This window comes from Muntiacus reevesi, chromosome 13, assembly GCF_963930625.1.
Source record: "Muntiacus reevesi chromosome 13, mMunRee1.1, whole genome shotgun sequence".
NCBI classification, from domain to species: Eukaryota; Metazoa; Chordata; class Mammalia; order Artiodactyla; family Cervidae; genus Muntiacus; species Muntiacus reevesi.
The window spans coordinates 34354740-34498918 of NC_089261.1; positions in this window are offsets into that span (position 1 = coordinate 34354740).

The following is a 144179-nucleotide window of genomic DNA, read 5'->3' on the forward strand; positions in this document are numbered from 1 at the left end:
CCACCAGGGAAGCATGTACTTCTTGGTGATTCAGTAGCTCCACAGTTTCCTCCTTAACATACTGACTATTCATTTCCTAGAACTTCTGTCCACCACTAATCTTCACCCTACTTTTCTTATTTGCTTCTAAGACTTTGTCCTTAACAATAAAAATATACTGTTTGTATCAGTCAGGGTCTTAATAAACAGAAATCTCATTAAAATTAGCATAATTAATAGGAGATTTATTTATAAAATGACAATTATTAAAAAGTATGGGAGGGAAGTAGCAGAGCCTCAATTATAATAAGTAATAATACTTTATCAAAAATAAAATTATATTATTCCTAGATTTTAAGGGATAATATAAGAAGAAGGTGTTATATAGAGAAGATTCCTAGAGAGACTAGTATCCTTGGGTTGAGGAACAAAGACTGTAAGGGAGAGGGTTCACAGAGAAAGGAGTTCATAGACTGCATTTCCTAATCTTCTTCTTCAATGTGACTTTTAGTTTGGATTACCCAGACTTACTCTGTACCCAGAAGATAAGGAAGAACATAAATGTTATCCATGGAGGTGAGCCTCCTGGGAAAGAGATCAACATGAAGGACAGAGGGTGGATCAGGAGAGGCAAAAACAATAAATGTAATCAAATCTCATGTTATTGTTCAGTCACTAAGTCGTGTCTCACTCTTTGCGACCCCATGAATTGCAGCATGCCAGGCTTCTCTGTCTTTCACCATCACCCTGAGTTTGCTCTAACAAATGCCATTGAGTCAGTGATACCATCCAGCCATCTCAACTTCTGTAGCCCTCTTCTCCTCTTGTCCTCAATTTTACCTAGCATCAGGGTCTTTTCCAATGAGTCAGCTCTACACACCAGGTGGCCAAAGTATTGGAACTTTAGCTTCAGCATCATTCCTTCCAATGAATATTCAGAGTTGATTTTCTTTAGGATTGATGGATTTGATCTCCTTGCTGTCCAAGGCACTCTCAAGAGTCTTCTCTAGCACCACAGTTTGAAAGCATCAAATTCTATAATCTATTTAATTCATTTTACCATCTAATTGCCTATCACATTTTGATAACAATCCAGTTTCAATATTTAAACCCATCATCTAAAATGTAATCATCCTATAACCTTTGTCTCTTTCTCAATTTGTATATATCAAAACCTACTTTGTACCATTAATTGAATTGTCAATCAGAATATTCACAAATTTGCATTTATCAACAGTTAATTTGCCACTTTTTTGAACTAAACTTGAAACTCCAATCCTGATTAGTGTCAAATCTCTGCTTACTCTATGTTTAAAATACATCTTTATCTGGTGGGAAAAAATCATACAATTATCATGACATATTACACTCTTAGTGTTTCTCAGCAAGTGTATTGGCTTCCTGGCATTACTGCAACAAATTAACACAAATTGGGTGACCTCAAACAGCAGATGTTCATTCATTCTTTTACAGTTCTGAAGTCAGTTAGTCCAAAAGTAAAGTCTTTTCAGTGTTGGTTCTTGTTATGGGGACTCTGAGGGAGAACCTGTTCCATCCCTACTTCCTTGCATCTGATGGTTGCTGAAAATCCTTAAATTTGTTAGCTTCTAATGATATAACTCCAGTTTCTGCTTATATTATAATGCAGAATTCTCTATATGTGCGTATTTATTTGTCCAAATTTCCCCCTCCTTATAAAGACAATGGTAATCACCCGCCTCCAAAAATACAAGAGACAATTCTACACACGGCCATCACCAGATGATCAATACTAAAATGAGATTGATTATGTTCTTTGCAGCAAAAGTTGGAGAAGTTCTATACAGTCAGCCAAAACAAGACCGGGAGCTGACAATGACTCAGATCATAAACTACTTATTGCAGAATTCAGACTTAAATTGAAAGTAGGAAAAACCACTAGGCCATTCAGGTATGAACTAAATCAAATTCCTTATAATTATACAGTGGAAGTGACAAATAGATTCAAGGGATTAGATATAATAGAAAGAGTGCCTAAAGAACTATAAATGGAGGTTTACAACATTGTACAAGAGACAGTGACCAAACTATTCCCAAGAAAAAGAAATGCAAAAAGGAAAAATGGTTGCCTGAGGAGGCCTTGCAAATAGCTGAGAAAAAGCAAAAGGCAACAGAGAAAAGGAAAAATACCCCAGCTGAATGCAGAGTTCCAGAAAAGAGCAAACACAGACAAAAAAGCCTTCCCAAGTAAACAATGTAAATAGAGAAAAACAATAGAATGGGAAAGACTAGAGATCTCTTCAGAAAATTAGAGATACCAAGAGAATGTTTCATGTGAGGATAGGTACACTAAAGGACAGAAACGGTATGGACTTAACTGAAGTTGAAGAGATTAAGAAGGGTGGCAAGAATACACAGAAGAACTATAAAAATAGGTCTTAATGACCTGGATGACCATGATGATGTGATCACTCACCTAGAGCCAGACATCCTGGGCCTTAGGAAGCATCACTATGAACAAAGTTAGTGGAGGTGATGGAATTCCACTAGAGTGGACACCACCACAATGGCAGTGAGAGGGTAACAGGCAGGAAGGGTGGGGTCTCCAAACGGAGGAAATAGGCTGCAATGTCAGACATTTTTATCTCTCCTTCAAGCGGCAGGAGGAAACAAACTACAAGTGTCAGATTTTTTTTCTATTTCCATGGCAAGTAGATGGGGAAACAATGGAAACAGTGACAGAATTTATTTTCTTGGGCTTCAAAATCACTGTGGACAGTGACTGAAACTATGCAATTAAAAGATGCTTTCTCCTTGGAAGAAAAGCTATGACAAAGCTAGACAGCATATTAAAAAGCAGAGCCATCACTGCTGGTAGAGGTCTGTGTAGTCAAAAGCTATGGTTTTACTAGTAGTCATGTATGGATGTGAGAGCTGGACCATCAAGAATGCTGAGCACCAAAAAACTGATGCTTTCAAATTGGGGTGCTGCAGAAGACTTTTGAGAGTCCCTTGGACAGCAAGGAGATTAAACCAGTCAATCCTAAAGGAAATCAACAGTGAATACTTTTTGGAAGGATTGATGCTGAAGCTGAAGCTCTAATACTTTGGCCACCTGATGCAAAGGGCCAGCTCACTGGAAAAGACTCTGATGCTGGAAAAGATTGAGGTCAGGAGAAGGGAGTGAAAGAGGATGAGATGATCGGATGGTATCATGGCCTCAATGAACATGAGTTTTAGCAAACTCCAGGAGATAGTGAAGGATAGGGAAGCCTGGCACAGTGCAGCATGGGGTCGCAGAGGGTCGGACATGACTGAGCGACTGAATAGGATATCTTAGTAGAATTAGGATCACCCTAATCCAGTATGGCATTATCTTAGTACAACTAATTTTGTTTTCTGTTGGCCAAAAGTTTAATTCATATTTTTCTGTAAGATATTATGTAATAAAATAACATGATTATTTCCAGATGAATTCACAGTCAAAGGTACTGGGTAGATATGGATATTTGTGGGACACCTTGGGATTTTCCAGGTGACCTTGTTGGTAAAAAAGAAAAAGAAAAAAAAAAAAACAAAAAAACCTGCCTACCAATGCAGGGGATGTAAGAGACACAATGCAATCTCTGGGTCTGGAAGATCCCCTGAAGGAGGGCATGGCAACACACTTCAGTATTCTTGACTAAAGAATCCCATAGACAGAGTTGCCCAGTGGGCTACAGTCCACAGGTTCACAAAATGTTGGAAAAGTCTAATGCAATCTAGCAGGCACAGCACTGTGTAAGTTTTTCTTAAGCACAGGCTCTGTACCACTTTTCTAAATTTATATTTCACTCTTTCTCCTCTTATTATAATGCCACATAATGGTCTTAGTATGTATTTAAATAAGAAGATATAAAATGTAGATTAAATTCCTACATGTGTCATTACACTGGCTCTTGATAATTTTCCTCTTAAGCCTTACATACTGTCTTCACTGCTCTTTTTGTGCAAAGACCATCTTGGTCTCTAATTAGGTTTAATCTAACCATTAATTCAAAAGATTCTACCCTTTTTGCCTATGGAAGCATTTTGCTCACCAAGTGATATAAAAATGACTAGAACCAAGCAAGAAAATAATCATAATATCTAGCCTCTAATAAAATTTCCCAGATTACATAATAGAGAAAAAAGGACTAATGAAAATGAGACAACAAAATACGAAGTATCCCAAATGAAAGGCACAGGGAATAGGGTATTTTTAAAAATTCTGTTTATTTATTTATCTTTGTCTTGTGCTAGGTATTCACTGCTGCATGGGCTTTTCTCTAGTTGCAGAGAAGGGGGGCTACTCTCTAGGGGCTCTGCAGGGACTTCTCATTGCAGCATCTTCTCCTGTTATGGAGCACATGCTCTAGAGCTGGTGGGCTTCAGTAGTTGTGACTCCTGGTCTCTAGACCACAGGCTCAATAGTTGCGACATATGAGTTGAGATGCTCTGCAGCATGTGGGATCCTACCAGATCAGGGATTGAACCTATGTCTCCTGTATGGACAGACAGATCCTTTACTACTAAACCACCAAGGAAGCCCCACAATAGAGTATTTTTAAATACAAACAAGATATCACTGAGCTGTGTGAGAATGTCAAGCAGCCTAATATTGTGTATTTGGAGTTACCAAAATAGGGGTAGTATAAGTAGAAAAAAAGAATATGAACAATGGCGAAGGGTCAATACTTTTTCTGAATGCACTCCAATTTATTAACACAAATAATTCAATAATTTCAACAACCCTCAAGTGCAATAAGAAGGAAGTTATATCAAGGCATGACATAGTCTAATTACTCAAATAATTATAAAAGGAAAATCTTAAAAGGATCCAAAGGGAAAAGATACAGAGAAGCAGATAGTGATGAAAGCAGGTATCCTGTTAGAAACAAAGGGAGTAGAGGAACACCTTAAAATATTGAGTGGGAAAAAATGTGACCCAGAATTGTAAACCTAATGGAAATAAATTTCATAAAGAATGTGAAAATAAATAATTTTTCTCACATCCAAATGTGGGAGCAGTTTCACCAGTAACAGACTTGCATTACAGATGTATAAAATAACATGCTCCAAGAAGAAAGAATAGTGGAATAAAATATAAATCTTAAAAAAAAAGGAAATAGAGGAGCATAAATAGCAAATACATGGTTAATATATGACATTTTATGAATTATTTGAATGTTTTGGAGCTTCTCAAAAACAAAAATACATAGTGTGGTATTTGCAGCATATTTTTTTTAAAAATTGTAGTTAACATAATAACAAAATAAATTCAAAAAGTGAAAATATTCAGTTATTCAAAAGAAGATAGACAAAGAGGGAACAGCGGTAAAAGAAATAGATGAAAAACATATAAAGCAAATACTTAAGTGAGACATTTAAATGCCAAAATATCAAAAACAACATGAAATGTAAATAATGTAGGAGCCAAAGTGAAAAGAAAAGATTGTCAGATTGGATCAAAACATAAAACCAAATATATCCTGTTAATGGGAAATATACTTTAAGTACAATAAAAGATTATAAACCAATGTACCATGCACTTAATAATAAAGCTTCAAAATACAGGAGCAAAACTTGTAGTACTACCTTTGAAAACAGACAAATCCAATATATAGTCACGTTCTATGTGGCAAAACTTAAAAAAAAAAAGATGTTGCTGCATTGTTGATGCCTCAACTCCAGAGTTGAATTGAATTTCAAATATGTTTTACTTTTTAAATTTTTGGTATTAATGTCCTTTCTGTTTCAGACTTTGAAATACACTGAAGGTACTGTCCAGATATCCTATAGAATGCACTTCAATTTGAGTCTGTCTTATCTTTTTCTAATAATAGTTCTATGATGAAATGTTAAAAAAGAATACAGCAGAAGTGAAGTGATTTTCTGGCCATATCATGCCAAATGTTACATGATATTCTCATGACACCACTGGTGACATTAGTCATCGTTGATTAGACAAGAAAGTATCTGCCAGATGCTGTTTTTCTTTTTCTTTAATATATATATTTTTTGGAAGCAAGTAACTAAATTTTGCCAGTCACATGGAGGAGTGCAAGAACTAAATCCCCCTTCCCATAGGGAGTATTTGTACATATTGTTTGGAATTCTTCTATAAGGAAGATTTTTCTCCCCTCTCTCTTTTGCTTATTCAAAATTTGTATCACTATGGACTCACACATATTTGCTTCATTTTTGAAGTTATATTTCAAATCTACAATATCATGTTGTTGAAATTGTTCCAGCTTTGGCTTTGCTGGTGGCTCCGATATTAAAAAATCTGCCTGTAATGCAGGAGACCCTGATTTGATTGCTGGGTTGGGAAGATCCCCTGGAGAAGGAAACGGCAACCCACCCCAGTATTCTTGCCTGGAGAGTTCCATGGACAGAGGAGCCTGGTGGGCTGCAGTCCATGGGGTTGCAGAGCCAGACACAACTGAGTGGCTAACACTGCTACTACTATCCTAAAGATATGCAAATATGCAGCAAAAGAGTAAAACAACTTACAAATTTACATAGATGTATTATCCATAATAACCAAAGTATGGAAGCAGTCCATACAGTCTTGTATATTTTTATGGTTGATGTGGAATATTTTTCCCAATTTATTTGCTGACCTAATCTATGAAGGGAAAACACATGCCTTCCCCTTTGACTTCTATTTGGAAGTACAAATTTTTCACTAATGGAGTGGGAGAGAAGCTGATATATGCCACCAAAATTTCATGAAATGTGTGGTCTTCTATTTTCTTTTTCTTTTACCAGATACCATGAAAATAAAACATCTAAATTAGGGCCTATTTTCTCAGCTTGGATTGAAGAGGTCATAGAAAGCAAAATAAGGAGAAAGAAATAACTTTTGTAATGACACCAAGATTTGTGGGTTGATTCACTCAGTATGTCTCTTGAGAAGCAATCCTTCTTTTAACACCACATATTAGAAAATCCAACATTAAAAATATAACAATAAATAAAAGCATATTTTGGAAAATCCTTCAAAGTCGTCATCTCTTAGAATCTTGTGTAGAATCTGGTGCTTAATCCTGGTGCATTATAATCCATAGCCCTAAATATCAGTGTAGTAAATAATGGAGATCAGTGGTTCAAGCAAAATATGACTATGTCGAATCTACAAAACTTTTTGGTTTGTTTAATTACCAACATTAAAGTCAAATAACTGCTTTGAAGTGAGGAGATATTGAATGACAGAAGTGAGTAAGTCAGAGTTAAATCAACTTCATTCATTTGCCAAGCTCTTCCTCTAAGATATTGAAATGCAAAATAGCATTATTTTGTAACACTGCTGCTGCTAAGTCGTGTCCAAATCTGTGTGATCCCATAGATGCTAGCAAACTTCCATTTCCTGTTTTTCTTCATGATTTATTTATTTAAGATTCAGAAGGGACACAAAAATTTGCCCAGTGTTGAAAAGTTTTATACAGACTAAGGAACATTTTACAATCTTTTCATTAATAGTGACTTTAAAAGTATGTGGTTCTGAGAGGGTAACAGGCAGGAAGGCCAGGGGTCTCCAAATGGAGGAAAGAGGCTGCAAGTACCAGACAAAATTTTTATCTCTCTTAAGCGGCAGGAGGAAGAAAAAACCAGCAATATGTTTTTTTCCTTCTCTGTACAAACTTAAAAGGAGGTTTCTCTTAACATGCTGTGTTGCCCTGACACCTGGTCTCACCAAAAGCTAACTACTCTCAAACCTTGAGTTAACCAATACATTTCTTTTTCTTATGGAAATGTTGTCTTAAGCTATGTTAATGTACCCCAGACTCTATCTTCAAGTTGGTTCCGCCAAACGGCCTAATTTACTTACTCAGGTATTGTTCCCCTAATCTATGTAAACGGAACTATTTGTTGGTATTCTGCCCTTCTACAAGATTCAAGTCAATCGTTTTATGGCCTGGGATGAATTATCTGGTGCCATTCTAAATTTTATGACATTCCTTTCTTTTCATTAACAGACTGTGAGTGACCATATAACATACAGCTAAAGACTAGGAGGGGGGTACTCTTTTGCCCCCTTCTGATGCCTGTCAGAAGCTTTCTCTATCTCCTTTATACTTTAATAAAACTTTATTACACAAAAGCTCTGAGCGATCCAGCCTCGTCTCTGGCCCCAGATTGAATTCGTCTCCTCCGGAGGCCAAGAATCCTGTGTCTTATCGTCAACAACAACCTTTCAATTCTAAATGCAACATGCATTCTTTTTTCTTACACATTTATAAATTATTACTGAATCAACTGTCATCTATTTATAAAAATTTGCTAAAATTATTTCTTTTCTCTTTCCTCTTTCTTCCATATTAATTTATCCTCTCTCCTTCCATTTTCATTTATCATCTGTAATTTACTCATCTATTAATATAGTTGTCATAATAGTGGCAGTCTACTAGAGAAAGGAGACATAATTTTGTGACCAATGAATACTTCGACTGCATATGGTTTGCTAGTGTTTTCTACTTATTTCCACATTAATCAAATTATTCATTCAAACTTTACTTGGCAATTATGACACCAATTATATTCTAGACACTGGCTTAGGTACCTAAGATTAGGCTATAAGCAAAGCCCACATGATTTAAATCTAACTAAAAAAGGGGATGATATTAACAAAAATCCCATTATCTAATTTCAATTGTAATATTCATAAGAAACGGAACAACTAATCTTGTTTGGCAGAATTGGGGAAGGTCTCGCTTAATGAGAAACACTTTAGATGAAGCATGAGGAGTTTTAAGGAGTTAGTTACAGAGTAAAAGAAAGAGAACTTCAAGGAGAACAACATTTGCACAAGCCGTGAAGTTTAAAGGAGATCTGAGGAAACTAACAGAATATATGTGCTATCATAAGAGATTTGTCTATAATTAACTATTATATGCAACTACAATTTTACTAAAACTTGGATATCATTGTTGCATTAGTTTTTGAGCTCTATCCATCTTCATCTTTCTCTATGTGTATCCCAGAAAGATTTAAGCAGCAAGGGCATCGTCTCACTAAATACTAGGAGAACTTAATTGTTGTAATACTTTGGTTCTAGTCTGAGCACAATTATTTTTCTACCTTTCAATCCAGACATCCCGTTGACCTTTGGTGTTTGACTGCTGAGTCTTAATATATTTAAGCATTTCAAAGGTAGTATTACCTTCTCTGTCTCATTTTTTTCTTAACATTTTATTTTTAATTAGAGGATATTTACTTTGCAAAATAGTGATGGTTTCTGTCATAAATTAATATGAGTTAGCAATAGGATACACATGTCCCCTCCCTCTTAAACCTCTCTCCCACCTCCCTCCCCCATCCCACCCCTCTAGGTTGTCACAGAGCTCTAGCTTTGGGTTCCCTGCATCACACAGCAAATTCCCACAGGCTATCAGTTTTACATATGGTAATGTAGATTTTTTAAGTATCACTCTCTCAAGCCTTCCCACCCCTTCTGCCCCCCACCATGACAAAAGTCTGTTCTTTATTTCTGTTTCTCTTTTGCTGCCCTGAAAATACGATCATCAGTACCATCTTTCTAGATTCCATATATATTTTGATTTCTTCCAAACCGTGGACATAAAAAGCTGGCAGTAACATTTAATGCTGCTACTCTCCACCTTTCTAATATTTGAAAATTTTATTGCAGTATACTTGATATACAAAATTATATTAGTTTTCCCCTACATGGATCACAGCCTCGTGGCAAATGGGCTTCCACAACTCAATGAAGCTATGAGCCATGCCCTGCAGGGCCACACAAGATGAATGGGTCATAGTGAAGAGTTCTGACAAAACATGATCCAATGGAAGAGGAAATGGCAACCCATTCCAGTATTCTTCCTGACAGAACCTCATGAACAGTATGAAAACACAAAAATATATGACACCCGAAGGTGAGCCCCCACCCCAGGTTGACAGGTGTCTAATATACTACTGGGGAAGAGAAGAGGACAATTACTAATAGCTCCAGAAATAATGAAGGGGCTGGGCCAAACTGAAAACAACACTAAGTTGTAGATGAGTCTGGTGCCCAAAGTTTGAGGTTGTAAAGAATTAATAATGCATTCATTGTTGTTGGTCGGCAGCTAAGTTGTTCCCGACTCTTTGTGACCCCATGGATTGCAGAACTCTAGGCTTCCTTCTCCTTCACTATCTCCTGGAATTTGGTCAAACTCGTGTGCACTGAGTTGATGATGCCATCTAAACATCTCATCCTCTGTCATTCCCTTCTCCTCCTGCCCTTGTTATTTCCCAGGATTAGGATCCTTTTCAATAAGTCAGCAGTCAACTGTTTGCACAATGTGACCAAAGTATTAAAGCTTCAGCTTCAGCATCAGGTCTTCCAACGACAGCCCTATGCTGTAAAGACTAATATTGCATAGGAACCTGGAGAGTTAGGTCTATTGTATGCTCAGTTACTCAGTTGTGTCCGATTCTTTGGAGCCCCATGGAATGTATCCTGCTAAGCTCTTCTGTCCATGGACTTTTCCAGGCAAGAACACTGGAGTGTGTTGCCACTTGCTGCTCCAGGGTATCTTCCCAACCAGGGATCAAATCTGCATCTCTTGTGTCTCCCGCATTGGCAGGCAGATTGTTACCACCAACACCACTTGGGAAGCCACAAATCAAGGTAAATTAGATGTGCTCAAACAGGAGATATCAAGAGTGAACACTGACATCTTAGGAAATCAGTGGATTAAAGTGGACCAGAATGGGGAAATTTAATTCAGATAGCTATTATATCTACTACTATGTGCAAGAATCTAATAGAAGAAATAAAATAGCCTTCAAAGTCAATGGAAGAGTTCGAAATGTAGTACTTGGGTAAAGTCTCAAAAATGACAGAATGATCTCATTCCATCTCCAAGGCAAACCATTCAACATCACAGTAATCCAAGTCTCTGCCCTAACCACTGATGCTGAATAAGCTGAAGCTGACTAGTTCTATGAGTACATACAACATTTTCTAGAACTAACACTCCCCCCTCCAAAAAAGAAATACATCCTTTTCATTGTAGGGGATTAGAATGCAAAATTAGGAAATCAAGAGATACCAGGAATAAAAGATAAAAGTTAAGTTTGGCCTTGGGGGACAAAATGAATCAGGACAAAGGCTAACAGAATATTGTCAAGAAAGCAGACTAGTCATAGCAAACACCCTTTTCCAACAATCCAATAAACAGCTATTCACATGAACATCATCAGCTCGTCTATACTGAAATCAAATGGATAATGCTCTTTGCAGCCAAAGATGGAGGAGTTCTATACAATCAGTAAAAACAAGACCTGGAGCTGAATGTAACTCAGATCATGATGTTCTTATTGCAAAATTCAGGCTTAAAATGAAGAACATAGGAAAAACCACTAGGTCATTTAGTAATGACCGAAATAAAATCACTTGTGATTATACAGTGGAGGAGACCAATAGATTAAAGTGATTAGATTCAGTAGACAGAGGCCTAAAGAACTATGAACAGAGATTTGCAACATTGTACAGGAGGCAATGACCAAAACTATCCCAAAGAAAAAGAAATGCAACAAGGCAAAGCCTTCTGAGGAGGCTTTAAAAGTAGCTGAGGAAAGAAGAGAAGTGAAAGGCAAGGGAAAAAGGGAAAGATATATCCAACTGAATGCAGAGTTCCAGAGAAGAGCAAAGAGAAATAAGAAGGTTTTCTTAATTGAAAAATGCAAAGAAATAGAGGAAAACAACAGAATGGGAAAGATGAGAAATCAATTCAAGAAAATTGGTACTATCAAGGAAACACTTCATGCTAGGATGAGTAGGATAAAGGATAGAAACAGTAAGTACTCATAGAAACAGAAGAGATTAAGAAGAGATGGCAAGAATACAGAGAAGAATGGTCTTAATGATCCAGATAATCATGATGTTATGGTCACTCATCTATAACCAGACATCTTGGAGTGTAAAGTCAAATGGGCCTTAGGAAGTATTAGTATAAACAAAGCTATTGAAAGTGATGGAATTCCAGCTGAGCTATTTAAAAACATGAAAGATGTTACTGATAAAGAGATACACTCAATATGTCAGCAAATTTGAAAAATGTGTCAGTGGCCACAGGACTGGAAATGTCAGTTTCCATTCCAACCCCAAAGAAGGGCAATGCCAAAGAAAGTTCAAACTACCATGCAATTGCACTCATTTCACATGTTAGCAAAGTTATGCTCTAAAAATCAGCGAACTAATCTTCAACAGTATTCCAGTATTCAAGAATTTCCAGATGTCCAAGCTGGGTTTAGGAAAGGTAGAGGAACTAGAGGACAAATTGCCAATATATGTTGGATAATGGAGAAAGCAAAGAAGGTCCAGAAAAACATCGACATCTGCTTCATCAACTACACTAAAGCCTTTGACTGTGTGGATCTTAACAAACTGTTGAGAATTTTTAAAAAGATAGAAATCCAGACTACCTTAACTGTCCTAAGAAATTTGACTGTAGGTCAAGAAGCAAAAGTTAGAATGGGACATGGAGAAACTGGTTGGCACAAAATTGGGAAAGAAGTACAACAACACAGTATATTGTCACTTGCTTACTTAATTTGTCTTCAGGGTACATCAGGCAAAAGCCTGGGCTGGATGAATCACAAACTAGAGTCAAGATTTCTGGGACAGTCATCAACAACCTCAGATATACAGATGATACCACCCTAATGACTGCAAGGAGATCCAACCAGTCCATCCTAAAGGAAATCAGTCCTGGGTGTTCATTGGAAGGACTGATGCTGAAGCTGAAACTCCAATACTTTGGCCATCTCATGCAAAGAGTTGACTCACTGGAAAAGACCCTGATGCTGGGAGGGATTGGGGGCAGGAGGAGAAGGGGATGACAGAGGATGAGATGGTTGGATGGCATCACCAACTCAGTGGACATGAGTTTGAGTAAACTCCAGGAGTTGGTGATGGACAGGGAGGCCTGGTGTGTTGAGATTCATGGGGTCGCAAAGAGTTGGACACGACTGAGTAACTGAAATGAACTGAACTGAAAGGCAGTAAATAAAGAGGAACTAAAGAGTCTCTTGATGAGGCTGAAGAAGGAGAGTGAAAAAACTGGCTTGATACTCAGTATTAAAATACTAAGATTCTGGCATCTGGTCCCACCACTTCACTGTAAATAAAAGTGAAGATAGTGGAAATGGTGACAGATTTTATATTCCTGTGCACAATACACACTGTAGATGGTGACTGCAGCCATGAAATTAAGATATTTGTTCCTTGGAAGAAAAGCTATGACAAACCTAGACAGCATTTTAAAAAGCAGAGCCATCACTTGGCCAAGAAAGGTCCATCTATTCAAAGCTATGGTTTTTCCAGTAATTATGTACAGATGTGAGAGGTGCTGAGCCCCAAAGAATGGATGCTTTTGACTTGTGGTTCTGCAGAAGACTCTTGGGAGTCCCTTGGACTGCAAGGACATGAAACCAGTCAATACTAAAGGAAATCAACCCTGAACATTCATTGGAAGGACTGATGCTGAAACTGAGTCTCCATTATTTTGGCCACCTGATGCAAAGAGTAAACTCACTGGAAAAGATCTTGATGCTGGGAAAGTTTGAAGGCAAAAGAAGAAGAAGGCAGCAGAGGATGAGATGGTTAGGTATTATCACTGACTCAGTGGACATGAATTTGAGCAAAATCCAGGAGACAGTAGAGGACAGAGGAGCATGGTGTGCTACAGTGCATGGGGTCACAGAGTCAGACAAGATTTTTCAACTGAACAATAACAATACATTAGTTTCAGGTAAAATGTATAACAAGTAATTCCATTACACATATATAGACATTTATTTTATTTAGATTTTAATTTTGCGTATTTCTCTTTTCTAATCATATATTTGTTATGTTGTGATAGATACTATTTATCTATTTATTCTATTTTGCAATGATTAGTTCCTTTATTTTGGAATATAGGATCAAAATGCCAAACTACAAACACATACTTTCTGTGCAGTGGATTTATATAAAAACTTGTGATGCTTGGGAAAATTTCAGGTGGGTTACATCAGAAATAATCACTTATAAGTACACAGACATATGTTTTCTGACAAAGAAAGTATGTACAAAGTTTGAAAATTTGCTAAAATGCTCAATGTAGAATGAATATATATGTATCAAATTTTTTATATTGTAGAAATAGTGTTCATATAATTGCAGATGATTCTACTAGCTTACATTAAGTACACGGATATACTTAATAGAATAAGGGTTAACCATTTTGTAACTTTCCAAAATAACATAAAAAATTATGACACAGACATCAAATATAGATGTACAGAAGAATGAAACAAAATAGAGAGACCCAAAATGAATACACACATGTAAATTTATGATATGAATGGTTAAAAAAAGTCTTTTCAGTTGGAGAACTTGAAATATACAGGTACAAAAATAGAAATTGTAATTGCAATTTAGACAGTGGATGCTTTTAAATTAAGTGTTTGTTAGTAATAATCTCAAGATAGAAGTAGAAAAGTAAGTTCCAAAGTCACTTTCATTCTGGAATTTCTCTTTATAAGTCTCTTCAGACTATATTTCTAGGTAAAGTTAAAAATGCAAAGACTAGATAATTGCATTCAGACAGTGAGTTCTGTATATATAAATAAATTCATGTGTCCTATATAGCCTCTACTATATCCTCAGTTTTATTATTGAAAAATTTTACAATCAAGCATAATATAAGCACATCTTTTGTCCAGTGGGTAAGGAGAAGTATCTGAAAACCACTGGCAAAAACTAAGAAAAATAAATTCACTATTGAACTTATGCTAAAAATGATGACTTGGGTCAAGACGACTTGACCAGTTATCAAACTTGATTGTAATCCTATAGTGACTAAGACTAAGCATTGTATAAATAGAGATCAGAGATATTACACCAATAACTATTCATTCTTCTAATATAATTAAAAATATGAAATCTCTGCCTTATCAACACTTTTAAGTGTACAAAACAGTCCTATAAACCATATGTGAATTATTGTATGGAAGATAGCTAGAACTTTCTCATACTGCATGACTGAAGCTTTGTATCCACTGAATAGCAACTTCCATTTCCCCTCCCCTCAACCCTGGACAACTATCATTCTATTTTATATTTCTATGAATTTAACTACTTCAGATACCTTACATAAATGAAATCTTGCTGTATTTTCCTTTATATAACTGGCTTATTTCACTTAGCTTGCAGCCCTTGAGATTCATCCAAGTTGTACCATATGACAGGGTTTTGCTTTTTTCTTAAGATTAGGTAGCAGTTAATTTTAAGTATATACCACATTTTCTTTACCCCTTCATGAATTAATGCATATTTAGGTAGTTTCTTCCCCTTGTACTGGACATAGTGTTTAACTGATATGGGAGTATAGATATATTTTTAAGATTGTGTCTGTTTTTTTTTTTTTAATAAATAACTAAAAGTGAAACTCTTGGATCATATGGTGGCTCTATTTTTAATTTTGGGTGGGGGAAATTATTTGATTTATATAGTAGCTGATTATTTTACATTTCTATAAACAGTACACAAAGTACCAATTTCTCTAAATCTTACAAACACATTTTGCTTTCTGGGTTTATTTTTTTGTTGTTGTTTATCTATTTATAATGGTCACCCTAATAATGATAAGTCTTTGAGGTTTTGGTATTTATTTCCCCAATGATTAGGGATGCTGACCACCTTTTCATACACCTGTTGGTCATTTCCCTGTCTTCATTGAAGAACTGTCTATTCAAGCCCTTTGCTCAGATTCTTTAGGTAGGTTATTTGCTTATTCAGTTCAGTTCAGTTCTGTTCAGTCACTCAGTTGTGTCCAACTCTTTGCAATCCAATGGACTAAGCCTTCCAGGCCTCCCTGTCCATCACCAACTCCTGGAGTTTGCTCAAACTCATGTCCATCGAGTCAGTGATGCCATTCAGCCATCCCATCCTCTGTCATCCCTTTCTCCTCCTCTCTTCAATGTTTCCCAACATCAGGGTCTTTTCCAGTGAGCCAGTTCTTCACATCAGGTGGCCATAGTATTGGAGATTCAGTTTCATCATTAGTCCTTCCAATGAATATTTAGGACTGACTGGTTTGATCTCCTTGCAGTCCAAGGGGCTCTCAAGAGTCTTCTCCAGCACCACAGTTCAAAAGTATCAATTCTTTGGCACTCAGCTTTCTTTATGGTTCAACTCTTACATCCATACATGACTACTGGAATAAACCATAACTTTGACTAGATGAACCTTTGTCAGAAAAGCAATATATGTGCTTTTTAATATGCTGTCCAGGTTTGTCATAGCTTTTCTTCCAAGGAGCAAGCAGCTTTTAATTTCATGGCCGCAGTCACTATCTGCAGAGATCTTAAAGCCCAAGAAAATAAAGTCTGTCACTGTTTCGATTGTTTCCCCATCTATTTGTCATGAAGTGATGGTACTAAATGCTAAATAAATAATCATTTGCTTATTGCTATTGAATTATATGAGTTGTTTATATAGACTGGATATTGATTCTTTATCAGATATATGGTTTGCAAATATTTCTCCCATTCTACATATTGTCTTTCAATCTTTGTGACTGTTTCCTTTGTTGCATAGAAGTTTTTATTTTGAGGTAGTTCCACTTTATATTTGTTTATATGGCCTGTACTTTTGGTATCATATATGGGGAATCATAGCTAAGATAAACATCATGAAATTTTATGCCTGTGTTTTCTTCCCGGAGTTTTATAATTTCAAGACTCATGTTCAAGTCTTGAGTACATTTTGAGTTTATTTGTGTGTATGGTGTACGACGAGGCTTTATGAGCATTCTTAAGTTTGTGACTATCCAGTTTTCCCAGTACCATTTGTTGAAGAGACTGTTCTTTCCCACTGTTTAGTCTTGGCAACCTTGTTTTAGGTCATTTGACAATATATGCAAACTTTTATACTATATTCAGTATATTTTGAAGTCAGGAATATGACATTTCTAGTTTTGTTTTTCTATCTGAAAATTGTTTTATCTAATTGATTTATTTTTAGAATTTTGTCATTTTTCTTCAATGCAATGGGAATTTTGATAGGAATTGCATTGAATCTGTATATAATTTTCAGTTCTGAATGTTTGAATGCTATTAAGTTTTCTAACCATTGAATATAGAATGTCTTTCCATTAACCCTTTTTAATTGCTTTCAGCAATGTTTTATAGATTTAGTGTACAAGTATTTTGCTTCCTCAATTGTTTATTCTGAAATATTTTATTCTTTTTATATTATCATAAATTAGATTGTTTTCTTAATTTCCTTTCTGGATTCTTCATTGTTTGTGTATAGAAATGCAAATAACTTTGTACATTGAGTTTTTATCCTGCCAATTTGCTGATATTTTATTAGTTCCCTTTATTGTGTTTTTAATTGGTTTCCTTGTTCGGCTTATAAGACAATTCCATCTGTGAACAGAGATAAATATTCTTTGTTTCCAATTTGTATATCTTTAATTCCTTTTTCTTGCCTAATTGCTCTATCTAGAACTTCTAATACTGATATTAAAAGAAAGTGGCAAAGTAGCCATTCATGGCATTTCTTGTCTTAATGGAAAAACTTTTCATTTTTCCCAGTTGAAAAAAATAATTAACTGTAGGGATTTCATGTATCACTTTTATCATATTGAAATAATTTCTTTCTATTTCACTGACAGTTTTTATGAGGCCTCCCTTATTTATGATGAGTTGTTTTTGCTTGCTGCTTTCAAAATTTACTTTTTGTTCTTTGACTTTTGATAAACTGATTACAATGTAACTAAGTATATTCTTCTTTAGGTTCACAATAACTGGGCTCTACTGGGTTTGAGGGCTTCCCAGGTGATGTTAGTGGTAAAAAAATCCACCTCCCAATGGAGGAGATGTAAGAGATGAGGGTTTGATCCCTGGGTCAGGAAAATCCCTGGAGGAGAGAACTGCAACCCACTCCAGTATTCTTGCCTGGAGAGTCCCATGGACAGAGGATCATGGCGGGCTATAGTCCATAGGGTCGCAAAAAGACAGACATGACTGAAGCGACTTAGCAAGTCCACACAGGCTTCTTGAATCTGGCTGTTCATTTGATTTGACAGATCTAGGAAGTTTTCAGCCACAGTTAAACTTTCTGCCACTTTTTCTCTCGCTTTCTTCTGGGACTCATATAATGTGCATAATGGTCTGTTTGCTTGTCTCTTTGGCCCTCTTCATTCTTTTTTATTCTTTTTGTTCCTCTGATTACATAATTTCAGGTGGTTTATATTTTAATGTGATGATTCATCTGTTTGATCAAGTCTACTGCTTAATTCCCCTAGTGAATTTTTCAATTCAGTTATTTCATTACCAACACAAAATTTCTTTGGCTATATTTGTTATTTTTATCTATTTGTTGATATTCTCATTTAGTTCCTACATAACTTTTCTGAGTTCTTTGAGCATCTTCATGACAGTTATTTTTAATTATTTTCCAAGTAATGCATATTCTTCTGCTTCCTCATGGTCAATTTTTGGTGATTTATTTTGTTCCTTTCAGTTTCCCTCTTTATTTGTTTGCCCTGTTACATTGTGTTGGGAACTGAACATTTAAACAAGCAAACACAAGCCACAGTTTCCAGGTTTGCTAGATATTTTTAATAGGGAAGATATTCAACAGAAATGTGAGGATTGCATCCCTCCCCCCATTTTTCTGTGTATTTGTCTTCCTTGCAGTTTTACCTGTAAATTCCTACTTAGAGAAGTTTTGTTAGTTTTTGTTTTTGTTTTTTTTTCCCCAGAACTCTTTATCTCCTGCTCTCTCTGATGTCTGTATGCAGAACTGCATGTTCTCTGGAGCTACCTAAAAACTCCCAGCACATTTTGTTCCCAGCAGACCCAGATATCTAAAGCATGCCTGGACCCATCAGTGCTCTGAGTCTGGTGAGAGGAAAAAAGAAAACAACATAAATAAAATAAAAGCAGTCGCTTGGGCAGTCACCCACAGCTGGAATGATGAGTGCTTCATTCTTCTCTCTTTTGTCTGCAGGAGAAGCAACCGATCTGTATCAGCCTCTAGCCGCTGTACATTGGTTTTCTCGGAGCAACAGGAGTGGCCCAGTTTGTTGTTGCTGTGTGTTCTGAAGCGTGTAGGGTATGTCAGCATACTCTACTATCAGCACATGCTCAGGTCTTGTCAGCACTCAGACAGAAGAGCCAGAAACCAGCTCCTTGGCAGCGCTCCACGAAGCCGAACAATTGCTTGCGGGCATGCTTCATTCAGCCTGAGGCTTTCTTCCTTGGGATCTGCACTGCGCAGCAGGAGGGATAATGGCGACTCAGTGTATGAGAGTTCAAGCTGTCATCTTTTTTCTCATTGGCCCCTGAATGGCACCTTTACCTGTGAGCATTTATATTCAAGCAAGATAGAAACTGATCCCTTGGGAAACTTCCAGAAAAGTCTGAATGTTAGACTTATGTTTATGTCTTCTCTTTCCCTCCTCAGGGAGATGCTGAGAGTTGGGTTTCTGCTTTATTGATTATGATGGCACTGAGCCACATGAAGGGCTCTGGCAAGTTTTACTGTCATGAATTTTCCTACTGGCTTTGATGCAGCTGTTTTCATGCTTGCCTGAGGTGCAAGAGTCTCTTAACTGTTTCATAGATTTCTCACAATGGATTTTGGTCCACAAGTTGCTGTTGAATCAGCTGAATCACAAAATTTAATCTCCACGGTTGAAGGTGAGTGTAGTGTTTCCTGTTCTTGCTACCGAAAGTTGTGTGTCTCTGTACACTGTTATAAAATCAAATCTTGGAAACAGAGTTTTGAATGAAGTGAAAAGGATATATTTGTTACTTTTCCAGGCAAAGGGAGACAAATCAGGCTTCTGCTTCAAGAAACTATGTGTCTGAATCCCAGAGAATTTGATGAGGGGTGTTATAACAGTGGGTCAAAAGGGTCTCTGATAGTTAATTAGAGTGTGAGCAGGGCTTGCATTCCATTAATCTTGGGTCAAGTGGTCAGTCTCCTAGTCTTGATGAGATTCTCTGATTCCTTTAATTTTGTCTCAGGTGATTTCTTCACTGCTCCTCCCTGGATCAGCAACTGTTTGAATCCACACTTTGGAATTCAGGGAAGGTCATGGAGGCTGGAGCCTTGCCTACAAGAAGTGGTGGCGGGAAAGGCTCTATGCCTGGAAGCCCCAGAGGGCCTCACTTGGTTTAATTCTTCAATCTTTCTGACATCACCCCCATTAATAGTTTGTATTGAATCATTTTGCCTGTTACCTTTTCTTGTGGTTAATACAGTTTGTAGGAAAATGTAGCCTGAATCTGTAGTGATGTGAAGAGAAAGATGACTAGTTAACAAAAAAGAGAAAGAGCGGGAAAGAGAGGAGAGAGAAAGAATGTGGTAAAGCAAGGCAGAAAACTCCTAGCCTCCATGCCAAGGGGTTGAGAATAAGACAGATTTTAGTTCCAAAGAATAATGGAAGGCACATTATGGCCCCATAAAGCCAGCAAGAAGTTAAATTTTTATGCATTGTGTGTTACAAGAAATGTCATGTCATAAATGTAAAGCAGAAAGATTAAAAGCAAATCCATACGTAGGGTATCAACACCCAGAATTATACAATTTATTCACTGATCAGGAATATTTAAATAAATGGTCATGGAAAGTCTACAAATTAACATTTTTATTGTATCTGTAGTTAAGGGTAACATCAGATGTTATCAGTATTATAATTAATGTAAATATTGTTTTTGATTTTCAGGCAAAATTATAAAATTTTAGAAGTCAACTTAACCAGAAATACATAAGTAAAGGCAGTAGATATATCAAGAAGTTACAACTAAAATAAAATAATATTACTAAAATTATTGAAAGATCCATCCATATCCTGATACCTTCTCAGATGTTAAAGTTTTAATGCTATGGTGCTATTGCTTAAAAATAAAAAGTAATAAGATTAACCTTTATCTAGAAGAGACTGTCTTGTAAAGATCAAAGTTTTCAGTTGAATGTTGGGCTGCTTAGTCATAACTTTTGCTTATTGTGATGTGGAAAGCAAAATTGGGCAAAGGGATTTAAAACTCTATGGATTTTAATCTCTCTTTTTTTTTTTTCTGTGAAATTAGATCTACAAAGTTAATTAGATCTATGTCAAAGTTTAGGTAGATTTTAAAGGTAAGTGAAAATGTTACCACATGAACTAACTACATCTGTGATGAGCATCTCAGGAATAATTATTTTAAAATACAGTGATTTGAATCCTCCAAACCAGCCAGCTAAATCCTGGATTTTAATTGAAGAAGAGGGTGCTCTAAACATTGACTCCATAAAGCTCCCTAGATGAGAACTTTGATTTACAAGTGAGATTAAATGGTTTATGGCATTCAGGTATTCTAGTCAATAATAATTAAGAATGCCCTCCAAAATAGAGAGTATATTGGCTTTAACTGATACAAAAGTGCTGTGATTGGGACTATAGGTGCTATAAAACTAAAGAATCTCATAGAAGTAATCAGATTTTTGCAGCCACTTTACCCTGGAGGCATTTTCTGATTTGTATGTGGGCAGGGAGTCAAGGATCTGAGCATAAAACCAAATATAGACAATGAAGGGAATGAGAGATCAGAAGAGTTTTGGGAAAAATAAAAAAAACAACAGGAAACTTTTGGATGTTAGCAGTTTTTCCCTTAGGAAAATTGCTGAGTTCTGGCAAAAACAGAAACCTAGACTTACCTTAACAAAGTCCCTAATTTTATCACAGAGTTCAGAAACCACATTATCTGCCTAACAGAAGAGTTAGCCAAGTAAAGAGAAAGGTTATCATTTGAGTCCCCATGACCCAGTGGCTAAGGAACCACATGCAATGCAGGAGACACAGGAATCATGGATTCAATTCCTGGGTCAAGAAGATTCCCTGGAGTAGGAAACGGCAATCCACTCCAGTGTTCTTGCCTGGAAAATGTCATGGACAGAGGAGCCTGGTGGACCACAGTCCCTAGGGTCACAAAGAGTCAGACACAACTGAGTATGCATACACACAACATGTATAAACAATGATTTCGATGTAATAAAACCACCAGGCTTGCCAAATGACAGAGGAATCTGATTTTTTTTTTTTAATTAAGGATATAAACAGACAATATAAAGATTTTCACAATAGATCCAAACTTTGAAATTAGCACAAAATTGAAAGAAGCTTGCTCCTTGAAGGAGGGGGGAGTGATGACAGTGTATTAAAAAACAGAGACACTATTTTGCCAACAAAGATCCATATAGTCAAAGCTATGATTTTTTCAGTATTCATGTATGGATGTGAGAGTTGTACCATAGAGAAGGCTGAGTACTGAAGAATCGATACTTTTGAACTGTGGAGCTGGAAAAGACTCTTGAGGCCCTTGGACAACAAGAAGCTCAAATTAGTTAATCCTAAAGGAAATCAGGCCTGAATATTCATTGGAAGGACTGATGCTAAAGCTGAAACTGCAATATTTTGGTCACCAAACGAGAAGTGTCGACTCACTGGAGAAGACCCTGATGCTGGAAAGATTGAGGGCAGGAGGAGGACATGGCAGAGGATGAATGGTTGGATGGCATCACTGACTCAATGAATATGAGTTTGAGCAAACTCTGGGAGACAGTGAAGGACAGGGAAGTCTGGCATGCTGCAGTACCTGGGGTTGCAAAGAGTTGGACATAACTTAGTGACTGAACAACAATTAGGTTTGTAAGAGAATTGTGAGTAACATAATCATTATATGTAGAAAAGGATAGAGAAAATAGAAGAAAAATGTAGAATTTTAGAAAATTGGAAGATTTATAACCTATAAATATATTGGCTAACTGGTTAATTGCTTAATGAATTGGAAGCTCAAGAATACTGAAGTAGGTAACCTATCCCTTTCCAGCAGATCTTTCTCACCCAGGAATTGAACTGGGGTCTCCTGCACTGCAGGCAGATTCTTTACCAACTGAACTATCAGGGAAGCCCTGGAAACTACACATGTAGCTAACAGAAAGTTCTAGAAATTATAATTATAATATATAACATTGACATCCAATTAAAACAGCTTAAGAACACATTAGACATAACAGAAGATTTATCATTTCACTGTAAGACAGGCTATTAGAAAATGTAACATGTAACATTATGATGTGGGAATAAAAGAGAGTCACATCCTAAAAAATGAGAGAGAGTGGGAGAGAAAGAGAAACGAGAGAGACATCTGTAAAAGAGTGGAAAAGCCTAATATTCTTGGAATGTGAGAGGAGATGATGAAAAGTGAAGAAACAATACTCAATAACAACCAAGCATTTTTCAAAATGGGGACAACTTATACAAATTCAAGAAGCATAATAAACACCTAGTGAATACTTGCCAAAAAAGTACCACACTAGGCACAGCAAAATGAAAATGCTGAATACTAGAGACAAGGTGAATAAATAATGAAAGCAGTAAGGGTAAAAAATACCCATTTTCTTCAAGGGATAATTAATAATATGAATTTTTGTATTAGATTGCAATATGTCAAGGACACACATTGCAATCTCTAGCATGATTCCAAGAGAACACTGTATAATCTATAGTTTAACAGAGATAAAAATTAAACAGTAAAAGCTATAGTTGAAATAAAGAGCATAAAGGTGACAGAAAATTCACCACAAGATGTTTCTAAATTCATCTGTATGTATATATATGCTCTGACATATGTATATACATACATATATTTATCAGTTGTTATGCAACATATAATTCAACTAAATGCTACAAGTAATACCATGAGAATGTCAGACTGGACTTATAAAAATGAAGTGAAAAGGAAATTCATTTCAAATATAAGGACACAGAAATATTGAAAGTAAATTGAGGGGAGAAGATAGCACAAAAATACATTACCTAGTCTAAGCTCTCCCATCTCTTTGTATTTTGTTGTTCAATCACTCAGTCAATTTCTCTGTACCCCATGGACTGCAGCACCCCAGGATTCCCTGTCCTTCACCATCTCCCAGAGTTTGCTCAAAATCACATTCATTTAGTTGATGATGCTATCCAACCATTTCACTCTCTGCTGCCCCCTTCTTCTCCTGTCCCCAATCTTTCCCAGCATCAGGGTCTTTTCCAATAAGGCATCTCTTCGCATCAGGTGTCCAAAGTATTGGAGTTTCAGCTTCAATATCAGTAAATGTTGCGGGTCAATTTCCTTTAGGATTGACTGCTGTGGTCGGCTTGCTGTCCAAGGGACTCAGGAGTCTTCTGCTGAACCACAGATCAAAAGCATCTATTCTTCTGCACTCAGTTACCTTATGGCCCAACTCTCACGTCTGTACATCATTACTGGAAAAACCATAGCTTTGACTAGATGGACATTTGTTGGAAAAGTGTTATCTCTGACTTTTCATATGCTCTCTAGGTTTGTCATAGCTTTTTTTCCAAGGAGCAAGTATCTTTTAATTTCACAGCTGCAGTCACCATCCACAGTGATTTTGGAGCCCAGGAAAATAAAGTTTGTCACTGTTTCTATTTTTCCCCAACTATTTGCCATGAAGTGATGGGACCAGATGCCATGATCTTTGTTTTTTGAATGTTGAGTTTTTAAGCCAACCTTTTCACTCTTCTCTTTCACTTTCCTCAAGAGGCTTTTTAGTTCCTCTTCATTTTCTCCTCTTAAGGTGGTGTCATCTGTGTATCTGAGGTTATTAATATTTCCCCTGGCATCTAGATTGCAGCCTGAGCTTTATTCAGCTTGGCATTTAGCATGACGTACTCTGCATATAAGTTAAATAAACAGGGTGACAATATACAGCCTTGGTGTACTCCTTTCCCAATTTTTAACCAGTCCACTGTTCCATGTCTGGTTCTAACTGTTGCTTCTTGATCTGCATACAAGTTTTTCAGGAGGCAGATCTGGTGGTCTGGTATTCCCATCTCTTAAAGAATTTTCCAGTTTGTTGTGATCCACATACTCCCTGCATGACAGAACAGTAAATCAAGAGACAAGTTGTTGGGCAAGAAGTAATGATTTTATTTGGAAAGCTAGTAGACCAAGAAGATTTGTGAACTCGTGTCCCAAAGAACCATCTTCTCTGAGGTAGAATTCAGGCTTCTTTTATACTAAAAGGGGAGGGGTTGTGGTAGCCATAGCAAATTTCTTGGTGCTGGAATCCCCTGTTCTTGCAAGTGTCCATGTAGGTCATTTCAATATGTTCCTATAAACCTCCAGGAAGACAAATGTTATTCTCTGTTAAAAGTTTCATATATTTAAATATTAGAGCCTGGAGAATGGGTTCTCCTCTATATTTCAGTCTCTAGACAACGTTCTTTCCCAAAGGTCAGAGTCATCAGGATTAGGCACAGGCAACAGAGCGCACAGGTTAGCGCTAAAGGGACAGATCCAATATGGAGTCAGGTCTGTACTTTGTTATAAATATAAACAAAACCCCCGCAAAAACCAAAAAGCATTGTGGAGCTTATATTAGCTCAATATATCCTTGAGGAGTGCAGCCCTAAGTGCAATGTTTCAGGCCTGATCATAGGCATTTACAAAGGCCATACCTGGCAGGCCCCACTGGGAGAGTTGCCCTACATATATCAGGTTTGCCGTTCACATCTCAGGTCTGACTTGCAGTCAAGACTCAGCATCTCCTAGCCAGCCCTACTCTTGCACACCATTGCAATATGAACCGAGGTGTTTTCATGTAGAGGCTTCTTTACTTGGTGTCTTTGGAGGAGGCTTTCTTTGGGTGCCATTGCTTAGATGTCTTTACAGGAGAAGGATATACTGGAGGGTGCATCTCTTCTTCACTCAGTAACCAATCTTTCCCTTTCACTGTGAGTGCCTTCTTCCTCATCTCCCAGCCTTCATTCAGGCCCATAAAACTGCAGAAGCCCTTTGTTTAGGGTTTCATCTGCTGTGAGGCAACCTCATGTCTATGTTTATCCACCTCCACTATTCTGTGTGGGGGAATAGAACAGAAGAGGGAGGGAAGGACTCAATGCTTCCTCTTATTTAGCCTTTTTGCTTATATAGACAATAACAGAAAGCACTTAAGGGCTTAAATTTTAATTTCATGTTGGCCTGTTGTCTTAGTGGGATATTCCAACACCTGGCAGCCTGGTTCTCTTGAACATAGCTGAGTTTCTGACATACCTTAAAAAGAGAGGAATGCTAGAGATATTACAGAAATGCTATAATGATAAAAAGACCAATCCTCTAGGAAGGAATCACTATTATAAATCTGTAAGAATAAAATACGTAAAGCAAAAGTTGACAGAACTCAAAAGATAATGGTGCAACCTAACACACTTTTCTTAATAGCTGATAGAACAAGCAGAAAAAAAGCATCAGTGAGAATATAGTGCATTTGAAGTACATAATTAACCAAGTGTACCTAACTTGTAAGCGGATCTCACTACAAATCAATTTTGAAAATGACTTGGCAGTAAGCACTACAGTTCAACACCTCAACGTATGCATTTCCTGTGACCTCGTTACTCCACTCCTAGGAAAATACTCTGTAGAAGATGTATATATTTTCTCCACCAAAGACAGGCACTAGAATGTTCACTTATTTCTAATAGAAAGAAATTGTAAACTGCTCAATGGTCATTAAGAATAGAATGGATAAATGATTGCAATATATCTTTATGCAATTGATTATTACTTGGCAAAGGAAATAAATTAACCTCAGCCACTCAACAGTTTGGTTAACTTGAAAATATGCTGCTGAGGGAATAAAGCCAGATACTGAAGCACATATTTTGTATAATTATAAAGATAAAAAACTGGAAGAATTAACCTCTGCTATAAGAATTATGCATAGTTTTTATCCTTTAGCAGGAAATACTGAAAAGGCACCACAGGGATTGTGGTTTTTACTAGTAATGCTAGTTCTGTTCCTGACCTGTGTGCCAGTTGTGAGTGAGGGAAAATGTTGATCTCTTGATAGGCACAATTATTTTGCATGGATGCTATACATCAATAAGAAATTCAAAAATAAAAATGTTGAAGTTTTAGGTTCATAAGGATTTTAAAATAAATTATAATTTAAATTTATTTAAAATGAATTATTTTAAAATAAATCATGGAAGAAAACACGCTGTGTAGCGCTTATTATCCATGTGACGTCCATAGGATGGAGTTTTAATCTTTCAATGAAAGTCAATTAATTACTATGTATAGGTGCCACAAATTACATGTCTACTGCTAGATACAAGGCACTCTTGATAATAAAAGCTGCTGTTATAATCTCTATGTCTGCTGCACCCAAAAAGGTAATGCAGGTGCCACTGTTTCATCCAGCCCTCTCTTCCATGCCCATTTCAACTTGAAATAATGTACTCATTCTGTACCCTTTCATGTTCCCGAGTTCTGATTCAAAGTGCTGGTGGATGACTCAGAGCCCCGCATCCTATCTTTGTGAGAATCTTGGACACTGAGTCAAGAGTTTCTGTGTAGACAGATTCACCTTGCATTATGCAGAGGGAACTGACCCATAAATAGGAATTGAGGCAGAAGGAGTATTAAATAATGAGGTTCAGGGTTTCCCTGGTGGCTCAGTGGTAAAGAGTCAGTCTGACAATGCCGGAGACATGGGTTCAATCCCCGGTCTGGGAAGATCCCACATGCTGCAGAGCAATTAAGCCCATGGTCTGGAGCCTGGAGGCTGCACCTAGTAAGTCCATGGGCTGAAACTACTGAAGCCTGTGGGCACTAGAGCCTGTGTTCTGCAATAGGAGAAGCCACCGCAGTGAGAAGCCCGTGCACAATGACTGGAAAGTGGCCCAATTTGCTGCAACTAGAGAACAGCCTGAGCAGCAATGGAAACCCAGCATAGCCAAAATAAATAATAGTAACAAACTAACTAAATATATAAATAATTTTGTTTTAAATGATGAGGTTTATATCCTACTGCATTTGTGTTAGATTTTTCAATTTCAGTTTGGTTATGTTGGGACTGTATTTTTCAGAATTCCCTTCTGAATACAGCAGTAGGTTAGAGTTCACTTAAAATTGAATAAGATTTAGGAGGCAAAAGGCAGCAGCAAAAAAATCTACTTTATCAGTTAGATATGGTGAGACATCTTCAGAACACAAAGACAATAGCTGAAGAGTCAACAGCTTTCTATAGGCTTTTTCTCTGGCTTCTTTAGCAGTAACCACTCTAGCTAGGTATTCTTAAGTATCAGATTTGCCAACAAACTCAGGGGAATCCAGGTCAGTTGCCTGAAGGTGGAAAGATATTATATTATCAACACAAACTAATGTGTTGGCATTCATTGATAAAGACCTTCATCAAATTTTTTCTTATATGAAATATTTTCTGCTTAGGAATAAATAATAGTTAAAAATATTTTAGGGGATTTTAAGCAGATTTTGTGGTCAGTGAAAATACCTTATAAAAAACTATAATTGTGCATGCATGTCATTATGCATTTGTCCAAGTCAATAGTAGAATATACAACACCAGGATTGAATTCTAATGTGAAAAATGGACTTTGCGTGATAATGATATGTCAGTGTAGTCCCATCAGTTGTAACAAATATACCATTGTTAGGGGATATTGACACTTGGCGGGCGTGCATGTGTAAGGAGCAGGAGGTACATGAAAAAACTCAGTATCTTCCTCTCAAATTGGCTGTGAAATAAAGACTCCTTTAAATAACAAAGTCAAAATTTACTTAGTTTTAGTAATCAATTTTCCTTCCTGGTCTAAGTAGTTTATAAAAAATAACTTCTGCTAAATATAAGGAGTTCTTAACCTTTTAACCATTAAACATTTTTCAAACACTCATCTTAAAAACGGAAAGATCACATATGAATTATAATTCACACATTGTAAAATAATTTCTAAATTGATTTCATTTTGAGAAGAATCTTTCTAAACTAGCAAATAGCATTTAAAGTATTTAAAAACTTACAATGTATAAAGTATTAGAGGAGCATGATTATCTTCAGTTATATCAACTACAAAATAGATCATATTAAAACATTCATTTCAGTTCAGTCACTCAGTCGTGTTCGACTCTTTGCTACCCCATGGACTGCAGAACACCAGGCTTCCCTGTCCATCACCAACTCCCGGAGCTTACTCAAACTCATGTCCATTGAGTTGGTGATGCCATTCAACCATCTCACCCTCTGTTATCCCCTCCTCCCCCTGCCTTCAATGTTTTCCAGCATCAGGGTCTTTTCTAATGAGTCAACTCTTTGCTTCACATGGCCAAAATATTGGAGTTCAGCTTCAGCATCAGTCCTTCCAATAAATATTCAGGATTGATTTCCTTTAGGATTGACTGGCTTGATATCCTTGCAGTCCAAGGGACTCTCAAGAATCTTCTCCAACATAGCAGTTCAAAAGCATCAATTCTTAAACTGATTCTATAAATAAATGTATCCCTTAAATTTTTGCAATGTTCCCTGTAGCATCTTTATAACTTTCTAAAAATGTGGTCATAGAATATGACATTTACCTGAGGGCAATAGTTCTATTCCATTTTATGGCTACAGTTTGGTCTCAGAAGGTGAATATGAGAATCATAAAGCATTTCTCACTTCAAAAAGGAAGGTCAAATTTATGATCCAATGTAAATCCTCAATCAATTGGAAATACCAAGAAATACAGTCCTTACATGTAGGCCATTTTTTTCAAACTTAGATAAACAAGACTGTGGTAAGATCCAAAGCTTTTGTGAGATTTATGTACTTTAAAGTATAACTTCTGATTTTGGCAAAAGTCACATATGAACAGTAACATATTTTCTGAATCTCTTTGTTGGTTGTGTGCATATGGATATAATTAGTCATTCTTAATATTTGAAATTATTAAAGTACTATACTGCTTAGTTTTGGTATCCTCTTTTTTCACCCATATCTTCTACTTGGATGTGTAGTGTGTCAGGAAAATGATAAGTTATTTCTTGAAATATTATGAAATTGATTATATACTGTACTGCAGATTGAAATGGAGTTCCTCTTTGATATAATAAAACATTACTGACAAATAACCATTTATCATTTTTATTACTGATAAATAAACTGCTACATAACAGGGACAATGCATTGTAAGGCACTGGGAGAATTGCAAACTTGAACAACATATTGCCTTACCATATCTACCTCTCAGATAGCCAGTCAAATATGTATAATTGCTATAATGTGTTTTGCACATGCATTAAATAAAACTTATCTTTGACTCTTTAACTTAATATTAAAAGAAGAAATTGCATTGTTTTCTAAATTCACAGATCATTTAAAGAATATCCCAGTTTTGAAAAGTTGGAAACAAAATAAGGTAAAATTTGATAGTAAATATTTTCAAGTTGACTTTGTAATGTAGTACAAATTGAAGTAGTTGGAGAGACTTAAAATCTGAGAAATTCTTGGAATTGAGGCACAAACAGCAAACAAAATATAGTCCCTATGGCTTGTAAACCTCGCCTGCTCTCTGAAATGCCAAAAGCACCATTTATTTCTTCCCTTTTTGCCTTATTGCACACTGTCCCCAGATGATGTTGTGTGTGGTATAAATTAGGCAGACAGTTTATTGAATCTACTTTTAGTCCATCTTCTATAACACACAAGGCATCACTTTCAAGGTGTCACTTCAGAGGAATAAAGGCAGAGCAGAGCAATATTTTAAGTCTGACTGGGTGAAATATGGTTTGGGAAACAGCCAGTGCAATATTATTGGAATAGCTCAGCAAAATACACAGCACACTGGATGCAATTTTAACTAGGATTATTGAATCAGTTTCTTCATTTGCATAAAATAATGTGGAAAAGATACATATCACTCAGGAAAAAAAATTGGAGATTCAGCATAAATTTATTCCATTCAGTTTATGTTTTGCCCTCACTACCATTGTTATCTTCTAATTATAACACATGCGGATCTTTGAATTTTTGCTGCATCATGGACCCAAAAGAGAGACACATAATGGTGAAATTGGAATAATTTGTTCATCTGACATATTTGATGACTATTACAACTCAGGCTACATATGCTCTACATTTATAAGAAACCAATCTTACACTTATGCTTAGAAGAAATGGGATTGAAAAACTTGCATAGCTGTCCCATTGCAGGTAACACTTCCATAGAGACAAAGATTATAAGAGGAATGAATAAACTACTAAATTCTCATAACAGTATCAGGATTTATAGAGTAGTGGCTCTAGTGTTCAAGATATTCAGACAAATAAAAGTGATTTTTAATGAACTTTGCAGCATTTTGAAATATACATCTACTTGTAACTTACTTAGATTTCCTTCAGGAAAAAAAAAAAAAAACGGAGATAAATGTAAATAATATGAATCTAGGAAGAATGAGGTCAATGTCATAGCAGTGTAAGATATGCCTCTTTTTAGTCTATCTTTCTTAACAACTAAATAAGCCTCCATCCAAAATCAGAAGTGTCTGTGTGGGAGTTGTAGAATCTAGCAACATGGAACTCGGGGAGTCTTGAACATCTGTAATTCCGCTGATCAGCAGGCAGACCTTGGTACGGGGTATGAAATCAGCAGGACACATAAGACCTGTGATTCCCCCCCATTCCCCCCCACTCCCCCGTGCATGGTCAGAAAACGCCTGGAGAGTTCTGATTTGGGGAAAATCCACCAATGGGAAAGACTTTGTTAAAGTCCAACTTCCTAAGGGGGGATTGCAACATTGTGTTAGAGGGGGAAGACCTGGATTTCTTGGAGATGGTAAGAGAAACTTTGATGATGAGCATCTTCCCCAAGGCTGCATGGTGTGGGACTGAAGTAGCCAATGACAACCTCTCACACTGGGGAAGGGGAGGGCAGTGAGTGAGTGTCCAGCATCCCAGCTGAGCAAGACCCAGTCGCCCTACTCTAGTAGCACTCAGAATACAGAGATGAGAGGGCCCTGTCTAGGAAGAGGGAGAAGATGGGGAAGGAGCCGGTAGAAAGATCAAAGAGTTTCAAAGGGATGTATTTTCTGGTGACTTCACTGAGGACTCCAGCAGAAAGTCTGCACATGAGCCTCTGAGGGAACCTAACAAGAAGATCCCCTCACAAGGCCTGTGGGCATCCCTACCAGCTCAGTGCTAAACCTAGAGCTCCCCCAACTAGGAAACTGGCTCCTTGTGTATGGTCCAAAGTGCCAAAGTGAAAGTGAACTCCAATAAGTAGGCTACTCTCAGAAAAACAAATTAGAGTCTGGGGGCAAGAGAGAAACCACAGACTTAAGCTGTAGAATGACTTTCTGGAAAAGAAAAATAATTTTCCAGCCACTGGCTAGTGAGTTGTAGGAACCAAAAAGAGACATGTAAGCTTAAGATTTCTACCAAGAGAAACAGCGAGAAGTGTGGAGCAGGTGTATCTATACAAAGTCAGATAAAACACCAGATGTAACAGGACAAACATAGTTCATTCCACCTGAAGGTAACTTATAAAGATTTGAGGAGGTGTCTGCTACTGCATGCAAGAGCATCAATGAAAAACAAGTAATATGAAGAATCAAGGGAACATATCATTACCAAAAGGTAATAATAATCCTCCAATAACCTAACTCAAAGTCATGGCATTTTGAAATCCAGGTGATAAAGAATTCAAAATGCCCATTGTGACAAACTCAACAAATTACAAGAAAATGCAGGAACATGAAAATATTAGAAATGTTAGAAAAAATAGGACTTAAAAAAATAAAACTGAAATTCTTGAGTGAAATATTCAGTTGAAAAAATGCTATGGAGAATATCAATAGTAGAATAGATCAAATAGAACATACTTTGAAACTTTGAAATAACCCAATCAGAGGAGAACAAAGAAAAAGGAATGAAAAAGAATCAGGAAAGTCTATACAGTATATGGATCTCTATCAAATATTAAAATATTAAAACAATTGGGATTCCAGAGATGAAAGGAAGAAGGGACGAACTTTGAATTTCTCAAATATAGGGAGGTTACTCGACGTCCAAGATGGTGAAGATAGTATCAGTTCAATTCAGTTCAGTCGCTCAGTCGTGTCTGACTCTTTGAGACCCCATGAATCGCAGCACGCCAGCCTCCATGTCCATCACAAACTCCCGGAGTTTACTCAAATTCATGCCCATCGAGTCGGTGATGCCATCCAGCCATCTCATCCTCTGTCATCCCCTTCTCCTCCTGCCCTCAGTCCCTCCCAGCATCAGGGTCTTTTCCAATGAGTAAACTCTTCGCATCAGGTGGCCAAAGTATCGAAGTTTCAGCTTTAGCATCAGTCCTTCCAATGAACACCCAGGGCTTATCTCCTTCAGGATGGACTGGTTGGATCTCCTTGCAGTCCACGGGACTCTCAAGAGTCTTCTCCAACACCACAGTTCGAAAGCATATCACCCTATTATTTCAATGAAAACAAAACAACAGCAATCTTTTCCAAGACACATTATAATAAAACTGTAAAAAATCAAAAACAAAGAAAGAATCCTAAAGAAGCCTAAGATATAATCTATAGAGAAACGCCCACTAGGTTATCAGCAGATTTCTCAGCAGAAACCCTGTAAGATAGGAAAGAATGGGATGATATGTTTAAAGTGTTGAAAGAAAAAAGAAAAATAAAAACAAGTTACCAGACAGAAATACTCACTCTGGTAAAGTTATCCTTCAGATATAAAGGAGAAAAAAGACTGGAAAAAGAACAAACTAAGCTGAATATTAGCATAAATAACAAAGATAAGAGGAGAAATAAATGGAAAGTAAGAGAAAGCTGTAGAAATTATCAACAAAACTTAGACCTATTTTTGTAAAGACAAAGTTAGCCAAACGTTAGCTAGACTTACAAAGAAAAAACAAACAAACAAACAAAAACTCCTAAATGCAATCAAAAATGAAAAAGAAGACTTTCAACTGATACTACAGAAATGCATCAGGACATAAGAGACTGCTGTTAACAATTATATGTCAAGAAATTGGATAATCTATAAGAAAATGAATAAATTCCTAGAAACATGCAGCTTAACAAGACTGAAACAGGAGTAAGTAGAAAGTCTGTATACATTATTAGCAAGGAGATTGAATCAGTTACCAAAAATCTCCCACATAAGAAAAGAAGATCAAATGGCTTTATTCTACCACATAGGTAAAGAATTAATACCAACTCTCCTCAAATTCTTCTAAAAATAAAGAGAAGGGAATGAAGTTAAACTCATTTTATAAAGCCACCATTATCAATAATGATAATGATACTATAAGAAATGAAAACGTTAGGTCAACATTCCAAAAGAATATAGATGCAAAAATTCTCAGCAACATAGTAGCAAATTGAATCCAGCAATGCAGTAAAAGGGTTATATGGAGTGATCAAATGGGAATTATACCTGAAATGCAAGAATGACTAAACATATCCAATTAATAACTATTATAAGCTCCCTTAATAGAATGAAATATAAAAGTCATTAGATCATCTAAAAAGATGCTGAAGAAGCATTTGACAAAACACAGCATTTTTTCATGATGAATAGCCCTGACAAATTGAGTATACAAGGAACATATCTGAATACAATAAAGACCTTGTACAGCAAATGGATAGCTAAGATACTCAACAGTAAAAGACTGAAAGATTTTCCTGTAAGATCGGGCACAAGAGAAGTTTGCTCATTCTTGCCCTCTTCATTCAATATATACTGGAAGTCCTTGCTTGAGCAGTTAGGCAGGACAAAAGAATAAAACACAGTCAAACTAGAAAGGAAGAAGTAAAATTGCCATTATTTACAGATTATATGATTTTATTTATTTATTTAATTTTGAGATATGAGAAAAATCCTAAAATCCACACTAGAAATCTTTTGGAAAAAATCAATGACTTCAGTAACCTTGAAGGATATAAAATCAACACACAGAAGTCAGTTGTATTTTTATACACTAAATATATCTAAAACAGAAATTATTTCATTCATGATATAATTGAAGCAATAAAATATATATTAAAAAAATTAACCAAAAGGGTGAAAGTTCTGAACAATAAAGGCTATAAGATTTTGATGAAAGAAATTGAAGAATGTAAACAAAAATTAGAAATACATTCAGTGTTCACAGATCGGGAGTGTTAATATTCTTAAGGTACCCATACTGCCCATGCATCTACAGACTTGAAGAAAAAGTCTACAAGCAATAAATGCTGGAGAGGGTGTGGAGAAAAGGGGACCCTCTTACACTGTTGGTGGGAATGCAAACTAGTACAGACACTATGGAGAACAGTATGGAGATTTCTTAAAAAAACTGGAAATAGAACTGCCATATGACCCAGCAATCCCACTTCACACTGAGGAAACCAGATCTGAAAGAGACACGTGCACCCCAATGTTCATTGCAGCATTGTTTATAATAGCCAGGACATGGAAGCAACCTAGATGCCCATCAGCAGACGAATGGATAAGGAAGCTATGGTACATTTACACCATGGAATATTACTCAGCCATTAAAAAGAATTCATTTGAATCAGTTCTAATGAGATGGATGAAACTGGAGCCCATTATACAGAGTGAGGTAAGCCAGAAAGATAAAGACCATTACAGCATACTAACACATATATATGGAATTTAGAAAGATGGTAACGATAACCCTGTATGCAAAACAGAAAAAGAGACACAGATGTACAGAACAGACTTTTGGACTCTGTGGGAGAAGGCGAGAGTGGGATGTTTCGAGAGAACAGCATCAAAACATGTATATTATCTAGGGTGAAACAGATCAGCAGCCCAGGTTGGATGCATGAGACAAGTGCTCGGGCCTGGTGCACTGGGAAGACCCAGAGGGATTGGGTAGAGAGGGAGGTGGGAGGGGGGATTGGGATGCGGAATACATGTAAATCCATGGCTGATTTACATGTATCAGCCAATGTATGACATGTCAATGTATGACAAAAACCACTACAATATTGTAAAGTAATTAGCCTCCAACTAATAAAAATAAATGAAAAAAAAATTCCAATGGCATTCTTCACAGAAATAGAAAAATAATAAAGATTTGTATGGAAACATAAAAATTCCTGCATAGCTAAAGCAATCTTTGCTTTTCAGGCAAGAATACTGAAACGGGTTGTCCTTTCTTTTTCCAGGGGATGTTCCTGACACAGGAATCAAATCTGCATTTCTTACATTCTTTACCTGCTGATCCCTCAGGAAAGCAATCTTACAAAGAAGAACAAAACTAGAAGCATCATACTTCCTTATTTCAAAAAAATTACAAAGATATTGTAATCAAAACAGTAATAATGGTATACAAATAGACACACAGACCAATGGAACAGAATAGAGGGACCAGAGATAAATCACTGAACATGTAGTTAATATTAGATAAAGTATCCAAAAAACACTTAAGGGAGAGAGAATAGTCTCTTCAACAACAGTGCTGGGGAAAGTTGATAAATATATGCAAAAATATATAATTGGTACACTATCTTACAGCACTCACAAAAATGAACTTAAAATGGATTAAAAACTTAAACATAAAGCTAAATATATATGAAAGAGGAGAGTGAAAAAGCTGGCTTAAAACTCAGCATTCAAAAACTAAGATCATGGCATCTGGACCTATCTTTGGATGGCAAATAGAAGGGGAAAATCTAAAATAGTGACAGATTTTATTTTCCTGGACTCCAAAATCACTGCTGATAGTGACTGCAGCCATGAAATTAAAAGACACGTGCTCCTTGGAAGGAAAGCTATGACAAAACTAGACAGAGTATTAAAAATTGGAGACATCATTTTGCCATATAGTCAAAACTGCATTTTTCCCAGCAATCACGTATGGATCGGATAGTTGGGCCATAAAGAATGTTGAGCACTGAAGAGTTGATAACTTTGAATTGTGGTAATGGAGAAACTTCTTGAGAGTCCCTTGGACTACAAGGAGATCAAACCAGTCAATCCTAAAGGAAATCAACCCTGAATATTCACTGAAGGACTGATGCTGAAGCTGATGCTTCAATACTTTGGCCATCTGAGGTGAAGAGCCAACTTACTGGAAAAGACCCTGATTCTAGGAAAGATTGAGGACAGGAGTAGAAGGGGGTGGCAGAGGATGAGATAGTTGGATAACATCACTGACTCAATGGACATGAGTTTGAGCAAACTCCAGGAGATAGTGAAGGACAGGGAAGCCTGTCATGCTGCAGTCCACAGGGTCACAAAAAGTCAGACATGACTTAGTGACTGAACAAAAATAAATAATGAAAAAGTCCTTGACTTTGGTGTTAACAAAAACTTTTTGAATGTGACTCAAAAATCATGATAAACAAAGGCAAAAATCAACAAGTGAAGTGAATCAGACTAAAAAGCTTCTGCAAAGCAAAAGAAACAATCAACAAAATAGCTTACAAAATGAGTGAAAATGCTTGCTAGACATTTATCTGACAAAATGTTAATATCTATAATCTACAAACAACTCATACAACTTAATAGCATGCATAAGAAATAATTTGATTAAAAATAAGCAGAGGCTATATGATAGCTCTATTTTTAGTTTTTTCATACTGTTTTCCATAGTGGCTACACTAAACTTTGATTTCCTCAAACAGTGTAGGAGGGGTCCCATTTCTCCACATCCTCTCCAGCATTTGTTACGTGTATTCATTTTAATGAGAGCCATTTTGACATTTGAGAGGTGATATTTTGTTATTGTTTTAATTTGCGCTTCCTTGATGAATAATGATGTTAAGTATCTTTTCATGTGCCTGTTGGCCACTTGTAGGCCTTCTTGGAAAAATGTCTATTCAGTTCTCCTGTCTATATTTTAACTGAGTTGTTTATTTCTGGCCTTACATTGAGGTCTTTAATCCATTTTGAGCTCATTTTTTATATGTGATGTTGGAGAATGTTCTGCTTTTATTATTTTACACATAGTTCTCTAATTTTCACAGCACCACCTATTAAATAAATTGTCTTCTCTTTATCATACTTTCTTCCTTCCTTTATCATAGATTATTATGATTAGTGTTTGGGCTTATTTCTGAACTTTCTATTCTGTTCCATTGATCTATGTGTATGTTTTTGTGCTACAACCATACTGTTTTGAACACTGCAGCTTTCTGATATAGTCTGAAGGCAGGGAATGTGATTCTTCTAGGTTTGTTCTTCTTTGTCAAGATTGTTTTGATTATTCATGGTCTTTTGTGTTTCTATGCAAATTAAAAAAAAGTGTTCTCTTTTTGTGGAAAAATGCACCTGCTATTTTGATATGGATTGCATTGAGGCTGTAGACTGCCTTGTGTTGTATGTTTATTATAAAAATATTAATTCTTCCAACCCATGAACACATTATGTTAAGTAAAATAAGTTAAGTAAATACTGTATGATATAACTTACATGTGGAGTCTAAAAAAATAAAACAATATAATAAATAGAACAAAACATAGACTCATAGAAATAGAGAACAAAGTAGTGATTACAAGGAAGGGGGATGGGGTAAAATAAGGATGAGGATTAAGAGGCACAAACTAATTTGTGTGTGTGTGTGTGTGTGTATATATATGATAAACTTCAAAATTATATTGTTCAACATGGCATCAAGCCAATGTTTTATAATATCCATAAATGGAATATAACTTTAAAAATTACAAATCTCTATGTTGGACACCTGAAACTTGTATAATATTGTACATCAACTTTACTTCAATTAAAACAACAGCAACAACAACAAGGCAGAGTGTTAAATAGACCTTAAAAAATAGAAACAGAAAAACCAACCCACAACCAAGCAAACAAAAACATATAGCTACCAGGCATTTGAAAAGATGTTCAATGTCTCTAATTATCAAGGAAATTAGAAAGAAAAAACACAATATTTTTTACACTTGCTAGAATGGCTATTGCAAAAGACATGATTGTCCATGTGTTGGCAAGCGTGTGGAATAAAGAAAATATATATAAGTGCATTATTGATGAGAATGTAAATTGATTTCCTCACTACAGAAAACAGTGTGAACGTCCCTCCTAAAATTAAAATAGGATGTCTATATGATACAGAAATTACACTTCTGGGTATAAATCCAATGGAAATGAAAACAGGATATTGAAAGGATGTATACAAACCAATATTTACTGCGGCATTAATCACAATAGCTAAGATATGGAAAAGCCTATATGTTTATCAATTGAAGAATGGATAAAAAATATAGAAATTCTGCCATTTGAGACAGGATGATGAATCTTGAAGACATTAATCTAAGTGAGAAAATTAAACAGAGATAGACATACACTGCATGATATAAATTCCATTTGGAAACTAAAATAGCAGAACTGTATAAAACCAGGGAATAGATGGTGGATATGGGACTTCCCATGTGGAGCTAGTGTGAAACAACCCATCTACCAATGCAGGAGACATAAGACACGCAGGTTTGATCCTTCAGTCAGGAAGATTCCCCTGGAGAAGGGCATGGCAACCCACTCCAGTATTCTTGCCTGGAGAATCCCAAGGACAAAGGAGCCTGGTGGTCTACAGTCCATAGGGTCACAAGGTTGGACACAAGTGAAGTGACTGAGCATGCACACTTACTGACTTTTCCGCTAGTAGGCATGTGAGGGGCTTCCCAGGTGACTATCGGTAAAGAACCTGCCTACCAGTGCAGGAGATAAGAGATGTGGGTTGGATCCCTCAGTAAGAAAAAGCCCCTGGAGAAGGAAATGGAAACCCACTCCAGAATTCTTGGCCTGGTGTGCCCTGTGGATAGAGGAGTTTGGTGGGCTCCAATCCATGGGGGTCACAAAGAGTCGGATACAACTGAAGCGACTGAGCACACAGATGGTGGATACCAGAAGCAACGGGTCTGTTGGGGTTGGAAGAGGATGGTGGATTGGAGAGATGTGATTTAAAGCTACAAACTTGCAATCAGTAGATACATAAGTCTTGGAGATCTAATGCACTGTACCGCAGTTATAATCAACAAAAGTGTACTATAAACTCTCTATGTAATAGCCATGACATGGAAGCAATCTAAATGTCCATTGATAGAGGAGTGGATAAAGGAAATGTGGTTCATATGCCCAATGGAATGTTTCTCAGCCATTAAAAGGAACAAAGCTGGGTTATTTGTAGAGACATGGATGGACCTAAAGACTGCCATACATGAAGAGAAAAAAATAAACAAGAAATATTGCATATTACCACATATATGTAGAATCCAGAAAAAAAGTACGGATTAACTTATTTGCAAAGCAGAAATAGAAAAATAGACATAGAAAACCAACATATGAGTATCAAGGTGGAAAAAGAGGGTGGGGCGAATTGGGAGATTGGGATTAACATGTATACACTACTATGCATTGAATAGATAACTAGTGAAAGCCTGTTTATAGTGTAGGCAATGCTAGTTGATGCTCTATGGTGATCTAGATAGGCGGGAAATCCAGAAGGGAGGGGATGTGTTTATATTTATGATTGATTCACTTTGCTGCATTGCAGAAACTAGCACAAGATTGTGAAAAAATTATATCCCAATAAAAAGCAAACAAAAAGCAACCTAAAAGTTGCTCAGAGACTAGATCTTGATTTTTCTCAGCACAAAAAATGAATGAGAATTATATTACATTTCTTCTAAGGGATTCTTGCCCATAGTAGTAGATATAAAAATCATCTGAGTTAAATTCACTCTTTCCAGTCCATTTTAGTTTGCTGATTCCTAAAATGTCAACATTCACTCTTGTAGTCTCCTGTTTGACCATTTCTAATTTGCCTTTTCCAGGAGTCATGTATGCATATGAGAGTTGGACTACAAAAGAAAGCTGAGTGCTGAAGAATTGATGCTTTTGAACTGTGGTGTTGGAGAAGACTCTTGAGAATCCCTTGGACTGCAAGGAGATCCAACCAGTCCATCCTAAAGGAGATCAGTCCTGGGTGTTCATTGGAAGGACTGATGCTGAACCTGAAACTCCAATCCTTTGGCCACCTGATGTGAAGAGCTGACTCATTTGAAAAGACCCTGACGCTGGGAAAGATTGAGGGCAGGAGGAGAAGGGGATGACAGAGGATGAGATGGTTGGATGGCATCACCGACTCAATGGACATGAGTTTGAGTAAACTCTGGGAGTTGGTGCTGGACAGGGAGGCCTGGCGTGCTGTAGTCCACGGGGTCACAAAGAGTCAGACATGACTGAGTGGCTGAACTGAACTGAACTATATGACATTATAGAGTGTTAGTTAATGTTATGGTGGTCATTATATTATAATATGTAAGTGAATTAAATCAATATGTTATACACCTTAAACTTACAAAATATATGCCAATTGTAGCTCAATAAAATATAAGATTTCATATAGATTTTTAAATTAGGTAATACACAGGACTCTAAAGTTTGAATTGCTTTTGCTTAAGGACCAGAGGTCATAGAAAAAAAGATGTATTTATTAAAAGATATCATGAAATAAACTGATTTTCTTAAAAAAAAAAACAAACAAACATACAAGACAACTAATACAACTCCCTAAATTTTCTAGCAAGGGATACAAAACCTTTTGGCTAGTCTAAGGCAATGGAGAGAATAGACCTAGAGCAGAACTTGTCTGCTAACTCCAAGTTTCCTCAGGTCAACTGTATGAAAGGAAATAATCTTACTGCACAGAAGACTGAGATGAACTAGAAATGTTCAAAATCAGTACCAGAATTTTTTCTTCTCTAAACCATTAAAGGAAAAGGTGGTTCAATGGGAAGAAAGTAGTTCCCAACCATGTGGGACTTTGTGTAGTCATGTGGGTGATACAGGTCCAAATGATCAATCCCCTGACATTTAATTATGCCACAAGCAAACCTGTCTTCTTCTTTGTATGGATGAAGACAGGAAAAGTGCTGCAGTTGTTCCTCAGAGAAAGTTAGGTACTATATTATTTTCTCCCGTCTTTCTACCCCATTTTGCATTTCTGGAAGAGTCTGCTCAGGTACCAAGGATCAAAATGAAAGAATGAATCACCTATGCCTCTCACCTGCAAGTGAAGTCTGGTCGTTCTACTGTGAGATATAATTTTATAAATCAAGTCCTCTACTTTTTCTGAATAGTCTTTGTTCAAAATGATCTTGATGTTACTTCAAGGATAGTGTCTTGCAATTTGATTTGCTGCTTAGGACTTTTTTCAGTAAAAGCCATCAAGTTTTTCTTTTAATTCATCATGATTTTGCCATATTAATTTGTTGCTTGATTTTTTAACATTCTTATGAATGCTTACAAATTACTTTGAAACAACATTGTGTTTCATTGGAAAATACAATCTTTCTATTCATTCTCTGATTTTAGATGAATCATCACAGTCTAATGTATACACTGATAGCTGTTTTTTTTTTTTCTTTTTTTAGTGGCCCAAATGGTAATATATCTTTCAATGCCATTGATTGTGGGAATTGATTTATCCACACACTAAATCTTAAATTATTAAAGAAATCTGAAAACAATTTTGAATAATGTAAAGAGAAATATAATCATTACATGGAATAGCATATGAGCAACTCTTTCAAAAGAGGACCTGTAACATACTTGAAGTTGATAAAGTCAGAAAACAAAATTTATGTTTTGTTTGAAGTGATAAAATATGCAGAAGATACCGTGCAAAAAGATAAAATACTCTTACGCAAAAGGAAAATGACTTTAAATGGCATGTTGAATATTGCAAACTTTAATGGCATATATTTGAAGTTTATTTGTTCTTATCATGGGAAATGCATACCTGAGAAAGAAAGAAAACTGACTTAGAATTAATTTTAGAATGAGTGAGTGGAGCTGGGACAGAAATCAGAGTCCAAGGCTGAGAGTAAAGACCTAGCTAAATAGAACAAGGTATTCAAGGGGCAACACAATCTCTAGTGAGAGTTCAAAACAATGATAATCAATATAGCTTTAGAAATCAGTACAAAGTTATCACAGTCTGAGTTGTTCCACAATAGCAACATAATTTCCTTAACATTGTCTTCATAAAATGATTTGACCTTGAGACTTTTCTGGCACCCACATTTACATGGGTCTTTTTAGTTGACTGCTGGAGACAATATGTGTTATATGACCCAGATAAAGACAGACCCAGAAGCCAGCACCTAAGCTCTCTGGAATTTGCCACTGTGGATCATTTTCCTTTTGCTCTGAATCTTCTGCTGTCATAAGCATTGACTGTGAATATAACTAGAGTATACCCATTTGAGTTCTTCTAGAGATTCACTCAACTTGAAGATGTTGGTGGGATCTCTGAAACGTCTTTAACATAAGAAGAATGTGATCCTAGAGTTCTTCCAATATATACATTTTTGTCCTGAGTTGAATCCTCCCTGAAAAATTGATCTTAAAATAAACATTCAGTCTTTTTTTTTTTTAATAAAAGCCTTCAAATCATGTAAACCCTATACACATGAAGAACTACAAAATTTACTGCTTAGATAAGAAAATATTAATATGACTGCAATGTCAAGCACAAGCAACAAGGGAAATGATAAAAGTTGGTCTATTCAGAATTAAAATTGTAATAAGTATGTACATGATGATTCTGAAATACTAAGTATAGTGAAACAATGGTAATATGGATTAGTCAAAGCCTCTGCTAATGTAAAGGAAAAAAGAAATATAGAATCCATTACTAAAATCTGTATTAATCAAAATTCAACTAGAAAAGGAGAACCAGGAGGAAGTGTATTTTAAGAGATTTATTGCAATAACATAGTTTATGTGATTATGGAACTATCCAAAACCCACAGGGCAGCTGTGAACTTTCAGACAGGAGCTAAATTTGCTGTACTCCAGCGTCGATTTTCTCTTATTCAGGAAAATCTCAACTTTGTCTTTAAAGCATTTCAACTGATTGACTCAGGCCCACTCATTACTCAGGTGAATGCTCCTTTCTTAAAATCAACTACACTTTATTCACAACAATAAAGTATTCACAGTAATACAGAGATTAGGGTTTGATTGTATTGCTGAAGACTATTGCTTAGTCAAGCTGACACATCAAAAGACCATTATATATATATGGTATACACATTTTAGGGGCTTCCCTGGTGGCTGGGCGATAAAGAATCTGCCTGCAATGCAGGAGAACTGGGTTCGATCCTTGGGTCGGGAAGATCCTGGAGGAGGGCGTGGCAACCCGCTCTGATACTCTAGCCTGGAGAATTCCATGTACAGAGGAGCCTGGCAGACTGCAGTCCATAGGGTCGCACAGAGACAGACGTGACTGACGCGGTTACACAGCTGCAGATGTATGTGTGACATACATCTTAGCGATCTATTCAATGATCTTTAAATGTGATAGGAATTGGCAAAATTTGACATATTTTTCATATGTAGATACTAATTTTAGAGGCGGCATTACATTTACAAGCTTACTTTAGCACTAAAATAATCTTTGAAACTCTAAAGAAACACTTCAAGTGATATTGTGATAAAAATGCCTTATTTCTGTTTACTTGCCAGGCAATGATGTTTCTACATATGAAAACTAATCATTTGAGAAAGGGAAGGGGCAAAAGGCAAACTAAGACACCCACAGGGATAAGTAAATATTGCAGCCAAACATGCCACATACCATTGTCCTGTTTAATCCCCGAACAAGGTACATTTTATGTTTAGATCCTGAAAATGCTGCTTTACCAAGTCAATACAGAGATTAAAAACCAAAGCTGCAAAATGAAAATTTGAGTTGAATTTTTACATCAATCTGAAAGATATTCGTTTTATATAATTTTATGATTTAAAAATAAATAAAATTATTTTTCCAGTAAACAATTTGAGGCTTTAAAAGAAAATATTAGTATTTCATTGTCAACAGAGAATTGAGAATGTTACTAAGTTAGTTACAGAAAAAAAAAACACAAATACACTATTTGAAAAAGCCAAATTATTGGCAGTTTTTATCTATTAAAATAACACTTCACTTTTGATTATAGAATTAAAAAAATAAACACATACCTAGATATCATAATGCCTTCAAAAGTAAAATAGTCTAAATAGATCTAAGCCTAAAGTAAAACATGAGTGTATCATATATATTTGCATTATATATACACACATAGCTATGTACATACATATATGTATTACATGTATTATACATGTGTATATGCACAGAAGTATATAATTAAGGAAGATTATATTCAATATAAGATTTGAGATATATTACTTGAAATACATTACTTTTACAGTTCAAATTTAAATGCAGAGTGGAATTTCATGGAGTTATAGGAAAAACATCAGCCAAGTAGTTGGTCAATACAATAGAAGAAAAACTGAAATACTTGCATTATGAAGAACCATAAAAGAAGAATAAACACCAAAGTAGAGAATCATACAAATGGAGTCTCAAGCAAAATGTCAAGATAGACAATATTAGTGTAATTCAGTTTTCATAAAGGACATTTGTTTGCTTCAAACATATTAATAATACATGACAATGATTTTATTACAGAGAAATAATAGAATAGTGACTTAAAAGGCCAAAATGTGCCCCTCCAAAGAAATTCCTGAACCTGAATACAAACAAATGTTATCCCAACATTATAATCACTTTATATAAAGTTTATATACAACCATGGAGAAATAATTCACGTAATTTTGAAAGCTGTATTTTGATTGTGTGTCTTTAATGGAACATATTCTAAGGGCAATAAAAACCACAAAACAGTCTTTACTTAGTAGACTTGTTGGGATGGTATTTATTTTGTAATGCTGAAACCAATTCATCTGTACTTTGTGAAAGATCAAATGAACAAATATATTGATAATGTTGGAAGCCATAATTTTTACTGAGAGAGAAAGAGAAAAGAATAAAGGAAACTGAAGTATTTTATCTAAGCTGATAAATCAATAGAAATCTATTTATGATGTGCTCAAAAATTAGTGAGGTAAAGCTGAAAGGTAAGTAGGTTTGAAAAGGGTCTTGCTAAGTTTTGATATTATGAGCATCAGAATAACGATTATGACGATGATGAGGAGGAGGAGAAAAAGAAAATGTTTAATGAAAATTTTAATAAAAATCTGTCTACACTTTTACTCAATAAAAGAAGAAGTGGGGAAGGAAAGTTCTTCTTTAATGAAGAATGTCAATTAACAAATAAATGAGTAATAATAAATGAGAAAGCCTAATGTAAAAACTTATTCAGCATACGAGTATCAGATGTTAAAACCATGGGGCAAAAGAATGCTGGGGAAAAGTGATATGTTAGTCTTAAAGTTTTCCTCTCCATCTCCAAGGGTTTGTCATGGCATAATAATTCCTGGAAATATATTCTATGAAGTTGTTGAACAACTTAGAGATTGCCAGAGATAGCGTGCAATAAGAATGGATACAATTCAAAAGTTTTCAATTACCAGTTTCATCTGTGATACTTTTGAGTTAGTTCATATGTATTGAATATTCACTTACATTCCCACCATAGTACCTACACAGGAACATACAGATTAACCAGATGTACATTCGGATTTTAGATGGCTCAGGTCTAAAGCAGGGTGCCCCACACTCCACAAACAAACAGCGAAGAGAATTATGGAAGCCACAGAGTTAGGTATCTTTTGTGAGTAACAGGAAAAATCAGAGAGGCTCCTTTTAAAAATAAAAGTTGAACTGGACTATAAAAAATTAGTGATATGGCTAGGTTAAGAGAATGAAATTACATGTACAGGAACTGAGGACATGACATGAGGGAAAACAGGATCCTGTACTGTTAAAAAATTTAAATGCCTAGTGTTAGTATAATATATGCTATCCGTCAAATGGCAAGAACTGAGACTGCAGAGGAGATGCAAGAGACATGAGTTCCAAGCCCTGGGGTTGGGATGATCCCCTGGAGGAGCAAATGATAACCCCACTCCGGTGTTCTTACCTGGGAAATACCATGGACAGAGGAGCCTAGAGGGCTGCAGTCCATGTGGTCACAAAAGAGTCAGACAGGACTTAGCAACTAAACAGGGAAGAGAGCTATGACTGTATAAAAAAGGCTTCAAAATTAGCCTAAAATATTTGCAATGTGTCCCTGTGTGTGTGTGTGGGGGGGGGTGTGTGAGACAGAGAGATAATTTTTAATCTCTAGGTTTGGGGGTCATATAACTGGATAAACTTTCTCTGATTCATGACATTATTTTATCATTGGCCTATGAGTGGTTCATCTGCATATGAGGAGCATGAATATATTGATACTTTTTGGCCTTTAACAATATACCGCTCACTCAACATGAAGAGTAAAATAAGGACAATAATTAACTTCCCCCTGTGTGATTATAGAGTTTCCCTGGTGTCTCAGAGGGTAAAAGCATCTGTCTGCAATGCGGGAGGCCTGGGTTCAATCCCTCGGTCGGGAAGATTCCCTGGAGAAGGAAATGGCACCCCACTCCGGTATCCTTGCCTGGAGATCCCATGGACGGAGGCGCCTGGTAGGCTACAGTCCACACGGTCGCAAAGAGTTGGACACGACTGAGCTACTTCACTTTGTGTGATTATAACCTATTCACCCAAACTAGTTTTCTACACCCAAACCAGCCACTCTCTTAGTCTTTTTTTTCTCACTCTCTTAATCTTGCCTTTCACAATATCTTTGTTAAAATTTTAGTTTGGTCACATTTCAAGGCATATTATTGAGCCTATGATTTCAGATAATTTGATTTTATGAAAATAGTACCATATTTTATGTAGTTTGTGGGAATTTTAAATAGTTATATTTATTAATGTAACTGTTATATTAATGGAGTTAATTTATGCTACAGAACTACATATAGATCATTTACTGTGACCACTCTATAATATTGCATTGTTTTAAAATTTCATACTTGATTTACCCATTTTCCTGCTGATGGGCTTATTTTTGTTTTCCCGAACAGTACTGCTATAATACCCCCGGATATTATCCTAGAATATATTTGTATTTTTAACTTTTGTATATATTTAGAAGTGAAATTCATGGATAGTAAAACTGTTAAAATATCAAATTATTTTTTAACATGTCCGTACAAAATTGCTGTATACGATATCTGCAAAGTTCCAACAATGATTTTTGAGGCTATAATAAATGGCATACCTTCAAGCATATGGAATTATGCTTCTTAAATTTTTGCATGTGAAAATATGTAAAATTGAATCTCATTCTGGTTTCAATTTACATTTTTCTGATTATATGATTGAATATCACATCAAATCTTCACTAACCATGTTTATGACTTCTGTATTTTCTAGAGTATTTTTTGTTTTCATTTTAATATTAGGTAATTTTTCTGTTTCATGCTAATTTTGTAGGAGTTCTTTTTATTTTGTTATTGATTGTATATGTTGCAAATATCTTCCTCTAGTTTTTAACTTAAGTTTTAAACTTTCTATAGAGTGGCTTTTGTTGTAGAGACTTTTTCTTTTTACATAGTCACATTTGTCAACATTTTGTTTTGTAAGTGGCACTTTTGACTTTATTTATTAACACTCCATATTTCCAAACTCAAAGATAGAACTGATTAAAATTTATATTAAACTTTTAAAAGTACGACTTATGTTATTTACGTTTTTATTCATATGGTTTGACATTGGCTAATGGCGTGAGAAGGGAATCAATTTAATTTATTTCATATCAGTAATTATTTTCCTGTTCTATTTAATCTTTTAAAACATCCATTTTTTTCACTAATCCTCCAAAGTAACACATCATATTTCAAAGAATTATGTTATGTCTATTTGGTTTTCAAATATATTCTATGAGTAGAATCATTAAATCCTGTCCATTAATATATTCTAATTATGTACTATATCAATTACTGTGATTTTATAAGTCTTGATATCCTATAATGCAAACTCTCCTTTCTAGTCAAATGTATCTTGATTATTCTTAATTATCTTTCATAAAAATATTTGAATTATTTTATCAAGGGTTATAAAAGACCTATAGTTTTCATTTGAATTTCATTGAATCAAAACATTTATGAAAAAATCATGTCTTTGCAATATTTATTTTTAGATTCATAAATATAGAATTTCTCCCCATTTTGAATATTTTTTTATTTTCCACCAATGTTAAATAATTCTCTGCATAGAATAACTGAGATTTTTGTTATGTATATTTCAAAATAATGTATAGCATTTCAAATAGTATCATTTTTATGTTTATTTCAGAAGTATGCAATTGTGATTGATGTTTCTATATAAATCATATACTCAGTCATATTCCAAATTTTCCTATAATTTACATATTAAGCCTATAAATAGCAAATATATTTTCTACTATTTATATTTATTTATCTTAATAATATCTACTGTAAAATTTTTGGCAAAAAATAGCATTTTAATTTTCTTCTAAAAAGCATATGTGCTTTTAAAAATGTACAGAATGGATTCTTCAATATAAGATGAAAAAGTGATAATATAGTCATCCTCAACTCTTGCTCATTTTAATAAGGATGTATATGATCATGTCATACTTAAAATGATATCACACTAAACATTGCCCTTCATTCCAGCTTTACTAAGATGGTTGCCATATAAATACAATGAATTTGTATTGCATTTATATTGAATATACATTTTATAAACAATGAATTATATGACATTTTGTCAAATGATTATTAGAATTATAAAATTATTTTCTTCCATAATCTCTTTAGGTTCTGAATTTCATTGTAAATAATTTAAATAATAATCCAACCTTCCTGAGGTAAACCTAAGTTATATATTGTGTGCTTGTTTTTTTATACAATATTGAAATTCATTTGCTATAATGTCAAACAATTTTTATGATTTAAATGATCTTGTATTATTTCTGCTTATCATAATTATTTGCTAGTTTGATAACAAGAGTGTGCTCAACATATGAAAATGGTATATCTATCCAATTATTTAAGACTTCTGTAGTTCTTTTCTCCAATGTTTTATAGTCTTTAGCACAGGGATTGTGGACATACTGTACTAGATAAATCTTTAAATATTTCATATTGCTGACTCTATATTAAACAGCATTTTTCAATTTCAAGTTTATTGTTAAGATATAGGAAGTAAGCTTTTTAAAATTTAACTTTTTAAAAAACTTTTGAATATTGACACTGATATTTAAATTGCAAACTTGACAGCAATAGCCTTTTGTGATAGATTCTTTAGAATGACTTTAAACACAATCACATCATCTACAATTACTATCTGTACATCTTTTTTCAATCTAAAGTTGAATATAAGGGGGCATATATATATATACATACTTTTTTTATCTCAGAATAAAATCATTAAATATTTCACCAGTAGGTATTCTTCTAGCTACAAGATTTTTACTGAGAGCTTTTACTTTTTTGAAGAAGTTACCTTCCATTCTTATTATATTGAAAGGCTATTATTTTGTGGGAAAAAAAAAGTTAAAATTTTTCTTACACTATTCACAAATCTTTTGAGACATTTTTCTTTTATTCTGTAGTTATGAATTGTATTGACAGATTTGCAAATACTGAAAAAGTCTTATGTGTTGTTTATATATTGCTGGATTTACTTGGTAATATTTATCTGTAATGTTTGCATCTATGTTCATTTTTTAAATTTTTCTTAGAATATTTTGATTTGTCTTTGGTAGTATGGTAATAAGAGCTTTATCAAAATGAGTTAGAAAATGCTTCCTTTCCCTCTAAATTGTATGTATAGGAAATGTATGTATGTGCTTTGAAGACAAAGTTCTATTCAGATTTCTCATTCTGTTTGGTCATTTTTGGTTGTTTGTGTCTTTCAGGGAATTTTTCTCCTAATATAAATTGTCAAATTTACTGAAATAAGCTTGTTCATAATATTATTTTATGATCCTTTTAGAGTGTATCAGTTTGTTCTGACATTTTCACTCTCATTATTGGCATGATTTATTTCTCTTTTCTCTCTTTTTATGGTGGTCAGACTTGTTAAAAATCTGTCAATTTTATTGACTTTATTTCAAAAAATAACTTACGGTCATTTATTTTTATTCCTTTAGCTATACAATTTCTATGTCACTTATTAATGTTGTTATCCTAATTTTTTTTCAAAAAATCTTTGAGGATAATTTGCTCTTTTTTTATTTTCTAAATGAGATGCTACAATTATTGATAGACATCTTTTCTCTCCTAGCATGGAAATTTAAAGCTATACATTTTCTATAGGCAATATTAGCTGTATTAGAGTAGGAAATGGCCACCCACTCCAATATTCTTGCCTGGAAAATTCCATGGACCAAGGAGCCTGGTGGGCTACAGTCCATGGGATTGCAAAAAGTTCAACATAACTGAGCACAAACACATATTTATCGGTATCCCACAAATTTTGATATGTTTTTATCTTCATTCAGTTCAATATATACACACTACTATATGTAAAATAGATAACTAGAAGGGACCTATTGTATAGCACAGGGAACTCTACTCAATACTTTGTAATGACCTATAGGAAAAGAATCTAAAAAAGAGTGAATTCATGTATTTGTATGACTGATTCACTTCACTGTACAGCAGAAATTTGTTAGCTGTACAAACACAATATTGTAAATCAACCATACTCCAATAAAATGTTTTCCCCATTTTTCTTTGGTTTTATTTTTAATTTTATTTTGGAACACAGTTGAATAGCAAGGTTTTGTTACTTTCAGATATACAGTGGCGCAAATTCAGCTATCCATATACATGTATATTTCTTTTTCAAATACTTTACCCATTTAAGTTATCACAGAATTTTAAGCAGTGTTCCTTGGGTTGTACAATAGATCCTTTTTGTTTCTCTATTTTAAATATACCAGAGTGTACATGTCAGTCCCAAATTTTCACTATGAATTTCCTTTGTCCCATGAGGAGTGTGCTATTTAATATCTAAATATAGAATAATTTTCCAGGTTAACCTATGCCACTGATTTTTAAGCTAATTCCACTATGATCAGAGAGTATCCTCTGTATGATTTTAAGTTGTTCATACTTGTATTATGGGTTTCCCTGGTGGCTCAGCCATTAAAAATCCACTTGCCAGTACAGGAGACTAAGGAGATACAGTTTCAATCCCTGGGTCAGGAAGATCCCATGGAGTAGGAAATGGCAACCTCACTTGTATTATGGCCTAGCATACAGTGCATGATACTGAATATACCATGTGCTTTAAAAAGAATGTATAGTCTGCTGCTTTAGTAGAATGCTAGTCAAATGTCTATTAGTTCAATTCAAATCATAGTATGTGTGTGCACACATTCAGTCACATCCTACTCTTTGTGGCCCCATGGACTGTAGAACACCAGGCTCCTCTGCCCATGGTATTTTCCAGGTAAGAATACTGGAGTGGGTTGCCATTTCCTCCAGGAGATCTTCCCGACCTAGGGATTGAAACTGCAACTTTTGAATCTCTTGCTTTGGCAAATGGAAACTTTATTAGCTGAGCCACCTGGGACAGAGCTGTTAATTAAATATTCTGTACACATTGATTTTCTAACTGCTCATTCTGTCAGTTAACGAGAAGAGTATTGAAATACTCTACCACAATTGCCAAATTTATCTATTTCTGTTTTAGAATTGTTGATCTTTCTTTCATATATCTTGAACTCCGCTACTGAATACAACAATACTAGGGTGGCCATTTCTTCTTATAGAATTAATACCTTTATAACTATTATTTTTTTGTCTCTGTCAATATTTATTTTTTCAGAATACACATTATCTGATGCCACTATAGTCACTTCATCTTGTGTTTGGCCCTTCTGTGATAAATATGTTCTATGTTATATTTTTAAACAACTTTACCTTTATATGTAAAGTGTATTTTCTATAAATATCATGGGTGAATAACTGTCTCATTTATTCAGGATGGCAAATTTTTTTCTTTTAGTTTTTTCTTTTTGGACATTTTACATTTACTATAGGATTCAGTGCATCTTTATTTGAATCAAACATATTTTTTGGTTTTCACATATCCCAAACATTTAAAAATTATTTTCTCTTATTTTACAAATTAGCTAACCCTATGATTCTGTTTCATCTCCACTATTAACTAGTAACTATATTTTAATATTCATTGTCTTTTCCTAGGGTATATATTATTTGCTTTAAATTTGTCTACCACAGATGGTATTATATCTTTCCATCTCATATAAAACTTTAAGAGCAATACAGTTCTACACATTTCTTGATTTCTAATTTTCACTTTAAGCAATCATGTTCGTGTTTTGAAAGCTCTTTTCTACTAAATTCACATTTTTCCTGAACTGTGACACAAACCTCTCTCTCTGCACTCTTGATCTCTATCTCCTAAATTCAGTGAGGACTTGTGCCTTATTTTTATTTATTTCACTGCTTTTTTCTAAATTCTAAAAATTCTAAAAATTGTCCATTTCATGTATCAGATCCAGATTTTAATTATTTGTGGTGAAAGGGTAAATCCATCCCGTGTTCCCATGATGAACAGAAGTGAAATTTCATGTTGGTTGTTTTAAACTACAGTGATAAATATGGCAGAATATTAGGAGGTAAATTGCAAATACACAATGATTAACAATGAATTTATGGAAGTAATGTGATTCTTAAATTCCTAATGAAAAAGGTATTATTAAAGAATGCTTTGTGTCTTATGTTCCAGGCATTTTGACTTACATTGAAACAGCTTTTCATGACATTCTTCAAAAAGGAGGAAGACATCTGGTATGAGAAAACCAGAAAAGAATGCTCTTGGGAATCACTGTAGATACTCATCCAGGTCCTAGCTCTCCAATGAGGAAACTTCAAATTCAGCTTATCATACAAAAAAGACAGTCTTAGTCATCTGCAAAACAGCAGAATGTGTCTTCAACTGCGGCAAAAGAAAATACATCTTACTTACAAAAAAAAATAAATAAATAAAAGCAAATATGCCTTTAAATGCTACACTTGGAGGGCACAAACAAAATTTTGTGTGCACCAGAAACCAGGAGAAAGAAACAGAGACCTTACAAGAAAATGAGCCAGACTTGCCTGTGAGTGTCTGGGAGTCTCCAGCAGAGGCAAGGATCAGCAGTGGCTGCCTTGTGGCCAGGGGTGCTGACAGCAGCAGTCTGGGCAGGCATGGTATGATGGTGGACCTCCTCTTGGAGGAGGTCACCATTACTCCTATCGTAGTTGAGTCTCAGACCAAACTACAGAGAAGGAACACAGGTCCACCCATCAACAGATAACTGGGTTAAAGATTTACTGAGCATGGCCTTACCTCCCAGAGTAAGACCCAGTTTTCCCCACAGACAGTTCTTCTATCAGGAAGCTTATACAAACCTCTTATCCTCATCCATCAGAGGGCAGAAAGAATGAGAACCACAATCACAGAAAACTAACCAAAAGAATCACATAGATCACGGCTTTGTGTAACTCAATAAAACTATGATCCATGCCATTTAGGGCCACCCAAGATGGCCAGCCATGGTGGAGAGTTCTGACAAAATGTGCTGCATTGGAGAAAGGAATGCAAACCAGTTCAGCATTCTTGACTTGCAAATCCCATGAAAAGTATGAAAAGGCAAAAAGATATGACACTGAAAGATAAACCCCCTACCCCTTATTGGTAGTTGTCCAATATGGTACTGAAGAAGAGCAGAGAAATAGCTCCAGAAGGAAGAGGTTGAGCCAAAGTGTAAATGATGCCCAGTTGTGGGTGTGCCTGGTGGTGAAAGCAAAGTTTGATGCTGTAAAGAACAGCATTGCTTAGGAATCTAGATGTTTAGGCCCATGAATCAGGGGAAACTGGAAGTGGTCAAACAGGAGATGATAAGAGTGAACATAGACATTTTAGGAAACAATGAACTAAAAGGTATGGGTACAGGCAAATTTAATTCAGAAGGACATATCTACTACTGTGGGCAAGAATACCTTAGAAGAAGTGGAGTAGCCCTCATAGTCAAGAGTCCAAAACGCAGAACTTGGTGCAGTCTCAAAAATGACAGAATAATCTTGGTTTGTTTCCAAGGCAAATGTCAATATCAGAGTAATTCAAGTCTATCCCCCAAAGGCTGATGCTGAAGAAGCTGAAGTTGGTGGTTCTATGAAGACCTACTAGACCTTCTGGAACTAACACCAACACAAGATGTCCTTTTCATCATAGTGGACTGGAATGCAAAAGTAGAAAGTCAAGAGAGACCTGGAGTAACAAGCAAGTCTGGCCTTGGAGTACAAAATATAGCAGGACAAAGACTAACAGAGTTTTGCCAAGAACACACCTGGTCATAACAAACGTCCTCTCCAACAAGTCAAGAGACAACTTTACACATGGACATTACCAGATGGTCCTTACCAAAATCCAATTGATTATATATTTTGCAGCTGAAGATGAGGAAGCTCAATGCAGTCAACAAAAACAAGACCAGGAGCTGACAGTGGCTCATATCATGAACCACTTTTTGCAAAATTCAGACTTAAATTGAAAAAAGTAGGGAAAACCAGGAGTCCATTCAGGTATGACCTAATTTAAATCCCTTATGATTATACAGTGGAAGTGACAAAAAGAATCAAGAGATTAGATCTGATAGACAGAGTGCCTGAAAAACTACGGATGGAGATTTGAAACATCATATAGGAGATGATGATAAAAAATCATCACCAAGAAAAAGAAATAAATAAAGGCAAAATAGTTGTCTTAGGATGCCTTACAAATAACTAGAAAAGAAGAGAAAGGCAAATGAAAAAAGGAAAAATATATCCATCTGAATGTAAAGTTCTAGAGATGAGCAAGGAGAGATAAGAAAGCCTTCTTCAGTGAATAATACTAAGAAATAGAAGACAATAGAATAAGAAAGACCAGAATTTTCTTCAAAAAAAGTTAGAGATGTCAAAGGAATATTACATGCAAAGAAGGGCACAATAAAGGACAGAAATGACATGGATCTAACAGGAGTAGAAGATATTAAAAAAGGTTGACAAGGATATACAGAAGAATTGTACCCCCCCCCCCCCAAAAAAAAAAGGTCTTAATACACCTGATAACCATTGATGGTGTGATCACTAACCTAGAGCCAGACATCCTGGAGTGTGAAATCAAGTGAGCCTTAAGAAGCATCACTATGAACAAAGTTAGTGAAGGTGATGGGACTCCAACTGAGCTATTCCAAATCCTAAAAGATGATTCTGTAAAAGTGCTGTACTGAATAGGCCAGTGTATTTGGAAGACTCAGCAGCGGCCACAAGAATGGGAAAGGTGAGTTTTCATTCCAATCCCAAAGAAAGGCAATGCCAGAGAGTATTCAAATATTCGAACAAATGCACACATTTCACATGCTAGCAAGTTGATACTCAAAATCCTTCAAGTTAGGCTTCAACAGTACATGAACTGAGAACTTCCAGATGTACAAGCTGGATTTGGAAAAGACAGAGGAACCAGAGGTCAAATTACCAACATCTGTTGGATCAAAAAACAAAAAAAAGAATTCCATGAAAACATCTACTTCTGCTTCATTGACTACACTAAAGCCTTTGACTTCATGAATTACTACAAACTGTGGAAAATTCTTAATGAGTTTGGAATAGCAGACCACTTTACCTGTCTCCTGAGGAATCTGTATACAGGTCAAGAAGCAGCACTTGGAACTGGGCACGGAAAAACAGATTGGTTCAAAATTGGGAAAGAAGTATGGTAAGGCTGTATATTGTCACCCTGGTTATTTAACTTATATGAAGAGTACATTATGTGAAATGCCAGGCTGAATGAAGCTCAAGCTGAAGTCATGATTGCCAGGAGAAATATCAATACCTCATTAATGGAGATGACACCACCCTAATGGCAGAAGGCAAAGAAGAACTAACTAAAGTGGAGAGTGGAAAAGGTAGCTTAAAACTAAGCATTCAAAAAACTGAGATCATGGCATCTTGTCCCATTACTTCATGGTTAATTGATGGGGAAAAATTTTGAAACATTGACAGACTTAATTTCCTTAGGCTCCAAAGTCACTGTGGATGTGACTGCAGCAATGAAATTAAAAGACACTTGCTCCTTGGAAGAAAAGCTATGAAAAATCTAGACAGTGTATTAAAAAGTAGAGTCACCGTTTTGACAGCAAAGTTCCATATAGTCAAAGCTATGGTTTTTCCAGTAGTCATGTACCAATGTGAGAGTTGGACTATAAAGAAGGCTGAGCACTGAAGAATTTATGCTTTTGAACTGTAGTGATGGGGAAGAATTTTGAGAGTCCCTTGGACAGCAAGGAGATCAAACCAGTCAATCTTAAGGGAAGTCAGTCCTGAACACTCATTGAAGGACTGATGTTGAGGCTCCAATGATTTGGCCACCTGATATGAAGAGCTGATTTCATTGGAAAAGACACCAATTCTGGGAAACTTGAGGGCAAGGGAAGGAGAAAACAGGATGAGATGGTTGGATTGCATCATCGACTGAATGGACATAAGTTTAAGCAAACTCTGCGAAATAGTGAAGGACAGGAAGATTGGCGTGTTGCCATCCATGGGGTCACAAAGAGTCAGACTGAGCAACTGAACAACTACAAATACTCATCTACTTAAGTACTGTACATATATATCACTAGAGTATGAGTTCTATAAAGACCGATTATTTTTGGTTAATTGCAACTGCTTTGAATAATCAGTACATATATAAATGTCTAACATATAGTATGCACTCAGTATCTATATTAATTGTCTGACAGTAAAAATTTAGGAGTAATATAACATGGCTTAACCTGGCCCTAATTGCAAAATTAGTTGAAAGCAATTCTTGTTTCATGATCTGTGTACCTGATATATAAGTGCACTCATAAATATGTTTATGTTATGTATGTACCTTTCAAGAAATCATGACTTTATAATGGGATCAGTCACATAATTTTTGCTTCATGGGTGATCACATATAAACACACAATATTCACCTCATATATGTCTATAGTCTTTGCTTAATTTTTTTTCAACCTTCAACATATAAAAATGAAGTTCTCTATTGTTGGAAAATTGCTGTTACCAGTTTGCAACATTACACGTGATGAAATGTGAAAGGCAGTTTTCATTCTGTGCTTTTCTCCTGTATTCCAGGGGAAAAAAAAAGAAACAATCTAGAGCTACTAACAAACTAAATTCAAGGATCAATCCTGTTCAATTCATCTTTTTAGTAGTGTGGAATGATGCTTCCTGCTACATCTTTCATATAAAAAAGATAACAGAAAAGAAAATTGAACAAGACAACTCCCCTTTTGTGGAAATTATTAATAAGGAAAATGTTGCATATAAAATTTTTCATTTTTGTTATAAATTTGAGTCTGAATCTCTAATGCTAATTTCCTTTTTCATCTCTGAGATGAACTCAAAAATTTTTACAAATTAATTCCTATTGCCAATGATCATTACCAGAAATACTTCATAAAATGATTCCATTAATGTAATATAAAATGAAAAGGATATTCTATTTGATATATATATATATATATATATATATATATATATATATATATATATATATATATATATACTTATTGGTATCAAGAGAAAAAGGAGGAAACCAAATCAACAATACTGGGCATCTATAGTGAAGTAAGTAAAATCTATACTTATATTTTTCTTAATCTGTTTATTTTATCTGGGAGAATTTTATAAAAGCATAAGAGATTCAGGAAATTTATAAATGCATTAACATTATAATATAGTGGGCTTCCCTCATGGCTCAGAGAATAAAGAAAATCTGCCCGCAATGCAGGAGACCCAGGTTCAGTCCCTGGGTTGGGAAGATCCCTGGAGCAGGGAATGGCTGCCCTCTCCACCATTCTTGGAGAAATCCGTGGACAGCGGAGTCTGGCAGGCTACAGTTCATGAGGTCACAAAGTGTCTGACAGGGCTAAACAACTGACACTTTCACTTTCATATGATAATATAGTAAGGGAACATTGATAAATTTGTTGTATTTTATCAAGACTGCTTGTGAATTCAATATTTGAAGCAAATTATACAGTGAGGGACAAATCTGAAAGTTAAAAAAATGCATTTGTCTCAGTAATTTCAGATTTAGAAGACTTAATTTCTTAAAAATAAAATGGCTATAAAATACTTATCTATTGACTACATTTATAGATTCTTTTTTTTTGTTTTATTTTATTTTATTTATTTATTTTTATTAGTTGGAGGCTAATTACTTCACAACATTTCAGTGGGTTTTGTCATACATTGACATGAATCAGCCATGGAGTTACACATATTCCCCATCCCGACTATAGATTCTTTTGATTATGAAACTAGATTATATTCATGAAAGTGCTTTAGTGGTTTTGGAAAAATGCACATATGGTACTTAAGGTATTATTGATAAAGTCTATAAGAAAAAGTATAGAACCTCTAACATAAATGTTTTTTCATAAAAGGAAAACCATTTAAAAATAATTGAAATTACTTTCATATTTTACTCGACTTTTGTAATTTTATTTAATTCCTCTTGGTACTTATCTATACTTTATTAATTTTCAAAGTTCTTCCTTTTCTAGCAATGAATATCAGAATATTATTTTCAGTAATCTTGAAAAAATGGTTTTCTGTAATGTACATCTTTCTAGAAATGCATGAAAAAATAGTTATCCCGAGTTTTCCATAAAAGTGACATAACTAGACTTGCACATAAAATTAATCACACTGTTTGAAGACCCTAGTGCATTTTACCAACTTTCATAAAAAATTATCATTAATCTAGCAATGATGTTTAAAAATATTTAGTTCAGTTGCTCACTCATGTCTGACTCTTTGAGACACCATGGACTGCATAATGCCAGGCTTCCTTGTCCATCACCAACTCCTGGAGTTTGTTCAAACTCATGTCAATCAAGTAGGTGATGCCATCCAACCATCTCATCCTCTGTTGTCCCCTTCTCCTCCTGCCTTCAATCTTTCTCAGCATCAGGGTCTTTTCCAATGAGTCAGTTCTTTGCATCAAGTGGCCAAAGTATTGGAGTTTCAGCTCAGCATCAGTTCTTCCAATGAATGTTCAAGTCTGATTTCCTTTGGGATTGACTGGTTTGATCTCCTTGCAGACCAAGGGACTCTCAAGAGTCTTCTCCAACGCCACAGTTCAAAAGTATAAATTCTTAGGCACTCAGCTTTCTTTACAGTCCAACTCTTTCATCCATACATGACTACTGGAAAAGCCATAACTTTGACTAGACAGACCTTTGTTGGCAAAGTAATGTATCTGCTTTTTAATATGCTGTCTAGGTGTTTCATATTTTTTCTTCCAAGGAGCGAGTATCTTTTAATTTCATGACTACAGTCACCATCTGCAGTGATTTTGGAACCCCCAAAAATGTCTGTCATTGTTTGTTTCCACTGATTCATCGTCTATTTGCCATGAAGTGAAGGGACCAGATGCCATGATCTCAGTTTTTGAATGTTGAGTTTTAAGCCAGCTTTTTCACTCTCCTCTTTCACTTTCATCAAGAGGCTCTTTAGTTCTCCTTCGCTTTCTGCCATAAGGGTGGTGTCATCTGCATATCTGAGGTTACTGATGTTTCTCCCAGCAATCTGGATTCCAGCTTGTGTTTCATCCAGTCTGGCATTTTGCATGATATACCCAGAATAAATATTCTTATATAGGCAAAAGCTAATCAATATTTTTGATATTGAGAGAGCAAATATGGAGGACAATACATGAGGTTACTATTTTTTAATTTATTGAAGTGAAACATACGTACTCAAACACATAAATCATAACTCTACAACACAGTGCATTTTGATGACGTGAACACATCCATGTGATGAACTCTTAGACCATGAAAGAGAGCGCTGTCAGCATTCCAGCCTCATCACCTGCAGCTACCCAGTCATCTCTGTGTAAAGCTGACCACTGCTCTCTGCTGTCCAGAATAATACATTACCTTTGCCTATCAGAAGCAGTGCACAAGAAATATACAGCCATGGCACTTTAATGTCTGACTTCTTCTGTTTAACATGTTCATGAGCTTCATCTGTGGTATTGTTTACAATGTGGATTTCTAAGTCTTCAATGCTATATAATATCATTTTGCATTAATTTATAATAGTTTGATTATCCATTCAACTCTTGACACATATTTGAATCAATGTAATTGTTTAATGTTATGAATAATGCTGCAGTGAAGATCTTTAGTATGTTGTCTGAGAATGTGTATACACATTTCTATTGGCTTTGTATTACCAAACTATTTCTTAGGGTCTGGTGATCAAATTATTTGCTCACAAAATCTTTGTAAACTATTATCAGACTGAGGCCATTTTCAATTAGATGCTCTTTTTGTCATCTTCAAATCACACAGAGAACATGGATGAATTCTCAAAACCTTTTTAAGGTATCTCATGACTGTGCATTACAAGTGGGAGAGGTTGTTGTGTTATTTTTCCTTCTCTTCCCAGTTCCAAGTTTGAAAAAACAGTTTCTTTGAAGCTGTGTTCTGTAATGAGTTTCTTTTCCAATTACTCCCTATGATAAAGGTGTAACTCCATGAGCATCTAGATTTATAATGATTTTAGTATTACATTTCTATTTAGTTTGATCCTATTCTTTATCACCCACTCTGCATTTCAGGAGAACATGAGATTGTGCTTTCCAGGTTTCTAGTGGAAACTGTGTATGCCAAAGTTCACTTTGATATTGGCATAATCTAGGGTTAACCCCTGTTTTGAAAGATGCTTTTTGGTGTATGTGTATATATATATATATATATATATATATATATATATCATGACTCTCTCTGAGAATGTACCATACACCCTGATTTGGAAATAGGGATTTTTACGGGGCTGCCTTATTCTCAAGTGGCAACCATCATTTCTTCAGAAAGGCAACTCTGACAGCTCTTTTACACTGTCCTTACTCCCTCACCCTTTCTAGCTCTTGATACTACTTTATTTTTTTCACACACATATTTTTTCTTTCTTTTCTCCTTCCTCTCTTTTCCTTTTTCTTCCTTTTTCTTGCCCAATGCTTTTTTTTTTTTTCATTCACTTGCCCAAGTGAACCCAATTAAGAAAGGAATTTCAGTATATTATTCTTTTCTCCATCCCCAGATCCTATTTTATTATTTGATTGTATGGAACATAAAAATAAGTTTTGAAAGGCTGAAAAAGTGAATTGTTTCAACAAAATACTCTGGAAATTTAAAAATTATAGTCCTTATTTTCAGGAAAAGAAAAGTAGTTTACCCCTGAATGTAGACATTTTGTGCTAGGTCCATTGTGTGATACTCTTGTCTTCAATTTCTATGCAAAGTATGAAAGGTATAAATAATTCATTAAAAAGGCTGAAAATGAGATTTCAAAATAAAAAAAAATTTAATTGAGTTTTTTCTTCACTATATATATTAAAAAATACTACATGTCTAATATAATGAGGAACTGGTATAATATTCAGTTCTGATGCTCAGAAATAGGAAGAGGGCAGTAGAATGTAATCCCATCTGAAAGATCTGTAATTTATCCTTAAACATTTTAAATGATAATGGGAACCACCTCATAAACTGCAAAAATCCTGTGAGAGGGCTCTACTGAAAGCTTTATTAAGATTGATCATTTCGGACCTGAGGATGTGGCTGGCACTGACAGGACACTGTTTGGAAATCTGCCTTCTCTCTTAGAATCAGGGCCCAGAGGGGGCATTGAGCGGTGCGCGTACATGAGATACCACCGCCCCTCAGCCGCCATCCCCAGAAACCTCACCTTCAACATCACAAACACCATCCCCCAGGACGAGTGGCATGCCCTGTATCTTCCACACTCCTTGTATTGGTGATTCAAGATGGAGGTGGAGGAGAATGGAAAGTGGTGATTGGAGGAGGGCAGGCAGAGTTGACACAGAATGGAAGGATTCTGTGTTTCCTAATCAGTCCTGTGTTCTTTTGAGAAAACGGCAGTGAATTTGCTTTATTGGCTCTGTGTGCCATACATTCTTCCCCCATACTTTCCCCCACCTTTTGTTCCCCCGGATGTTTCTTTCCACTCCACTCTGTCCTGTATTATTGCCAGGTTAATATTCCCAAAGTAAAAACCAGATCACATCAACTGGATTAAAAAAAAAGAAAAGATTGATCATTTATCACTCAATAAAACAATGGGTAGCTTAATCTAGGAGGGATAGAACTAGTGGTACTTTATGAGCCAGCAACTTGGTCAACAAAGTTAAACCTATTTGTGAAAGTAAATCGATAAACTAGCTTAACAATATTACCTCATTTTGTTAAGTAATGTAATTTCTCCACGTATTGGCAAACTATTCATGGACAAAGTATAGCACACTTTATTCATAGTTTATATTTTGCTTACCTGTGGCTTTGTAACACAGCCCTTAGCAAAACAATTTCTCAGTGGCCAATGAATGACCTTATTTTTTGTTTTCTGTGTAAAAAAGTTGTTTTTCAGAAAAACCTTATTTACAAGATTAGGTGACTAGTTTGCTGGGCCAAGTTTGGTTAACTTCACTTTAGAGTCAGCATGTAATCTATGAGAAATAAAAATAGAATTTGACCCAGTTTTCCAAATTTTTTTATTTTTTCAAACATTGCTATCATAAACATCCTTCTATGTAAATCCTTGCTTTCATGTAATTATCAAGTGAAGGTATGTATCTAGATTTAAGATTACTGGATCAAATTGGCATGTCTTTGAGAAATGTAAAATATTGCTCTGTTCTTGAAGAAAGAACCAGTTGATACTAACCCTAATAATGTGGGAAAATGCATATTTCCCTAAAGCATTTCCAACTCCATAGTTTACTCATCTTCTGTAATGCACTATATACTCACTACCACAGCATTCTCCCATTCCTATTTTATCTGTAAAAACAAACTTTGTAATGTGTTCTAAACCCAAGCTGAGGCAGAATCTTTTCTTGAGATCACCTGCTTCTTCTGGAATAAATTAGCATTCTGGATATCATCTGATCAATGTTCTTATACATTTTAATGGATTTAATGAACCCTCTGGAAACCTCTCAAAAAATGACCCTAGGAAGATACTCTGTCTCCCAGCTACAATCCATTGACCTACCCCAGATGCCTCCTTGGTTTCCAGACAATGCTGGCAGCTTCCTGTGTTTTTCTGCTAGAGATTCTGTCCAGGATATAGCCTTATATTTAGTTGTCTTACCTCCAAAGTTTTCTTTAGGCTGTAGCAGTTTCCCAGCCTCTCCTTGTTTTTGATGACCTTGATGGTTTCCAGGAATGCTGATTGGGTAGATTGTAAGAAGTTCCTGTCTTGAATTAACATGGATAGATGGGTTTTGGGGAGGAAGACTATAGAAGCAAAGTGTCATTTTTATTATAGCATATCCAAGATATATACTATTATGAAGATTTATGAGAGCATTGATGCTGACCTCACAATACCTGGCTGAAATATTGCTTGTCAGACTATTCTGCAAAATCACTCTGTTTTTCTCTCTTGTAGTAGCCTTTGCAAGTCACCATGTGCAGACCAAACTTAGTGAATGGAGGCTTACATTACCCCTGCTTTAGGATGGAGTAGCTATATACCTTATTTGAAATTCATTTGTACCATATAGCTGTCTCTTCTTCTACATCATTTTTTATTCACTAAAATTTTAATATCAACATTTCTATCATTTAAGAAACCAAATTAAAATGCATTCTTTTAATTTAAGCCTTTAATTAATAATATATTAGTTTCGGAGAAGTGGCCAAGATGGAAGAGTGGGAAGACTTTTAGCTCACCTTTCCCCAGAAGTACAGGAGAAGTACAACTATTTACAGAGTAAATATTGATGAGAATGTCTCAAGACTAATATAAAAGTTCTTCTGCAACTAAAGATATAAAGAAGCAACCCCAATGAGACAGTTAGGAGGGATAGATATGTGGTGAAGTCAAGACTAATAGCCTATGTGAGCAACTCACAAATGGGAGACTAAATACAATTGCAGAGCTTCTCCTCAAAGAGCAAGGGGTCCAAGTCCTACATTGGGCTTCTCAGACCAGGGGTCTTACATGGGAAATGTAAGCCATCAGAATGCTTGAAAACCAGTAGGATTTGCTTTTGGGAGAGCTAGAAAACTGAGGGAAATAGATGCTCCACTCTTAAAGGGTGCAGACCCAAAATCTCACACACTGTAATACCCAAGTCAGAAGTAGCAATTTGAAAGGACCTTGGGTGAGATGCACTTGCTAATCTTGGAAAGTCTCTTAAAGAGACAAGGAGGTGATTGGGACTCACTCTGGGGACACAGATGCTGGCAGCAGTCATTTTGGGAATTTATTCTATGACTAGGACACTGGTACTAGCAAACACCACTTTTGGTATCCTTCTTCTAGCTCATTAGTGTCTAGGATCCAGCCCTGCTTACCAGCTGGTTGTCACCAGTCTTGGTAAGTTCCAAACTAAGCAGCTTGATGGTTAAAGATACAGCCCCACCCGCCGGGAGGCTGCCAGTCTTAGGAATCCCTGAGTGCTATATCACCCAAGGCCATATTGCCTTCCAAAGGAGAGCTCCACACCTGATCACCCCCATCAGTATAGTGGCACTAGCTCTGGGACTCCTAAAGCCCTGCAGCTAGCCACCAAACATGGCCCTGTCCAAAAGCAGACTGACACCAGCTCCAAGACCTTTGGACCAAGCAGCCAGCATCCCCAAGATCTGGCTACACCCACCAGTGGGTGAGGAATAGCCCTGGGAAACCTTGTGGCTCTGAAGCTAGTTGCCTATAATCCAACCTACCTACAAGCTAGCCAGCACAAAACTAATGGGCCCTTGACTGTGCAGCCAAGTATCCTATGATCTGGTCCCATATAGCATCAGCCAACATTCTATGCAAAAAGCATAAAAATTCCTTAATTTCAAACATATTCTAGATAAAACCCTAGAAGAACTAAGTGAAATGAAGATAAGCAATCTTATCTGATAAAGAGGGCAAAGTAATGATAATAAAGCTATCAAAGAACTCAGGAGAAGAATGGATAGCCACAGTGAGAAGACACATTATTAAAAGAGCAAAAGTCAAACATAAGGAGAGAATATTAAAAGCAGTAAGGGAAAAACAGCTAGTGACATGCAAGGGAATTGCCATAAAAATATAAGCTGACTTTTCAGCCAAAACATTGCAGACCAGAAAGTAGGGACAGGATATACTTAAAATGAAGAAAGGGAAAAATCTACAATCGAGAATATTCTAACTTGGCAAGATTATCATTCAGATTTGAAGGAGAGATCAAAAGTTTCATAGATAAGCAAATGCTAAAACAGTTCAGCACCACATAACCAGCTTACTAAGAAATGTTAAAGGAATTTCTCTAAGCTACAAGGGAATAGCTATGTAATTCCTTAAAGTAGCTTATTTCTTAATTGAAAGCATGCTAACAACCCTGTATCTTGGCATATATCCCAAGTTTACTATTTTAGATAGCACATTTCACATCTATTTGCTTTGTGTTTTCCTTAACTACTTACTTTGGATATAGATTAATTTATTACTTTTCTCATTTAGCCTTCCTACTAGTCTTATTTTCTACCTTTACTGTATATTTGCCTTTAACAATGAGTTTTTTCCTATTGTAATTTTTATGTTTCTATTGTTTTCCTCTATTTCTTTGCATTGCTCACTTAAAAATAGTTTCTTATCTCTCCTTGCTATTCTTTGGAACTCTACATTCAGATGGGTATATCTTTCTACCTCCTTGTATAAATTCTATTAACAGAGCAATCATGCGATCCAGGTTAACTCTTGTTTACTTAATCATACTTCTCTGCTCAAAGCACTTTGATGGCTCCTTTGACATCAGAGTGGAAGCTAAAATCCTTACAATTTTCATAAAGTGTAAGTATCATGCCTTTTATAATGTGTCCCCAGTGAATTCTTATATTTGTACTTACCTACTAACCTCCAGTCATACTGACTTTTTTTTTTTAAGTTCACTAGGCAGATTTACACATGCTTAAGGGTATTTCTTCCTGGGTGGCTCAGTGGAAAGAATCTGCCTGCCAATGCTGGAGACAAAAGAGATGCGGGTTCAATCCCTGTGTCGGGAAGATGCCCCAGAGTAGGAAAGGGCAACCTGCTCCAGTATTCTTGCCTGAAAATTTCCGTGGATAGAGAAACTGGGGGGGCCACAGTCCATGGAGTCACAAAAGCTGGACATGACTGAGGATGCATGCATGCACGCACGTGAGCATACACACAGACACACACATACACACGAGTCTTTCTCCTATTTTTCCTCCCTGTCTAGAACACTATTGATGAGACAATTCAGTCTTTCACTTTCTTTAAATCTTTACCAGTTACCTTCATTAACAGCAACTGTCTCTTTTTAACATGGCATTTACTTTTCTGTCTATCTCATACCCAAGAAGTAAGCCTTACTAACACATAAATTCTATCACATTACATTTTTCATTGCTCTAAATTAAGCTGTTAGTTTCAATGCTTATGTCATACCTGCACAAATTTGTTTTCACCATGTGCTCTAATGCAAATGCAGGTATCACAGGAAAATCAATGAAAAATGAGCAATGTGTCAGTGTCTAACTGGATTTTAATTTTTGCCAAATAAATGCTGTTTTTAGAGTATAAAACTCATTCAGTTGCATAAGCATCACAACATAGCAATAGAACTACTAGATATTTATTATGGCTTAGGAACTCTGTGGGGGGTGTGGGGGGGAAATGCATGATACTAAGAAAGCTCTGGACAATAAGGTTCTAAGAAAACTGCACCTAGAGTAATTCTATTCCCAGTTGCTACCAGTGAATTGATTGTTAGTCATCCTGGAAAGCCATTGGTTTCAAAGTGTTTCTAATTGCCTAATGCTGAGAGAAATGCTTGATTTCTGCTTCTGGTGTGTTGTTTTCTGTCACCAGTGAATCTTTCACTCCAGGTATAGTCAATGCATTTAGAAAGACCAAAGAACTGAGTCTTCCTTCATCAAATCAGAGAAAATGTACAAACATGCCTTTTCTCTCCTAATGATTGTTTGTATTATAGCATCAAAATTTCCTGAGAGTTACTGTGCTGTGCTTATTTGCTCAGTCATGTCTGTCTCTTTGTGACCCCATGGACTGCAGCCTGCCAGGCTCCTCTGTCCATGGGGATTCTCCTGGTAAGAATACTGGACTGGGTTGCCCTACCATCCTCTAGGGGATATTTCCAACCCAGGGATCAAACCCAGTTCTCCCACATTGAAGGTGAATTCTTTACTGTCTAGCCATCAGGGAAGCCCTGAGAGTCATATATATTCAAATAAATGTGCACAATTGATTGAAATCTAACCATCCTTTCGAAAATAAAAATACTTATTATGTTAAGTAGTAAGTTTTCTCTAAAATACATCTAGAACTGTGTCTTTTCTACATCTAGTAATTATAGGAATGGAAATTTAATGACCTTACTAGCTGGTATCAGAATTCCTTTTAGGAGTGAAAATTCTTCATAGAAATGCTTAATGAACTTAGATTGTTGTCAGCAGTCCAGCTCATTAATTTACAATTTTGCATTTAGAAGTATAGAAATAACATTTTTCTGTTATAGAAGAATAAGGAAAACAGAAATGGGGGAATTGATAGTATACAAGATGAGACAAAGGACAGAAATCACATGTGTGATTCAGGAAAAAAAAAACAAAACTGTAGGTGAAGTGGCTCAAAGATCTTCATGTGGTGGAGAATCTACAATATATCTTAGGAATGATAATGTCGAAGTATTTGTATGGGCATAATCTATAACATCTTTTCACACATTCACAATTATAAAATTAATTCTAATTTAGATATGAATGATTAAAAATTGTTTTTTTTTCTTTATTCCTCTATATTTTATGTGCATACTGAAGCATGAGTTCAGATATAGAGGGGAAAATAGAATATATAATCATTGGTAGTTTTGAATTCAGGATATTTGATTAATCCTACTTTTCTTAATATTAGTGGACTCTAATTTCCAAGAAAACGTCACTTGTGTCTGTTTTGTCATCACTTTAGCAGCTATTGCATTTTCTGGCACATTGTAGGAATGAAGTTAAATTAAATAAATATTACATGGAGTCAATAATATTTGCAGAGTAGTTAAACCCTCAGCTGTCATATATTCCAAAATATAGTACTATTTATAGACCTTTTATAGTACATGCAATGTAAACCAATTTGTCATATTTAGAATACAGTGGATGCTTCTGGTAGTCATGACAAGGATTTATTAATCACCACATCTCTATTAAAAGCAGTGCCTAACATCAGTGGGTTCTTTATCAACATTACTTTATTGAAATTAAAAGGAGGGGAAAAAAGAATGGGATCTTTCCACCCATTGGCCTTTGACTTCTGTCCTATTTCTCATAGTTTGTGAGGTAGCCATTGTTTTCTAATTATTTGGGGCCTGTGTGCTTTAAACTATTAAAAAACATTCTTAAAATTTTAAATAGAATATGATATTTGGTCTGCAAAATATTTAAAAATTAATCTGTTCATCAGTAATTTAAAATCATGTTACTAACAAAAATTAATCTTTGATCATGGGGAATTTTTGTTACTAAAAGTGAATCCATTTATTTGTTTAATTTAGTATTGACTTTAGAAATGCAGGAATATATTTTGCATTACAAATTTATATCATTAAGCAATAAACATTACTATGATAGCAGAATGCTAAGCTCTGAAAATTATTCTTAACTGTAAACAATCTCTCTCTCTAGGTCTGCACATGCTTTCTTCAAATCCCCAAAGGGAATTTTACAATTCCCCCCCAAAAAACAGTATGTTTTAAATAAAAATAATGATCATCAAATCAGTTATTTCAAGATTATCACTTTCTAATTTTAGTTCAGGTCAGTTCAATCAGTCAGTTATGTCTGACTCTTTGTGACCCCATGGACAGCAGCACACCAGGCTTCCCTGCCCATCACCAACTCCCACAGCCTACTCAAACTCATGTCCATAGATTCAGTGATGCTATCCAACCATCTCATCCTCTGTGTCCGCTTCTCCTCCTGCCTTCAATCTCTCCCAGCATCAGGGTCTTTTCCAATGAGTCAGTTCTTTGCATCAGGTAGCCAAAGTATTGGAGTTTCAGCTTCAGCATTAGTCCTTTCAGTGAATATTCAGGACTTATTTCCTTTAGGATTGACTGGTATGATCTCCCTGCAGTCCAAGGGACTCTCAAGAGTCTTCTCCAACACCACATTTCAAAAGCATCAATTCTTTAGCACTCAACTTTCTTTATAGTCCAACTCTCATATCCATACATGACTACTGGATAAACCAGTACAATTCTTGCCCTGTCAAGAAAGTTCCAGAACCCACAACAGATTTCCCAGCCTGGGGGTTTGGCAAAGGGACTGAGAACCCCCAAAGAATTTGATTTTGGAGGCCAGTGGGATTTGATTACAGAACTTACACAGGACTGGGGAAACAGACTCTTGGAGGGCACAAACAAAACCTTGGGCACACTAGGGACCCAGGAGAAAGGAGCAGTGACCCCACAAGAGACTGACCCAGACTTACCTGTGAGTGTCCAGGAGTCTCTGGCAGAGGTGTGGCCTGCTGCAAGGTCGGTACAGGGGTACACAGGACCTTTTGAAGGAGGCTGCCATTATCTTCATTAACTCCACCATAGTTTAGTCTCAGGTCAAGCAACAGGGAAGGAATACAGCCTTCCCCATCAACAGAAAATCAGATTAAAGGCTTATTGAACATGGCCCCACCCATTTGAACAAGATCAAGTTTTGCTAGCAGTCAGTCCTTCCCATCAGGAAGCTTCCATAAGTCTTTTATCCTTATTGTCAGAGGGTGGACAGAATGAAAACCACTATTACAGAAAATCAATCAAGCTGATCACATGCACCACACCCTTGTCTAACTCAATGAAACTATGAACAATGCTGTGTAGGGCCACCCAAGGTGGATGGGTCGTGGTGGAGAGTTCTGACAAAACATGGTCCACTGGAGAAGGGAATGGCAAACCACTTCAGCATTCTTGCCTTGAGAACCCCATGAACAGTATGAAAAGGCAAAAAGATGTGACTTTCTAACTTACAATGTTTAATTTTTCTGATACATAAAATCCCAACTAAGTAAACTGACTTCTATGTATTTTTCCCAGGCTTGTGCTTACTCATGATTTATATAACACATTTAAAGGGTCACTTTTCAAGTGAAAGAAACTTCAGAATTTGAGTAAAGGTGACAAATTATTACAACACATTTATATAGTCATAGCAAAAAAGTAGAAACAATTTCTTTAATTTCCTCAGCTTTAACAAAAAAAACCATAATAAGTTAATGAACAAGGTAAAATACTTTACTTCTTTTCCTGGAGTCATGAAAAGTTGAAAGTTTAGATTTTTATTTTTGATTATATCTGTGCTTTTTAATTTCTATTATATTTATGATTATTCTAAGTGGACTAGAACATATTTTAATTAATTACATATTTCAGGTGTATAGCATTATAATTTAACATCTGTATTCACTACTTGCTGATCACCACCACAAGTCTGGTGACCATTCATCATCACATAGTTGATCTTCTTCACTCCTTTTGCTCACTCCAAGCTTCATTCCCCTCTGGTACCACTAATATTATTTATCTATGAGTTGCTTCTTGCTTTATATTATTTATTTATTTGGTTTGCTTGACTTTTAGATGCCACCTATTAGTGAAATCATATGGCATCCATCTTTCATCCTCTGACTTACTTCACTTAGCACAATACCTTCCAGATTCATCTATAATGTCACAAATGGCAAGATTTCATCTTTTTTTTAATGGCTGAGTCATATTACATTATGAATGTATACCATATCTTCTTTATTCATTCACCTATCCACAATCAGTAGGTTATTTCCATATTGGCTACTTTGCAAATAATGCTACAATGAAGGGTGCACATATTTTCCTAATGTAATGATTTTGCATTGTTCACATATCCAGAAGTGGAACACATGGATCACATAGTAGTACTATTCTTAACTAGTTGAGGAACCCCCAGACTGTTTTCCATACTGGCTGCACCAATTTATAGTCTCAGCAATGGTATTCAAGGGTTCCTTTATTCCATATCCTTGCCAACATTAGTGATTTCTTGTCTTTTTAATAATAACCATTCTAACATGATGTTTTTGACTGTGGTGATGGAGAAGACTCTTGAGAGTCCCATGGACTGCAAGGAGATCCAACCAGTCCATCCTAAAGGAGATCAGTCCTAGGTGTTCATTGGAAGGACCGATGCTGACACTGAAACTCCAATACTTTGGCCACCTCATGCGAAGAGTTGACTCATTGGAAAAGACCTTGATTCTGGGAGGGATTGGGAGCAGGAGGAGAAGGGGACAACAGAGGATGAGATAGCTGGATGGCATCACCGACTCGATGGACATGAGTTTGAGTAAACTCTGGGAGTTGGTGATGGACAGGAAGGCCTGATGTGCTGCGATTCATGGGGTTGCCAAGAGTTGGACACGACTGAGCGACTGAACTGAATTGATTCTAACAAGTATGAGGCAATATCTCAGTGTGGCTTTGATTTGCATTTCTGTAATAATTAGTTATTCTGAACATCTTTTCATAGGTTGTTGCCCATCTGTATGTTTTCTTTGGAAAAAAAAAATGTCTATTCAGATAATCTGCTCATTTTGTAATTGAGTTAAGTTTTGTTATTTTTGTGTGATTTATTTCTGTGTGCTGAATATCAATGCCTTGCAAGCATGCTAAGTTGCTTCAGTTGTGTCTGACTCTTTGTGACCCTATGGCTTATAACCTACCAGGCTCCTCTGTCCATGGAGTTTCTCCAGGCAAGAATACTGAAATGGGTTGCCATGCACTCCTCCAGGCTTATACCTTATGAAATATATAATTTGTAAATATCTTCTCCTGTTCATTGTGTTGTCTTTTTGTTTTGGTGATGGTTTCTTTTGCTGTGCAGAAGCTTTTGATGTAGTCCCATTTGATTTCTTTTGTTTTTGTTCCACTTGCCTTTGGAGTCAGGTTCACATAAGCATTGCAGTGTCAGGGAAGTAGCTGTGGACATTTACTTCTAGGAGTTAAATGGTTCCCAAGCCTTTAATCAATTTTGAGTTAATTTTTGTGTATGTAAGATAGTGTTCTAGTTTGGGGCTTTTTTGTATGTAGTTGTTCAGTTTTTCCAACACCAATTATGGAAGAAATTATCTTTTGTCCATTAAAATTTTTATGACTTCGTTGTATGTGGCATACAACATGTGGGTTTATACAATATGTGGGTTTATTCCCAGGATCTAAATTCTGTTTCATTTACCTATGTGTCAGTTTTTATATCAGTGTCATACTATTTTGGTTATTATAGCACTGTTTTAGCTTAAAATCAGAAGTATGATACCCTCATCTTTGCTCTTCTTTTACACACTTGTTTTCAGGATGGATTTCAGAATCTTTCGTGGTACCACAAAAATTTTAGAATTATTCATTCTATTTATAAGAAATACACCATTGGAATTTTGATAGAGATTGCATTCAATCTGTAGATTGATTTGAAGTGTATTTTTTTCTAGCTAGTATTTATTTGCTTATTTCTATGGGTATTTTAATGATATGAATTTTTCCAATCCATGAACATGAAATATCATTACAATTATTTGTGTCTGCTTCAGTTTTTATCAATGTCTTGCTCTTTTTAACACATAGGTCTTTTACGTTCTTGGTTAAATTTGTTCCCTTTTTTTCTTCTTCTTCTTTTTTATGCTATTGTAAATCAAATTGTTTTCTTAAGTTATCTTTATCATATATAGAAAAGCCACAGGGGTTTGGATATTGATTTTGTATCCTCTAAGGCATGCCTGTGTATGTTGCACACACTGGTTGGTGGACTGTCAGTTGCTGGGAGTGAGACCCTACCAAAGCACGGGTGAATCGGGCTTTCAAAGTGGCACTCACCAGCGCTGGCATTAGCAAGTTTTCCTGAAGTTGCAAAAATAGCTTCTCCCAAGGTCTCAGTCCCTGGTTCCTGCTGGTCCAGCAGACACTCCAAGATTAGAACATGGGCCTCCTTCATCTTTAGTCTGTGCACTTCTCATATTGGTGTTTGCACTGGTTTTAGGCTGAGTGAGTTTACAAGTGGGTTTTTCATTTCCTGCAGTTTTGTAATTGTCCTACGGGTATCATGTTCCCCAGTCGTTCCAAGTCAGGTGTTTTGGGGACTTCTCTCTTCTGTGCAGTTTCAAGTGTAGGATCACCTGATGTCAAGCTCAAGCCCCTTGCTTCCTAAGGGAAATATCCATTATTTTGTGATCCCTCCCAAGGGTGGACCACCATAGCTAGCGTATGGGATTTTCTTTGGCAAGACCACACCTCTGCTCTTACTAACCATCTCAGTGCTATACTTTTACCCTTTTACTTTTCAATGAACAGTGGAGACTCATTCAGTTTTCAAGTTCTTTTCTGAAAGAATAATTCCATATGTAACTTTAGATTTGTTGTGTCCTTGGGAGGATGTAAATGCAGGATCTTCTCACACTGCCATCTTGAACTCTTAAGAGTTCAGAAAACATTTAATACTTTATATTTATATACCTTCTATATATTTATTTTTATTTTTTCCTATCCATTTGGTATTGAAAAGTAGTCAGTGGGTATTCAAAGAGGAGGATTAGGTAATATAAATGGGAAATAGATAACATCATGTATTCGATCCTTCTCATGGCAAATATATTCATATTTTTGTCTTTCAGATTTTAATATCCATGTGTTTACATATATATTCATGCTGCAAGAAATATCAACGTTAAGCTATTCCATCCTAGAGAATATATATATATATATATATATATATATATATATATAAAGGCAATTATTAAAAATATGTATTTACAACTTTTTAGGCTTTAAAAACAATATGCTTTCTGTTGCAATGATTCAGCTTTGTCGCTGTAATGGGAAAGCAGCCCTAGACAGTAAAAAGCAAGTAAATGTGACTGTTTTCCAATAAAACAATTTTCAGAAGCAGGTTGTAGACAGAATTTTGCCCTTAGTGTGTAGTTTGTCAACCCTGGTCTAGATGGACACAAAAGGAAATTGTTCAGTTTAAATATTTAAACTGAGTCTGCTGTGTGACTTTGGGCTGTAAGGAAAACACTTATAAAGTGAAAATAACAATTTAATATAGTTATGTGGAAAATTGCTCTATTTCAATTGCCCTCTCCTTCTATAAGGGAGAATAAAATATGTCAGGAAGCTGTGCTCCTCAGAGATCATTAGTGTTAGCTCAGCATATATAAAGGTCTTTGAAGGAATGTTTCACAGGCACAATCATTCTTCTGGTCTTTATTTGCATAATATTTGCCCTCAATCTTACAGAGGTTAGATTTTTCAAACACTATGCAATAAGAATTATCATTTCCAGAAAAAGATTTTAAAAATTCCTTCCAATAAAATTTTAATGAATAAAACCATTCCAATAGATAAGGTACTGGAACATTAAAAAAAAAGAAAGAAAGAAAGAAAGAAAGTGGAAAAGGAACAATTATCTGCAATCTTGGTCTGCATTATTCTAGTTTAGAAAAATAGTTTTGTAAGTTCTTAGCAACTTGTTTAATGCTAAAATATCCTTTGTGATGAATACTATTAAATCTTATTAAGTTTGCATTTGAGGAAGTGACTTGAGATGGAACAAATATTTACTTTTGGTAAAATCAACTCTAACCATATAAGTGGTAGAGACTCACTGTTAAGACTGTATATATATATTCATTGAAATATTCTTTTTTAAATTTACCTGTTAGAAATTAGCTAGAAGGGAATAGCTTAATTCTGATTCTTCTATTAATGCAAATGTGTGAATGCATATATAACTTCCCAGGTAGCATTAGTGGTAAAGAACCTGTCTGCCAATGCAGGACACCTAAAAGATGCAGGTCCGATCCCCAGGTCAGGAAGATCTCCTGGAGGAGGGCATGTCAACCCACTTCAGTAATCTTTCCTGGAAAATCCCATGCACAGAGGAGCCTGGTAGGCTATGGTCCATAGGATTGCAAAGAGTCAGACATGACTGAAGCAACTTAGCATGCACACACACACCTATATAATTATAGTTATACTGAATACATCATTGAATAAATATATAGGTGTTAAAAATTTATTGAAAGAAATCCAAATGTATTTGCTATGAGAAGGGTCAAACACAAGATGTTAACTCTAGTTTTCATTTGCTCTACATAATTCTAGTCTTTTAATGCCACATTGATAGTAATTTACAATACAAATGATTAGAGCAACAAAACAAACGAAAGCAAATGCTCCTAGTCTCTCATTTCTTAATAATCATTAAATAAATGCATGACAAAGCTTCTAGTTAGTCAGCTTCATGAGCTGAATGATGATTATACTTGGAGAAATATACATTTCCTTTGAAACTTTAATAGAAAGGGAACAGTACTTGGCACTTAATCAAAATAATGGTAACACACAGTGATTCTTATTTGAAGATCACTTCAACCAACCCAGAAACATAGCTATCTAGGGACACCATTTCCATTTCAAGAGACAAACCAGTGTTTCCATGGATGTTTTATTAAATCATGTTATTTCTAATATCATAGAACCAATGAAATAGTATGAAACTTTAATAATGTTGAACAAGTATTACTAATGTGTATATTCACAAATCTACATCTTGTTAGCAGTCAATTCATTCACTGAAGTAATTGCCATTTTTGTTTGTATTTTTATATATTAATTAAATATAAATATTAATTACTTGCTAATATATCCCTTTGTGTGAGTCCCCCAATCACCCCTAGATACAGCAGTTCTGGTTTCCACGTAAGTTGGGCTCTTATTTCGTTAAGCTTCCAACACCTATCTCCCAGAAGCCTTGTTAAGGAGTGAGATCTTGTGTTACAGGGCAGCATCCCAAGTCTAAACTACAGGCTTGGTGTGTGTACTAGTTGCTCAGTCAATTCCAACTCTTTGCAACTCCTTGGACTGTAGCTCTTCAGGATCCTCTCTCTATGAGATTTCCCAGGTAAGAATACTGGAGTGGGTTGCCACTTCCTTCTCAGGGGATCTTCCCAGCCCAGGGATTGAACCTTCATCTCCTGCATTGACAGGAAGAGTCTCTACCACTGAGCCGCTAGGGAAGCCCTGTCTCTGTATAACCCCATCCCAAATCTCAGTGTCCCAATAGTTCCCTCTAATAGTCTTGACTGGTTTCAGAGAATTTCCTAGTCTGATGAATTGGACCTTTGGATTCTCTGCCACTCTTAATAATTAAATTAGGTCATATGGCTTTCTGTTTGGTTAGGCTTCCAGCTGCAGCAGAGGAGTCCCAGAGCCTTATGGCACTTATACTTTGTTTTAATTTGTTGCTTAATTATTCTAAAGTCATTTTGTCTAAGTGTATCCACATTGCCTATTAACAGTCACCCATTTCTGCATTGCTTGTGTTTTCTATTTCCTCCATATCCCTCAAAGACAAAGGATGATGTTCAAACTACAGGATCTCTTTACACCTCTGTTCCCTGACAGGTCACCCAGCTGCAAAATACACTAACAGGAATGGGACTGGCTGTCCTATCTTGTATTATACTAGAGATGTGATCCTTTTTGCAATCCACCTGAAGAATGACCTATTCACAAACCAACGTCATGCTTAGAGTTTGATTCCTAGGACTGTGTCATATATCAAACGTATCAGATTATACTCTTTAACAGTAAAGTTTTGAGGATTATGGTGAAAGTGATTTGTTGTGGACCAGAGAAGTAAGAGAATAGGGGGACAGGTCTTTTGTTTCTTTAGGTAGATATACTCCTAAGTATTTTATTCTTTTTGTTGCAATGGTGAATGGTATTGTTTCCTTAACTTCTCTTTCTGTTTTTTCAATGTTAGTATATAGGAATGCAAGGGATTTCTGTGTGTTAATTTTATATCCTGCAACTTTACTATATTCATTGATTAGCTCTAGTAATTTTCTGGAAGAGTCTTTAGGATTTTCTATGTAGAGGATCATGTCATCTGCAAACAGCGAGAGTTTCACTTCTTCTTTTCCTATCTGGATTCCTTTTACGTCTTTTTCTGCTTTGATTGCTGTGGCCAAAACTTCCAAGACTATGTTGAATAGTAGCGGTGAGAGTGGGCACCCTTGTCTTGTTCCTGATTTCAGGGGAATGATGAAAGAAATCAAAGAGGACACAAACAGATGGAGAAACATACCGTGTTCATGGATTGGAAGAATCAATATTGTCAAAATGGCTATTCTACCCAAAGCAATCTATAGATTCAATGTAATCCCTATCAAGCTACCAATGGTATTTTTCACAGAACTAGAACAAATAATTTCACAATTTGTATGGAAAAACAAAAAACCTCGAATAGTCAAAGTAATCTTGAGAAAGAAGAATGGAACTGAAGGAATCAACCTGCCTGACTTCAGACTCTACTTCAAAGCCACAGTCATCAAGACAGTATGGTACTGGCACAAAGACAGAAATATAGATCAATGGAACAGAATACAAAGCCCAGAGATAAATCCACGAACCTATGGACACCTTATCTTTGACAAAGGAGGCAAGGATATACAATGGAAAAAAGACAACCTCTTTAACAAGTGGTGCTGGGAAAACTGGTCAACCACTTGTAAAAGAATGAAACTAGATGACTTTCTAACACCATACACAAAAATAAACTCAAAATGGATTAAAGATCTAAATGTAAGACCAGAAACTATAAAACTCCTAGAGGAGAGCATAGGCAAAACACTCTCTGACATAAATCTCAGCAGGGTCCTCTATGACCCACCTCCCAGAATATTGGAAATAAAAGCAAAACTAAACAAATGGGACCTAATGAAACTTAAAAGCTTCTGCACAACAAAGGAAACTATAAGCAAGGTGAAAAGACAGCCCTCAGATTGGGAGAAAATAATAGCAAATGAAGAAACAGACAAAGGATTAATCTCAAAAATATACAAGCAACTCCTGAAGCTCAATTCCAGAAAAATCAATGACCCAATCAAAAAATGGGCCAAAGAACTAAATAGACATTTCTCCAAAGAAGATATACAGATGGCTAACAAACACATGAAAAGATGCTCAACATCACTCATTATTAGAGAAATGCAAATCAAAACCACAATAAGTTACCATTACCCGCCAGTCAGGATGGCTGCTATTCAAAAGTCTACAAGCAATAAATGCTGGAGAGGGTGTCGAGAAAAGGGAACCCTCTTACACTGTTGGTGGGAATGCAAACTAGTACAGCCACTATGGAAAACAGTGTGGAGATTTCTTAAAAAACTGGAAATAGAACTGCCATATGACCCAGCAATCCCACTTCTGGGCATACACACTGAGGAAACCAGATCTGAAAGAGACACGTGCACCCCAATGTTCATTGCAGCACTGTTTATAATAGCCAGGACATGGAAGCAGCCTAGATGCCCATCAGCAGATGAATGGATAAGGAAGCTGTGGTACATATACACCATGGAATATTACTCAGCCGTTAAAAAGAATGCATTTGAATCAGTTCTAATGAGATGGACCAAACTGGAGCCCATTATACAGAGTGAAGTAAGCCAGAAAGATAAAGATCATTACAGCATACTAACACATATATATGGAATTTAGAAAGACGGTAATGATAACCCTATATGCAAAACAGAAAAAGAGACACAGAAGTACAGAACAGACTTTTGAACTCTGTGGGAGAAGGTGAGGGTGGGATGTTTCAAAAGAACAACATGTATATTATCTATGGTGAAACAGATCACTAGCCCAGGTGAGATGTATGAGACGAGTGCTCGGGCCTGGTGCACTGGGAGGACCCAGAGGAGTTGGGTGGAGAGGGAGGTGGGAGGGGGGATCGGGATGGGGAATACGTGTAACTCTATAGCTGATTCGTGTCAATGTATGACAAAACCCACTGAAATGTTGTGAAGTAATTGGCCTCCAACTAATAAAATAAAATTAAAAAAAAAAAAAAAAAAAAAAAGAGAGAATAGGGGGAAAGAGCTAACTGAGAGAGTCTTAGTTGGAAAATAGCATCCTTTTGGTCCCACAAAGAAATCTCAGCACAACTTTTCATATTTGGAGACCAAGGAAGGCTTTTGCCCCATCAGTCAGTTAGACACTGACTATCAGTCAGTTAACTATCAGTCAGCTAGACACTAACTGCTTAGACAAGGGTTGAAGGCTTCACTTCTTAGGGTAGCCTTTCCAGGTTAATGTTACCTTAAAGAAGGGACATCTGTACCCCTAGCAGCTGACATTCACTGCATCTGAGGGATGGGTACCCAGCCAGTTGGAGGGGATCACACAATGTACCCCAAAGCTTCCCTTTCTGAGAACTTGTTGTCCTTTGGATACAGGACCAGGAAATCACCTCAAATATTTTCATAAAAAGCAAATGGAAGAAAGAAGATGTCCAGTAAAATTTTCCAGGGTTCAGAATGGATTTCAAAGTCAGTGGGAAACAGAAAAGTAACAACATAGAGTCAAAGATGAAAATAATTGTAAATACTAGTAATTGATTTTAAAAACTACTGCAAATTCTTGTTAAGTATGTAGAATTTTACATCACATTTTTCTGATATTTCCCTTTATTTACATATTGTGATTATTACCACGGATAATAATAGCAACTGTGTGCCATTCACTGAATCATTAGCAGCAAAGAACATGCCTACCCCTGTGTGGTCTGCAGCACAGGAACCTTTTATTTAAAGAAAGATTTCAATTGTAAATGGAAAACATTATTGATAAGTCTATGAATGGAGAGAATGTGAAGGGATAGAAAGAAACCCAAAGGAAGAATGGATCAGTTCTTAGAGAAGGATGATGAAATTCATTAAAAAATAAATGGAATTTGAAATATATGTTGAAAAATAGCTTGATATGTGTGCAAGTCAAATTATGTGAAAAAATAAATAAATTTTTTTTAGGGAAAATTACCTCTATGATTAGGGAATTGCAGTCATTGAAAAAATACTAGCTTCCAGTAATTCTGTAATTAACCTGTAAACTGTGTTGTTATATTGGCCTCTATTTCTACTCTATACTTTCCTTCCATTCACTTATTCATTTGTTTTTCAATACTGATATACAAAGGATATTTCAGCATGCTTATGTTTTAATGAGGTTGGAATTTAATGGAAAAGTTATTATAATTAATCAGTGTATTAAACCGATTTTAAAATTTTATACCCACTTTATGTGGTCATTCTCAGCATGGTAAGCAAATCCAGCTGGCCTTTCTCAACACTCACTGCAGAGTGAGAGCTTAGAAAATTATTTACAAGCCTGCTGTGCATTGAAATGCTAGCAAGCTCACAGAAGGGGCATATTTCTTTGTTGTTGGCCACAGAGAAACCACTGCAATTTCAGGGGTTTTTAATCTGAGCTCTGATATTATTCATTCTTACTTCACAAGTAGATTTTCAGTACTAGTCTCTGTTTAAGATAAAATATAATAGTCTTTCAGGTTTTGCCCTTGATGATTTGTATAGAATTTGTATTCTGTCTCAAGAAGGTTTGTTTGCAACTGATACTGTTTCAGTGATTTCATGAGAAGAAAACTGATGGTTATGTGTGAACGGGCATCAAATAACTTTAAAAACAAACCTAATTTATGAAATCACAATTATTTGCAGTGTGGTTTGATGTGTACTTTTAATATTTTATCCCAAAAGCTGCAAGAACTTGCCTGGGTGACAAATTGGCTCCTGTCTCTTACCATGTTCTTTGCCACTTTATGGTTCCTATTGGTTTATTTAAATTATGTTCCTGACAGATTAACTCATAGTTGATAAATCACATCTGCTATTTGAAAATTAAAAAAAAATAGTTAAAGTAATCATAGAATGAAACTGACTGAACAAAAATTCCTACTCTGATTAATTTTGTCAGAGATTTAAAATTTTTTCTTCAAATTTTGTGAACTTACTTTAAATGTTTTGGCTTAAATCACCATTTCTCCTCATCTGAAACTAGGCATAAAAGATCACTTTGTATGATTAAATCTACACGATACAATCAGAATAGGCAAATCCATAGAGACAGAAAGCAAATTTGTTGTAACCATAGAATGAGAGAGGTGGAAATTGGAATAGTTACTTATCATGTAAGATAGTTTTCTGGGATAATGAAGAGGTTCGAAACTAGAGAGTGGTAGTGCTTGCCCACAACTTTGAATTAAGTGAATGCCATTGAACTGTTAATTTATAATATTTAATCATATGTTTTGTGAATTTCAATTAAAATATATGTATATGGAGGTTTATCAACTAATTTGAAAGGTTTAAAACTAGTTGTCTGAAAGGTTATTTCTCTTCATTTTTAACTTCTTTAGTTCAATAACAGTAGTCATGTTATTGAAAAGTAAGAAATCATTCCCATATAGAGAAATATTATTTTTTACATGTTTTTGACATCACTTTGTCAATCCACTTATGTTTTTATCATACTTCTTATAAAATGCTATTCTCCTACCATTTCCCAGGGAGAATATTCCTGCTTATTTTTTACTTGCCTATTCTCTGTCATTTAGAAAAATCCTGTCACTCAATTTCCAGAATTCTAATCACTTCTTTGAGTTTACTGTTTTCTTCAAATTATGTTGTAAAAATACCTATTCCTTCCTGTCACTTATATCTTATCATCTCTCTTTTCACATTAATCTAGGGACTCCTCTCTGTCATATGTGCTATTTTAATGTCAAATCTCTGCATTCTTGTAAATATGATATCTTTTGACTGAAGCTTTCATTCAAGAGTTCAAAAAAGTTCAAATACCTAAATAGAATTATAGATAATATAGCAGTCTATTTTAGAAAAATGCCTGAACTCATCAGATAATAGGTCAATAAGATTTAATTGAGTATATATTACATACCTAATTTATGGAAGTAATGGTCTTGCTAATTAACAAAGTAGTAACTGGGCTAAGGCTAAAATAATGCAAACCAACTGCAGAAAAAATGTAAGTGCTTTTCAACGTAGTTTCACATCTGAAATTGTGCATTGATAAACATGATATTTTCAAGAAGGCAAACATGTTTACATATTTGAAATAGGAAACATTTTGCAAGTTATAATTTACACGGAAGAAATACAGATCAGGGAGACAGTTTGGAGGCCAGCTAATCACTAGCTGTAATAGAAGTATAAGGGATGCAAATAACATTTCTAGAGGACCCACAAGGTGTTTATCTCTGTAACAGGGATCTTATCTATGTAATAAGTTTACCTTTGGTGAACCTGGACTCCAGAGACTGTTTTGTTTCATTTTTTACTTTTGCCATTTTCAAGGAACTTAATAAAATATAATCTAGCAATTTTAGGTTCCCTATTATGTTTCTTTACAATTAAAATAAAGAACTTCTTTTACTTAAAAAAAAAAAAAAAACCCTGTTTATTGTTAGAAAAAAGCATATATCCAATGTGTACTTGTGCAAAAATATATTCAGAGTCTCTAGAATATAAACACTTGAGGACAAAATATTTCAAAAGTGCCTAACTATCTCTCCCTAGTAATGTATAGAGTTGGTATTGGGAAGTGTCTTTCAGGACATCATCACTTATCACATAATCATTATTTGAGTTCAGTTCAGGCTTGCAGTGGGTCTGGTTCTTTGCAACCCAATGGATCGCAGGATGCCAGGCCTCCCTGTCTATTACCAACTCCCAGAGTTTTACCCAAACTCACGTCCATTGAGTCGGTAATGGCATCTAACCATCTCATCCTCTGTCATCCCCTTCTACTCCTGCTTTCAATCTTTCCCAGCATCATGGTCTCTTCAAATGAGTCAGTTCTTCATATCAGGTGGCCAAAGTATTGGAGTTTCAGCTTCAACATCAGTCCTTCCAATGAACACTCAGGACTAGTCTCCTTTAGGATGGACTGGTTGGATCTCCTTGCAGTCCAAGGGACTCTCAAGAGTCTTCTCCAACACCACAGTTCAAAAGCACCAATTCTTTGGTGCTCAGGTTTCTTTATACTCCAGTTCTCATATCCATACATGTTACTAGAGTAGTGCAGCTTCAACTAGTTGGACCTTTGTTGGTAAAGTAATGTCTCTGCTTTTTAATATGCTGTCTAGGTTGGTCAAAACTTTCTTTCCAAAGAGTAAGAGTCTTTTAATTTCATGGCTGCAGCCACCATCTGCAGTGATTTTGGAGTCCTCAAAAGTGAAGTCTTTCACTGTTTACACTGTTTCCCCATCTTTTTGCCATGAAGTGATGGGACCAGATGACATGATCTTGGTTTTCTGAATGTTGAGTTTTAAGTCAACCTTTTCACTCACCTCTTTCACTTTCATCAAGGGGATCTTTAGTTCTTCTTCACTTTCTGCCATAAGGGTGGTGTCATCTGCATATCTGAGGTTATCGTTATTTCTCCCCACAAACTTGATTCCAGCTGGTGTTTCATCCAGCCCAGCATTTCTCATGATGTACTCTGCATTTAAGTTAAATAAGCAGGGTGACAATATACAGCATTGACATTCTCTTTTTTCCTATTTGGAACCAGTCTGCTGTTCTACGACCAGTTCTCACTGTTGCTTCCTGACCCACGTACAGATTTCTCAAGAGGCAGGTCAGCTGGTCTGGTATTCCCATCTCTTTCAGAAATTTCCACAGTTTATTGTGAACCACAGAGTCTACAGCTTTGGCATAGCCAATAAAGCAGAAAGAGATGTTTTTCTGGAACTCTCTTGTGTTTTCAATGACCCAGCGGATGTTGGCAATTTGATCTCTGATTCCTATGTCTTTTCTAAATCCAGGTTGACCATTTGGAATTTCATGGCTCACATATTACTGAAGCCTAACTTAGAGAACTTTGAGCATTACTTTACTAACATGTGAGAAGAGTGCAATTGTGCAGTAGTTTGAGCATTCTTTGCCATTGCCTTTCTTTGGGATTGTAATGAAAACTGACCTTTTCAAGTCCTATGGCCACTGCTGAGTTTTCCAAATTGGCTGGCATATTGAGTGCAGCACTTTCACAGAAAAATATTAGGATTTGAAATAGCTCAACTGGAATTCCATCACATCCACTTTGTTCATAGTGATGTTTCCTAAGGCTCACTTGACTTCACATTCCAGGATGCCTGGCTGTAGGTGAGTGATCACACCATCATGATTAACTGGGTCATGAAGGTCTTTTTTGTACAGTTCTTCTGTGTATTCTTGTCACCTCTTCTTAATATCTTCTGCTTCTCTTAGGTTCATGCTATTTCTTTCCTTTAAGAGTCCATCTTTGCCTGAAATATTCTCTTGGTATCTCTAATTTTCTTGAAGAGATCTCTAGTCTCTCCCATTCTATTATTTTCCTCTATTTCTTTGCACTGATCACTGAGGAAGGCTTTCTTATCTCTCTTTGCTATCTTTCCTTTTCTACATTGCTTTTCACTCTTCTTTTCACAGCTATTTGTAAGGCTTCCTCAGACAACTATTTTGCCTTTCACATTTCTCTTTCTTGGGGATAGTCTTGATCTCTGTCTCCTATACAATTGTATGAATCCCCTTCCATAATTCATCAGGCACTCTGTCTATCAGATCTAGTCCCTTATATCTATTTCTCACTTCCACTGTATAATTGTAAAGGATTTGAATTAGGTCATACCTGAATGGTCTAGTGGTTTCCCTACTTTCTTCAATTTCAGTCTGGATTTGGCAATAAGGAGTTCATGATCTGAGCCACAGTCAGGTCTTAGTCTTGTTTTTGCTGACTGTATAGAGCCTCTCCATCTTTGGCTGCAAAGAATATAATCACTCTGATTTTGGTGTTGACCATCTGGTGATGTCCATGTGTAGAGTCGTCTCTTGTGTTGTTGGAAGAGGGTGTCTGCTATGACCAGTGCATTCTCTTGGCAAAACTCTATTAGCCTTTGCCCTGCTTCATTCCGTACTCTAAGGCCAAATTTGTCTGTTACTCCAGGTGTTTCTTGACTTCCTACTTTTGCATTCCAGTCCCCTATAGTGAAAAAGACATCTTTTTTGGGTGTTAATTCTAAAAGGTCTTGTAGGTCTTACATAGAACCATTAATCTTCATCTTCTTCAGCATTCCTGGTTGGGTCATACACTTGGATTACCATGGTATTGAATGGTTTGCCTCGGAAATGAACAGAGATCATTCTGTCATTTATGAGATTGCATGCAATTACTACATTTTGGACTCTTTTGTTAACTGTGATGGCTACTCCATTTCTTCTATGGGATTCTTGCCCACTGTAGTAGATATAATGGTCATCTGAATTAAATTCACCCTTTCCAGTTCATCTTAGTTTGCTGATTCCTAAAATATCGATGTTCACTCTTGCTATCTCCTGTTTGACCACTTCCAATTTGCCTTGATTCATGGACCTAACATTCCAGGTTCCTATGCAATATTGCTCTTTATTGCATCAGACATTGCTTCTATTACCAGTCACATCCACAACTGGGTGTTGTTTTTGCTTTGACTCCGTCTCTTCATTGTTTCTGAAGTTGTTTCTCTATTGATCTCCAGTGTCATATTGGGCACCTACCGACCTGGGGAGTTCATCTTTCAGTGTCCTCATTTTTGCTTTTCAAACTGTTAACAGGGTTCTTAAGGCAAGAATACTGAAGTGATTTGCCATTCCCTTCTCCAGTGGACCACATTTTGTCAGAACTCTCCACCATGACCCGTCTGTCTTGGGTGGACCTACATGGTATGGTTTAGTTTCATTGAGTTAGACAAGGCTGTGGTCCGTGTGATTAGAATGGTTAGTTTCTGTGATTGTGGTTTCATCCTATCTGCCCTCTGATGCTCTCTCTCAGCACCTACCACCTTAGTGGGGTTTCTCTTACTTTTGACGTTGGGCATCTCTTCACAGCTGCTCCAGCAAAGCACAGCCACTGCTCCTTACCTTGGACATGGGGTATCACTTCACGGCCACTGCTGACCTTGTATGTGGGTATCTCCTCCCAGCATCTCGCACTCCAGTGGTGCGCAGACGCTGTTCGCCACGTTCATATGACTGTACTTATCCCCGGCAAATTGGATATGGATTTCTCTGGTTTTGTGGGTTTTTTCCTTCAGTTGTTCATTTGTTATTTTCTTGGAATTTGTGCAGAGTTAAGGTCAAGAATTTTTTAGAAGGTTTTTGTTGTTGCTGTTTAGTCGTTAAGTCATATCTGATTCTTTTGTGACCCCATGGACTATAATCCGCCAAGCCCCACTGTCCATGGATTTTCCAGGCAAAAGTACTGAAGTGTCATTTTAAAATAAACTTGTTGCCATTTCCTTCTCCAGGGGAATCTTCCTGACCCAAGGATTGAATCCATGTCTCCTGCTTGGCAAGCAGATTCTTTATAACTGAGTCACCTTTGAAGGCACATACATGTATTTTAACAATCTTATATTTTAATCCAGGTAGAATGGAACAGATTGAGATTGCCACAGCCTCAATCTAGACCATTTCAATATTGATGCTTCAGTTACATAATTAAGAAAGTACTAGTTTCAGAGTATTTAATTTTCTTGTTTTTTTTTTTTTTTTCTTTTTAATGGAGGCTAATGGCAACTATTAGCCATACATTGAGAATGAATGGCTCTTAACTGAAATAAACGTTTGCTATTTGTCTCTCTAGAAGTCAACCCAGAGCACTTACTGAAAATTTACAAACTATACATTTACATTTTGTTGTTGTTGTTGTTGCTTATTGACTCTCCCCCACTGGATGAGGGACTTACACACTTTGTTTACTGCTGTATTCTTGGATCTAGAATAATGCCTACTCCTGCATAGACACTAACAATATATTGCTAAGTGAATGACTGATACGAGAAATTGCACATTGCTCTAAATCTTTTTTCTATATATATATTTTTCTATTTTTCAGCAGTAACAAAGATTAAAAATTTTGCAACTTTTTTTTCCTCCTGAATATGGTATTACTAGAACTGGAAAGTTTTAGAAAAGGTACGTATTATCAAATGATAATATAGTAAGTTTTAAATTGTGCATGTTGGATTTGGAGAAACGATAGATCGCCAAAGCAGAAATAATAATAAAACAGGGTTATAAATGATTATAAAACAAGTGTTAATAGGGTTGAGCACTGGAGAACATGTAGGGCTAATAAGTAACTGGAGTGTGTAAGTCCCTAAATTTTATTTCCTAATATAATTAGCTTAGTTTTTGAACCGATTATATGTAAGCTTGGAAGAACCTACTGTATTGTACTAAAAACTGTAAGTATGGACCTGAGCATTTATGAAAATAGGTTTATTTTTAAGCACATTGGATTCATCCCTCCCACCAAGGACCAAAATGTAGTCCTTAAATTTCAGATGCAGATACAGACTTAGTGATGAAAATGAGTCATCTAAATCTTGTGGGAATTAGAATATAGAAGGCAAGACAAAAGACAAGTACTCTATGAGGAACTGAGACAAATACTCTCTGAAGGAACTGAAGGATAATAGCTATGCTACTCAGAGGGCCTCTAACAGTTAATTCAATCCTAACCTTATGGTTACAGTACATTATGTAAAATTTTCAGAAAGTCTGCTCACGTCAGTATTTTTAAATGCCTTACTTCAAAATCTTAATTTTAAAGGCTTTTGGTTAATTGCAGAACAGACTCCAAGAAAACCAGGGAGCATTCTGGACTCCTCTACTAGGTTGGAAGTCCCCAAACCAAAATATCAGGAAGGAACTGGATAAGGAGCTTAGCATGCAGTAATGGAGAACAAAATTTACACCATCCTGTGATTATGAATTCAAGTTCAGATTTACAGAGAGGAAAACAGAACTGAAGTCTGCTAATCTGATGTAGCACCCAGTGTTCATAGCTCATGGGAAGTGTCTAGTCTGCCTCTTGGAAATAAGTGAGGGTTCATAGGAGCAAAGCTGAGCCCAGTCCTGGAAACACATGGAACATTTCTGCCAGCAAGAATGAGTAGAGGCTCACTCAAAGAGCTCAAATAATGCTCTTTGGAAAATCTGTTCTAGAAAGTGAAATCATCCTAAAGAGTTGAATTTTCCACTAAAGGTCAATATTTTAGGAGAAAATGAAAGCTAAAACTTAAAAATTAAAGTTAGGCAGACTTTAAGACTCACTTGAAATAAAACCGTTGTTGATGAAAATCACCTGGTAGATAGCTTTAAAATGGAAGATGATGGCTTTTATGAAAAGTCAAGTATGGTTAATAGAAAGTAATAAATGACATTCAAAACTATAGATAATATATTAAATCAGAAAAATGCAGTTTATAGAGATGTCAATAGCATTGGATTTTTTTTTTTTTTTCCTACAGCCAACTGAAAACTTCTGGAAAATTTTTATCAGAAAACTTACTTAAAATTTTATTTGCTGTTACCTGTATTTGGAGAATAGTCTTCTTTCTTCTGTTTTAACAAGCAAAACTATTTTTGTCTTTAGATAACAGTGTTACTATAATACATTAAATTTCATGTAAAAAAAAAGCTAGGCTGTGATGCTGTCTTTTAATTATCAAGGATTTTAACTCATTGCAGTTTAACTCATTTGCATAATGCATTTAACTCGTTAGTTAACAATAAAAGTTAACTGCCATAAGCAGTGAATCTGAAAACTGACACAAAATATAGGAAACATGATGAAAAGAAAAAAAAGGCTTAAAAATTCATATTAACTGTAAAACTTTTGGAGAGTTAAGCTCTCAGTACAAATTAAATGCACCGCAGTCAATTATTTTCTGCCTCATTTACAGTAATAATTCACATTTCAGCTCTCAAGCAAGAACAAGTATTGTATAATTGCAAAACACATTTTGTACATATTTTTACAAAAGACATGTAAAAATGGCTTACATGGCTTCTTACAGCTGTTCATATTCATTTACATATTATTTAAGATCACAGGAAATGATACACACACACACACACACACACACACACACACACACACACAATTTTTAGTGCCTGAAATATGGTTTGAAACAGTGAGCAAGAAGTGGTCCTTTCATTTTTTTCCTTGAAAGAGGTGACATATAGTTGTGCAGAAGACACACACATTATATTTCATATGGTTAGTTTGGTTATTATTTTATGAATCCACATTAGTTTAAGTGGTTCCTAAGGAGGATTGTTGATTTTTTCAGTTTTTAATCCACTTAAGTTCTATTTCCAATGGGTACTTTATTGCACACTTCTCAAACCTGATATTTGCATGCTATTACATTCACTAGACAATCTGGTCAGAAAATAGAGAAAAAACAGAATTACCCAAGAGAGATGATATAAGAAATAACAGCATAGGAGAATTCAACTTCCCCTGTGCCCCTACAAATTATACAGTTATCCATGAACAAAGCCAGCTATGGGAGATGTTTAAAATCTGTTTAGGATGACTGAGCAGCATAATGGAACAACAACAAAATAAAAACCTGAGAGTAGTTACACAGGAGGAGGAGTAAGACAATTTCATCATGCTTATATCATCTCATCACCCAAACGCATTGCTCAGCTCCAAGAAGGATCTTCCCAGATAAAAGATTTTCTCTCATCAGGAAAGGAAGAGTAAGTTGAGGACCAGATCTCCAGCCTCTCAGGGCACTGTGCAATGGTCCTGCTTCAGTTTCATCACAACCAGATCAGCAAAGCTAAGATATTTTGAGTTAGCTAAAGAATGAGGAAGAAAAGCAGTGGCTCATATTCACTCACATAGCAGAAGAGATTTTGGTTCACAGAAACCTACTCTGCACACACATTCAGATTTTGTCACTGATAAAGCTAGGACCCGCACAAACTCCAAACACCCCTTATGGTTTTTGCTAGCTTTGTCCATGCAGATCTTTGGGTTTACTGATTACAGATACCTACCAGCTATGTGGTCCATCATAGACCTCTCCACCACGACTGCTCCTGGACCCCCTGGAGTACAGGACTGGCAGCGTCCTAAGATCTCTCTGGTTGCAAGTTTAAGATGCCAACTATTTGTCTCTCCCTGGTCCTACTGAAGGCTGGGAGTCATGCAGACAGCCAGATGAGTCTTCTGCAGCTGTGTGAGTACAAGAAGCCAGTCGAAGCATCCCTAGCAGATCTTCATCTCTATGCGTATACTGGGAGTTAGTCCATCCAGCTGTGTATCTACACATCTCAGACCTCAGGTCATTCACTGTCTCCACTGCAGCAAATATGCCCAGGAGGAATGTGTACAGCTTAGGGTGAGCCATTGACAACCAAGATCCCCCAACTGCTTGTGGACCTAGATCAAACCTCGCCCCTTGTCACTGGCTAACATCACACTGCCACTCTAAGCAGCCCCTCTAACTCCCCTCTGCACACCACATGGCAAACACCCAGCACCAAATCCACTTCAGTGTTCATGCCCAGGGGAAGAGTGTGTAGCCATAGAAAAGTGAAAGTGAAAATCTCTCAGCAGTATCCAACTCTTTGCAACCCATGAACTATACAGTCCATGGAATTCTCTAGGCCAGAATACTGGAGCGGGTAGCCTTTCCCTTCTCCAGGGGGTCTTCCAAACCCAGGGATTGAACTGGGTTTAGAATCCCCTGCATTGTGAGTGGATTCTTTACCAGCTGAGCCACAAGTGAAGCCCAAGAATATTAGAGTGGGTAGTCTATCCCATCTCCAGTGGATCTTCCCAACCCAGGAATCATACCAGGGTCTCCTGCATTGCAGGCAGATTCTTTAGCAACTGAGCTACTAATGAAGCCTTGGAAGATCAAGCCAAAATCCAGAGTCCCAACAGTGGCCAATGAGCCTATACTTGGCCCCAGCCCTTGCTAACCTCTCAGGCTTCCATCACTACAGGTATGTCTACAAGTACCCCTGCAACTACATAGGTAACTGCGGCTGGGCCTCATAGATGAGTGTGTGTTCACTTCTGGATCTAACCACCACCCTGCTTGCCCTTGTCCTTATCATGTCTAGAAGGACCACTGAGGAAAACAACAGTCCTTGCAGTCACTACAGCCTCCATCACAGTTCTCTCGAAGGACCACACGTTTGTTAATGCTGTGGAATCCAACAGCCTGAGCCAAAGATACATCACGTGGCCTTGGACCTGCTGCCAACACACATCCTTACACTCAGTGCCTTACACCACAAGACACATAGGGTCAGAGCATGTGCCAGGTGCTCCCACTGGCAAGTTAAAGGCTTCCCTTCCTGACGTTAGTTCATAAACTCTTAAAGAGGTGACTGCCTCTTCAACACAAGAGTCCAAAATGCAGTTCTTGGGTGCAATCTCAAAAATGATAGAATGATCTCTGTTTCTTTCCAAAGCAAACCATTCAATATCACAATAATCCAGGTCTATGCTCCAACCATTACTGCTGAAGAAGCTGAAGTTGAATGGTTCTATGAAGACCTACAAGATCTTCTAGAACTAACACCCAAAAAGATGTCCTTTTCCTTATAGGGGACTGGAATGCAAAAGTAGGAAGTCAAGAGAAAACAGCAGTAACAGGCAAACTGGCCTTGGAGTAAAGAATGAAGCAGGTCAAAGGCAACAGAATTTTGCCTAGAGAATGAAAATGTCATAGCAAGCACCCTCTTCTTCCAACAACACAAGAGATGACTCTACACAGGGACATCACCTGATGGTTAATACTGAAATCAGATTGATTATATTCTTTGCAGCCAAAGATGGAGAAGCTCTGTACAGTAAGCAAAAACAAGACTGGAAGCTGATTGTGGCTCAGATCATGAACTTGTTATTGCCAAATTCAGACTGAAATTGAAGAAAGTAGGGAAAACCACTAGACCATTCAGGAATGACCTAAATCAAATCCCTTATGATTATACAGTGGAAGTGAGAAATAGATTCAAGGGATCAGATCTGATAGAGTGACTGAAGAACTATGGATGGAGGTTCATGACACTGTACAGGAGGCAGTGATCAAGACCATCCCCAAGAAAAAGAAATGCAAAAAGGAAAAACAGCTGGCTGAGGAGGCCTTATAAATAGCTGTGAAAAGAAGAGAAGCTAAAAGCAAAGAAGAAAAAGAAAGATATACCCATTTGAATTCAGAATTCCAAAGACTACCAAGGAGAGATAAGAAAGATTTCTTCAGTGATCAATGCAAAGAAATAGAGAAAAACAATATAATGGAAAACACTAGAGATCTCTTCAAGAAACTTAGAGATACCAAGGAAATATCGCATGCAAAGATAAGCACAAAAAAAGGAAAGAAATGGTATGGACTTAACACAGCAGAAGACATTAAGAAGAAGTATCAAGAATACATGGGAGAACTATACAAAAAAGATCTTCATGACTTAGATAGCCACGATGCTGTGATCACCCACCTAAAGCCAGAATCTCAGAATGTGATGTCAAGTGGGCCTTAGGAAGCATCACTACAAACAAAGCCAGTGGAGGTGATGGAATTCCAGTTGAGCTAATTCAAATCCTAAAAGATGATGCTGTTAAAGTGCTGAACACAATATGCCATCAAATTTGGGAAACCCAGCAGTGGCCACAGGACTGGAAAATGTCAGTTTTCATACCAACCCCTAAGAAAGGCAATGCCAAAGAACATCCAAACTACTGCACAATTACACTCATCTCACACGCTAGCAAAGTAGTGCTCAACATTCTCCAAACCAAGTTTCAACAGTACATGAACTGGAACTTCCACATCTTCAGGCTGGATTTAGAAAAGGCAGAGGAACTAGAGATCAAATTGTCAACATTCATTAGATCATTGAAAATGCAAGAGAGTTCCAGAAAAACATCTACTTCTGCTTTATTGACTAGGCCAAAGTCTTTGACTGTGTATCACAACAAACTGTGGAAAATTCTTCAAGAGATGGGAATACCAGACCACCTGTCTTACCTCCTGAGAAATCTGTATGTATGTCCAGAAGCAGCAGTCAGAACTGGACATGGAACAACAGACTGGTTCCAAATAGGAAAAGGAGTACATCAAGGCTGTATATTGTCACCCTGCTAATTTAACTTATATGCAGAATACATCAGGCAAAATGCCAGGCTGGATGAGGCACCAGCTGGAATCAAGATTGCCAGGAGAGATATCAGTACCCTCAGATACATAGATTATACTACCCTTGTGAGAGAAAGCAAAGAAGAACTAAAGAACCTCTTGATGAAAGTGAAAGAGGAGAGTGAAAATGTTGGTTTAAAACTCAACATTCAGAGAACTAAGATCTTGGTGTCTGATACCATTACTTCATGGCAAATAGATGGAGAAAGGATGAAAACAGTGAAATACTTTGCTTTTGGGTGCTCCAAAATCACTGCAGATGGAGATTGCAGCCATGGAATTAAAGATACATGCACCTTGGAAGAAAAGTTATGACCAGCCTAGACAGCATGTTAAGAAGCAGGGACATTTCTTTGCCAACAAAGGTCTGTCTAGTCAAAGCTATGGTTTTTCCAGTAATCAAGTATAAATGTGAAAGTTGGACTATAAAGAAAGCTGAGCACCGAAGAGTTGATGCTTTTGAACTGTGGTGTTGGGGAAGACTCCTGGGAGTCCTTGAACTGCAAGGAGATCCAACCAGTCCACCCTAAGGGAAATCAGTCCTGAATATTCATTGGAATGGCTGATACAGAAGCTGAAACCCCAATACTTTGGCCACCTGATGGAAAGAACTGACTCATTGGAAAAGACCCTGATGCTGGGAAAGATTGAAGGCAGGAGGAGAAGGGGACAACAGAGGATGAGATGGTTGGATGGCATCACCGACTTGATAGACATGAGTTTGAGTAAACTCTGGGTGTTGGCAATGGACAAGGAAGCCTGGCTTGCTACAGTCCATCAGGTCGCAAAGAGTCAAACATGAATGAGCAACTGAACTGAACAGATATATGGAATATTCCTTCCAATAGCAGCAGAAGATACATTCTTCTCAAGCACACATAGAACATTCTTCAGAGCAGGTCATGTATGACAGAACAGAACAAGCATTAGCAAATTTAAGCTTGAAATCATGACAAGTGTTTCTTTAACCAAAATAATATAAAATTAGAAATCAATAACAAGAAGAAAGGTGGAAAACTTACAGATAAACAACAACTAAACAACATGCTCCTTAACAATATTAGCTTAAAGAAGAACTCAAGAGAAACCAAAAAATATTTTAGAACAAATTAAAATGGAAACACAATTTATTAAACCCATTAGATGCTGCAAAAAACAATTCTAAGAAGGAAGTTTATAGTGATAAATACTTACATGAAGAAACAAGAAAGATCTCAGATAAACAGAAATAGCATCGCTTTGTACTTCTAGGATCTAGAGGATAACCCAGAGGAATTAGAAAAATTACTAAAATATACGATATACTAAGACTGAGAAAGAAATACATTATCTGAATCCTTCAAGGACAAGTATGGCAATTGTATCAGTAATTGAAAATCTTCCAACACAGCAAAACCCAGCACCAGAAGTTTTTACTGGTGAATTCTATTAAACGTTTAAAGAAAAATCAATGCTAATTCTTCTAAAACACCTCCGAAAAATTGAAGTGGAATGTCATTCCAAAATTCATTTTACAAAAATGTCATGATGCAAGAGATAAAGACACAATATGAGAAGATAATTACAAACCAAAAATTTCAAGGAACATGTGTACAACAAAATATTAGCAAACTTAATTCATTAGCATATTAAAAGTATCATGGGATTCCTCCTTGGGATTCAAGAATGATTCAACATACTCAAATCAATAAATGTGATACATTAATAAAATGTAAAGTAGAAAATATAGGACCATCTCAATAAATACAGAAAATAAAATTTGACAAAATGCATCTTTCTATAATAAAAAACCTCAAAAATTTGGTCATAGAAGGACACACCTCAACATAATATATGTTATATATAACAAAGTCATAGCCAAATTATACTCAGTGATGAAAGTTTAAAAGTCTTTCATATTAAATTAGGAAAAATGAGAGTCCTCACTGTAATTACTCCTGTCAACACAGTAATGGAAGTTTTAACCTGAGCAGCCTGGCAAGAAAAATAAATAACAGGGATTAAAGCAGGAAAAGAAAAGGTAAAATTAACTTTGCTTGCATAGAATGGGTTATTATCTACAGAAAATCCTAAATATTCCACCAAAAATGGCAAGAATTAATGAATAAATTCAGTAAAGTTGTGGAATAAAAACTCAACATCCAACAAATAGATGCATTTCTATACATTATTACCAAAGCATCTGAAAGAAAAAAAAAAGAAAAAGAAACTCAATTACAGTGGAGTCAAAGTGATAAATTACTTTAATGAAAATTTAACCTAAGTGGTAAAAAAATCTGTGCACTTAAAATCGGAGCATTGATGAGTAAAAGTTAAGAAAACACAAATAAGTATAAATATATTCCATGTTCTGCATTGGAATAGTTGATATTAATAAATGTCCATACTAGTCAAAACAATCTATAAATTCAACACAATTTTATCAACATTTCAATGACATTTTTCCAGAAATAGAAAAAAATTCTCATAAATTTTATGTAAAGTAATCAAAGTCCCTGAACAGCCAAAGAAATTTTGAAAAAGAACAAAGCTGAAGGCAGCAAACTTCCTGATTTTAAACAATATTATAATGCTACTGACACAAAAACAGACACGTAGATTAATGGAACAATATTGAGAAAGTAGAATAAACCTTTCCATCTATGTTCAACTAATACTTGATAAGGTAGCTAAGAATATTCGATTGGAAAAGAGGAGTTTCTTCAATAAATATTGTTGGAAAAACTGAGTAACCACATGCAGAAAAATGTAACTGGACTTCTATATTAATTCAAAATGAATTAAAGACTTAAAGATGTGACCAAACCTATGAATTTCATAGAAGAAAACAAAGGCAAACATAGGCACCTTTACAATGGTCTTGGTTGTGACTTTTCTGGGTATGAGACCAAAAGCACAAGCAACAAAAGAAAGAATAAATAAATAAATAAAAGGAATCAACATTAAACTAAAAATCTTTTGCAGAGCAAAAAATAAAAATCAACAAAATAAAAAGATGACTTACAGAAGGGAAGAAAATATTTTCAAATAAATTATCTAAGAGTTTATTCTGATGAACTTTCTCTGATGTGGTTTTCATTCTAGCCCATGTGGGATTACGGCTTCTCTTGCTTCTTCTGTCTGCCCTCTGGTTGATGAGGCAAAGTTTGTGCAAGCTTCCTGATGGGAGGAAGTGGAGGTGGGAAAAAAAACGGGTCTTACTCTGGCGGGCATATCCTTGCTCAGTAAAACTTTAATTATCTGTTGATGGGTGGTGGTGTGCTCCTTCCATGTGAATTGTTTGGCCTGAGGTGACCCAGCTCGGAGATCTATAGGGCTTCATCGTAGGATTAATGGTGACCTCCAAGAGGGCTCATACCAAGCGGCACCTTCCAGAGCCCAATCCCTGCAGCAACCACTGCTGACACATGCCTTCAGAGGAGGAGCAGGTAGACTTGGTAGATTTGATTTGGTCTCCTGTAGGGTCACTGCTCCTTTCCCCTGGGTCTTGCTGTGCACAAGATTTTGTCTGTGCCCTCTAAGAGTGGAGTCTCTATTTCCCCCAGCACTGTGGAAGTCCTGTAATCATATCCTGCTGGTCTTCAGGCAGATTTCCTTGGTCTTCCCAGTTCCTTTGCCAGATCGCCAGACTGGGGATCAGAAACCTTCACAACAGCGGGAGAACTTCTTTGGTATTATTGATCTCCAGTTTGTGGGTTGCCCACCCAAGAGAGATGGGATTTGATTTTATCATGATTTCACCCCTCTTACCGTATTGCTGTGGCTTCTTCTTTGTCTATGGATATGGGGTATCTTTTTTTTTTTTTTTTTTTGGTGGATTCTAGCATCCTACTGTCAATGGTTGTTCAAAAACTAGTTGATATTTTGGTGCTCTCACAGGAGGAGATAAGTGCATATACTTCTAATTCACCATCTTGAAACAATCCCCTCTGAGAGTTTAATATTCAAATTATATGAATAAATAATTCAATCAAAAGCAAAAAAAAATCTTATTAATATTGAACAATGGAACTGACCAGATATTTTTTCTAAATAAGACATATAAATCACCACCAGGTAACATAAGAAGATGATGCTCATCACTTATCATCAGGAAAAGGAAAATAAAAATCTCAATGAGATATCCACTCACATCTGTTACAATGGCTATACCCAAATAGAAAAGAGATAACAAGTGCTGGGGAGAGTGTGGAAAAAAAGAAAATCCTTGTACATTCCTGATGGCACTCTAAACTGGTACATCCACTACAGGAAACAGTATGGATTTTTTTCAAGACATTAAAAATAAAACTACTATATGATCCAGCAGTCTTACTTCTGGGTATATTGCAATTCTGAAGGAAATGAAATCAGGATTTTGAAGACACTACACTCTCCTGTTCATTGTAACATTGCTAACAATAGTAAAGATATGTGTGTTTGTGTGTGTGTGTGTGTGTGTGTGTGTGTGTGTATTAATCACTCAGTCATGTTCAACTCTTGTGACCCCATGGACCGTAACTCTTAGGCTCTTCTGTCCATGGGATTCTCCAGGCAACAATACTGGACTGGATTGCCATTCTTTTCTCCAAGTCAAGATATGGAAATAACCTAAATGTCCTAAAGAAGATCTTGTATGGATACACAATGAGACGCTTGTCAGTAATGAGAAAGAAGGAAATCATCCCATTTGTGACAACATAAATGAAACTCAAGTGCATTATGCTAAGTGAAACGTCAGATGGAGAAAGGCAAATAAGCTATGATATCACTTACATGTAGAATCCAAAAAAAGCAGAAATCAGAGGGAGTAGAGCGTTGATTACCAAGGGTTATGGTGTGGAAGAAAAGGAGAGACATTGTCAAAGGGTTCAGTTCACTTCAGTTCAATTCAGTTGCTCAGTTGTATCCAACTCTTTGCGACCCCATGGATTGCAGCAGGCCAGGCTTCCCTGTCTATAACCAACTCACGGAGAGTGCTCAAACTCAGGTCCACTGATTCTGTGATGCCATCCAACCATCTCATCCACTATTGTCCCCTTCTCCCCCTGCCTTTAATCTTTAAAAGCATCAGGGTCTTTTCCAAGGAGTCAGTTGTTCACATCAGGTGGCCAAAGTATTGGAGCTTCAGCTTCAGCATCAGTCCTTCCATTGAATATTCAGGACTGATTTCCTTTAGGATGGACTTGTTAGATCTCCTTGCAGTACAGGACTCTCAAAAGTCCTCTCCAATCCACAGTCCAAAAGCATCAATTCTTCAGTGCTCAGGCTTCTTTATAGTCCAACTCTCACATCCATACATGACCACTGAAAATACCATAGCTTTGACTAGACGGACCTTTGTTGGCCAAGTAATGTCTCTGTTTTTTAATATGCTGTCCAGGTTGGTCATAGCTTCTCTTCCAAAGAGCAAGCGTCTTTTCATTTCATGGCTGCAGTCACCATTTGCAGTGATTTTGGAGCCCCCCAAAATGAAATCTGTCATTGTTTCCACTGTTTCCCCATCTGTTTGCCATGAGGTGATGGGACCAGATGCCATGATCTCCATTGTTTGAATATGGAGTTTTAAGCCAACTTTTTCACTCTCCTTTTTCACCTTCATCAAGATGCTCTTTAGTTCTTCTTCACTTTCTGCCATAAGGGCAATATCAAATGCATATCTGAGGTTATTGATATTCCACCTGGCAATCTAGACCCCAGCTTGTGCTTTATCCAGCCTGGCATTTTGCATGATGTACTCTGCATACAAGTTAAATAGGCAGGGTGACAATATACAGCCTTAATGTACTCCTTTCCCAATTTGGAACCAGTCCATGTCTGGTTCTAACTGTTGCTTCTTGACCTGCATATAGATTTCTCAGGAGGCAGGTAATTATAAGGTAATTAAAATTACAAATCTAATTACAAGATTAACAAGTTCTGTGTACCTAATATATAGCATGTTGATTATAGACAATAAAACTGTATTATGTACCTGAAAGTTGCTGAGAGTAAATATTAAATGTTCCCACCATAAAAAAGAAATGATAATTATGTAATGTGATGAAGGTGCTAGTTAATGCTATGGTGATGATTGTTCACGCTAAGTTGGTCACGTTGTTGTTGTTGTTTAGTCGCTCAGTCGTGTCAAACTCTTTGTGACCCTGTGAACCATAACCCACCTGGCTCTTCCATCCATGGAATTCTCCAAGCAATGATACTGGAGTGGGTTGCCATACTCTGCTTCAGGGGATGTTCCCAATGCAAGGATGGGTCCCACACCTCTTGTATCTCCTGCATTGGCAGGTGGGAAGCCCATGGTGATGATCACTGTACAATATATAAGCATATCAAGTTTTATACTTAACCTTACAGATGTTGTATGTTATTGATATCCCAATGAAGCTAGAAAAAAAAAGTTGAAGAGACTAGGACTAACAACTAAGGGTAAATATTCTATCATTTAACAGGGCATCTATTTTATTTTCTAAGTCTTATAAAATAGCAGTTAAAAAACAATCAAAGCTTTAATAACTAACTATAATTCCTTCATGTCTATTAGATGCAAAGCACTATGTTTAAAATATCTTATATAAAACATGTTTTCCCCCATATGTATGCATTCAGATTTACAAAATACAGAATGAAAAAAAATTAAAAATGAAATAAAAATGAATTGTATTTTAAAATATCATATTTAAATTACTTTTAATAACATAGAGCACTTTAAAAATTCATAGATGTAAAAATTAAACAACAGCAAAAATGAAGTGTTAAGTATATAGAATGCTTAATATTTGATAGTACCCTTTATTATTTATCAGATTGAACTACTGAAATGAAGGCAAATGCTTGCTGTTCCTATTATATAGTTCATAAGACTAAAAATTAAGGTAACCTAAAAACCACACATTACTAATAAATAATAAAATAAGAATAAAATATGCATTTTTTGATTTAGATACACCATTTTCTTTTCAATGCCTGTTAGACACATTTATCCAGATTTTATAAAGGTGAATTATTGCAAAACATATAAAATATATTCTAAAATGCTCACTGGCATCAGTTACTCAATTCAGCAAGCATTTTTAAAATATTTCCTAGGTTTCCTAGTTTTATGCTAATTGAAAAAAATAGCCTGCAGATTCATTAACATCCTTAAATTAGTTGAAAGTTCTTATAAGACATAGGTCTTAACATATATCAGCAACTTGTAAGATAGAAGATGTGAAAGTTCAATTTGGAGCAATATTAAACAGATAAATCTTCAAGGAAAACTCAGTTAGAAGCTGTGAGTTATAGGAACTTAGATTAAATTTGCAAAAAGCAAGTGGATTTTTTAAAAAAAGATGAATGAAGTGTAATATTTGTTATGTGTAGCCTTGTGTAATTTGATTTGATTATTTCATTGGACTGTTTACCAATATCAGAGAACATATTGATTGATTGACTGATTTTGAGTGTGTGTGTGTGTGTGTGTGTTAAACACCTTGAGTATTAAGAAGAGAAAGTAAGCCAAGTAACTAAAGGGAAAAATTAGGTTCTGAAAGCATGGACTGATAAAGATGATATGTAAAAGGATTAATCAATCATTGACAAAAACATCATTAACACTACTTGTTTTAAGGAAATAAGATGGGAATGTGGAAATTCAAAAAGCAGCAAAATAGCACACACGATCCTTCAGGTTCTCTTTGATTTACAGAAAGGTGTGTTGAAACAGGAAGATATGGATGTTCTTTCTAAAGCATTCAAGTGGGAACTCTTTTCCCACTGAACATTTCCATATTTATAGACTGAATTGAGAGGTGGGCAGGAGCCATCTAGTTGAATATACAAAGTGAAGGGCCCCTTGGTCCAGGGTGGGAATTGACACACGGCGTGAGGAGCCTGCACCCCTGCGCTGAGGAGCTTGCAGACAAACGTGCTGTTGTTACTAGGGGTTTGGTTACTCATCCACGGAAAGAGATCTTTGCAGGTGAAGCCCTTCTTTCCAGACATAAGAAGAGGGGAGGAGTGAAATTCCTGAAGGTTCTTCTAAACAACGCAGTTAGTTTGAAACTGAGCTTGACCCTGTGGGGCCTCCTTGGGACAGACGCCTCACCCGTGTCCTCTGCCTGCTTTTGTTTCTGGAAAAGCTATAGTCATCCAGGACTCTCCTGAGTCACAAAAACATTACTCAGTAATTTATATTTTAAGAGGGTATGACCACATACTGACAAAAGTGGCAGTTCAACTCAGAGAATTGGTAACAATTTAAACAGTGAATCAACCACATAGCAGTTGTAGAATCTTTAGCCCCTCCTTGAAGCACCTAGATAACACGGTCTGATGCACATTCCTGAGTTGTTTTACAGACACTAAAGCCTCTACCAAATGAAAGAAGCTAATTACTTGATGGTCATGAGTATGTATCCCCCAGATCTACTGGATTCTGTTGATTCATAACAGTAACCCTTGTGACCCTACCCTGTTACCTCTCCAAAAACCAATAAGAGAGTTGTGCATGAATCAATCACATACTCTGCCAACTTCCTTCTCTCACAATATTTTTAAAAAAGTTTCCTTGAAACCCATCAGGAATTTCAGTTTTTCCGAGCATAGCTGCCCTGGACTCCTTGTCTGGTGCCCATTATAACCCTGCATTTTCCTTCACCACAACCCTGTCTGAAGATTGGCCCAACTGCCCATGGGCAGCAGATTCAAGTCTGGTTCACTAACAGATTCTTCCATTCAGTTTCCAAAATTAGACCATAATTTCTAAAGGTCAACGGGTTTATCTTTTTTTGTTTTGTTTTTAATCTTTAAAATTCAGGTAAATATTCAATAAGTCTTTGTTGGTGAATAGAGTAATAGAATAAAACTGTTGAGACACATTTATTTTATTGGATTTCTGTTTTTATGCTAAAATGAATATCTTTAATTACTCTTATGTTAAAATATCCCTAACGTGAGAATCAGTAACTTTTATTAATTAAGGTTAATCGACATTTGGTGGAGCGTCCCTGTGGCTCAGACAGCCGGGTGGTGCTAGTGGTAAAGAACTTGCCTGCCAATGCAGGAGATACAAGAGATATGGGTATGATCCCTGGGTCGGGGAGATCCCCTGGAGCAAGGCATAGCAACACATTCCAGAATTCTTGCCTGGAGAATCTCATGCAGAGAGGAGCCCGGTGGGCTACAGTCTATAGAGTTACAGAGATGGACACGATTGAGATGACAGAGAAAACATGCATGACATGTGATAGATAACACATGCTTCTGAGCATGTATTTTCTATCCTTTCAAATTTTCTAGCAAATAAAAAATGTCATGTTATAAATTCACTGTTATAATCAACTTTATACTCTAAACTAAAATACAGAATATCTTTAAAATATATACAATTCCTTATTAAAGTTAATCTTCTTGATATGATTTAAAGAAATAAAATTTTCTAAAAAAAGATGTATATGTGAAAGTGCCTAAAAGTATGAATCTTTTAGACAACTATACTGAGAGATTAGAACTAATAACTGAATGACCAAATATAGGGATATCTTTTCTAGAGCAAATATTATTTAATTATTAATTTTTACTGATATTTATTTTATCAAACATTAATTATGTCTTCATAACATGTGCTTAGGAATTAAGTAGACCCAGTTCTCACTTCTCTTAAGCCATGTAATTACTTAAACATTTGGATACTAAAGTGCACCAAATAAAAATTAACATAATATTACTTAACTTTTGAATAATATTGTATAGCACAGATTATTGATTTCAATTGCTACTTGGTAAAATGTTTTAACAAATGATTTATATTTATACCTCTTATTATTATTAATATATTGCATATCATCAAAGATGATTATAAATATTATAATAATGATAAAAATAATATGATGCATGCTTTTACTTATTTTTAAGAAAAAATATGCAGTAAACACTGTACATTTGCTTAAAATTTATAAGTCAAATGGTAGAAGTGTTTCCTCTTAGCTATGCATTCTTTGTTATTTGCAAAGCTATATTATTTTAGGAAGGAACTTTATAACAAAGAAGCAAGTAAATGGTAACAATAAAGTAAACAATAAGCAGAAACAAAAGTTAATTGTTGTGTTCTATTACCTGTATATAGATGAAGTTTCTGTAACAAAGAGTCTCAAAATACAGTTAAATAAAATTTCATTTTAAAAGTCAAGTCTAAGGCAGCAGTTTTCCTGTCTACATATTGTTTGCCATGGTAAGAGCAGAGCATTGCTTTCAGAAATTAATTGATGAATGTCACTTTTATATTTTCTGAAAATGCTTGATTAATCTTGGTTTTATTTCTTCCTCAAATAACCGGTGGTTTTAATCCCTTAGCAATATGGTCCTGAAGTGTTCTTTGTGTGAAGAGTTTTTCAATCTAGAAACTCTTCGGATTTTTTATTCTTGCCCATTTCAGTTTTGGTAATTTTATGCTTATTTTTTAAAATTACTGTACATTTAGTTTAATTTGCCAAATTATTGGCATAAAGCTCTGCCTAATATTGTATTCTTACTGGCAAAGTGTGTCATTTCTCTTTAGGCTTTTATCAATCTAGTTAGAAGCTGATTAATTTTATCTTTTCAAGAAATTGGGTTTAAATTTCATTTTTTAATGCATTATTATTTTAAATCTATTTCTCTATTGTTTTTCTTTTTCACACATCTATGATCTTATCTGCATTATATCCTTCTTTCTATGACCTTATCTATATTATATCCTTCCTTTTAAGTACTTTTTGGTTCTTGTTTAAAAAGGATTTATTTGGATCATTATCTTCTAATTTTTTTTAAATTTTTATACAAATGTTAATGTTTATCTTCCATTCCGTCATTACAAATTATTCCCTATATTCTCCCAGTTGTACTGTACATGCATAAGCTTGTCTTATACCCAATAGCTTATACCTCCAACTCATCCATCCTAATGCTGCCTGCTCCCGCTCCCCTACTGGTAACCACCACTTATAAAGAAGATATTTGCTAATGATATGACCAATAAGGGATTCATATCCAATGTACATAAACAGTTTACACAACTCAACATCAAAAAAGCAAATGATCCTATTTGAAAATGAGCAGAAAGATCTGAATGAGGCTTCCCTGGTGGCTCAGTGGTAAAAAATCCACCTGCCAATGCAGGAGATGTGGGTTCATCCCTGCATTGGGAATATCCCCTGGAGAAGGAAGTGACAACCCTCTTCAGTATTCTTGCCTGGGAAATCCCATGGACAGAGGAGACTGCTGAGCCTACAGTCCATGGAGAAACAAAGGGCCAGACATGGACAGTGGCTAAACAACAACAACAGAAGATCTGAATAGGCATTTTTCAGGAGAGGAAATGCACATGGCAAACAGACATATGCAAAGATGTTCAACACCGCTAAACATCAGGGAAATGCAAGCCAAAACCGTCACAAGTTGTCACCTCATCCCTATTAGAAAGGCCATCACCAAAATGAGCACAAATAACAAATGTTGGGTGAATATAAATTGATGCAACTACTATTGAAAACAGTACAGAAGCTTCTTAAAAACTAAAAAGAGACCTATTCACTACCATAAAATCCAGCAATACCATTCTTAGGTATATATCTAAAACAAAATAGTGAACGCTAATTTGAAAAAACACATGCAGCCCAATGTTCATAGCAAGATATTTACAGTTGCCAAGATATAGAAGTAACCAACGTGTCTATCTACAGATGAACGTATAAAGATGATGTGATACCCACACACACAAACACACACACACATGTGCACATGTGCATGCCTGCATAGGAATATCAATAAGCCCGAAAAAAGAATAAGTTGACTTGAGGGTAAATTTGCCATTTGCAGGAACATGGATGGACTTGGAGGGTTTTATGCTAGAAAGATCAATGCTATTGATATGACTTACATGTAAATCTACAAAAATATATAATAAGTTAGTGAATAAAACAAAAAAAAAGTTGACTTTGGTTTTAATTTGGTCTATTCCTCCCTAATTTTTTAAGAAATCATTTCTAAATATTTTAGTTGGAGAATTTAGCATCCTATATCTTTCCTAACTTAAAAATTTATAGACATTAGCTTTCCCTTAGTTATTATATTAGTGATATCCCATAATTTTGATATATTGTGTTTTGCATTAACTTCTTTTCAGTTATTTTCTAAACTTTCCTGTCTTTTTTTGACATATGGAATTTTTAGAAATAAGTTGTTTAACTTACAGATATTTGTTTTTTGTTTCTCTTTATCTTATTAGTATCAACTTCTAACTCAGTTCATTTTAGTTAAGAATATATTTTTTATGATTTCAAATTTTAATTGTAACTATCACTAACTTACAAATAATTTATAGTATACATGCTAAATCATTTCAGTTGTGTCCAACTCCTTGGGACCCTATGGACTATAGCCTGTCAGGCTCCTCTGTCCATGGAATTTTCCAGGCAAAAATACTGGAGTGGAGTGCAATGCCCTCCTCTAAGAGATCTTCCTGACCCAGGGATTGAACCTGCATCTCTTGTATCTCCTGCATTGGCAGGCAGGTTTTTACCACTAGCAACACCTGGGAAGCCCCATTCATAGTATGATATGGCCCAATAAATGTTCAATACACTCTGAAAATAATGCGCAGTAGGGTAATCTTGACTGTAGCATTCTATAAATAACAATTATTTAAAGGTAGCTGATAGTGTTCCTTAGGTTTGCTTTGTCTTTTCTGATAGTTCCCTTAGTTATTTTATCAATTCCTGAGAAAGAGCGTTTAACCGTGTTTGTTATTTATTTCATTCTTTTATATCTGTCTCATTTTCTTCATGGGTTTTAAATTTCCATCATTATGTACAGAGACATTTATACCTTATGAACGGCTATTTTACCATTATGAGATCTTTCTCCCTTATCCAATACTACTATTTGTCTTGATATATATTTCACTTGATATTAATATCAAAACTCTAGACTGCTTATTCTTACTGATTGAATGATATATATTTTTCAGTTAGAAAATCAGTAAGGACATAATTGAACTCGACAACACCATCAATCAACCAGACAAATGGACAGCTATAAACTATTTCATTCAACAACAGCAGAATACACATTCTTCCTCAAACTTATGTGGAACATTCACCAAGGTAAATCAATTCTAGGTTATAAAATGCATCTAACAAATTTAACATAATAAAAATAATACAAGATTTTCTCTCAAAAATAGAAATTAATAGCTAAAAGATAAATCCAAAATCTCCAAATACATGCAGATTAAACATGTTTCAAAATAACATGCAGATAAAATGGGAAAAAATACTCAAAAGAAAAAAAAAAGCTTTTAACTAAACGAAAATAAAAACAAGTCATCAAAATCTGTGGGGTAGAACAGAAATACTTAAAGAGAAATTTATAGCATTGAATGCATATATTAGAAAAAAAAAGAAAACATATAAAATAAACTATCTAGGATTCTGCCTTCAGAAACTAGAAAAATAAGAGCAAAGTCCAAAGTAAGTGAAAAAAGGAATAACAAGGATTAGAACAGAAATCAATGATTAATAGCAGGAAATCAATAAAAAAACAAATCAATGAAACAAAAAACTGACTCTGTGAAAAGATCATTAAATCAATAAACTTCTAGCTAGACCAACTAATTTTAAAAGAGAGAGGGCAGAGATTACTAATATCAGAAATTAAGGAAGTGACATTACAACAGGCAAACTTTATAATAAAATTATGGCAGAGGAATACTGTGAAGAACTCTATGCAACTCTAAGCTCATAAATTTGACAACAGTTCCTTTAGAGACACAATTTGTCAAATTTCAGAAATTGAAATGCATTTATTAAAATTGAATCTATAATTAATAATCTTCCCTAATAGAAAGTTTTCATCTCAGATGGTACCAAACAAGTAAAAAGGAAAAAAAAAAAAAAAAGAGCTGTAACAGTTCTCTACAGTCTATTTCAGACTAGGAAGCTAGGAAGCAGAGAGGATTACTGCTTCAGTTGCTTACTAATCAGTTACTTACTAACTGATTCTGTGAAGCCAATATTACCCTAACATCAAAGCCAGGCAAAGATATTACAAGAAAGGAAAACTACAGACCAATATTTCTCATGGACAATGATGCAAAAATCCTGAACAAAATACTAGGAGATTTAATCCAACAGTGTATAAAAAGACCCACCACAACCAAATAGGATTTATCTTTGTTATACAAGGCTAGTTTAAAATTCAAAACTTACCAATGCAATTCATCATATTTTATAAATTAAAGAAGAAAAAAATCAAGTGATAATATTAATAAATGCAAAAAAAGCATTTGATAAAATCCAATATCAGTCATGATAAAAGAAAAAGTACTTTCAGTAACTAGAAAGAGAGAACTTCCTCAACTTTCTGAAGAATATCTACAAAAGTCTACAATTAAATCATATCTAATGGTGGGACATTTGAAGCTTTCCCACTAAGAAAAACAGAAGGAAATGGATATCCAGTCTCCACTGTTTTTCAAGGCTTCACATGATTTATATATCTTCTATAAATGCATGCAATATAGTTCCATGTGTACACACAAATACTATAAAATATGACCATTCTGCAGACTAATAAACAATACTGCTCCACTACATTATAATAAATGATTGTGGGAGTCAAATATAAAATGTGATTTACATTGTTCTGAAACAGTTGTGCTTTTGATGTTCAGTGGCATTTTACTAGTGTTCACTTTTGAAAATTATTTTGTGGTTAATTAGCATATTTTAATGATTTGCATAAACATTTAGAAGGCTATCAATGGGTATATTCACTTTTAAGATACACTGCTAAGCTGTACTTATGGTTTAGCAACCTTATATAACATTTTCATGTGATTATCTATTTCTCTATGTCCTGGATATATTGGGTATTATTACTTTAGAGTGATTAAGGTTAAAAAATAGAAATAACAAAACTCAAACATTTTAAGAGACAGAACTGTAGTTTGAAAAATTGTTACTGGCATTTGGGGATATAGTCAATGAGGATTCGGGTCAGTCGTGTCCAACTCTTTGTGACCCCAGGGACTGCAGCATGCCAGGTTTCCCTATCTATCACCAACTCTCGGAGCTTGTTTAAACTCATGTCCATCAAGTTGGTGATGCCATCCAACCATCTCATCCTCTGTTGTCCCCTTCTCCTCCTACCTTCAATCTTTCCCAGAATTAGGGTCTTTTCCAATGAGTCCTATATAGAAACAATTAACTATAAAAATAATGACATATTTGTTGATAGAAAAATTATATATCCATTTTAGAAAGATACTAGAGGGCTGCATGTGAAATATATTATCTCCTTTAGAAAAAGTGTATAAAGCAATTATTGAAAAACTTAAAATCAAGATGATGGTAAACTTATGAGTAATATAAATGACCATAAAATATATCTAACCTGAAATAAAATATGAGCATTTTAGAGATATTATAGAATCAAATGAAATAAAATTTGATTTTTCTAAAGCCTAAGGGTAATTTATAATTACCTTAATTCAAAATATATGTATCTCAGAGGAAAAAATTATGTATGTCAAGTTGTTTGACTAAAAGGACAGATTTATGGTATCATGAAATAACTGGAAGGTGATTTAGAAGTACAAACTTTTCAAATATTTCTATATGTCTGCCTATCCCTTGATATGCACTTATTAATTAATTTTCATAAAATTGTCTTTAAAAATAAATGTACAGTTTAGTGTGGAAAGTTTCAATTTCAGCTCTGATATGTAAAAATCTTGAAAGTCATCACTTTCATGATTACAAGAAAGTAGCTAAATAAAATGAACTGATTTTTTTGATCCATCAAATATTTGATATTACAGAATAAATCACAACTTCAAAATATAGACAGAGGCAAAACAGAGACACAATCGAGAACTGTTCAAAGCAGAAATCCTCTGTGCCACAAAGTGATAGAAACATTTAAATGATAACTATTACAAATTTTTGGAGTCTGAGTGTGGATTACTTTGAAAAACTTGTTGACTCTCAATCTTGTATTTTACCTGTAGGAGCCCCCACTTTATCTAGGTTAAGAGCCCATGAATAAATTATGTGTGTTTTAAGCAGGAGAATGGAAAAAGTAACCATTCTGAAACATGTCCAGAGTGTTCTCCAAAAGGAAAAACCTCTCTTCAGGTGAAATTGCTTTACATCATCTTATCTATCTGGATGCTGAGCAATTAGTCAACTCTAGATCCCTTTAGTCTTCCTGTATCACCTAAGGGGAAATAAATTTCTGTATAAGAAAAAGTGGAACTATTCTCAAATTAGGTAGTTTTTCATTTTATTGTGAGATACAAAGATTCTCTAGTATTTAGTATCTAATTAATCTCAAAGGGTGTAGCATATATATATAAAGAATTATCAATGCTTAATTCACTTATGTATGGAAATAGATGCTTAATCAGAAATAAAAAAGTCATTCAGGGTTTTAAAAATCGTTGCATTTGACTTAACTTTTCTGATAACATGAAGCATAGAATGTCCATGTTGTCCTTTGCTTCATCTCCCTGCATGCAACCTCTTTTGAAACTTAGTTAAATTTGTATAATGACTTCCAAACAAGTAGAAAATGTTTTTTTTTTAAATAAGTTTGACCACAGATGAGACATGAAGAAGAGAGCTAATATTAACAATATTGGTGAATGGAAATGACAGTTTTTAAAATACCATTAAAATAGGAGATTTTACTTAAGAAAGCACCAATAAAAATAAACTTTGGCAATATTAATTGATAACATAAATGTACATGTGAATTTGAATAATTGTTTAGTTCAAAACAATAAAAAGCCCATTCCAAAGAAAATGTTCACAATTTTGGGTAGTGGTAGATTAATTCACACACAAACAAAAGTGCTTTTAAGTTGGTAGAGCTAAGAGGTAGCTCAGAATAGATTAAAAAGAAGTCAAACATGATCAGTTTTGTATAAGCAACTCTTTTGCCCCTTTGCTGTTTGCCCATTCTTGTTCCCCTAATCTTAAGAGAACCTGATTATAGAAATGAGGTCACTAGGCAATTTAACCTAACTTCTGAATTATGCTCTACTGAATATGCACAATGCTTTACCTAGCCTGTTGATTTTTCTCTAGATTAGAGAAGTAAAAATGAATACTTAAATAGTTGAATAATTACTAATTGTACACCCTCAGCAGCCCTCTTAGCACTCCTGCAAGCAAATCACTTGGGCAAATTAGGATCTGAAGAAAGAGTCAGGCAGTCTGCACACAGTGGAAAATGATGCAGAATCCAACCTCTTACCCCAGTAACTCACTGAAATTCTCTCCCACTTTTCCCTTTAAAAATGGTCACGGCCAAGCAGAATCTTCAAGGTTTATTTAGAACATGAGTCTGTCTACTCCCCAGGTTTTTGATTTCCTGATTAAAGCACATTTTCCTTTCTAACCAACACCTGTCTCTCAAATATTGTTTCCTTTGAGCAGTGACCAGGCTCACTCAAGTTCAGTAACAACATCTCAGGTACCTACATTGCAAACATTTGATCTTGATTGTTGTCTCTCTTATTTGACAACTGAAGAGTTATTGATTTTTCCAATTCTGGATTAATCCATTCCTGGCTGAGTTTTGTTTGCATTTTCAAATCGATCTCTCATGGTATTTAAAAGCTAAATCCCAGGAGTTGCTTGTATATTTTTGAGACTAATCCTTTGTCTGTTTCTTCATTTGCTATTATTTTCTCCCAATCTGAGGGCTGTCTTTTCACCTTGCTTATAGTTTCCTTTGTTGTACAAAAGCTTTTAAGTTTCATTAGGTCCCATTTGTTTATTTTTGCTTTTATTTCCAATATTCTGGGAGGTGGGTCATAGAGGATTCTGCTGTGATTTATGTCAGAGAGTGTTTTGCCTATGTTCTCCTCTAGGAGTTTTATAGTTTCTGGTCTTACATTTAGATCTTTAATCCATTTTGAGTTTATTTTTGTGTATGGTGTTAGAAAGTGTTCTAGCTTCATTCTTTTACAAGTGGTTGACCAGTTTTCCCATCACCACTTGTTAAAGAGGTTATCTTTTTTCTATTGTATATTCTTACCTCCTTTGTCAAAGATAAGGTGTCCATAGGTTCGTGGATTTATCTCTGGGCTTTGTATTCTGTTCCATTGATCTATATTTCTGTCTTTGTGCCAGTACCATAATGTCTTGATGACTGTGGCTTTGTAGTATAGTCTGAAGTCAGGCAGGTTGATTCCTCCAGTTTCATTCTTCTTTCTCAAGATTACTTTGGCTATTCGAGGCCCCAGTGATTTACTCGGTACTTATTTTCTGTTATGTAGAATAATCTCCATTGAAATCAGCAAAGCTTAGATAAATGTCTTTATACCTTTTTATTATTATTGATTATTTTTCACTAATGAGTAAATATCCACTGATTTCATAAGCTTTGGACAGTTTCTAAAAGTTAATGTTATTAACTCAGTGGCTTGAAAAGCAAATCATTGCCAAGGTCCTGCTTCTTCACATGTTATGCTTTTTGAACCACCTATTAGGTCTTGTTTAAACTTAAGTTTTTTATTTTCCTTAATTTTTCTTCACTTCTTAATTTTTATGTGACCTAGAAAGACAGGGAATCCAGATTGTATTTGATATTGGCAATGCTTTATGGCTATTATCATCAATTTTAAAATTATTTATTTAATTTCATACATCATAAAACATTCACATAGTAAATACATCTAAAATAAAAAGATAGTGAAATGTGAAAAATAGCTCTCCCATCTGTCTACTAACACTGCTAATCCTTTACAAAACCATATGTATATATCTAAGCTAATCCAGAGTGAAAACTTTCTGAGCATTTCAGAATCTATATGTTTAAGGATTTTTTCACAAGATGGCTATTTTTCTCTTTGGGTAACCAAAATTTTATACTTGAATGTATACAATATTATGATAGTTTATACAATCATATCACTCTCCTAAAATAAATTATTTCTTACAGTATTTATGTAATGATATTGAGATATTCTGGTTCTTAGGTTTTTGATCTGTGTTGCAATTCTTTGACATCTTAAAAGATTTTTTAATATAATTTTTATTTTTAAATTTATTTTTGGCTACACTGGGTCTTTGCTGAAGCACATGGACTTTCTCTGGTTACAGCATAAGGGGACTTCTCTCCATTTGCAGTGCATGGGCTTTCCATTATTGAGGCTTCTTTTGTTGCTGAGCACAGGCTCTGGGGCGTATGGGCTTCAGTAGTTGGAGTCCACGGGTTCAGTAGTTGTGGCACACAGGATTAGCTGCCCCATGACATGTGGGATCTTCCCAGATCAGGAATAGAATCCATGTCACCTGCATTAGCAGGCAGATTCTTAACCACTGGATCACCAGGGAAGTCCTGACTTCCTGACTTCTAAGTCCTTACTCAAAACTTGAAGGTAATGATGTTTGGGGAAAAAAATGGTAAGCGATCTATAAAAATTTCTGCAAGCTTGTCACTGTTAAAAATAATAGAACTGCCATATGACCCAGCAATACCACTTCTGGGCATACACACCAAGGAAACCAGATCTGAAAGAGACATGTGCACCCCAATGTTCATCGCAGCACTGTTTATAATAGCCAGGACATGGAAGCAATCTAGATGCCCATCAGCAGATGAATGGATAAGGAAGCTGTGGTACATATACACCATGGAATATTACTCAGCCGTTAAAAAGAATTCATTTGAATCAGTTCTAATGAGATGGGTGAAACTGGAGCCCATTATACAGAGTGAAGTAAGCCAGAAAGATAAAGACCAATACAGTATACTAACACATATATACGGAATTTAGAAAGATGGTAACGATGGCCCTATATGCAGGGCAGAAGAAGAGACGCAGAAGTACAGAACAGACTTTTGAACTCTGTGGGAGAAGGTGAGGGTGGGATGTTTCGAAAGAACAGCATGTATATTATCTGTGGTGAAACAGACCACCAGCCCAAGTGGGAGGCATGAGTCAAGTGCTCGGGCCTGGTGGGCTGGGAAGACCCAGAGGAATTGGGTGGAGAGGGAGGTGGGATGGGGGACCAGGATGGGGAATATGTGTAACTCTATGGCTGATTCATATCAATGTATGACAAAACCCACTGAAAAATAAAAAAATAAATAAAATAAAATAAAAAATTTAAAAAAAAAAAGAAATAAAGGGATAATACTACAAGGATATTAACCTTGAAAAAGGAAACAGATTTTTGTCCATCAGATTACATGGAAGAAACCTAAGTGTCCATCAACAGATGAATGGATAAAGAAGATGTGGTACCTGGATAAGGGGAATGTTACTCAGCTATGAAAAGAAATGAACTTAGGCCATTTGTAGAGAAGTAGATGAAACTAGTCTGTCATACAGAGTGAACTAAGTCAGAAAGAAAAAAATCAATATTGTATATAGATGTATGTATGTGGAATCTAGAAAAATGATACAGATAAATCTATTTGCAGGGTAGGAATAGGGACACAGATATAGGTAATTGACATGTGGACATGTCAAGGGACAGGGTGAGTCAAACAAATGGGAAGATTGAAAACAACATGTACACACTACCATCTGTAACATAGATAGCTAGTGGCAACCTGTTGTATATTACAGGGAGCTCAGCTTGGGGTTCTGTGATGGGACTGTGTGGTGAGGAGATGGGTGCCTAGGATTGGAGGCTCAGACGATTCAAGAGCAAGGGGATATACAGATACATATAGCTGATTCATGCCACTGTGCAGCAGACACTAACACGTTATTGCAAAGCAACTATATCACAATTTAAAAAAGATTACACAGTGAAATACAGATTATGAATTTTGATATTAAATTGTTGAATATTTTTGTTCTACAACATTATCTGTTTTGAAGGAAAGGCATCTGGTCATGACTTAGAAAACAGTTCCAATGGCTCTTGATAATGTAAAGCGAATAAGTCAATAATTTTAGATCAATGACAATATCATGTAAACATTGATTTGCTTTTTGTGTCTATGACATCATATAATGTGAGGCAGTGAATACCCTCCATGAATCTCACTGTATTTATAGTATTGAAGATTTTGTCTTTTTTTTTTTTTAACCTAAAACCCCCTGGTGAAAATTTTGGTTAGTATGTGTCATGGGAGACTGCAAAGACAAAAGCTTGAACCCTCAGAACTATACAACACTAGTAAAGTAAGACTATTCAGAACTGTAAGAAAAATTGCAACATACTTATGAGAATCAACAGCTTTCTCATTCACTCTATTAGATTCCTCACCAACAGTTTGAATTGAACACAACAGCTTATTAAACTTTTATTCTTTGCTGTGTTCTCAATAATAAATTATTTTATAAAATGCACTTGTAAAAAAAATGCACTTGTAAGTCTCATTTCCAATATGAAACCTACAATTATTGATTTATTATATTTCTCTCAATTGGGGGCCAAGTATTTAATTCACATATTGAAAATATAGGGCATTTTCAGGAAAATAAGCCCCTGTGAAAATCTCACAGTTTGAGGTAAAGCACAGTAAAGTGCTTCTCCTCCTTTTCATATCTTTTGTATACTATATAAAGTCTCTAAAAATTGTTCTACATATGATAGAAAATAAAGATTTTTCTCTGTACAATTAATAATTAGCTAAAGAACATTAGAATATCCAAGTTCAGTCTGAGGGTTGAGAAGATTCCCTGTAGAAGGAAATGGCAACCCACTCCAGTATTCTCACCTGGAGAGTCCCATGAACAGAAGACCCTGGCGGGCTACAGTCCATGGGGTCATAAAATGTTGGACATGCCTGATTGACTAAATGTGTGCACATACACATACACACACACACACGTTTTCACATTTTTCTATGTGGTTTTCTTCTCCATTTTTAGTGTTCAAATGAAACCACTATGACCTCAAAACACCCACAAAATTGGCCTTTCTAATACCTGAATAATAGATTCACATTTTGAATAGACACATCTCCCTTTTTAGTTTTGATGCTTTGATATTTTCTAGGTTGTTAACCCTGCTATTTCCCACCGTTTATATTTTGTCCTTCACTAATAACTCCACATGCTGTGCAGTGAGCAAGTTAAATCACTATTACATCTTCTTTCTGTTCCTTATCTTTCTTCTTATGAAACAATTTTATCTCATAGTCTATTGTAGTTATTTTCTCAAGTCTAATGACCATAAGCTTAAAAAAAATATCTTATATAATACTTTACAGCTTTCAAATCCCTTTATATACATGTGATAAAGTCATCATTTCTTTTCATATTTAAAAATTTCTTGATTATCATTTAATATAAATGCTTGAATTTTCACACTGATATTATCTTTAGTTTCTGAGTCTAATTAGTAGCATTAACATCAAAGACAATTTCATTTTTTTTTCATTTATACTAATCCTTGAAGCATGTTCTCACCCTTTTTTTATCCAACACATTTTATAAGTTATAAATTAGCATTAGCAAAGCAAAACTGTCAGGGAATAAAATTTCCAAAGGTCATAATGTCATTATTATTAAGAATAGAATTGCCTACTCATTATCATTATTTTATTTTTGACCATGAATTCATTTATGCAAAGGTTTTCTTTTTTCTTTAGTTTTTTTAGAGTGAGATAAGTTTCCACTTAAGACTTTGTCATGTAAGAGAAACTGTAAGTTTAATGTGGAGCTAAATGACTTGCACAGACACTATTTGTCACTAAGTAGTATATGCTCTTCATTGTCAAGTAGCCAGAGTGGTGTCAAAGAGAAAAATTCTTGTGGGTATATATGTTGCTGTAATCACAACTAAATTTTTAAGAATTATTTTATAAAATATAAAGCTCTCAAATGATTTGTTACATCTCAAGAGTTATCTGCCAAGTTATATACATACAAAAATTAATAACATAAAATAATAAGTATATTATTATATAATATATAGTATATATATAATATATATTATATATACTATATATATAGTATATATTATATATATATAGTATATATATATTGTATATATATAGTATATATATATATAGTATATATATAGTACTATAGTATATATATACTATATATTATATTATAGTATGTAACATATAATAAGTATATTTAATATTATAAACTGTCAAGCAGTTTATATTTGGTAAAACATTTCAGAAAAGATGGTTTTCAAGGGAAGTTGCTTGAAGTGTCAATAGCTTTTAAAAACACTATTCTCTGATATAAATAATATCCTTTAAATAGCTTGTCATAGGCCAGAAAATACAAATTAATTATTACCTAACAGAAGGATGGGCATCCTTGGTGGCTCAATGGTAAAGAATCCACCTGCCAATGCAGGAAATGCGGGTTCTATTCCTTGATCAGAAAGACCCCTTGGAGAAGGAAATGACAACCCACTGCAGTATTCTTGCCTGAGAAATACCATGAACAGAGGAGCCTGGAGGGCTACAGTTCATGGGCTCACAAAGAGTCTGACATGATTGAACGACTAAACATCAAATTCATATCTGCTTCCAAAGGTTTTCATTTCTTTCTTCCTTCAAAACCAGGTTACACTTTGTTATAGTTTCTTAAAAACATGTGCAAATTTTTCAGATTCAAAACTGCTATTGAAGTACGATAGTATTATTTGATCCCTCCTCTCTGTATAATAATCCTCTAGGGTCTGTACTTCTTCATTCATGTTCTTGAAAGAGTAGATAACAATCTCAGTCTTAATTTTCTCTTCCATTTACTCTCCATTCCAATCCACTGAATTCTGATTTTGCCTCCTTCACTCTGTGAAAATACTTTTAGCTGCTATCTGCTAAGATCCTGTTGCCAAAACCAGCTGATTTTCATCCTCACTTACTGAAACTTTCTGTTCCATTTGAGCTCAGAGTAGTGTCCATTACTTTCCTCTTTAAATTCTCTCTTCCATTACCTTCCTTGATACCACTATTTCCTGATTCTTTTCATTTTCTCATTCTTTCTTTCATAATCATTTTCATGTGTCTGTCTTTCTCCCTATATCCTTTAAGTGTCTGCTTGCCTCAAGATTATATTCTCATCAATTTCTTTGTTCAATGATTTATTTTAAAATATTAAGCTTTTCAAAAAATTCTAGAGCTATGCTAGGCACTGAAATTAGAGTGGTAAATATGATATTAAACTCCCTCCTGTCAGAATACCAACAGGAGTATATAAACCAGCCATCTAAATAACCTAAAAATGCAGAGCTGTGGTAAGTGCTATTTTGGAGGAAGGAATAATTTTATATAAACATGTGCACAAATGCCTACTGTCATTTCTACTTTACTTATCTCACTAACTCCTTAATGTTGCCAGTTTCTCCTGCACACTCACAGCATCTTCTTTTGAATTTGAGATTATATGAAAATATCTATTGGAACTATCTTCCTGGCTCTCTCGCAGGAATGTCAACATATTCGATGTTAAATGGCATTTTATTTTAACCCATTGTCCTGCACGCTCCATCTGCATCAGAGATTTGAACTTCCAGTCATGAAGCATAGCTTAACCCTGCCGTCTCCCTCTTCACTCTGAATTACAAAGTCTTTTTGCTTTTACTTTTAATTGATTTGTGATTCTGCTTCCTACTGGCAACCATATTACCTTTCACTGCCACATTTCAGACACTTATCATGTAAGTATCCTTATACTAATTTAAAAGCTGCTTTCTCTGATTATAGATGACCCAGTGAAATTCATCCTCCAAGGTCTTCCAGGAAGTTTATATAAAATAATTTCAGATTAAGTCACACTATTCCATTTAAAAGCTTCAATAGCATTCCATCGTATTAGGATCAAAACATAAGCTCCTTAACTAGATAATTCAGTATAGCTGCTGCCCACTGCCCATCCATTCTCTTGCTTCTTTTTATATTTAAACACATTTCTCTGATGTTATTTGCTACACTAAATTATATTTAATCATCTGGATGTCTTTGTTCATGTTTCCTTACACTACTAGGAAATATCCTCTCCTTTCCTCCTTTTAACTAGATTAAACTCTGTTTTCTTTTAGTTCATTAGTTCAGCAAAGTCTTACCTGACTTTCTTTTCAATCCACACACACAAACATATCTCAAAATTTACCCTCACTAATGCTCCTATAATTTTCCTTGAATATTCTGTATAATTTAGAATTATACTTTTCTGTTGCCTGTTTATATAAATATTAATCTTCCCAGTGGAGCTGGATATAAGATTGTGTGTGTGTGTATAGGTAGATAGATGTATTTATATAATATGTATCTCTATGATATGAAAGAAACTGAATATACAGACAGAAAGTGGCCGAGAACATATGCCAGTAGAACTCTGACCCACAGTGTCTGGAGGAACCAGCCTGAAAAGTCAACCATGAACTCTACAGCTTTGCAGCAACCATTGCCATTCCTTCAGGAATCCAGGAGGCAAACGCAACCTCTGCAGTAATTATCCCAAAATGGTTAGAACCTGGTTAATGACTACAAGCCTCCCTGTGTTTGCCCACATTTCCAGTTCAGGACCAATAAGAAAAACCAAATTTACCCTCAAGTCAATCATATAGGATGCGGAATGCCTACTTAGTCATGCCAACAACCTCCATTCATGGCAGACCTGAGATTTTTACTTTTTTGCTAATGTAAAATGTTTCTACTCTCCTGGCTGCTTTCAAGTGTTTCAAAAGTGCAAGAGATAGTGGTAAACTCTCTAGCTATGGCAAGCTCTGAATAAAAAGATTGTCTGTTAAGGAGATCATCCTGTATTTCTACAGTTTTCTTGGAAGGTCCACCAAGATACCAAGTTCACATGGACTTAGTGTTCAATCAGGTGTGATCTCCCTAAAGGGACCCTTTGATTTCCTTCTCACAGCTTGTTTGAGACTTCATTTATGTGTAAGTCAGCACCAGTTCTAAACTCCACTTTGTGTGTGTGTGTGTGTGTGTGTGTGTAGATAGATAGGTCTGAATTTCTCTCAGTTTATCAGAATTATATTGCTGGTTACCATCATTTTTTGCATCCTCAGTGAAAACAGAAAATTTCTCCTCTTTCCTTTTTGCTCACTTTTGTTCTTCCATTTTGTGATGTGCTTTCTAAAAGTATTTTTCATACAAAGGAAATTAATCAGATATAACACAAAGATAGACCTTACTTACAAGTCTTCATGAGTGGATGTCCAAGATCACTGAATTTGCTCTTCTCACTAGACTTGCATCCATTTGAACACATTTGCTTTTGGTCATTAATGAAACCATATATAATTTTTCTTGTTTTGATTTTTTTTTGTGTCTTGATGGATTACTTTGATCCAGAGGTCTCTGGTTTTCTGCCCTCCAGAGGTTGATGATGATTGGGTCTGTCCGAATTCAGAGGAAGTGGTCAACAGTTAAATGGGGTTGGGAGTGGGGATAAAATATAGGATTTAATTTTCAGTGCCCAGGCAAAACTTTTAATCCACCACTATTATCTATCATGGAGCTCTCTAAATCTAAATCTTCTTCTATTCCAAGAAAAACTCAGCTTCTCACATGTACCAAAGATAATCTTGATTCTTATGAATATCTCTCAAAATGGAATAACTTCACTAAAGTGATTTGGGCCTTCGGTGGTGTTATAGTCTCAAATGTGTCACCCAAAATTCATACGTTGAAGTCTTAACCTCTAGTTCCTTAAAGTCCAGGATGTACCTGAATTTGGAAATACATTATTAAAAAAGATGATTATAGCTAAATGAGAACACTAGTGTGGTCCCTAATCCAATATGGCTGAGATTAGTATATAGACATACACAAAGAGTAGATGAAGTGAAGACATGGGGAGAGATAGCCACCTATGAGTTAAGGAGAGAGCCCTCAGAATGAAACCAAATCTGCTGCCACCTTGACGTTGGATTCCAGCATCCAGAATTGTGAGACAATAAATTTCTTTTGTTTAAGCTCCTCAGAGTATAGCTCTTTGTTATCACAGCCATAGCAAATGTTCACCTAAGGAAATTTTCCTTGGAAAAACTGTTCATTAGAGAAGTGACTTTAAAAAAAAGCAGAATGACATTTCTCAGGCTCAATAGACAATGCCTTTTGGTATTCAGAGGCCACTACATAAAATTCTGATTAAAAATGTTTTTACTATTGCATAATTTGCCTAAAACTGATGCAGGGAGTGCTAGTACAAATCCTGGTCAGGGAACTAAGATCCCACATGCAGCATTGTTGTTGTTTAGTCTCTTAGTCATGTCCAACACTTTATGAGTCCATGGACTACACCACGCCAGGCTTCCTTGTCCTTCACCATCTCTCAGAACTTGCTCAAACTCATATACATTGAGTCAGTGATGCAATCCAACCATCTCGTCCTCTGTTGTCCCCTTCTCCTCCTGCCTTCAATCTTTCCCAGTGTCAGAATCTTTTCTAATGAGTTGGTTTTTCACATCAAGTGGCCAAAGTATTAGAGCTTCAGCATCAGTTCTTCTAATAAATATTCAGGACTGATTTCATTTAGGATTGACCAGTTTGATCTCCTTGCAGTCCAAGGGATTCTCAAAAATCTTCTGCAGCACCACAACTTAAAAGCATCAATTTTGGGGCACTCAGCCTTCTTAATGGTTCAACTCATATTTGTAGAGTACCCGACTTCTGGTGAAACCATAGTTGTGATTATATGGACATTAGTCAGCAAAGTGATGTCTCTGCTGTCTAAATTTGTCAGTTTTCCTTCCAAAGAACAAGCATCTTTTAATTTCTTGTCTGCAGTCACTGTCCACTGTGACTTTGGAGTCTAATAAATCAAAATCTGTCACTGCTTCCACTTTTTCCCCTTCAATTTGCCATGAAGTGATGGGACCAGAGGGGTTAGTGGTAAAGATCAATGCAGGAAACATAAAAGATGTTGGTTCAATACCTGAGTCAGGAATATCCCCTGAAGGAAGGCATATCAACTCACTCCAGTGTTCTTGTCTGGAAAAATCACATGGGCAGAGGAACCTGGTAGGCTACAGTCTATAGTTTCACAAAGAGTCAGACAAGACTGAAGTGACTTAGCATGCAGTCATGATGGGAACAAATGCTATGATATTAATTTTTGAATATTGAACTTTAAGCTAATTTTTTCACTCTTTCACTTTCATTAAGAGTCTCTTTAGTTCCTCTTCCCTTTCTGCCATTAGAGTGATACCATTTGCATATCTGAGGTTGTTGATATTTCTCCCAGCAATCTTGATTCCATCTTGTGATTCATCCAGCACAGCATTTTGCACGATGAACTCTCTATAGCATTTAAATAAACAGTGTTACAATATGCAGCCTTCACATGATCCTTTCCCAGTTTTGAACCTGTCAGTTGTTCCATGTCTTGTTTTAAGTGCTGTTTTTTTTTTTTACCTACATACAAGTTTCTTAGGGAACAGGTGTGGTGGTCTGGTACTCCCATTTCATTAAGAATTTCCTACAGTTCTTTTGTGATCCACACTGTGTAAAGTCAATGAAGAAGAAATAGATGCTAATTAGGAAATCCCTTTCCTTCTCCATGATCCAATGAATGTTGGCAATGTGATCTCTGGTTCCTCTGCCTCTTCAAAATCCAACTTGTACATCTGGAAGTTCTCAATTCACTCAATTCTCAGTTCAATAATGCTGAAGCCCATCTTGAAGGATTTTGAGCATAACCTTGCTAGCATGTGAACTGAGAAGAATTGTATGGTAGTTTGTACATTCTTTGGCATTGCTCTTTTTGGAGATTGGAATGAAAACTGACATTTTCCAGTCCTGTGGCCACTTTTGTTTTCCAAATTTGCTAATATATTGAGTGCAGCACTTTAACAGCATCTTCTTTTAAGATTTTAAATAGCTCAACTGGAATTCCATCACCTCCACTAGCTTTGTTCATTGCAATGCTTCCTAAGGCCCACTTGACTTCACACTCCAGTATGTCTGGTTCTAGGTGAGAGAGCACACCACTGTGGTTAGTCAGGTAATTAAGATCTTTTCTGTATAGTTTTTTGTGTATTCTTGCCACCTCTTCTTAATATCTTCTGCTTCTGTTAGGTCCTTACTGGTTCTGTCCTTTATTGTACCCCTCCTTTCATGAAATGTTCCCTCGATCACTCTAATTTTCTTGGAGAGATCTCTAGTCTTTTCCATTTCATTCTTCTCATTGTTTCTTTGCATTGTTTACTTAAGAATGCTTTTTTATTTCCACTTCTGTTATCTGGAACACTGCATTCAGCTGGGACTATCTGTCCCCATCTCTTTTGCTTTTTACTTCTATTCTTTCCTCAGCTATTTGCAAAGCCTCCTCAGATAACCACTTTGCCTTCTTGAATTTCTTTTTCTTTGGGATTGTTTTGGTCTCTTACTCCTGGACACTGTCACAGACCTCCATCCATAGGTTTTCAGGTATATTGCCTACCAGATCTAATTCCTTGATATTTGTCCTGTCACCTTCATTGCATAAGTGATTTGATTTAGGTCATACATTATGGCCTATCGGCTTTCCCTAATTTATTAAATTTAAGCCTGCATTTTACAATAGTAGTTCCCAATCTGAGCCATAGTCAGTTCTAGGTTTTGTTTTTGCTGACTATATAGAGCATCTCCATCTTTGGCTACAAAGAATGGAATCAATCTGATTTTGGTATTGACCATCCGTGATGTCCGTGTGTAGAGTCATATCTTAGGTTATTGGACAATGGTTTTGCTATGACCAGTCTGTTCCCTTGACAAAAGTTGGTTAGCATTTGCTCTCCTTCATTTTGTACTCCAAGTCTAAATTGGCCTGTTTGTTATTTTGGGTATTTCTTGACTTCCTACTTTTATATTCCAACCTCCTAAGAGGAAAAGGGCACCTTTGTTGGTGTTAGTTCTAGAAGGTTTTGTATATATTATTGAACATGTCAACTTCATCTTCTTTGGTATCTCTGTTTGGGATATAGACTTGGATAACTGTGCTGTTGAGTGGTTTTCCTTGGAAACAAACTGAGACCATTCTGTCACTCATGAGATTGCACTCAAATACTGAATTTTGGGCTTTTATTGACTGTGAAGGCTAATCCATTTCTTCTAAGGGGTTGTCACCCACAGTAATAGATACAATGGTCATCTGAATTAAATTTGCCCATTCTCATCGATTTTAGTTCACTGATTCGTTAAGATATCAGTGTTTAATCTTGCCAGCTCCTGCTTGACCAGGTCCGATTGCCTTGATGCATAGACCTAACATTCCGTTTTTACAGCATTGAACTTTACTTTCACTACCAGACACATCCACAATGTCCTTTCTGCTTTGGCCCAGCCTCTTCATTCTTTCTGGAACTATTAGTAATTGTCCTCTGCTCTTCCCCAGTAGCATACTGTACACTTTCCTTCTGACTTTGGGGCTCATCTTCCAGTGTCATATTTTTTGGCCTTTTCATATTGTCCATGTGGTTCTCTAGGCAAGTATACTGGAGTGGTTTCAATGTCCTCCTCCATGTTACCACATTTTGTCAGAACTCTTCATTATGACCCATCCATCTTGGTTTACCTTGTCAGGCATGGCTCATAACTTCATTGAGTTTTATCAGTCCCTTTGCCATGACAAGGCTGTGATCTATGAAGTGAAGCAGGGGTGCGGGGGATATTGCTCTTCATCCTGTTCACAGTGCCATTTGTCTTGCTGTTCACACTCCCCGCACTGTTTGCTGAACCCAGTAGTAGTACCCAGGGTAGGCCAGGTGCAAGCTAAAAGGGTGGAAGAAGACACAAGGACCCATGGGAACTGCAGACTTCTCTTCTGGCTCACAGAGCAGCCATAGAAGTAGACATAACATAACACAACATAACTGCGTACAACCTCTCTTCTATCTGACACAGCAGCCATAATTGTATTCTCTCCTGGCTGATGCAGAAGCCATAGCAATATTTGTGCTATATTCTCTCCTTTTGTGGCTGACCCAATGGACACAGACATGACACAGCGGTGATTCCCTCCATTTTATAGATGGAGCTCACATACATATGTAAGCACACAACCCATGACCAGGTGAGTACCTAGTGACACACATGCTAAGTACTATAAATGATCTCAGCTGTTACATAGTCATTATTTACAAAATGTGGAGTGAGAGAGACCACACCATCTTGGCCAATTTGCTGTCTCCACATAGGTGGAAAGACTTTATCAGACATTATTAGCAAAAGTACAGCAGTGAATCTACATAAAACACATTCTTTAGGTGCATGTCTTATAACTAAATAAGCAACCTAGAATTTCACAAAATTTGCAGGCTACTCCAGTGTGAGTCTTCAAACTCATTATTTTCAGAAATTCTGTAGAAGCCACTGATAATCAAAAGCATACAGCTGAACCAAGATCATTGAACAAACAGTTGGGCTGTATAGTGGACAGTTAGCTTCTGCCTAAGATGTCAGATCAAGATACCTGTGTAGCTGATGGTTTGTTTTGCATTTCTTCTTGATCCCTCTTTGTGCTGTATTCATAGTTATCTCTTTCCCCCCTTTATTCTTTATTAATAATATTAATTCAGAATATACCAATTTTAAAGTCATTCATGGACTGTCTGAAACAATAGCTGCTGCTCTTAATCTTCCAGACTGTTAGACATAACATCTATCATTTAACATTCTGATAAAAAAAGGGAAAAAAAATACAGAAAATTCTGCTCTCATTAATTGATACCATAGGGAATCACAGACTTGCAATTAACTTTTGTACCTACCTAGAGAGATGAAGTTAGACAATTCAACCAGGGAAGTTGTTGCTGTCCCACTCTTTCAGAAAAAGAACTAAACTGTTATTATCTATCGATCAGGCCCTAGATAATCTTAAATTTAAATTAGCAAACTTTGCAGCAGGATGCATCAATTACTGTGCAGTGCTTAGTTGCTCAATCATGTCTGGCTCTTTGAGTCCCCATGAACTGTAGCCCCCAGGCTCCACTGTACATGGGGATTCTACAGGCAGGATACTGGAGTGGGTTGCCATACCCTCCTCCAGGGGATCTTCCCAACCCAGGGGTTGAACCTAGGTCTCCCGAATTGCAGGTGAATTCTTTATCATTTGAGCCACCAGGGAAGCCCAAGAATACTGGAGAGAGTAATCTATCCCTTCTCCAGGGAAACCTCATGACCCAGGAATCAAACCAGTGTCTTCTGCATTGCAGGGGAATTCTTTACCAATTGAGCTACCAGGGAAGCCTGCATCAATTACTACTTTTTTTAAATTTAATATGGACTCAGTGTATAACCTAGCTAATATAATACCTTGGATTATCCCTCAAGTCATGAGCTTTGCCTTTTCCCCCTGGATCTCCATGTATCTCTCCATGTACAAACTACTTTCTTTGTGATCAGGCTTGATCTTTTATATGTCAGATATATTTATATATAGTTTAGTTAGTTAATTAGTTAGTTAGTTAGTTAGAGTTTCTTTTATAACTAGAGTTTCTGTATACATTTTATTGAAGCTCTAATTCTATTAATCAAGCAGGCTGGAAATTCAATTTGAGCTACAAATGTTAAAAGAGTGTCACGTTAAGTTTTTAGGTACACTATGTGGGTAATTGTTCGTTTCTATGAACAATCAGAATTGTGATTCATACACACATAGAAACAATGCAAGAATCTCATCACTAACATTCACAGAAACTATTAATAATACAATTTCTGCCATAGATGGAATATAAATCAACATGGGAGAAATTCACATCATTCTTTGGAACCAAATATCTTTCCAGGAATATTCCTAATTTTTCATCACAAAAATCGTGATGCTAGAGCACTGAATTCTATGCTTCTGCTCTCTGATTGGATAATTTCAATGACAAAAATGTTCAAGAAGGTTACAGCATGCAGTTGGATGCAGGGCCAACTGGACTGCCCCCAAATGGTGAACACCTGAATTTCTAGCCTTCTTTGAATTGGTCAAATACAATCAAGAGGTTGACCAAAAGGCAGACTGAGAGACCAAGTACACCAACGGAAAATAGCCAGATCTTACATTGAAGAACTCTGACCCACAACTTCTGCAGCAAACAGTCCAGGAGCCAAACCACAACCTTTGTAGATGGTACCTTAGAACAGTCAGGACTTGACCATTGATGCCTGGCTTTCCTATATTTTTACCCTTTTGAAGTGAAAATGAAATATGCTTCTAAACTATGTAACCCAATCAAGGCTCAGAGTCTTGTTTCTAGATAGCTGGCCTCCTGCTTTCCTACACTAAAATTTTTCAATCAGAACACACATGAATTGACCCTTTTATGCACTATAACACTTTCTCACCTCAGCTTGCCTTTGGGTCTCTCAAAATACAAATGGCTCACCCTCTTGAAATTCATAAATGACCTCCGTTCTCACTTGGGTTATTTTATTTTTCTCTCTATATATACACACATAAAGAAATGGAAATACCAGACCACTTTACCTGTCTCCTGCAAAACCTGTATGCAAGTCAAGAAGCAGCAATTAGAACTAGACATGGACAAAGAGACAGGTTCCAAATTGGGAAAGGGGTAAGTCAAGGCTGTATATTGTCACCCTGATTATTTAACTTATATGCAGGGCACATTACATGAAATGTCAGGCTGGATGATGAAGAAGAAGCTGAAATCAAGATTTCCAGGAGAATATCAATAACCTCAGATATGCAGATGACACTACCCTAATGGCAAAAAATGAAGAGGAACTAAAGAGCCTCTTGATGAAGTTGAAAGAAGAGATTGAAAAAGTTGACTTAAAACTCAACATTCAAAATAAAAAACTAAGATCATGGCATCTTGTCCCATCACTTCATGGCAAATAGATGGGGAAACAATGAAAACAGTGACAAACTTTATTTTCTTGGGCTCCAAAATCACTGCAGATGTTAACTGCAGCCATGAAATTAAAAGATGTTTGCTCCTTGGAAGAAAAACTATGATACACCTAGACAGCACATTAAAAAATCAAAGACAGCACTTTGCTGACAAAGTTCTGCATAGCCAAAGCTATGTTTTTCAGTAGTCATGTATGGATATGAGAGTTGAACCATAAAGAAGGCTGAGAATCAAATAATTGATGCTTTTGAACTGTGATGCTGGAAAGGACTCTTGAGAATCCCTTGAACAGCAAGGATATCAAACCAATCAATCCTAAAGGAAATCAACCCTGAATATTCATTGGAAGGACTGAGCTGAAGCTGAAGCTCCAATCCTTTGGCCACCTGATATAAAGAGCTGACTCATTGGGAAAAAAACTTATGCTGGAAAAGACTGAAAGCAGGAGGAGAAGGGGACAACAGAGGATGAGATAGTTGGATGGCATCACTGAATCAATGGATATGAGTTTGAGCAAGCTTCGGGAGGTAGTGAAGGACAGAAAAGCCTTGCATGCTGCAGTACATGGGATCAGAAAGAGACACGACTGAAACACTGAATAACAGTGTGTGTGTGTGTGTGTGTGTGTGTGTGCGCGCGCTTAAATAAATAAATAAATAAATATATATATATATATACATATATATCTTTGTATATGTGTGTGTGTACATACACAGATATATATATAGAAATATAATCAAAACTTTCTGCAAATCCAGAGTAATCAGGGGCATTGTGTTATCATCATATAGGAGCATATAAGTTAACAGAGAAGAACAAATTCAGAAATTTCAAAAGTGATCATTCACAGATCTAGTCAATTAATGTTTGACCATGAAGCCAAAGCATTTAATGGATAAGTAAATTTGTTTTCAATAATAGTGCTGTTGCTATTCATCTCTCAGTCGTGTGTGACTTTTTGCAACCCCATAGACTGCAGCACGCCAGACTTCCCTGCCCTTCACTATCTCACACAACACTATGAATCAACTAAGATTCAATTTAAAAAATTCCATGTATCCATATATCTATATGTCTGTATATATAGATTATTTATATATAAATCAAACTCTGAAATGCTGGGGAGTAGATAGATGATAGCTAGCTTAATAGATAGATAGATATCTTTATTAATAGATATATGCTTATAATAAATACATAGATACATCTATATGTATATGCAAATATACATGCATAGAGTACATTAGAAATATATTAAACAATACTTCTAATGTACTCTATGCATGTATATTAGTGTATACATATAGATGTATCTATATATTTATTATAAGCATATATCTATTAATAAAGATATCTATCTATCTATTAAGCTAGCTATCATTTATCTACTCCCCAAAATTTCAGAGTTTAATTTATATATATATAACCTATATATATATAAATTAGCTGATTCATAGTGTTGAGTTGGATAGTTAAGGACAATAGGGTCTGGCGTGCTTCAGTCCATGGGGTCTCAAAGAGTCGGACAAGACTGAAACTGAACAGCCAAATTATTGAAAGTAACTTTCTTTCTTTATCCATTAAATCCTTTGGCCTCATGGTCAAAAGTCAGTTGACTATATCTGTGAAGGACTGCTTTTGAAATTTCTGAATTTGTTCTTCCCTGTTAACTCATATGCCTGCTCATATGTTGATAACACAATGTCCTGATTACTCTAGATTTGCAGAACATTTTGAAATAAGCTAATATGTTTTGCAACTTTGTATATCATTTAAAACATTATTGCTACTCTAAGATCTTTGCATATTTTAAGTTGAAAATATCATTGTGATTAAGGAGTTTTAATGATTTGCATTAAACATAAATTAAGGAATAAATGGCATTTTAATCTGTAGTCTTTTACTCATATAACATTGAGCATCTATTTTATTTTTTGTTTATTTTATTTTTCATTGTTATTTTTCTTCAAATTTTGTAGTAGAAAACTTGCCTATCTTTATTAAATCAATCATTTCTTTTGTTATGATTGTAATAACATCATAGAAATATTTTAACATTACAGTTTCAGTTGTTTAATGACAGCACATATAAACAAAATTTACTTTTATATAATGATTTTGTACCCTGTAATTGCTATATTGATATATTTATTCTAGCAAAAAATCTTTATAGAGCATTTAGGAGTTTCTACTTCCTATCTAATGTGGCAGCGGATGATATGAATAGATAGCATCACTGACTCAATAGAAAATAATTGGAGCAAACTCCAGGAGATACTTGAGCACAGAGAAACCTGGAGTGTTTCACTCCATGGGGTCACAAAGGGTCAGAACAACAAAACATACGTCACACTGAGAGCAAATAGCATTTGAATTCTCTCCTTTATAAACATTGTACAATATATTACTTTAGCTTTTCTCACTGTACTAAATATCACCTTCACATTGCACATGAAATAGTTGTGATAAGTATGGACACTGCATTCCATTACTTTACATCATTTCAATTCAGTTTAGTAGCTCAGTCATGTGTGACTTTTTGAGACGGCAGGGACTGCAGCACACCAGGACTCCCTATCCAACACCGATTCCTGGAGGTTACTCAAACTCCTGTCCATTGAGTCGGTGATGCAATCCAACTATCTCATCCTCTGTCGTCCCCCTTACCTTCCACTTTCAATCTTTCCCAGCATCACGGTCTCTTCAAATGAATCAGTTCTTCACGTCAGGGGGCCAAAGTATTGGAGTTTCAGCTTCAGCATCAGTCCTTCCAATGAACACCCAGGACTGATCTCCTTTAGGGTGGACTGGTTGGATCTTCTCACAGTCCAAGGAACTCTCAAGAGTGTTCATCAACACCACAATTCAAAAGCATCAATTCTTTGGTGCTCAGCTTTCCTTACAGTCCAATTCTCACATTCATATGTGACTACTGGAAAAAACATAGCCTTGACTAGACGGATCTTTGTTGGCAAAATAATGTCTCTGCTTTTTAAGACGCTGTCTAGGTTGATCATAACTTTTCTTCAAAGGAGCAAGGGTCTTTTCATTTCATGGCTTCAGTCACCATCTGCAGTGATTTTGGAGCCCCAAAATAATCTGTCACTGTTTCCCCTGTTTCCCCATCTATTTCACATGAAGTGATGGGACCAGATGCCATGATCTTAGTTTTCTGAATGTTTAGTTTTAAGACAACATTTTCACTCTTCTCTTTCATTTTCATCAAGAGGATCTTTAGTTCTTCTTCACTTTCTACCCATAAGGATGGTGTTGTATGCATACCTGAAGTTATTGATATTTCTCCCGGCAATCTTGATTCCAGCTTGTGCTTCTTCCAGCCCAGCATTTATAATGATGTACTCTGCATAGAAGTTAAATAAGCAGGGTCATAATATATAGCCTTGACTTACTCCTTTTCCTATTTGGAACCAGTCTGTTGTTCCATGTCCAGTTCTAACTGTTGCTTCCTGGCCTGCATACAGGTTTCTCAAGAGGCAGGTCAGGTGGTCTGGTATTCCCATCTCTTTTAGAATTTTCCACAGTTTATTGTGATGCACACAGTCAAAGGCTTTGGCATAGTCAATAAAGCAGAAATATATGTTTCTCTGGAACTCTCTTATTTTTCAATAATTCAATGGATGTTGGCAATTTGATCTCTGGTTCCTCTGCCTTTTCTAAAGCCAGCTTGAACACATGGAAGTTCATGGTTCATGTACTGCTGGAGTGAGGTTTGGAGAATTTTGAACATTTCTTTACTAGCATGTGAGATGAGTGCAATTGTGTGGTAGTTTGAGCATTCTTTGGCATTGCCTTTCTTTGGGGTTGGAATTAAAACTGGCCTTTTCCATCCTGTGGCCACTGCTGAGTTTTCCAAATTCACTGGCATATTGAATCCAGCAGTTTCACAGCATCATCTTCTAGGACTTGAATCACTCACCTGAATTAGATCACCTCTACTAGCTTTGTTCGTAGTGATGCTTCTTAAGGCCCACTTAACTTCACATTCCAGGATGTCTGGTTCTAGGTGAGTGACCATACGATCGTGATTATCTGGGTCATGAACATTTTTTTTTTTTTTTTTTTTTTTGGTATAGTTCTTCTCTGTATTCTTGCCACCTCTTCTTAATATCTTCTGCTTCTGTCAGGTCCATGCCATTTCTGTCCTTAACTGAGCCCATTTTTACATGAAATATTCCCTTGGTATCTCTGATTTTCTTGAAGAGATCTCTAGTCTTTCCCATTCTATTGTTTCCTCTATTTCTTTGCAGTGACCAATGAGGAAGGCTTTCTTATCTCTCCTTGCTGTTGTTTGGAACTCTGCATTCAAATGGGTATATCTTTCCTTTTCTTCTTTGCTTTTCACTCCTCTTCTTTTTACAGCTATTTGTAAGCCCTCCTCAGACAGCTATTTTGCTTTTTTTGCATTTCTTCTTCTTGGTGATGGTCTTAATCACTGCCTCCTGTACAATGTCATGAACCTCTGTCCATAGTTCTTTGGACACTGTCTCTCAGATCTAATCCATTGAATCTATTTCTCACTTCCACTGTATAATCCTAAGGGATATGATTTAGGTTTTACCTGAATGATCTCATGGTTTTCCCTACTTTCTTCAATTTAGGTCTGAATTTGGCAATAAGGAATTCATGATCTGAGCCACAGTCAGCTCCTAGTCTTATTTTTGCTGACTGTATAGAGCTTCTCCATCATTGGCTGAAAAGAATATAATCAATCTGATTCTGATATTGACCATCTGGTGATGTCCATGTGTAGAATCTTCTCTTGTGTTGTTGGAAGAGGGTGTTTGCTATGACCAGTGTGTTCTCTTGGCAAAACTCTATTAGCCTTTGCCCTGCTTCATTCCATACTCTAAGGCCAAATTTGCCTGTTACTTCAGGTGTTTCTTGACTTCCTACTCTTGCATTCCAGTCCCCTATAATGAAAAGGACATCTTTTTGCAGTGTTAGTTCTAGAAGGTCTTGTAGGTTTTCATAGAGTCACTCAGCGTCAGTTTTTTTTTTTAGCGTTACTGGTTGGGCATAGACTTGGATTACTGTAATATTGAATGGTTTGCCTTGGAAACAAATAGAGATCATTCTATCATTTTTGAGCTTGCATCCAAGTACTGTATTTTGGACTCTTGTTGACTATGATGGCTACTCCATTTTTTTCCTAACGGATTCTTGCCCACAGTAGTAGATGCAATGGTCATCTGAGTTAACTTCACCCATTCTAATGGACTAAATGAACTGGAGTGGCGGCTTCACGGTGCTGGAGCAGCTGTGAGGAAACACCCCAGTTCCACCACAGTCAGGAGCAGTGGCTGTGCTTTGATGGGGTGGCCTTGAGGAGATACCCCACATCCCAGGTCAGGAGCAGCAGTTGCACTTCTCTGAAGCGGCTGTGAGGAGATACCCTACATCCAAGGTCAGAGAAACCCCAGCAAGATGGTAAGCACTGGGGTGGTGGCTGTGAGGAGATGCCCATGCCCAGGCACAAAGGAGAAGCCCCAGCAAGATGGTAGGAGGGGCAAACTTCCATGTAGAATCAAACCCCATTCCTTCCAGAGACCCTCAGAGGGTTTAAACAGAGCTTGTGCACACTAGGACCCAGAGACCCCACAGAGACTGAGACAGATCTGTGTCTGAGCATCTCCTGTGGAGGTGCGGGCCAGCAGTGGACTGTGGCAGGGGCTCGGGCTCTGGGGGCAGCAGACCTGGGTATGGAACAAGCCCTCTTGGAGGAGGTCACCGTTAACCCCACCATATGGCTGCCACAGGACTATAATTGGAAGACAGACTCTTGGAGGGCACAAACAGAACCTTGCGTGCACCAGGACCCAGGAGAAAGGAGCAGTGACCCCACTGAGACTGCCCCAGACTTGCCAGTAGTGTCTAGGAGCCTCCAGCGGAGGTGTGGGTCGATGGGGGCCTGCTGCAGGGCTGGGGACACCGAGTGTAGCAGTGCATGCATGGGGCCTTTTGAAGGAGGTCGCCATTACCTTCATTACCTCCACCACAGTTTGGCTCCAGGTAAATAACAGGGAGGGAATACAATTTCAACCATCAACAGAAAATTGGATTAAAGATTTACTGAGCATGGCCTTGCCCATCAGAACAAGACCTCGTTTTCCTCTTTAGTTCGTCTCTCCCATCAGGAAGCTTCCTTAAGCCTCTTATCCTTCTCCATCAGAGGACAAACAGACTGATAACCACAATCACAGAAGACTAACCAGTCTGATGACAAGGACCACTGCCTTGTCTAACTCAATGAAACTGTGAACCATGCTGTGTAAGGCCACCCAAGTCAGACGGGTCATGGGGGAGAGTTCTGACAAAAGTTCTCCCCACTGGAGAAGGGAATGGCAAACCACTTCAGTATTCTTGCCTTGAGATCCGCATGAACAGTATGAAAAGGCAAAAAGATAGGACACTGAAAGATGAGCTCCCCAGGTTGGTAGATGCCCAATATGCTACTGGAGATCAGTAGAGGACTAACTCCAGAAAGAATGAAGAGACAGAGCCAAAGCAAGAACAGCTCCCAGCTGCGGATGTGACTGGAGATAGAAGTAAGGTCCGATGCTATAAAGAGCAGTGTTGCATGGGAACCTGGAATCACTGTTAAATGTGATGCTGCTTTTTTAGTAAATGCCTTTGTCAATTTGAGATCTCTGAGAGCAGAAGTTAAGCAAGGTTAGGTGTGGAAGAGATTTATTCAGAGAAACATTTGTGACTGACCTATCCTGAATCTTCGTGTGTATGTGCTAAGTCGCTTTAGTCGTGTCCGACTCTTTGTGACCCCATGGACTGTGACCCATCAGGCTCCTCTGTCCATGGGATTCTCCAGGCAAGAATACTGGAGTGGGTTGCCATTTCCTTCTCCAGAATCTTCACAGACATTATTTAAATTTTTCATCCTGTAAAGTGTTTGTGTTGTACCAAAATTATTCACATACTAGCCATCATTTGTCTTTCCTGCTTGATCAGCATTATAATATCATTACAATTAATTAAGCTAATGTTTTGTGAAATATGCAGACAAGGTTTACATTAGACTATATTATGAAAAAGGGTTGGAAAATAAACATAGCCCTAGGAAAAGACTGTAATTAAATATCATTGTAGGTCTCATGTAATATGAAGTTCTTTTTTTTTTTTAAATGAAGTGTAGTTGATATGAAATATTATGTAAGTTACAGGTGTACAACATAGTGATTCACAAATTTTAAAACTCATACTTTATTTCTAGTTATTATAAAATATTAGCTATATTCCCTGTACTGTACAATACATTCTACTAGCTTATTTTATACATAATAGTTTGTACCTCTTAATACTCTACCGTGCCCCTCCCATATCTTCCCCACCATTAGTAACCACTAGTTTGTTCTCTGTATCTGAAAGAAATTAAGGGAACAATCCCATTTAATGTCATTGAAAAGATAATAATATACCTAGGAATAAACTTACCAAAAATGGTAAAAGATCTGTGCTTGGAAAACTCTAAGATACTGATTAAAGAAATTGAAGATAATGAAAACAGATGGTAAGATACACTGTGTTCTTTGACTGGAAAAAATAAGATTGTTGAAATGACCATACTACCCAAGGCAGTATACAGATTCAATGGAATTCTTATCAAAATGTCAAGAGTATTTTTCACAGAACTAGAACAAATCATTTTAAAATAGTAATGCTATATCAAAGACCCAGAATAACCAAAATATTCTTGAGAAAGATGAGCAAAGCTGGAGAAATCATGCTCCCTGTCTTCAGACTATAGTATGAACTGCTTTTTACCCTCTTTCCTAATCATTAAATAAAATAATGCTTTTGGAAACCAGTGCCTGTGTGTCATGCATGTAAAGTCTTTTTAATCAACTCTAGCAGTGATATCACATTCAGCACAACAGCTCTAATTGCAGCTACTACTGCATGAGCTGACAGTAGCCTACAGAAATTCCATAAATTCATCCTCTACTGAAAGGACCAAATTGCAGAATTAAACAAAATGATAGGAGCCACTATGCCTGCATCATTTAGCACTATAAAAATGACATTAATCACATTCCTGTCCCAGAAGGCAAAGTAATTTTTTATTTACTACCTTGACCAAAGTAGAAGACAGTTTCAGAGATTTCCCTTAGTCCTTTTGTACTATGTACTTTGTACTTTTGCATCAAGGACCCAACCTAGAGCTTACTCCAACCAGGGCATATGCCTTGGCTGAGTGTTTACAGGTCTTTGGAGTTCCAAGTGGAGAAGGCAATGGCACCCTCCAACCAGGGCATATGCCTTGGCTGAGTGTTTACAGGTCTTTGGAGTTCCAAGTGGAGAAGGCAATGGCACCCCGCTCCAGTACTCTTGCCTGGAAAACCCCATGGAGGAGGAGCCTGGTAGGCTGCAGTCCTTGGGGTCGCTAAGAGTTGGACACGACTGAACGACTTCCCAATCACTTTTGACTTTCATGTATTGGAGAAGGAAATGTCAACCCACTCCAGTGTTCCTGCCTGGAGAATCCCAGGGGTGGGGGGAGCCTGGTGGGCTACTATCTATGGGGTCACACATAGACTCGACTGAAGCGACTTAGCAGCAGCAGTAGCAGGAATTCCAAGATCCTATCAAATCCTGAGTTTGCTCTTTAGCTGTGACCTCTTTCCCAATAAAGGAGATAAAGACTTTCTTTTTTTTAAGTTACAAAATAATCTTTTTTAACTTTTAAACTTAGGTTTTAATTTTTTTCCCCCCAGTTTCACTCTATTCCCTGTAAGACACTGATGCAAATTAGTAACAATCAGTCCATTCCACTGCCATTGAAGGCACTACTCTTCCCATATGACTGAAATATTTAAACTTTCATATTAGTAAAGTTATTTTTTCCAGAACACTTTCCAGGTTATTGCAGGTGACCTCTTTAGCAAGCACCTTGCCATTTTGTTCCAACATCTATGTCCCACTAACCCCTCAGATCTTTTTTTTTTTTTTAATTTTATTTTATTAGTTGGAGGCCAATTACTTCACAACATTTCAGTGGGTTTTGCCATACATTGACACGAATCAGCCATAGAGTTACACGTATTCCCCATCTACCGATTGGTGAATAAGCCAGTCCCCAAAACTACCTGACAACTGCTTTCTAGGGCTTTCCTGGTACCATCTATGTATGTTTTGGTTCTCATAGTCGAAGATGGTAAATGGGATTATATGTGCAAGGGATTAATACGGGAAGTGCTTATGAATGAAAAAGAAGGAAAGTATTTGAGTAGGCAGGGAGGAACTCCAGATTATGATGTAGATATGATACCAATACAAGGAGGGAGAAAATGAAAAAAAAAAAGAAAAGGAAAAATTTCATACTGAGAGCAGTTCTGAAAAAGTTTGGACCAATTCAGTAGAGAGTCCATTAGTGGAAATTAGCTTTACTTAGGAGTGAGCAACTTTTAAATTTCCTTTTCATTACCTGGACAATCCATCATAAATGAAGCAGAATTTTAATCAGAAAACTCTGCACCTTTTAATGGGTGCTTCAACATATGGAGCAACAAATACATCTAATTGTAAGGAAAGACAATTAATAAACACACACATAAAACCCAAATGAATGACTCTAAAGAGCAAAGAGGTTGCTATGGATTGAATTTGTGTATGTCCTCCCCAAACTCTTATGTTAAAGCCTCACCCAATGTGATGATATTTGGAAGTGGAGCCCTTGGCCTTTGAGGATGGAACTCTCATGAACTAGATTAGTGGCCCTTATAAAGGAGACCCCCAGAAGGCTCCCTTGCCTCTTCTGTCACACGAGACACACAGTGAGATGATGACTGTCTATGAATCAGGAAGAGGGCCTTTATCAGGTCTGCCAGATTCTTGATCTTAGACTTCCCATCCTCCACAACTGTGAGAAATAAAAGTTTGCTGTTGAAGCCTCTCAGTCTATGATATTTCTGTTACAGCAGCCCTAATAATCTGACAGAGAAATTTCACATATGATTTATGGAATCATTCAACTGGAAATGCTAGAAAGAGAAATCCACTCTAATTTACTCTTAGTTTAGTTATATAGATTAAATTCTTTAAAAGAAAATATTAAAAAAAAAAAAAAAAGAAAATATTTTTGGTTGCACTGGCTTCGTTGCTGCTTGGGCTTTCCCTGGGTGTGGCGAGCAGAGGTTATTCTTTGCTGCTTCATTGTGGTGTTCTGAGCTTCTCATTGCGTCGCCTTCTCTTGTAGCAGAGCAGGCTCTAGGCCTGAGACCTTCAGTAGTTGCAGCATGTGGACTCAGTAGTTGAGGATCACAGACTCTAGAGTGAGCGCTCTGTCGCTATAGCGCTTGGGCTTAGATGCTTCACACATATGAGATCTTCCCAGACCAGGGATCAAGCCTGTGTTCCCTGCACTGGTAGGCAGACTCTTATCACTATAATACCAGAGAATCCCAGTTATGCTTTTAAGTATTTTTCACATCTTTATCTGCTTGTCTGTTTTATGTAACTCAGGTCCTCATGACCTCTTTTCAGTATGCGTGCAATGAATAATGATGTGTTCTGATTCCTCCTACGTTTTAATGTTTCCACAATGCAAGCAGTAATTTAGTTAAAAACTTACAATGCTGATCCCTTTCCAACTAGCCACAATTCCTTATGTCTTTCAGAATCAAATTCCCAACTATTACATTCAAGTTGGTTTATGACCTAGCTCCTGTCAAATTATGTCTCAATAAGAAACTTACTAAACTATTTGCAGATGCTCACATATTCCAGAGCATGGCTTGCTTTCATGTCTCTCTACAAGCTTTATATTCTTCCAGGAGTGCTCATCCTCCACTCCTCCACCTACAACCCCAATTCATCACCTGACTGACTCCTACTGACTCTTAACCCTACGAGGCTCAAGCATCTCTGAACTTCCTTCAAAGATGAACTGTTCCCACATATTTCTGCTTTTCTTATTATATAAAATGCTATTGCACTCAGTGAATTGCAAGCAATTGTTAACTAGTCTTTCTCTTCCTTTAGCTTTGGAAGTTCAGAAAAGATTAATCATCTTGTTTATCTCTGTATTTCAGAAGTAATTAGTATCTTTGATGTATTTGCTTGTTATTAATGATGAAATCATACAAATTGTTAAAATAAACAGATATTCAAAGGAGTCAAACTGGTGAAACTGTCACATCTCTTGAAATCCAGTAGCCCCGAATTTTAAAAATAAAGTTCACATTTTATACATATGCAATCGCAAGGCCTTAAGCAAGCTGTGATGATTCATATTTATACAATATCATAGGTAGTGAGTTTACCTCAGTCTTACTCCTCCAGATTGGATTTTTATAAAAAATTAGATAATATTGAAATACCAAGCAAAATTTTTGGCATGTCATTTCAGTAAATAAAATAAGAATATATATTTTGATTTTATATACTGACATGTTTCACATTTGTCTATAATGAATTTCCTTACTCTTTCATGTAGAAAAAAATATTTTTAAGATTGTTACCATGTGTAAGTCTTTTTGGCATTTTCATTTACTTGAAAAATCAAGAAAAATGAAAGGAGTTTATAGTTTATAGCAAAACTTTTAGATTGGCTACCCGTGCCCCTTGATTGTATTCACTCTTTAAATAATATATGCAATCTTATTTAGAATGGCATGGTGTCTTCATAATTTGGAAAATGTTTTGCTTTACTTTAGCCTTACTATCATCTTGTGTCCCTTATCTTGGATGAACTTGACTTCCCATACAAACTTATACACAAATACAGTTATTAATTAAGATAATCTGATCATCAGAAGTTTAACCAAGCAATCCCCTTCAAAAAAATTTAGAGCTGATTCAGTTACTTCCTTGGTGATCCAATGGTTAAGGTTCTATGCTCTTAACGGAGATGGTGCAGGTTCAATCCTCGGTCAAGAGAAATGAATCCCACATACAGCAACTAAGACTGCTGCTGCTGCTAAGTCGGTTCAGTCATGTCCAACTCTGTGTGATCCCACAGAAGCGGGGGGCCCACCAGGCTCCCCCGTCCCTGGGATTCTCCAGGCAAGAACACTGGAGTGGGTTGTCATTTCCTTCTCCAATGCATGACAGTGAAAAGTGAAAGTGAAGTCGCTCAGTCGTGTCCTACTCTTAGCAACCCCATGGACTGCAGCCTACCAGGCTCCTCCATCCATGGGATTTTCCAGGCAAGACTACTGGAGTGGGTTGCCATTGCTTTCTCCAGCAGCTAAGACTGGGCACAGCCAAACAAATAACTTTAAGAATATATAAATAGAGTTGATCTCAAATGACTAAAGCCCCGTCCTCTTTGCTGCATACTCACTTTCTCATTAATTAGAGCGCATCACACTTCAATGGCTATCAATCCAGAAAGCCCCCTGCTTTTAGTTTACCTGTTTCTAATGAGGGGATGACTGAAGTTTGAAAACAAGTTTTGGGCTGATTCATATTAATGTATGACAAAACCCACTGAAAAATAAAAAATAAAAAAAAAAGAAAACAAGTTTTGATGGTAAAGATAAAAACATATGACACAGTATTAAGAGAAAACCATCATATAAGGCATCAACTTTAAACTGCATAGAGGGACAGAAACATGTAAGTGAAATAGAGATGCTAAGTACATAAATGTTTTATTACTTTAATGGTTATTAGCTCTGGGTGGTGGGATTATAGCTCTTACAGCTTTCAAGATGCGCTAAATGTTCTCTAATAACAATGTGTTATTTTTAAAATCACAAAAATTACACTGAAAAATACAATCTCTTGGCAATTCTAACAGATAGCAATTCAGGTAAATATTTCTATATCTGAAAATTCCAGAAACAGTAATGATATTACTGAAAATTACATTGGATTTGATATATATTTGTGGGTTATCTGTTAGAAAGGGTTTCTTAAAATGAGAAACGCAGAACTCTCATGTTTTCATTAGTGACCTATGAGAGTGACTGATAAACTTTCTGAAATTATTTTCCATTCCTATGTCTGTATGCCTAGGCAGTATGTTGCCTGGCATTGGGTAATCATAAGTGTAATCTTGTTCACAAAGTGATGATAAAAATGAAGGTTAAAAATAATTATATATACATGTGCATATGTGTGTGTGTGTGCGTATATATATATATATGCCAACCAATTCTTAAAATCAGCAATAAAAAGATAACCCATATATATACATACGTATATATGTGTGTATATATATGTATATATATAAGATAAAACAGCCTTGAACAATATGTACTTTAAATAAATTGTATTTGAAAAGAATACTGGTGAAAAATCAACTTTTGATTCTTAATTGGCTAAATTTATCATAGATTAAACAAAACCTTGGAGTCATTATCATAACCTGTCCACAACCTCCAAGATCTGATGCCTGATGAGCTTAGGTGGAATTGATGTACTAATAGTAAATAAAGGGCACAACAAATGTAACGATCTTATAGCATCTCCAAATCACCTCCTGTCTCCTGTTCTGAGGAAAAATTGTCTTCCACAAAACTGGTCCCTGGCATCAACTGTCAAGTTATCATATCATCCTTACTACATCTTTTTTGTTATGGACTACTTATTATATTTTTGGCCATGTGGTATATGTGATCTTAGTTTCCTAACCAGGAACCAAACCCATGCCCCCTGCAGTAAAAGCTTAGTGTGTTAACCACTGGACCATTGGGGAAGTCCCATTAATTACTTTAATGTTTCAGCTTTCCCTCCATCCTCAACATTCATCTGTCCTTCCTGCAAGCACTCTGATTTCTATTTTAAGAGAACAAAACAACAATAAAAGCAAACACCAAAATCTATCCTATTGTGTGTATTTTTGTGTTATTATAACCCAATGTTCACCATTTCTCTTCAAAGCTTAAGGATTTCCTGGAAACTTTTTGGTACTAGCCATCACTTTCCAAAATCCCAGGGTGTAGGAACATATTCTAATCTCTCCCAGTCAGATGAACTCTCCATAGACATAAAATCTTAAAGAGATGGTTCAAGACCAGACTTATTCTGGTCTTGAGAAGAGTCATTCATCCATGAATACAGTCATTCATCCAGAATATTAATTTATCCCAGCAGAAGTGCTACTCTGAAGACTGTTGTTGATCAGCACCCCAGAATGCCCTCTATTTGCCTCTATTGCACATACGTTCCTAATATTCATAACACATTTCTTATCTGCCAAGCAATATTCAGGTTTGTTTTGGAAGTTTTTAATCCAAAATATTAACTGATAAAAAATGTTACTTAGAATAGCTTGGAGGCTATGAATGTTCAGGGAAAAGCAGAATTTGGAATTACTTAGTTAAGAAGGGGAGGGAAGAATTTCTTTTTCAGGAAGGGTTGTACAAAAAGTTGTGGGAAAATACCATCATTCAAAGACACATGGGAACAGGACAAATCTTTTGGCAAAACAGGTGAAAACTGGAATTGTTTTTTTCCTTTTTTGTGATACCTTTGGTTTGGTATCCCGGTGATGGTGGTCTGATAGAATGAGCCTGGGAGTGTTCCTGTCTCTGCAATTTTTGGAAGAATTTGAGAAGAACAGGTATTACCTCTTCTCCAAACATTTGAGAGAGTTAACCTGTGAAGTCATCTGGTCCTGGAGTTTTCTTTGTTGGAAGATTTTGTAATCAGTTTCAGTTTCATTACTTGTGATTGGTCTTTTCATATTTTCTGTATCTTTCTGGTTCAGTCTTGGAAGTTTGTACCTTTCTAAGAACTTGTCCATTTCTTCCAGATTAATCATTTTATTGGCATATAGTTGCTTGTAGTAATTTCTTATGATCCTTCGTATTTCTGCAATGTCAGTTTTCACTGTTCCTTTTTCATTTCTAATTTTATTGATTTGAGTCCTCTCTCTTCTTTCTTGATGAGTCTGGCTATAGGTTTTTCAACTTTGTTTATCCTCTCAAAGAACCAGCTTTTAGTTTCATTGATTTTTGCTACTATTTTATTTGTTTCTATTTCATTTATTTCTGCTCTGATGTTTATGATTTGCTTCTTTCTACTAATTCCAGATTTTGTCTGTTCATCTTTCCCTAGTTGATTTAGGAGTAAGGTTAGATTTTTTATTAAACAACAACAACAACAACAAAAATAAAACCTAGAATAAAATTATCTTAGACACATAAGTCTCTGCACCTGATAACTCTAAATTTAACACAAGAGAGGGTCAAGTTAAAATATTTTATTTCTCACCTCAAACACTTTTGATATATATCTTTTCAAGCATGGATTATAAATAATTGGACCAAATTAGTTGGTCTACTTGGCCCATAATTCGAAAATTGGTAGTAATCAGATTCCCTTGAAATTTACAATGAATGACAAAGGATGCAGTGAGAGATTGAAAATCCTGGAGATATTTCATGTAGACTGTGCCTGTCAACTGTGTGTCAGCTGTGATGGAGCTGAGGAGCCAGTTACAGAGAGAAGATGAGAAAAGAAGAGCTAAAAGATATGTAAGTCCTGGGACAATAAAGGTTCCACCCAGGACCAGCATCCATGAAATTTAACTTTATAGTCTATGTCGATTTTAGACCAATGCCACCTCTATAACAAAGTGTGTTACCTGAGTACAACATCCACATGATGCTTCTTAGTGCACAGATTGAAACTAAAATTCTATGATGGTGTTAATTACAGCTTACTCATCTAGATACATGTTTGAGAACTGAAAGTAAACTTAAAATTTAATTCTCTAAAATTTGAATATCTGTTGAATTCATAATTTACCTACTAATGTGTGTGTACATTAAGGGATTATTTTGGGTAACACTAAGTCCTTGAACTTTGGGATAGTTTTATTCTTAGGAACTTGAATGTTTCTCAAACCTTAATGCCCTAAGAATGGTTTTCAATGACGTTCTGTCTTTAGAAGCTGCTTCTCCACAGATTGAAAACATTTGACTCTCCTTCCTACAAAAACACTTAATAATTAGCTTCCTTCATATTTACAAGGTAGATAACTAAAATCAGATCCTAGCACACTCAAAGCAGCAACCTAAAATAAAATCCTTAAGTTTATACTAGCATGTTTCTTGGGAATAATCCTGGTAATGAAGTTTCAGGGTACTTGAATGAGAAAGCATGATTTTAGTTTTGCGTGGGGTCTCAAGTGGATATACTTCATGAGACTCTGCATTTAATATAATAGGTTCTACAGATGAGTAGTGTTTACTTTTTGTATCGATTACACATGATTATATACACATGATTAGTCATGATTATACTTGATGGCTCAAGTCTCTCCTTGTTCTGGGATCAGGAGATCTATCTCCTGTCTATTTTGGAGTACAACCCCTGCCAACCTGTGTTGGCTCTTTAGAGCTGTCCTGGGAAATCTTATCCCCAGAAGCTTAATTTTGGGTGTGTTCATTAGAATAGCACTCATTTATAGTCCTGAATAGGTATCTGAGATCTCCCAGCGTCTCACAGGTGTATTGAGCGTCCTCTTCTCTTTCCTTCCACGACTTGACTCATGAATAGTGAATCCAGGATTCGTGTTCTAGTTCCTTGACTGCTGTGGGAATAGAAAATATTGCAGGGTAGAGGCCCTTCCATGCAGGCTGGAGTTGAGACTTTAGGGAGCCATCTTTCCAGACTTTAATTAGGACTTGAGTCCCTGGAGCATATATGGCGACTCTTTAGAATCTTTTGGGTCCTGGTTGGCACCCCACAAGTGTACATCTTGTTGGAATTTCCCAATGGACATGGTGT